Source organism: Chenopodium album, chromosome 26, assembly GCF_948465745.1.
Source record: "Chenopodium album chromosome 26, dcCheAlbu1.1, whole genome shotgun sequence".
NCBI classification, from domain to species: domain Eukaryota; kingdom Viridiplantae; phylum Streptophyta; class Magnoliopsida; order Caryophyllales; family Amaranthaceae; genus Chenopodium; species Chenopodium album.
The window spans coordinates 15,514,783-15,658,961 of record NC_137859.1 but is presented as its reverse complement, the minus strand read 5'-3'; the positions used below and the strand labels follow the sequence as shown (position 1 = coordinate 15,658,961).

The 144,179-nt window shown below is 36.7% G+C and overlaps 10 protein-coding genes across 13 annotated transcripts; 3 read left to right on the top strand and 7 right to left on the bottom strand.

The window, feature by feature from the left end:
* Positions 1–13,224: 13,224 nt before the first annotated feature.
* LOC145617827 (protein TIC 22, chloroplastic-like) lies at positions 13,225–22,903 on the bottom strand. 2 transcript variants are annotated; one of them, XM_081672580.1, is made up of 9 exons: positions 22,446–22,903; positions 22,297–22,359; positions 20,604–20,678; positions 18,577–18,627; positions 16,493–16,552; positions 16,336–16,398; positions 14,314–14,349; positions 13,587–13,759; positions 13,225–13,456 (listed from the first exon to the last, which is right to left on the bottom strand). In XM_081672580.1, the coding sequence occupies exons 1-8, from the start codon at positions 22,848–22,850 to the stop codon at positions 13,667–13,669; spliced, it is 846 nt and encodes a 281-aa protein (XP_081528706.1). In that variant the 5' UTR covers positions 22,851–22,903; the 3' UTR covers positions 13,225–13,456; positions 13,587–13,666. The 2 variants fall into 2 exon arrangements, with proteins under 2 accessions (XP_081528706.1, XP_081528704.1); XM_081672578.1 differs by having other exon boundaries at positions 13,225–13,442; positions 22,446–22,902.
* Positions 22,904–31,643: 8,740 nt separating this feature from the next.
* Positions 31,644–32,273, top strand: LOC145616886 (uncharacterized). The gene has a single exon (XM_081671601.1). The coding sequence runs from the start codon at positions 31,644–31,646 to the stop codon at positions 32,271–32,273; it is 630 nt and encodes a 209-aa protein (XP_081527727.1).
* A 2,262-nt stretch (positions 32,274–34,535) lies between these two features.
* LOC145617402 (protein WHAT'S THIS FACTOR 1 homolog, chloroplastic-like) lies at positions 34,536–37,996 on the bottom strand. Its single transcript, XM_081672103.1, has 2 exons — positions 36,453–37,996; positions 34,536–35,552 (listed from the first exon to the last, which is right to left on the bottom strand). Exon 1 carries the CDS (start codon positions 37,793–37,795, stop codon positions 36,560–36,562), a length of 1,236 nt encoding a protein of 411 aa, XP_081528229.1. The 5' UTR covers positions 37,796–37,996; the 3' UTR covers positions 34,536–35,552; positions 36,453–36,559.
* Positions 34,717–35,202, bottom strand: LOC145616885 (uncharacterized). The gene has a single exon (XM_081671600.1). The coding sequence runs from the start codon at positions 35,200–35,202 to the stop codon at positions 34,717–34,719; it is 486 nt and encodes a 161-aa protein (XP_081527726.1).
* Positions 37,997–46,278: 8,282 nt separating the features above from the next.
* LOC145616884 (uncharacterized) lies at positions 46,279–47,016 on the bottom strand. Its single transcript, XM_081671599.1, has 2 exons — positions 46,441–47,016; positions 46,279–46,347 (listed from the first exon to the last, which is right to left on the bottom strand). The coding sequence occupies exons 1-2, from the start codon at positions 47,014–47,016 to the stop codon at positions 46,279–46,281; spliced, it is 645 nt and encodes a 214-aa protein (XP_081527725.1).
* A 16,543-nt stretch (positions 47,017–63,559) lies between these two features.
* On the top strand, positions 63,560–68,905 carry LOC145618139 (DUF21 domain-containing protein At4g14240-like). The gene is made up of 13 exons (XM_081672930.1): positions 63,560–64,105; positions 65,114–65,190; positions 65,271–65,354; positions 65,452–65,565; positions 65,909–65,992; positions 66,105–66,176; positions 66,293–66,360; positions 66,952–67,039; positions 67,149–67,222; positions 67,303–67,666; positions 67,937–67,983; positions 68,054–68,132; positions 68,687–68,905. The coding sequence occupies exons 1-13, from the start codon at positions 63,868–63,870 to the stop codon at positions 68,747–68,749; spliced, it is 1,452 nt and encodes a 483-aa protein (XP_081529056.1). The 5' UTR covers positions 63,560–63,867; the 3' UTR covers positions 68,750–68,905.
* An 11,535-nt stretch (positions 68,906–80,440) lies between these two features.
* LOC145616671 (uncharacterized) lies at positions 80,441–81,571 on the top strand. Its single transcript, XM_081671434.1, has one exon. The coding sequence runs from the start codon at positions 80,500–80,502 to the stop codon at positions 81,427–81,429; it is 930 nt and encodes a 309-aa protein (XP_081527560.1). The 5' UTR covers positions 80,441–80,499; the 3' UTR covers positions 81,430–81,571.
* Positions 81,572–81,822: 251 nt separating this feature from the next.
* LOC145616668 (uncharacterized) lies at positions 81,823–90,284 on the bottom strand. Of its 3 annotated transcripts, none has more exons than XM_081671431.1 (9): positions 90,221–90,284; positions 89,763–89,828; positions 89,223–89,355; positions 88,033–88,937; positions 86,341–86,514; positions 86,095–86,211; positions 84,550–84,729; positions 83,020–83,066; positions 81,823–82,290 (listed from the first exon to the last, which is right to left on the bottom strand). In XM_081671431.1, the coding sequence occupies exons 2-9, from the start codon at positions 89,808–89,810 to the stop codon at positions 81,975–81,977; spliced, it is 1,920 nt and encodes a 639-aa protein (XP_081527557.1). In that variant the 5' UTR covers positions 89,811–89,828; positions 90,221–90,284; the 3' UTR covers positions 81,823–81,974. The 3 variants fall into 3 exon arrangements, with proteins under 3 accessions (XP_081527557.1, XP_081527559.1, XP_081527558.1); XM_081671433.1 differs by lacking the exon at positions 90,221–90,284 and adding an exon at positions 90,112–90,180; XM_081671432.1 differs by lacking the exon at positions 90,221–90,284 and adding an exon at positions 90,010–90,077.
* A 33,166-nt stretch (positions 90,285–123,450) lies between these two features.
* LOC145618386 (F-box/kelch-repeat protein At3g23880-like) lies at positions 123,451–127,992 on the bottom strand. The gene is made up of 3 exons (XM_081673159.1): positions 126,686–127,992; positions 124,102–124,148; positions 123,451–123,991 (listed from the first exon to the last, which is right to left on the bottom strand). Exons 1-3 carry the CDS (start codon positions 127,910–127,912, stop codon positions 123,688–123,690), a joined length of 1,578 nt encoding a protein of 525 aa, XP_081529285.1. The 5' UTR covers positions 127,913–127,992; the 3' UTR covers positions 123,451–123,687.
* A 2,825-nt stretch (positions 127,993–130,817) lies between these two features.
* LOC145617550 (COP9 signalosome complex subunit 3-like) lies at positions 130,818–142,164 on the bottom strand. The gene is made up of 12 exons (XM_081672261.1): positions 142,021–142,164; positions 141,539–141,728; positions 138,731–138,843; positions 138,397–138,643; positions 136,809–136,866; positions 136,552–136,641; positions 136,386–136,451; positions 132,328–132,417; positions 132,058–132,216; positions 131,733–131,854; positions 131,293–131,365; positions 130,818–131,201 (listed from the first exon to the last, which is right to left on the bottom strand). Exons 2-12 carry the CDS (start codon positions 141,721–141,723, stop codon positions 131,133–131,135), a joined length of 1,272 nt encoding a protein of 423 aa, XP_081528387.1. The 5' UTR covers positions 141,724–141,728; positions 142,021–142,164; the 3' UTR covers positions 130,818–131,132.
* Between the last annotated feature and the right edge of the window lie 2,015 nt (positions 142,165–144,179).

Here is a 144,179-nt window from a genome sequence, read left to right as displayed (position 1 = left end):
GAAAAAGGCATTTCTGGTCAGAATTTGGCTAAAATCACAGTCCTAACGGGGTAAAACCCTTTCCAGAACACGTTTTCCACCCAAAATTCACTATTCTTGGGCGAAAATCTGGGTTCTGGGCCAAATTCGACATTAAAAACGGGATTAAAAAAATAAAACCGAGCTACTAATCTAATTAGCAACATAAACCAGAAAATTAAGCCAAAAATAAACCTTGAAAAACATGATTATAAAAATAAACGAGCAGGGCTCCGATACCGCTGTTGGGGTTTGGTGAGTCCGACTCACCGCGGAAACAACCCCTCCCAAGGAACCACTCGCAATAATTAAAATCACAAAGCATAAATAAATATTCACGAAGAAAAGATAACGAATCTTACCCTCGAAGCGAGCTTCGCCCAAAACCCGGGGCTCTTACTTGAAAGCTACTAGCACGTCAAGCGCCGCGCCTCCGACGGTATCCACCCACAAATGGCGAACACAACTTTAAGGTCTACTACCTTGGGGTTAGCAAGGTCCGACCTAAACCCGAGTGTTATGTGAGTTTAAGAGTTTTCCCAAAAATTATGGAATGCTCTTTTTAACTCCTACTCAAGCATCATTCCCAATGCCCATACTTGGGTATTTATAGGAAATGATGGGAGTATCATTTACTCTCCCATCAATGTGGGATAGTATGATTTTTCCATTTTATTTTAAAGCTAAAATAAAATAAATAATCAAGCTAGTAATAAATCAACAAGTGGCAAGCTCATGTGAGTGGTTAGGTGAGGACCACTTGGAAGAGGGGGAGACCAAACTTGCTCCCCACTCCCTCTCCCTTAGCCGTCCACCTCACACCACACACACTCAAGGACCACAAGCCACATGGCACCCACCCTTGGGCACCAAGGCAGCCAAGGTGGGCTGCCATGTGCTGCTGTCCGTGAAAGCCACGAGCACGCAAGCCCAGCAGGCCCAGCACTCGCATGCGGGCTGCTCGGCGCTGCTGCCCAGCACGCCCAGCATGCTCGTGCGGGCTGATGTGGCTTTGTGCCTTGGCCTCACTGCTAGCAAGCAATGGCTCTCGCCATGCTGCTGCTAGCTGTGGCTAGCTGGCGCGCCTAGCATGCTAGCTGCTGCAGCTTGTTGCAGTATGGCTTGCTAGCCAATGCGCGCACAAGGCAGTGCCTAGCATGCTAGCACGCACTAGGCAGCGCCTAGCTTTGCGATGCTAGCATGGGTGCGCTAGCACGCACCAGCCAGCCTAGGCTCGGCTTGGTGCGCATGCTAGCCACCATGCTAGGCCATACGCCCTTAGCACTCGGTTTGCTAGGGCATTCCGATGCTAGGGGTATTTTGGTCTTTTGTTGATTTATTACTATTTCTCGTCTCGTCTTTCACTATTTTTTTACTCGACTTCCGACGCTCGGTTTCGACACTCGGTTTCGACGCTCTAAGCTCGAATTACCGACGTCTAAATATTTAACACTCAGGCGACGAATTAATTTCTTCCGAATTAATTCGTCGAGTTGGTTCGTATATATTTGCTTGGGTGTGACCCGAAGGGTTCAGTCAAGATTAAGCTGTAATATTAATTATATTAATATTACTGATCGGAAGCGGCCTCCACCCAGGCATTCCGATCACTTGACCTTACTGAATATATTAGCTTTCTAATAATTCTGAACCCGCTATCAGAATAATACACTTGTTCGAAGGACACCATTCCTTTCAGTTAAATAGCCCAAAGCCTTATAGAATGGATCCTATGAGGTCACACAACAAGGGTATTGGGTTAAGCAAGTAAGAGGCCCATTAATGGGCCTCATGAGCAATTAACTAATCATGAATTGGATTGGGCTAGCATAGTTGGATTGGAATTAGGTTTTGGGCTTTTGACATAGGCTCTTATTTAGAGATGAGATCTATAAATAAGATCCACGCCTAGGGTTTGTAGGAAGCAGTCATAATTCACACACTGTGAATTTTGACATCAAGGCAACCAATCCCAAAACCCTAATCCTCTCTCTAACTCACGGCTATCTCTCTCCTCCCCTCGTACGTACGTCCGGCCACCCTAGGTGGCGCGTGTGGTGTTGATGGTGTTTCATGGTGGTTCGTTGCTCGCTCTTCTCCATAGAAGGTCAATTGAAGGTTTCAATTGCAACTAACTAGCATTAGTGGAGGTCTTAACTTGTGCCCGTGGACCAAGTAGAGGAATCACGCTTGGGGTTCTTTATCTCCCTTTTGTTCTTGCTCGATCGCACGTGGAATCACGTTTCAAAGGTACAATTATTTGTTCTTTATGTGTTATGCATTAGATCCTTGGATTAGGTACTGTATGAATATGATTCATGTTTATTTCCGCTGCGTAGTACCTATAAACCCCTACACATACCCCACCAAAGGCAACTCTCCATCCTTGTTTTCCCCGGGGTGAAGAAGCTCACAAGGCGTCTCTTCCTACACAGTTGATTAGGACATTAGTTATGAACTAACCGACGAAAGTTTAATAGAAGCACATATGATTAGCTACTGAAGTTTACCTTAACATCAGGGAAAGGTTCTGGTGTCGGATTTGCAATCTTCATTAACTCTACATGCGGAGGACTATGAATCTGCAATGGTAATATAATTAGGCATGCAATAGACCCCGTTAGACCAAGTTCTTAAAGAGACCAATTAAGTTCATATTTTATAATTGATTGTAATGAAATTACCTCGCTCTCAACAACTGGATCGTCCTCGGCGCGATCTGGGTGACTACATGAGTCCACCGAGGTAATCGAGGGCAACGGCAAGTTTGGCAAGTTCATGTGCTTCAAATGGCATTGAATTGACTTTGCATTTGTTCTTGCATCTCTGCGCGTATCTCCGCCTTAAGTGATTCCTTTTCCTTGTCATCCATACGATATGGTGAATTAACACTTGATCTACTTCTTCCTGATCTAGTGTATTCTGAACCCATCACCTTTTCCCACCCTAGTTGTTTCCCTCCTGAACCAATAACTCGCCCAGGGTGGTATGGTTTTCCCAAAGCCAAGGTAAGAGGATCTGCTACTGCTTTTGTATCCGGATGCATGACATACTTGCCTGTGTTCTTGTCAATTGCACGACATACCAAAGTGGAGACCGTGGAAGAAAGCGGTTTATCAGATTTTGATAATTTGTCTATGGGGTATAGACCCTCTTTGATCCACGTTAGTCTAGATTCCGCAAATGTCTTACAACCCATATGATGGCTATACAATTTCTTCTGAGCATTGGTTCTAGCTTGTTCACTTTTTTCCTACATATCAAGAAATGTTAGCATCCATATTTGTAGTAAACCAAAATCACATCAAACAACTACTCAAACTGATATATATATATATATATATATATATATATATATATATATATATATATATATATATATATATATAAACAAAACATACAAGTGCAGCCGCGGTAACTGATTTCTCCACAAACTTGTTCCAGTCATCCGGAAGTATTTGTGGATATAGCTCCCACGGTTTGATATCAGGTTTCTCTTCTCCTTCAGTAGCTTTTTTTATTTTTCTTTGGTCTTTTCCTTTTTTTTTCTTATGGATCCATCTAGTTCTCAAGTAATTTTTGAAATTTTTGAATCTCTCTTGTACAAAAGCTTTAAACGATTTTCTCTTGGCTGGCTCATCAGGAATGTTAAACACACTCTGTAAGAATGACAACTGTCAACGTTAATAGGTTTTATAAAAAAACAAAAAAAAAAATGAGAAGCAGGCCCAGGCAGCAGCAGCAGCCCAGGCAGCAGCAGCAATCCTGGCAGGCCCAGGCAGCTGCAGCAAGCCCAGGCAACTGCAGCAAGGTAGCTGCAGAAGCCAAGGCAGAACCCAGGCAAAAGCAGCAGGCCATGGGAATAGCCGAGGGGAATAGCGGGTTTTGCCTCTTTTTTGTACTACATGATTTGTAAGCCAAAATAAAACAGCAAATTCAAAAGACTTACCATTGTATCGGCCCATGCCGTTTGAAGCAACCCGGGTGGTACCTCGGCCTAATCAAGTGTAATGGGTATTTTACGAGTTAGTATGCCAACGTGTTGGGAATATTTGTCGCGCCATTGGCTAGCAGGTTGACCGAACTCGTCATACTAAAGAACCATGGATACCCCGGGCTTAAAAGCTTTTGTTGCACCCCTAGCTTTTCTCTTCACCGGTTCCTTTACCCCCCCCCCCCCTCCACCACCGGTGGTTTTCACTTGACTTTGCATGTGACTTTTTCCTTGTGAATCACATACAAACTCGGTAACAACATTATCATTAATAGGGAGGCACATACAGCTGATATCTCATACTCCACAAGCTTATGTTGCAACTCGTCATGAGCTTGGTCTTCCTCTTCACCTAAATCTGTCTCCTTATTAACATCATACTCCGGGTCATCAGAGTGAGAACTTCTACGGTCTTCATCATCCATATCCTCATCCAAATGAAGGTTCTCATCACTACCCATGATGTATACACACCTACGATCACAAGCAAAGCAAATTGTTAGTCATAACTAAAAGTAATCAAAGGTGCTTCACCAAAATATCAAACACTTACCCAACTTCTTTGTTTTCACAACAAATTCACATATAATCCTCTTTACAATTCATATTTAGTGTATATTACATGTATATAAGTTGAAAATGCTTAAAAGTCAAATATTTCATGCAAAAACAAGGCGCTAAGAGCGAAAGATATTTGTTATATATAACATGTTCTAATTTTCCTAACATCTTTATTTTCATGAATTTATAGTTCACATCTAATCAAGCTAGAGATTTTTATAATCATGCATCAATAAAAGTACCTCCTTGTCAAAAAAAAAAAAAAAGAAAAAAAAAAGTACCTCATTCGAGTATTCCCTCGTTGTGGTCTGATCGAATATAAGTAGTGTCATTGTCTACATCATTTGCTACATCAAGTCTAGGAGCAGTGAAATGTGGTGAATCATCAAATGCATCATATTCTTCCTCGTCCTCAACATCTCCAACCCCTAAAATTCTTCTTTTGCCAGCAAGGACAATGGACCATTTAGGATCGGCTGGGTCAGTTACATAGAACACTTGCTTAGCTTGAGATGCAAGGATGAATGGTTCCAAACTATCCCGCAAGTGGCCAAGGTCTACAAGAGTGAAGTCGTCATGTCTGACGTTGCGCCTGTTATTATCGACCCATTTACACTTGAATAGACCTACCTTGAACTCACGGTAATCTAGTTCCCATATTTCCTGAATTCGTCCATAGTAGGATAATAGTGCCTCAACTGGTGATGTATCCTTTGCACTTGCAAATTCTGTTGATGAAACCACAAGAGTGACACCACTGTTTTGAGTCGATGAGGATTTCTGATCGCGACGCTCAGTCCAGAATGTGTACCATTTATGTCATATATATCCCTCAAATGAATGAACATCTTCCTTTGGACCATAAGCTAGCCACTTTTTTGTATTAGAGACACCCTCATCCAATTGATGCATCACACGATCATGGAATCACTTCACAAACATCTTATTATGCAACAGCATTAGTGCCCTTTCCCCTTTAGATGGAAATTCGACACGCAAACTATCCATATGCTCTTCTAAATGAGGGTGAACCTCCACAACATGATGAAGCACAAATAGGTGAGCTTGCAAGAACTGATCTCGAGTAGGTGAGATCCGTTTTGACCCGATTGTGCCATGACCATCAAGTCTCCCTTCATGTTGGGAAGTGGGAAGCCCAATAGGTTTGGCAACGGCAACATACTCTGCCACGAAATTACCAATCTCCTCAGCCACTATTCCTTGTACCATACTACCTTCCGGATGGGTTGGATTTCTGACTTTATCTTGCAATGTACCCATATGTCTTTCAAAAGGATAGCACCACCTCATAAAGACTGGACCGCACAACTTAATCTCACGAACCAAATGAAGAATCAAATGCACCATTATGTCAAAAAGTGACGGTGGAAAATACATCTCAAATTTGCACAGAGTTACAACAACATTCGCCTGGAGAGCATCAAGTGTAAAGGGATCAAGCACTTTGCTGCATATAGTATTGAAAAACGAACAAAGGCTTGTAATAACTTCTCTCACGTGCTTCGGTAAAATACCACGAATTGCAATCGGTAGGAATACTTGCATCATCATGTGACAATCATGGGATTTCATACTTGTCAACTTCAATTCTCTATTTAAGGATATAAATCTTTTCATGTTTGACGAGAACCCAGATGGAACCTTAATGTCATACAAACAAGCACAAAACTTTTGTTTTTCTTCCTTTGACAATGTGTAGCAAGCTGGAGGTAAATAAACCTTTTTATTCTTGCCTTTTCCATCAACTTTCTTCTTTGAACTACTCGTGGCCTTGTCCTTGCGCTTCCCCTTACGTTTTTGTCCACAATCTTCGCTTCCCTTTTCCTTTACCATTGCCTTCCCTACCTTTGTGTTAACCCACAATTCCGGACGAACCCCCCACGCTTGCAAATCTAATCGCGCACTCTTTCCATCCTTTGTTTTTCCAGAAATGTTCATAATTGTCCCAACAATTGAATCACAAACATTCTTCTCTATATGCATCACATCGAGACAATGTCTAACATCGTGTTCTTTCCAGTACTCAAGCTTCCAAAAGATTGATTCCTTTTTAAAGAGAGCATGTGGGTCTATTGGTTTCGTTGTTTTACCAAAAACACATGGTATACCCTTCACTCTAGCATAAACCTCTTTTCCACTCAATGGCCTAGGTGCAACCCCCTCTTCCACTTTCCCATTGAAGGCCTTTTTCTGCCTACGATATGGGTGATCGCGCCTAAGCAATCTTCGGGTCCTCACGTACACATCTTTGCCCCAGTTGTGAAGGTACACGCTTGGTGTGTCATCGATACATATGGGACATGCTTTCTTCCCTTTGTTCTTGTACCCGGACAAGTTGCCATATGCGGGAAAATCATTGATGGTCCACATAAGGGCAGCACGCAATATGAACATCTCGTTCTTATGGACATCAAAAACGGAAACTCTTTCATCCCACATCTTTCTCAAATCATCAACAAGAGGCTCAAGGTAAACATCTATGTCGTTTCCAGGTTGCCTTGGCCCCGTTATCAAAAGTGAAAGCATTATGTACTTTCGTTTCATGCACAACCACGGAGGCAAGTTGTAGATCACTAAAAGTACCGGCCATGTGCTATGTTTGGTACTAAGAGTGCCAAATGGATTTAGACCGTTCGTGCACAACCCAAGCCTTAAATTTCTAACTTCATCACCAAATTCCCTAAACTTCATATCGATGTTCTTCCATTGTGGAGAGTCAGCCGGATGCTTCAACAAACCATTTTTCTTTCTCCCCTCTGCATGCCATCTCAAGTTCTTAGCATCTTTTGGTATTGAAAATAGACGCTTTAACCTTGGAATAATGGGAAGATACCACAACACCTTAACAGGAGGTCCATTCATACCAACATTGCAGCTTGTTTGCTTGTAGCGCGACTTACCGCAACGTGGACACTCCTCCAACTCTTCATATTCATTTCGATACAGAACACAATCATTTGGACATGCATGTATCTTCTTATATTCTAAACCAAATGGACACATGAGTTTCTTTGCATAATAGTAGGAATTAGGAAGTTCATTCCCATCTGGCAACATGTCACATAACGCAGTCAACAAAGAAGTAAAACTAGTGTCGCTCCAGTTATGCTTCGACTTAATATTAAAAAGTGTTAGCACGGCTGAGAGTTTTGTATATTTTTTGGACCCAGGATACAAAGGCTTTTTGGCAGCCTCTGATAATGAGTCAAATACATCAGATCGGTCACCAAATTCACCTTCAACATCACGCATCATCTCATCCAAGTGATCATAACCAACATCTTCGATCTCATCCCCTATCCTCATCCCCATCTCCATCATCATCACTCCCATATTCCTCTTCCACACGAATCTCGGCACTTTTACCATGCGTCTCATTCCCAACAACATTCTCTCTATACGATCCATTTTCACCGTGCCAAACCCACACATGATATTGAGGCCTAAACCCATGACATTGTACATGAGCCATGATGGTATCAACACTATCGACCCTTGTGACATTATTACAATTGACACAAGGACAATAAAGGTAATTTTCACCCGTTCTGAGCTGATACTGTGAAGCACTCTTGCAAAACTCTTGAAGCCCATTAAAGAATTCGAATGTATCACGTCTACCATACATCCAACCGCGATCCATTGACGTTTTAAATTACCTTTAAATATACCGACACATTTCAAATAATGTATAAATGTAACATGAATTATGTCAATCAAAGTACATATAGCATATAATTCATCCATATCGCGTAAAAATGAATGCTCCCAAGAGGTCCTTATCACTCCAACCTAACCCATCCTTGAACGTCTAATCTCACTAGTGAATGTATGTCAACTTTTCAATTTTAAGGAAAATCCGACAGCATTTACCCCCAATTCTCCAAGTACACAATGTAGGTAATTACTTACCTACATATGCACCCAGAGAACATGGTGAGAAAATGATAAGCCGAGATATTCCTTAAAATCGTAAAAGAGACATACATTCACTACCTAAGTGAGATTAAACGTCCAAGAACAGTCCCAACCGGGGACTATTCAAGACTTTCTCCTAATAAGAAAGACTCGAACGGGTATCTAGGCAACTGATGATGCAAGCCTTCAATAATTAGCATTTATATGACATTCAACAATACACAAGTTCATTCATTCATATATTGCTAATTAAATTACCTAAAATCAAACTAAGGTTATTTAACAATCCATTCATTCATTCATAGCAATCCATTCAAACATTATAATTTACTAACCAAATTTAACAAACTAACATGTTAACTAATAACTATTCTCTTCAAAAAATTAACTTTAAAGCTACTCATATTCAAACAACATATATATATATATATATATATATATATATAACATTTAAACAATTAAAGTAACAATTAACATACATTATGGAAAAAAATCACAATTAATAAAATAATTAAGATAAATGTGTTCACTAAATTTGAAACCCTAACTTTAAAGTTTGGAATAAACAAACAATTAATACATATTGAAGTAAAGTTTAGCAAGAGCACACCCTAATTTTAGAGTGAGAGTTAATTGTTGTACCTTTGAAAGAGGTAGTAGCTTCAATTAGGGCAGGGAGAGAGAGAGGTGTGGTGGTGGGGCGAAAAATCAGAACGCACACCACCAGCCACCAACGAATTGATGACACCCACACCCACGAAAACACCAGCAGCCACCAGCAACCACGAGCAACACCTCCCCACGAGCGCAGCAACCCACACGAACGCAGCAACCCTCAGCTCACACAGTACAGGAGCAGCTACTTACATACAAACCCACGAAAATAAAAAAAAAATAAAAAATAAAATAAATAAAAGATAAGGGAGTGAAAGGAGTGGTGGTGGCGGCGGCATGGTGGTGGAGGAGTATGGTTGAGAAAGAGAGGGGAGTAAAAGAGAGGAGTTGAGCAGCTACTGTATGTTTCAATTGGGGGGATTGAAATTTTTGGTGAAAATTTCGACTAAGTGTTGGAGCCCGATCTCCCGCATTTTTTTTTTGAATTGGCAAGCGGTTCGGGGTTGAACCGCTTACCATTATAACATAATGGTAAGTGGTTCAACCCCGAACCGCTTGCCAATACATGTAATAGGAAGCAGTTCGCGCCAAAACCGCTTGCCATTCTAAAGAAGAGTTTTTTTTTTAAATTGGGTCTTTCAAAGCGGATTTGAAAAACCGCTTTCCAATTGGGGCTTCCCATTTAGTTTTTTCTACTAGTGCTTAAAAGTATCCTAACAATCCTCAATTTCAAATTACTTTACAATGATGGTATTCAACCAAAACCAATAAATCTCGATTATATGCTCCTATTTTTAGGGGTGTTCAAATCCGGATACCCGGGTTTTCGGGTACCCGGATCTTCAGGTAGTTGGAAACTCGTCCCATGTCTCGACCCGAGAAGATCGGGTACCCGATTTCCTCGGGTCGGGTCACAGGGTACCCGATAAAAAAAATTGTCATCTTACAAAAAATTAAATATGGCCTTTTCTTCCATCCTTAAAAATCACAAGCTACTTATACATTAACAATAATCAAAACCAAAAGCCAAAAATCAACAACCACCAAAATCAAACATAAATTAAACTTTACACGCTCATGAACAACGTAACAAAACCACAATTTATTAATAAAAAACTAAAGAAATCAACTCAAACTGATGATTATAATTTCTCCTCTATTCGGATGATTATAATTTCTCTACAACTCAAACTGATGATTAAGAAAACATAAATTTGAAGCATATATGATAATTTCTCCTCTGTTCGGAGAAGACAATTATCGCGCCTCTTCATGGAGAAGACGATTATCGCGCCTCGCCGGAGAAGATGATGGAACAAACCGTGAGATATTGATGTATATGTAGAGAAGGAAAGAGAGTAGAGATGAGAGTTGTAGAGAAAGGAAGAGAGCATGTAGAGAGGGAAAGAGAATATGAAGAGGAGAGTGAAAAGAGGAATGACGGCTTGTTAAAGGAGAGAGAGTATGATAGTTGGGAATAAAAGTATAAAACCCTAACCCTTCACTTCACAAGTTCAAATGTACAACTTTTCACCCAAAAGAAGAAAAAATTTACACTACCGGGTCAGTTGGTACCCGCTAATCTCCCAAGTCGACCCATGACCTGACCCGAATACCTGCTATTTTTCTCGGGTCAGGTACCCGACCCGGTAATTTCAAATTTTTTTTTTTTTTTAAAAAATACCCGCTAAATTCAGCCGGGTCATTCGGGTCGGGTATTTTTTAACACCCCTGCCCATTTCATCAACTCATTGATTAAAATATCTCATCATTTCTTTCACAATATATACCCATTGTTTTTCATGTCTTGCACAATTTGTTAATGGAGGATTGCCTATTTTTTTAAACGACTACCTTCATAACACAACACTAGACGCTGCCTAGCATATCCCTCAAGAAGGGGAGGGTAGAGCTCTCCTTGGCAAATGGGAAACATCAATTGCATATATTAGGTATCGAAAAATTGTTCGGCCAAATGGAAAGGCAAGAATGTGCCAGGAAAGATATAAATGGCTACTATCATATTAGTAGTAGTTCTTTTTAGGGATTTGTGGAGTTGATATGCATTTTTTAAGGACACTGGGATCTTGCCGCTAAATAAATACACTTCAATGTTCTCCACTTTTTGGCTCCATAAGTTCAAATCTCAATGAATGAAAAAGCTTATAATAAGCTAGGGGTACTATCTCACAAATGAGAGTCATCCAAAATATTCTACCTTTATCAATATCATTATAGCCCCACAACATTGTAAACAAAAGTTGTTCGCTGAAAGCCTAGAAAGTGCTAGAAAAGATGTCGAGAATGCATTTGATGTGCTACAAGCTCGATTTACAATAACTAGGAAACCTAATTCAATATAAAGTGTACACATGTTGTGGAAAATCATGTGTATCATTATCCGCAACATGATCTGATACGACATATCTGTATTATAAAGATTCATACCGAAAAAGCTACAACATCATTCACCATTACACCTCGGTCACTATAATCCGGAAAAATTTGAGTGAATTTACGGCTAAAACAACATTTACCATTACACGTCGGTCATTACACATCTAATTGGTCCCTTTTTGAATCAAAATGACTCTCAAACCTTAACTAAGCAATTTTTTCAACTTATAAATAATGGGATGAATCAAAGCATTACTTGGCACCCAAAACAAGACATTTATATAATTTCTTTTCCAAATTTAACCTCAAATTGAATTCTAAAGAGCAAATATAATCCCCCAAAACCTTAACCACTTAAAACATCCTTTTTCACAATTGAAAATCGTATTTGACAAATTTTCATTCAGCAAAAGGTTATCAACAACTTATTAACCTAATTCACGTTTTCCAAAATACCTTGTGAATTACAAATGTTAATTATGTTAATAGGAGAGGAGAAAGTTGCAGAATATTTTCTTTGATGTTGCGAAAATTAAAGATGATGAATACACTTGAAAGTGATAAGTAAAAAGAATGTACATAATATGTCAACTGAGGAACGGCGATAGAAATAAAAGGACTAGGGGTGTCAATCGGGTTTGCGGTTCGGTTTTTGGTTCGGTTTATCGGTTTTCGGTTTATAACGGATCGGTTTTTAATGGGTTGGAATTATTATCGGGTCAGTTCGGATCGGTTTTAAATAATTTCGGGTCGGTTCGATTAGGTTTGTTTTTATTACAGTTTCTTTTCGGGTCGGATTCTAATCGGGTCGTATTATAATTGGTTCGGGTCATAATCGGTTCGGGTTAAAGTCGGTCGGTTTAAAAACGGTGTTTGTCAATTTAAAGCGGGTTTTGGGTCAAAACATATCGGGTCCTAATCGGGTCGGGTTGTAATCGGTTCAAGTCATAATTGGCTCGAGTTGAACTTAGTTGGTTTGACAATTGGTTTTGCCAGTTTTAAACGGGTTACATTGACGTATACATCCTAGTATATCCTCAACATTCTATAATTAGTTATTCCAATAGATCATACGGAGTATTAATTAGTTGTTTAGCTATAATTAAGTCCATTTTCAGTATAAAGATTTTCAAGATCAAATAATAATAACAAATCTAGAGTTAGCTTTTTGATTCAGATTTTTTTAATACAATATAGTGTTCGGCTTTAAGTTACAGGTTGTAAACGATTTGGGTTTATCGGGTTTAATCGGTTTTGGTTTACAATGGGTCGGGTTGCTATCGGGTTCGGAAGTACTCGGTTCGGGTTGTTCTTGGTTTCGGGTTGTATTAGTTTGGCTTGATAACAGGTACGGTTCATTAACGGTTCTCAAACATTCGGATCGGTTCAGGTTCAGGTTTTAAAAAATCGGATCGGGTCGGTTTACGGTTTTAAAATAACAGGTTCATAGCGGTTCGGTTCCTTTTCGGAACAGTTCAAAACGGTTCGGATTCACCAGTTCGGGTCGGTTTTTGACAGCTCTAAAAAGGACGATATGTAATGTCCTCATTATTGTTCATGCTCAGCTCCTCTAATTCATGAGTTAATTAACAGATCTTCAACCCACTCTAGGGTAGGCATGAACTGACCACAATAAAAGATTACAAGAGAAGTCGCAAAGTGCACACCAGCAAATTAGGATTAGAAATTAACTGAAGACGTTGAAAAAACAAAATTTTGAGCATGATCATCATAAAATAGTGCACAAAGGTAAGCGTGAACAGGTTAATTACAATCAAAGAAGAAAACCCCATTCACTCAAATATGCACCAACAAAATCAGCCTTAGTTAAGATTAGGACTATGAATGTAAATATTATGCAGATAAAGTGGTATTCCTCTGAGATGAATGCAGCATCCGTTTCCGCCATTTGACAAACCTGCTTCATAGAAACTGAGGTCATAATTGTTTTGTTATCACAACTTGCAAAGTTGACAAAACTATACCTCAAAGCTTGGAAAAGAAAATGGAAATGAAGATATTTGAGAGAGAGCTGAAGAGAAATGTAAACTGATGAAGAGACCTCTAATTATTCAATATGCTGCAATGCGCCCTCTGCTGCTCAATCAAGATTATGGGAAGAACAAATGCACACACTATACATCACGCTTTTGCCACTTCTTGAATATGTTGTAAATGGCCTTTACCAGGTGGAATAAATATAAGATCATCCCAGCCAGAATTCTTCTCACTTATCTGTATCCAACATCCACAAAAAAATCTAAGGGTAACTGAAATAGAGATGAATAAATTGACAGGTGGAATTTCCCCATCATTAAAATGTTACGAATTTTTTTTGCCATGAATTCTACATATACATTAAGCACTACATTAGTAAAATGAAAATAAGTATAGAAAATTAATCTAATTCGGTAATAGAGAGAGAGCAGTAAGAATTCTAATATAACTAATTTAATTCAGAAAAGAAGAATTATGTAAAAAATATAGTAGTAGTAGAAGAAGAAAAGCCATACACTGAAGCACAATACTTGTTGAAATTACAAGTAGAATGATAGTTGAGGGGAAAGAATGATTTAAACTTGTATTTGTATTCAATCCATTGAAAACGAAATACATAGAAACCTATATACAGTGCAAAACTAAGCAAAAAATGAGGAACATGATCATCAATCAATCATGTCTAACATTAATCCACTAAACCCACTACTATTATGACTCCACTTACACAACCTAATTACTTTGGTATTAACTAACCACTAAAAATTTAAAGCAAACATTCCAACACTTACCTCCATTTTCTTCAAAACATCTTCTAAACTGCCCACCTGTTGAAACACACATCACAACAACAAAGAGCCTTTGAGCATATAATAACACAGATAATTACAATACTAAAGATAGAGCTAAAAGTATTACGTATTATACAATGGCATGACACACAAGGACTACGACTTATTTAACAAAAGGAACACACAGAACAAGATATGGAGTAAATAGAATACAAGAAGAATATAAAAAACCAGAAGAATTTATTGTTCATTCAGCATTACTAAGAAATCATGTTTCAAAAGAATTCATAGAGAATAAAGAAGTTAACAAACAGCATCAGCAGATAATGAACACACAACTGTCGTTTCATTCTCCTGTGAATTATGAATCAATTCTTAAGTTTGGAAATTCATTGATTTTTTTGTTGATGCAATTGATATAATTTCTCATGGTAAGATGGAGGTTTGCATCCAAATTATTAATGGTACGCTTGAAGATCCCATCTTCTCTAAGCAACATTGTGAATGACCCTGAGTTTCGGCAAAAATGAAAATGCGGATCATGTGGAGCCCAAATGCCGGTTTCAAAACCAAAAGAGGCAGGGCTCCTTTCTTATGGTCTCCAAAATTTACTATCATTTGATGGCTAATAATTAGGCTCTCAAATATTTTGATTCAAGGTCGGGATCTTTGTTGGAGCTTAGGTTTCCAAAAGCGATATCAACCAACATAAATGTGAACTAGAAGGTCTGGTCTCCTTGTTTAAGTTCTACAGACCAAGAAGAGATGCACGATACAGCTGATTGAGGAAGTTCTTCTGGAAGCGACTTCAGGTGTACCTTCAGGAGAAATGGCAGTGGCTATTCTACGCACCACACTAATATGTCCAGCTTTCTCTCTCACCAAACTTCAAAGAGCAATACGAGGAAGAGTGCAGTTCATTCCAACAAATTAAGAAAACCAAAAGAAGAAAGATGACCTTGAGCAATGATGTCTTCGATCCCCCCTTAATGTTGATCATGTTTGAAAGTCTCAAATGAGCATAAAGAGGAAGTAGGCTAATCCCCTTCCCCACCCCTGCCAATAAATTCCCCTAGCTATTCAAGGAAGTTTACATCTAATATTCATAATCTTTTTATTACTAATTCCATTTGTTATTGTTCAAATCTTGGCTCTGTAAGAATGTAGGATGTTTGTAAAGTAGTTGTGTTTGTCACCCGTGATAAGGCCAATGGCTGCAGTAGTGGGTAGTCTATTGTATCTTGTTTTGCTGTTTATAATTAAAAAGGCAAAAACATAAGTACAAAATAAGAGATCAGTTGCCAAAATAGATATACTACAGCATCCTAGGAAATTCTGTTGGATTAATCTAGACAACAAATGAATGCAATGTAAGTGCATTTATCACGAAATCAACAAGTTGATGTTGTTGAGAACTATCTACAATGGTCTCAAAGAAGGCTCAAGAACTGCTATTGATGCTGCTTTGGAAGGAAGCTTCATGGGCAAGAAAAATGCTCAGAGGAAGACATTTAAGGAAAAATCTTCCACCTCCATAAATATGGTGGAGATAGAGAAATGCCTAGAAAAGAAGTAAAGGTAGAAGCGGATACTCTCTCTATGCTCTTCAACATCATTCAAGCTTTGGCAAAAAAAAAAGAGAAGTTGCAATTCCCATCTTCCTTGCATCAAGTGGCTATGTTTTGAAATTTGTTCCACTCATAGTCATTCCACACATAATTTCCCTCACAATGTCAATGCGAAACAAGTTAACTCTCTAGGTTCAAATAGCTACTTCTACTTGCTAAGCAGAGAGGAGGACGAGGAGGAGAGGGGGGGGGGGGGCATATAGTTTATCATTCCTTATCTTCCACGGACAGTAAATGAATACTATCAATTTACTAGAAAAAGGATTTTTCTGTGTGTGAGTATTCCTTTTTTTGGTCATGGGGAGTCTTTGACTTTGCATAACAGATTTTAGATCACATGATTTATTTTTAAATATATTATACATAATATAGAGGCATTTTAAAAAATACATACCATTATGTTCTGAGGTCCCCGTCCTCGCGATGCCCTCAGAGACAGTTCTTTCTCTATATCTTCCTGCAGGAAAGAAGCATTATCATTGATGAGGACAAACATAATGATAGATTTTTTTTATTAAGTTAAAATCACACACACTAATGAGATGACGGACCTTTCGAAAATATATAGGGCAATACCGCTTATTTTTCTTCTTCACAACAAGGAGGTCTGACTGCATTGGCCATTTACAACAAAGAAAAAAAGAAACCAAGGATTAAATAAAGAACATAAGTAACAATCACATGCACATGTATACAAGCAATAAAAATTAGGTTTAAGGAGAAGTATTAAGAGAAATCTAGTCGACTAGTCCTGATTCTTAAGTAATCACAATCACTGATAGCAGAGTTAAGAAGCTAAGTTTGATAAGCAGCTTTGATTCTGACGGTGAGCAATTCTCTATTAACGTACATAACAAGCTGCTTTGCTCGATCTGAACTTGCAAATTAAAGAATGAAACAACTACAGCTTGCAGCAAACTTATTTTAAAGTTGAAATACGAAAAGGGTTGCTCTAGGTGGTGAAAGAGATGGCACATAACAAGCAAGTTTGATTCAGTTTGGAGCCTGTATAGAAAAGAACCTAATCATCTGCCTTCAACTAATCAAGATCTTGCCTAGTTTAAGCAGAGATCGGAGAAATCTTCACAACAGAAGGTGCAAGAGTAATGAATCAATCCGCACTTGTTACCAGAACAAACAAACTTGTTCATGTAAGGTTTGTGAGAAGCTAATATTTTATGTGGCCTTGCCACCCACACCGTCACCCAAGAAAAGTAAACCTATGCAACTATGTTAAAACTAAGATATTCAAAAGAAGATTATTTGATGAACATGGAGCCCTAACAAGATTTGCATACAGAGAAAGCTAGACATGCCACAAAACCAACTTAAATTTTGAGTTCATAGACTTCATACGGCTGTCGACCAATAATTGAACTTTCAAAGTGTCAGCAGGTTAGCAGGTGTAATGAACCAGCCATAAAAGGGGTATTGTTGGGATTTAAGGAAGCTTGATGAAAAAGACAGAAAATGAGTGAGAGAAAAGGGAAACAAAGAAGTCTATAAATACGTAGTAACAGAGGTTAGGAAGAGAGTGGATTAAGAGAAGACTTGAGAAGCCTATTTTAGCTTTACTCAGCTTTGTAAGAGCATCCAGTCTCTTGAATACTTGACACCGATTTTGCTTTCATATTCTCTTCAATATGCAGATTCATAACAGCCGGTTTAACCTGATATGTACAACCATGACCAAGCAATATCTTGATTCTCAAATTACAAAAATTATGCTTTTCTAAACTCTAAACATCATTGTTTGACAATTTGAAAGCAGCTTTCATCTCAGTAAGTATTAATATATGTATGATAGGGAACACTAGTAGTCAATGTACATCTACAAAGATGCCTAATGCCCAAGAGTGGGAACATTGTTAAAACATTGCAGCAATAGTATTGCTCAGTACATCATTAAAATTGGATGCAATATTCCCACCTCGTGCTTTTCTTTACATATTAAGCAAATGTCGAGATTAAAATAAAAAATAGGTATATAAATAAAATCCAAAAGGAGCTTGATAACATGAAAATCTCTATTCTCGGAAAGCAACAATATGAGCATTTTCAAAGAGTGCAGGACCAGAAACTACACTATTACAGAAAGTGAGTAAGAGTTCTACTACTAGATGAAATGGAGGCTGTTAATCACTTCTTTGATGGATTCTACAACTATCTATCCATTTTTTTCTGCAATTTACATGCTCTCAGAGACTAATAACAAGTACTTCCTCTGTTCCCCTAATATTGCAACGGGGGGGGGGGGGGGGGGGGAGGACAGGGAATTTAAGATGAGGGATACAGAGAAAAATAAAGATAGTGACCCATGCGATACGGAGAGAGACAGAGAGAAAGCATGTGTAAATATGGGTGATATTACAATATTTGTGAAACTTCCTAAAATGGTAATTGTTGCAAATATAGGGTAAACAGAGGAAGTATTAATTATTAAGTGATTCCCATTAGTGAGAGCAACCAAAACAAAGTATACATGACAAGAGAAAAGGATGAATGGACATTTAGTATATCCTACAACAGGAACAGCTGAAAGCATGCAGAGCTTGTAGTTATAATCAGACAAGAATGAACATTTGCTTGTATCCTTAAAGTGACAAGCAATGAAACATAGAGAAATTTAGCATACCTGGAATACTGGAACACCATCAAATCCAGTTTTTGTCTCCGATGCTTTCAACTGCAGCAAGAAAGCAAATTGCTGTGAATAAAGTAGATATATAGCAGCTTAAGATAGTTATCAGAAATTTACAGTCTTTCAAATGCCGTAGTTGAGTAGTCAATTCTTATAACTTCCTATATATTTGTGTGCTAACATGGTAAGCTTTGTTCATATAATTAAAGACCAATTACTTTCTCAAAGATTTGGTGCCTTAGATACTTCAAAAGTCTGTACCTGATGTCAAAGATCCTTAAGATCCACTACAAGTGTCCACCACTATTAAAGGGCACAACCACCAGAGGAAAATTTTGTTAGAAGTATCAGACACGAAGGTGTGAGTCCAACACTTCTTCCTAACATACTTGACGGAGGGCATATAAAATAAGTATGTACCACAGATAGTGAAGTAACCATTGGCAATTGCCTAGAAATACTGAAGAGAATTCCAGACATAAAACACCAAACTCTCCAAGTAGTGAATAAAAAAAGGTAAGCAGCAGCTAATAAAAAGTACATATCCTTGTAGTATTAGGAGTCATACTTTTGATAGAACAAGAATCCTATATTCCTATGTAAGGCAACAATATGTATTGAAAATTTTTATTGTTGTTTTTCTACGTCAATAAACGGCAATTAATGTGTAGTAGAGCAGATAAGCTTTATAGTTGTTTTACTTTAGCAATTATAGGATAGCATTCTAGCAGCATATCTTGCCTTCGCATCCATGTCTTGTGAAACCATAAAGCTGGACATTAAGACAAGCAATGGGCATATTGTGCAATTCAAAAGACCCAATAAGTCTGGCCGTGAATAAGGCACCATTCAATTCTCACCCAAAGAACTTTTCTTTTTCTACTACTTCTTCTTCTTCTTCTTGTTTTTTTTTTTTTTTTTTTTTTTTTGTTAAAGCAAGGGACTGACTACAAAGTCTAGTAAATCCCTTGCGATTATGAGCTAGCAGTTTAATATCGGATTAGATTTTTTCTCTTTTTGGACCTTACCTTCAAACGCCTAATTATATTTGGAGTGCATTTTTATTATCTCTACTTCTTGGTGATGAAGAACCTTATCCTTTCGAAGGAGTCGAATTTTTCTTCAATTTTGGCTAAATTTGGCACTAAAAACCTAGATCTCTGTTAGGAAACAATTTAAGCATTCTTTAAGATAATGGGATGCTCAATCCAAACTCAAAGGATTTTGACTCTCTAGTTTTGTTTCCCTAGTATGATAGACATTTCTGATATATACTAGAAGATTATTCCATGATAATGAGATTTTTTTACTCTTCTAAACGAAATAAAATATCGAGAGTCTTCATTGACTATTGTCTTTATTATTTTTTTTTTGACTCTAAACTAGTCAGGGTCAGCAAAGTGTTTGGGCTTCTTCATAAGACATAAACATACACAAAATGCAGGTGTTTACTCTTGAAAGCCATGGCATGGAGCAGAAACCTTTAAGAACCCTTGACATTATTAAATAAATTTGAGTCAAGCTCCCCTAATCTTGATTTGAGTGAACACTCGGATAAGGAGTAAATGCATTTAGGGGGATAGATTAAGGATCATGCAGCTAAGTGGAGGATGTGATACGAGGAGATATGTAGTGGTGATGTGAGGAGGGAGGGAGGGATGAGAAAATATTACCCTCTAATGCCACCTATGTCAACCTTCCTCTCCCTCATTAGTCGCTTATTACCCCTTTTACACATTATAGCCCCAACCCAACCATCCCCTAAATATTGGTAAGCGGATTTAAGTATATGAAAGTAAGAGCTATATAAATATTCTAACCCAGGTAGTTATAATTCTTAATTTCTACTTTCTAAATGCTTCAAGACTAGTTTGGGATGAAAGGAGCATAAAATAAGGAACCAGCTAAATGGTGATACTAGATTAAAGGATAGCAATTTAGGCTTTTTACAAAATTGTAATACAGCTTATTAGTTAAAACAACCAAGTTCAACAAACTAATAGTTAAAACAAAGAGCTTACTTCTAGTGCGTTCTTTATTTGAACAGGATCAGGCAAAAAACGGAATGAAATTCCTTCAACCTTTAACATGTATACCTGCACAATGCACATTGTAGATTATAGAGTATAAAGAAAAATAGATACTGGACCCAAGAGGCCAAGAGGAAAAAAGGGTGGGGTAGATGAGGAAGATAAAGGGAACAATAATGTACAATCAAGAGACACAACTTACAGCTTTTACAAACTAAAATCACCTCATACATATGTTAGTTTGCAACGTACACCCTTAAATTCATCCCTTCATACATAATTCATAATATACTTCTTCTAGTTCTTTTTGTTCTTTCCATTTGGAATCATGACACTATACATAAGATGAGAGAATCTTTGAAATTATCTCAATATATAAAATAGAACATAGTCATGTTGGGTCTATTTGATTTGTCTCAATAATTAATTTATAAATGCTCAATTGCAGGTCAAACGTGCACAGTCAAAATGGGAAGAACATTTAGGATCAAAGGGAGTATTAGCTAAAGTTCTACCATACATTTCTCATGAAAATGAACTGCCAAATGTTTTTCATCAAGGTGGAAAGTCCTCATCAATAACCAGCTAAAATATGTAGCAAAGAATTAATTTGGCTTTTAACTTTTATACAGCAGAGGACATGGATTTCATAAAAAGTGCTATACCTAATTTACCATATTGGTACCGGCAAAGTCACCACTCATCTAACTCCTAATCAGAAAGGACATCATTATAGCACTACCAATTTAGATATCTTCTACCCAAAACAATTCCTGACCCCCAACAATAATATTCCGTAAAATAACTACTATTGTAAGCAACTAAACCAAGGGACAACCTGCCACTGTGGACTTGTGGCCGAGTACCAAGTTTCTTCAAGAAAATACAAAAGCAGACCTAATGATCAATTGATCATAACTTTATCAGTCTATCTACCTATCAAGCTACATGGAAAGAAAAGGTTGTAATAATATGTTCAAATTTTCTTTCTTCTACCTAGCCAACAAGTTTGCACCCTATTATGGCATCTTATAGGTCACATAAGTGACAAATAACAAAAATACCTACAACCATCTCCATATCACAGCTCCCAATTCGCGCTTAACATGTAATTATCTCTCCAAACAATCGTACAAAGCAAAAAGTCCACCAATTACTATCAACCAACCTTGTCCACATATTCCCAACTTTCAATGAAGAAAACACAATGAACTAAAATTGATTAAGTTCACTTCAACTCACTAGACAGACACATGAAAACCTAAATCAATGAAAACTTTTCCGCCAAAAGAACAAAACTTAATACACAACATTTTAGCATATAGTAAGCCAAACTCCCTCAATTTAGAACAAATCATTGTGTCAATAGAATAATTTAAACTAGTCAATCAAAGCCTTAATCCCATATTCCCATAAGTGGGGTTGGTTACATGAACCAAAATTGATTATTTCGCGTAATCATTGACAAATATCCTCCTCCTCCATCCCTTACGATCCAATGCCTCATCCTCATACAAATCCATATGCTTCATATCCTTCCTAACTCCTTCCAATCAAGTCATTTTCGGTCTCCCTCTCGCTCGTTTAACCCCTCAATGGTCCTCTCGATAGCATAATTTAAACTAATAACGCGACATTTAAATCCCGAAAGATATAAAACCAAATTATTAATAACATTAGTTACCTGGTCAAGGCTCATTGGAACAATCTTAGCCTGACTCCGCAACTCCCTCCTCCTCGCCTGAACCTAAAATCCCAACACCAAAAACAAACTCAAATCCCAAAATTCAACAAAAAAATCCAATACAAAACACAGAATTAAAGCTTGAAAACCTGAGCAAGAAAAGCCTCAGCATCCTCTTTCCGAAAGCAAAGCAAACCAATACTCTTAGCACCATTATTAGGGTCAGAAATGAGCACAAACTCATTGTTAGTATTGCTAACAGTGAAAACGGAGGTTCCGACGAGAGACTTGGCAACATTGTCGGTGCTCAAAGCAGCGTTTTGCGAGGGTTTAGGTTGTCCGACGGAGGCGAATGGAAGAGAGTGCGACAGAGGAGAGGTGGTGCGCGCGCGAGGTGTTGGCGGAGAGAGGGTGGAGAGTAAGGTGCCTGCGAGTCGGCGGGTGTCGTCGAGCCGAGTGGTGAGGTCGGCGCCGAGGCGGTGGATGAATGTGGAGAGTGAGAGTAGTGGATTGGTGTGGCCACCGGTTGTTGGTGTTGGTGTTGGAGAGTCCATTGCTTTGGGGGAGTATTCAACGTTGTGTTTCTTTAAACGATTTTCGTATAAGAATTTTTTTTTATTTTGGGGAAAATTTATTAATTTATTATTCCCTCTATTTTTATTTAATGAAATTTTGATTTTTAACACCACAAAAAAACGAAAAAATGATTTTTAACACTACAAAAAATTAAAAAACTTTTATTTTAACACCACAAAATTTTTAAAAATTTTGATATTACCACCACGTAACAGTTGCCGTCCAAATTTCCGTTAAGTGGGGCCCATTTTTCCACGTGCCGCTATATTATTAGTTAAGACAAAAAAAAATAAAAAATAAAAACAAAATCCCTAAAACTAACCCAACCACCATAGAACCACCCTCGGCGGGGCACAACCACCACATCCTCAACCTAACCCTCTCGTTTTCGGCCCTAGCTACCGGAAAAGCACCGCCCTTCCTTTCCCACTCCCCATATCTGATCAACAGTACCCAACGGCCACCAAAAACGGCCGTTCGTTTTTCAAGCAACCCAAAAAACGAACGGCCACAAACGCTACTTATGGTCAAAATCTACCGGTTTAAGGTCGAAATCGACCATTTCAGCCCTGATCCGGCCGATTTCGACCACCAACGGCCGTTTGTTGTGGCTGTTTTTAAGGGTTATGGAAAACGGCGGCAACGGCGGCTTGTTTTTGGTGGTCGTTGGGGAGGGCTGTCGGTTTTGGGGACGAGGAAAAGGGAGGGAGCGAATTTTCCGGTTGCTTAGGCTGGAAACGGGGCTGTCAAGGTGAGAGGATAGTGGCGGCTGGTTGCCGGCTGTGGGGTTGACGGTGGGGGTTGGGTGGCTGGGGTAGTTTTAGGGTTTTTGTTTTTTTTTTCTTAATATTTTGGACCAATTATATGCTGACATGTGGCATTGTAGTTCACACTAACGTATTTCATCCATAAATCGGTTAAGTGGTTGTAAAAGCCATTTTTTGGTTTTTTTTTTTTTTGTGGTATTAAAATAAAGGAAATTTTGTTTTTTACCACCTTACAAAAGCACTAAAATCTCTTTTACCACCTCCCAAAAAAAAAGTATTACTTTACCACCTTATAAAAAAAATAAATATAGGTTTTACCACCTCCACCTGACTCCGGTGACGGAAAGTTGTTGTGGGTCCCATTCTAACGGCTACTTTTTGAAATTTACCCCTTTGTTCCTCGATTTTCCGTTATAAATACCCCTTTTAACCAATTTGTTCCATTTTTTTTTCGATTTGGTTCCAAAAAACTCAATTTAAGTGTGCCCTAGCATTCCCAGCATCGACTTGTTTGATATTTGTGCTGAATTAACAAAGTTCACTGAGACAGAAATTGGAAGGAGGTACGATGTTCAATTAAATCTCGAATTAGATGAATTTGTAGCAAATTTTTGCAAATTGTTGTCTGAATTATGTCGCAAATGTGATGTTTGATTGTAATTGTGGATATGACTTAAGAATTGACCCCCAATTTCGTACTTTTAACATTAGGGTTCTTGTTAGTTTCAATTGAATTGGGGTTTTTTAAATTTGAATTGATTATTATAATTAGGGTATGGCAATGGTAATTTTGTTCAACTGGGAGTAATGTTGATGATGGTGCTTGCCAATTGTTGCAGGAAATGTCTTCCGTAAGCTATTCACCATCAAAAGAAAAAAAAATGTCAATGCGGAGTACCCATGGCGAGGCTTACTTCCTGGACTAGGGAGAATCCGGGACGCAAGTTCAGGTCGTGCAAGTTCTATGACCCTGTGACAGAGACAAGGGGTTGTAAAGCCTTTGAGTGGGTGGATCAGCCAGATGGAACACCATGGCAAACAGAGGTGATTAACAACTTAATACTTGACAAGAAATTGATGAAGGGTGAGATAAATGACTTGAAGAGGGAAGTAGATGATATGAGTGGGCAGAGGAGATGCTTGTTGAATGAAATTGATTCCTTGAAGATCAAGTGTAAGGCACTGAATTCTGACAGGAAGAAGATGAGCATGGAGAGTCAAGGAAATGATGGATCATCAAAGAATTTGACTATGTTTATGGGTGTTGTTGTGTTTTGTTTCCTAGGTTTGGTTATGTCCTTGTATTTTGCTAGAACTTAGGATTAGTGTGGACATTAGTCAATTTAGGCAATGTTTTATGGCTTTTGTTAAGGTATCATGTTATGTATTTGAATATTTTGCGTAATGAAATGAAATGAAATATTTTGAAAAGGTTGCTCTAACTTGTAGTGCTTAATTTAGTCATTCCCATTCATTGTAGTAGCAAAAGGCATATTTACATATGCATACAAAATGTTAAGAAAGTGTTGCAGCAAAAGAGCACTACATATGTTGACCTTAAAAAACTAAGTTGTCCAACTACACACATGAAATTACTTAAAAAACTAAGTTGTTCATGAAGTACAGATTCTCTAAACTATTACAAGCTGTTCAAATTCTTTGTCCTGCTTCTGGTAACTGGCAGCTTGGGCCTTGGTTGTGTTGCTTGGGCTGGCTGAGATGAAGACTCATTTGGTTGGGGTTGAGTTGAGCTCTTTTTTCTGCCTCTAGGAGTGGGTTGACTCAGAGATTGATAGGGTGCTGATGATGCAGGGGCAGTTGCTGTAGGCTGGGAAGATGTTGCTGCAGTAGTAGCCTGTGGTTTTGGCATTGTCAATGCAGCCTGCATTTCAAAAAAAAAAAAAAAAAAAAAAACATAAGTGATCAACCTAAAACACATACAATGAATGCAACATTTCATGTATATACCTGTTTTGCAGCTTTAGCCTCACTTTTCTTCCTTTGCTCTTTCATCCAAGCTGTCTGCAGCTGTGGCCTTCCCCCTTTGGGATTTTGTGCAGGCTGCTGTGGTTTTTCTGGTGCAGGACCTTGCTTACAGGTCTTGGCATAATGTCCAAACCCACCACAGTTGCTACATTGCTTTTTGATCTTTTGTTTTTTCCCCTGAGAAGTAGCAGCAGCAGACCCTTCACCTTGTTCAAGCTTCCTTTTTTTCCCTTTTAGTCTGCCTGGCTGAACCTTTATCACAGGTGGCAAAGGCTCTCTAAGCTGGACCCTTTCCCAATGCTTTGAACCAGGCATTGCAGCTATAGGAGACTCATATGCATCTAGGTAAGTGACCCTATAATAGTGTGGATGCACATACAACTCAGGGTCCTCCCTCTTGTCTAAAATGCAAGCATAAGCATGGGTACAGGGTATCCCTGTCAACTCCCATCTATAGCAAGTGCAGGTCCTATTTGACAAGTCAACAATGCACTGGTCATCTTTGTATTGAACCTCATAGGTCTCTCCCCTAGTAGCCACAACAGTACATGCCCTAGCATACTTCTCAATGCCATCAAACAACTTGTTGACATATGGTGTTAATAAACCCTCCCAGCTAGAGGCAGCCTCCCACTTATCATTACTTCTCTTCATCATGTACCTTCTTAACCATTCCATTTGGGTAAGAATGGGCTTATCCCTAGCTTCCCTAATCACAGCATTAAAAGTCTCACACATGTTGTTTAACAACATGTTAGACTTGCATGTAGTTGAGAAAGCATGCCTAGACCAGTGGTGGGGGGGGATGTTTGCAAGGTACTCATATGCTTCATCATTGAGGAACTGAATTGACTCCATAGCCACCTCAAATTCAAACTAACACACACACACACACAAAGACACACAGCATACATTCAATACTCAGTTTGTACAGCAATGCCAAACAAAGGATATACAGCTATCCCAAATTCAACAATCCAAATTATACATTCACACACAAGATATCACATGCAAACACAATTATACACAAAATATTCAAAAAAAATGCAAAGATAAAGTCAAAGTTCTTGTATATACCACTGTGCTTGCCCTAGCTGCTGCCCAAAAAAGCTCCTTGAAAGTGGCCCCATGAAATTGCAATTTGAAATTTGCCCAAATGTGTCTGACACAGAACCTCAGCTCTGCCTTTGGGACAACTTCAGCAAATGCTTCAATAAATCCCTAGCATATGACAACATACACAAAAGTTAAACCATATACATGTTTAAAAAAAATTAAAAAAAACAGAGTCAAGGCACTTACTTTCTGCCTATCAGACATGAAAGTCAAGCCATGTCCTTTGTCAAAGCACCCTAGTGACTCCATCAGACTTTGAAGAAACCAAACCCATGTCTCCTTATTTTCAATCTCACATGTTGCCCAGGCTATTGGAAATATGTTGTTATTTCCATCTTTACTTACAGCCACCAAGATTTGCCCAGGATATGCTCCTTTAAGGTGGCAACCATCTACCCCAATAATGGGTCTGCAACCAGAGACAAACCCAAAACTCAGTGGAGCAAGGCAAATGTACATTCTCATGAAGATTGGCCTCTGTATCTGATCCATTGTATCCACAACCACATTGCAACTGCTGCCTGGGTTGTACTTTAGGATAGCTTTCCCATAGTCCCATACCCTAGCATATTGCTCAGTTGCACTCCCATAAATAACCAATTTGGCCCTGCTTCTTGCCAACCAGGCTTTGTAATACCCAACCTTAATCCCCAAATCATTCAATGCCCTCTCTTGAATCTGTCTTATCTTCCACCCTGGGTTACTCCTAAATTCCTCTAAGTACCTGTCTGCCAGAAATTCAGTTGTCACCTTCTTGTTCATCTTTGTCCTTACACACCTATGCTTCAACACTAAAGACTTAATCTGGAAAGCATCTGATTTCAGTAACCTGGAAGCATAGAACTTGAATCTGCACTTCCTCCTCCCTTTCACACAAGTACACTGAACAATTCTACAACTTTTCTTGTTGTACTGACAACTACACCTTCTTCTACAGTAAGCTGTTATCCTTTTGCTGTCATTATGCAATAGGTAGTACTCATACCTATTCTCAATTGCATGTTGCCTCAAAGCTTTCCTCACCACTTGAACATTGCTGAACTTTAAACCCACTTCAAATTGGATAGGCTTGGAGAAATCTGTTTCAGCATTAAACCAAGTACAACCACCATTGTCATCATCAGACTCACCATCTAAGCTCCTAAGTTCCTCAGATTCATCATCAGCTTCTTCTTCAACCCTGATGTCAAGTGAGTTCAGATGTCTATCAATGTCAACCCTAGGATCCTTAGGCTCCTCTGGATCTTCACCTACACCTCCCAAGCTGCCCTTCACCTCACTTCTAAGCAGATCTAAGTTTTGCCTTAACCACTCTTCATCATCTTCATCATCATACACATCCTCTTCTCCCTCCTCCCAGTCCAGTCCTAGATCACTGTGCTCAGAATCAGAAGACTCAGTTCCTCCCTCCCTATCACTGTACTCATCTTCAAACACCAACTTCTTCCCTGCTCCTTGCTTCTTCTTGCCTGCACCTTGCTTCCTAGGTTCTTCACCCCAGATCTAGCACCAATAGCTCCCTCAAGAACCTTTCCCTTACCCTTTTCAGCTGCAGTAAACTTCCCAGAAGCTCCCTCACCTAACTTTCCCTTTCCCTTATCTTTTGCTGTCACTCTATCTGTAGCTGCATGCACTCTTTCACCCCTGTCCTCAGCTTCTTTGTCATGAATCTCAATCCCTTTTAACCTTGGGCTTCTCCTTACTTCTAAGCTAGTATCCTTTGGGCCTGTCTTAAGTATTCTAGGCCCACCAAATTTCTTTTTAAGTCTGCTCCTCTCTTTTGAAGTCAACTCATTACCATCTATAAGTTTAAATGGTGTTTTATCAGTTGCTTGAATTTGCTCATGGCTAGTCACATACATCTCTATTTCCCCATCTTTATTCACTGTCTCAAGGAACCCCTTTACCTCATCATCACTATTCAACTCCCTTTTACCAGTTACCCAAGACTTCCCTTTCTGTTTATACCAACAACTAAATCCCTTAGGCACCCTAACAGTAGCATACACAAAACCATGTATAGCTGACTCCCTCAAGTAGTGTACATCTATGCTAGAAACAGGAACATTTTTCCTCACAAAAACCCAACCACCATCCCAATTTAACACCCTTCTATTTTTACCAACTAATGAGGGTATAAATGCACCCCCCAATGTCATTTTAAGGTTCACTTTATCCATCCTAGCTGTAACAGGTCCAACAACAACAAAACAAACACAACAATGCACAATCTCAGTATTTAATTGAACAATTAATCATTCAATCCAGTTCACAACTACTCACAAATTACAACATGCAAGACCAATTAGGCTACACTGTGCACTTAATTAACAATTAAAATATAAATAAAACCCTAATCAACTAATTAATTAACAATAACACAGTTCAACCAAGTCAAAGATTCGCATAATTAGGGTTTATAATTGTTTAATTCACATATTCCCAAAAACAGCAAATTTTACCCCAAATTACTCCCAATTACCCACACAAAGTACAGTAAGGAGCTAAAAAATACCTCTTTTGTCAGAATTCGAGATTCTTTGTCAGCAAAGACTCAAGCTTTTGGACCTTTACGCGTTGAAGATGACAGATACCTCGCTCAGTAGCTTCGCTATTGTGGTCCCAACTACTCTTGCTGAGGGAAGAACTGTGCGACTTAGGGTTTGCTTTTTGACAAATATCAGAAAATGAGAGGAGAGAGAGTGACAAGGTTGAATGTAAGGGAGAAATTGATGAGAAATTGATGGAGAGAGGTGAGAATTGATGATAATTCGGAGGGGAAGGTGAGAAAAGGAAGAAAGAGAGGGAAATCGTATTTTTTGTCATAAATGTGGAGGGAAATGAGAAATGGTGGGACCCACAGCAACTTTCCGTCACCGGAGTCAGGTGGAGGTGGTAAAACCTATATTTATTTTTTTTATAAGGTGGTAAAGTAATACTTTTTTTTTGGGAGGTGGTAAAAGAGATTTTAGTGCTTTTGTAAGGTGGTAAAAAACAAAATTTCCTAAAATAAAAGTTTTTTTTTTTATGTTTGTAGTGTTAAAAACCATTTTTTGGTTTTTTTGTAGTGTTAAAAATCAAAATTTCCTTTATTTAATTATCCCAATTTGACCGGTTTGCTTACCAATGCACAACTTTAATTAATGATATTTTTAATTATTCGTGAATTATTTCGTCATAACTTAAGATTTAAAAATGATTATTGACTGGCTAGTGAGAGGGGCTCTTTGGCTTTAAAACTTGATATGGTTAAAGTTTATGATCGTGTAGAGTGGGGTTTTTTAGAGCGGTTATGCTCAAGCTTGGCTTTGCGGAGTTTTGGGTGGATAGGGTGATGCATTGTGTATCTTCTGTGTCCTTTTCTGTTCTTATAAATGGAGCACCTTCGGGGGAGTTTACCCCTTCGAGGGGTCTACGTAAGGTAATCTATTATCCCCGTATTTGTTTATTTAGTGTGCTGAAGCTCTGTCAGGTTTCTTGAATAAAGCTGTTGAGAATGGGAGTCTGCATGGGATCAAGGTTGCTTCAGAGGCACCGTCTATTTTACATTTTGTTATTTGCTGATGACAGTATTATTTTTGCCAAGGCAAACAAGGAGGAGGTACAGGTTATTCGTGATACTCTGCGGACTTATGAGGAGGCATCAGGTCAGTTGGTAAATTTTGATAAGACTACGGTGTCCTTTAGTAAAGGCGTGTCGGAGGATAGGAGAAAGGAGCTAACGGACCTTCTTGATGTCAAGATGGCGGATATACATGATAAATATTTGGGTTTACCAACGATTGTGGGTAGATCTAAAAGGGTGATTACGAAGGGAATTAGAGAGAAGTCATGGAAACGACTTCAAGGGTGGAAAGGGGGGATGCTATCAAAGGCGGGTCGAGAGGTTTTGATTAAGGCCGTTGCCCAATCTATTTTCGACCTATGCGATGAGTGTGTTTAAATTCCCCTCTTCCTTTTGTGACGAATTGCGTTCTTTAGTAGCTAATTTTTTGTGGGTTCAGAAAAATGGTGAGAGAAAAATTCATTGGGTGGCTTGGAGGAAGATGTGTGAGCCTAAGGCATGTGGGGGGCTTGGCTTTCGAGATCTCAAGTATTTTAATGCAGCTTTATTAGGGAAGCAAGCTTGGAGGCTAATTAAACACCACGAGAGTCTTATTGCCCAGATTTTTAAAGCAAAATATTATAGTGATAGAGATTATCTTTCGGCAGATTTGGGTAGTAACCCAAGCTACACTTGGCGTGTTATTTGGGGGGCGAAGTGGGTTGTGCAAAGGGGAATGCTCCGTGGATACCTAGTACACAAACTAGGAGGGTCATTAGCCCTTTAGTGGATGGTAGGGAGGAGATGAGGGTCTGCGACTTAATCCATCTCCCAACTGCAACCTGGAATTTTCAGCTTATAAAAGAGACTTTCCTTCCTTTCGAGGTGGAGAGAATGTTTAGTATTCCCCTGAGCTTAAGACTTCCTGATGACTCCTTGTGTTGCGACTTGGAGAAGGATGGTGAATACTCGGTCAGATCAGCGTATAGGGCAATATATGGTGAAGATGATTCAGATAATGTGGCATCGGTTTTGCGGCATTCGAATTTCTGGGGTAAAATCTGGAACTCTAATTCTCTGCCTAGGGTGAAGCTCTTCTTTTGGAGAGCGTGTCGAGGTGCTCTGGACACATCGAAGGGGTTGAATAAACGCTTGCCATCGAAGAACCCGATTTGTGGTGTTTGTGGGTTGGAGGAACTGAAGAAACTGAGCTACATTGTTTGCACCAATGTGTGATAGCAAAGCTGATTTGGGAGGAGTGTGATCTAGCAGCTAAGTTGAAAGATAATTTTCAAGAGTTTGGGGAGTTTGCATGGGCTGGGTTTGATATGCTTTCGTAAGCTGAGCACGACTCTTTCATGACAATTTTTTGGGTGATTTGGTTAGCTAGGAACAAATGGGCGTTGAAAGGGGAGAAGTGTGATCCCAAATCATCAATGCAATATGCAGAAAAGCTCATGAAGGAGCTGAAGGGGGAGGATGAGCAACCAATGCAGGGAGGGGGTAGGCGCAAGCAACGTTGGAAGCTTCCTAAGGTGGGCTATGTGAAGCTGAATGTCGATGGTGGCCTTAAGGAGGGACTGGGGTCCAGTGCGGGGGCTATCCTTCGTGATGTTGATGGTCAGGCGCAGCTTGCAGGGGCCTGGATAGTTGAGGATCGATGGGAGACGCGGGTTGCTGAGGCAAAGGCTGCTGATTTTGGTGCCGGAAGGCTTGTTGTCGAAAGTGATTGCTTGAGTTTAGTGAATGTAATTCGGTCTTACGATAGGGGAGAGAGTAGTTTTCATATTGTCCTTGATGATATTTATCATGTGTGTAACTCTTTCGAGAGTGTAGTGTGGAGTTTTGTTCGTAGGGAGGGGAATAAAGTGGCACATGAGCTCGCTCATTGCCTAGATTGGGAGTTAGGTAACTTTGTTTGGACGATGGACTTCCCACCGAACGTTGTTTCTTGTTTAATTTTGTACCTTCCGATGAATGATAATTGATTGCCTTCGGGGCTTTTACTCAAAAAAAAAAATTGATTATTGACTTGATTCTAATTGGGTTGGAAAGTAGACTTCCAAAGCTTTTCAAAAGTATATCATTTGTCTTATTCCGAATTCGTAAACCGCAAAAAAAAAAAAAAAAAAAAAAAAAAAAAAAAAAACTAGGAAAAAAACGCCTAGAAATTTCGAAATTTCAAGAAAAAAACGCTTGGAATTTGTGTTTCTCCTCTGGAAATTTCGACTATTTTTCTGAAACTTCGACGATGATCTTACCCTCGGTCAGTGGTGGTTTGTTGGGAGGATAGAATGTTAGATTGAGTTAGAAGGAAGAAAAACAAGGAATTCACGAGAGGTAATGTTCGTCCATTCATGTTTAAATGCGAGCGTTACTTGGTAAATATGGGTGTCGTTAAGCTTTTCACATTAAACACTATAAACTAAACTTTTTTACTTAATTAATAAAGTAGTGGGGCCCAGTTTGTATCTCGTCTTTCCATTAATTTTTATAGTTTGTATAACTTTGTCTGTTTTAGAGATATAATTATATTATTAATTAAAATGTTTTCATTTCTCTCTTCATATCAATTTTTAAATTTTTACCCAAAATTATCATTCACTTTTCCTCCTCAATTTCTCTCCCATTTATTTAGTAGTAATACGCGTCTTAGCTAGTCGTGTCAGGTAGGGGTGTAAATGAGCAGAGCCAAACCGAGCCGAGTACTACCTTGTTCATGTTAAGTTCATTTAACTTAGACGAGTTCGAACACAATCCCGAGCTTTCAAGCAAGCTCAAAATCTGTTCAAGCTCGGCTCATTTAGTACAATATATGTTCATGAACAACTCGTTTATTAAATGAGTTGATAAATGAGTGATTGATGAACGAGCTTGATAATAAACAAGCTTTTATAATAAACAACCTTTGTACTTTTGACATTTGAAAATCTCAAAAGTAGCATAACAATTAAATCTAAATCACACCGTATAAACTTAAGATTAAATTAACAAATTGTGAATAATAATTCAATAATTCATAAATATAAATAAACGAGTAGTTCATGAAAATAAATAAATGAGTTGTTCATAAACATATCTGAACGAGCAAATGGCGCATATCTATGTTCGTGTCCAATCTCATTTATTAAACGAGCTTCACATTGTTCAAACTCGACTCATTTATTAAATAAACGAACATGAACGAGCTTCAACCGAGCTCGAACCCGAGTAGTTTATTGATCGGCTTGGTTCATTTACACCCCTAGTGTCAGGTGAGCTTTTTCCTTATGTCACAAATCGAGTTATTGACAACATTAATGAAGAAAATATATACAAACAAATCTTTTAAGGGTATAATATCTGTACACTATTCTTGATAGTTCAAAAAAAAAAAAAACAATTAACATTAATGAAGGCAAATAAGAAAATAAAGATTTCAAAGAGTATAATTGTCCAAACACTATTATAAGAGTTTTTCAAACTTTTTAAAAGTATATAAGTACATGAATGGATGGAAGGAAGATTTTAAAGAGTATAATTGTCCAAACACTATTATAAGAGTAGTGTACCGAAAAATAAAAGTCAAAATAGTGTGTATTTTTTTTTTTTTTTTTTTTTTTTGGTGTTTAAAGAGCCACAAAGACAAGTTGATAAAAATCAATCCCAGAATTACCTTGAACCGGGCGGGGAGCTCTAACCTCTTGAGCTAATACCTCACTCTCTAAATAATGTATCTATAATAACACAAGGTAGTTATATTTTTGTAAAAATATCTCGGATATCCATATTAGTGTCTTGTGTCTACATACCCAACCTGGCTGAACCACCCGCTTAGTGGAGTCACCCGACTAACCCCTAACACTTTCACTAGAGGTAGAAGCCCCAAGATGAATTTCAAATCTTTGTAATTAGATCCAACCATTGGAGATAACAAACAAAAACAATATCATAAATTTTAAGATCCACCATTGGAGATAGAGATGGCGACTTTAAAATCATTTGCCAAGAAATTGACAATTTCAAAGTGTGTTTATAAGAACGAACCTTTCTGCAAGACAGTTTTCAAAGCTACTATGTTAAACAAAGCATCTCCACAAATCTTTCAATACCACGATTAGGCTTACAATCACTTTGACCTTCCCATACACAATCCATGGCCAGAATTTCACAAGGTGTTGCCATGCTGTTGTGATAGTCGCTTGTGACACCATGACAGACTAATATTTAAAGTGCTACAACAGTTCAATCAAGGGACAGAGAATCTGAAATGAAAGATATGAGTAATACTTATACATATGCAAAGAGCTATGTTATTTGAAGAGTACACACAAAATAAAGCACCATACATTAACAGCTATTATTTGAAAAGTTGCATAAATAATTACCATACCCCTTTAGCCTACATAGTACATACCCTAACACCTTATAAATCAAATTCAACCTCACAAATCAATTCATCACCCGGCCTGGACATTGATAGGTGACACTACAGTCTTCACTAACATTAACCGTATAATCATGTGAAGGCTTGGCCAGAAATATAGGCAAACGAACGAGCAAATCACAGACACATTGAGTGTCGACTTCTTTCAACCAGCGACAACATTCCTCTGCTGCAGCACTGACAGGGGCAGAACTCGTATGCCTATGCCTGTGATGGTGTCCATGTCGATGGCCAGTTTTTGGGGGACAAGGGGGTTGAGCAGGTGCAGGAGGAGTTGGTGGAGAAGGTGGAGCAGGAGGGGGCAACGGTGAATAAGGAAGCATAGAACATGCATGATTAACAAGGGCAAATTGGGAAAGGCACAGAGGACGGAGTGCAGGAAAACTCGGGAATGGAAGTGCAGGGGCTGGTCTATATTGACAATTTGACTTAGATATCACAGCCAAGAATGTAGTAATGAAAACCCATAAAGCAATTTTTTTTCTTTCCATCTTTAGCAGCATGACAAATTTTAAGGGCACAGATGCTAGATAAAAGAATAATGTTCTTCTGTACTTAAGTAAAATCTAACTAGCTTCTACTTAAATAGTAGGGCATTCATGCACTTCTTGTTGGTCACAAGAAGGTGCTTCTTTGATGGTATATAACAGAAGATGACAAGGGAGTGATTTTGAAATACCAGCTGATATAAAGCAGATTAGGTTCCGGACGGTTGTAAAATATGCCATTTCTTTTGTGTGAGCAACATTTACTAGATTATAATAATATTTGCCCTTCCTAGCTGTTGTCATGACAACTTCGCTCCTATTTTGTCCTCTGGTTGAAGTTCCCTTCCCGTCTCCTGCATAAGAAACACAATCAATCAAATAAATTGCAAATTGCATTCCTACTAAGTAGGAACGTGCAAACTTTCCTAACATAAGTTCTGTTATAATTTTACTATGTGCCTAGTATCTCAACACTAGAAAAAAACTGAGGATAAAGTAACCTCATTGTAAGGTTGCAATAAAGTGTTGCTCAAAATTTGCCTGATCTATGTTCACACATATATCACATTCATAAGGACACCACGTCAAACCACTAGAGCTCATGTTCACACATATACCACAACCATAAGTACACCACATTAAACCACTAGAGCTCATGTTCTCCAACATGGAAATAAAAATTGGAGCCGAATTTACCTAGGGAGGGCAACCACAAAAACATTGGCAAAACTTAGACCATGGCTAGTTGGCTACTGAAAGGCATTGCAAGTAGCTTTTGACAATAATAGATGCCCAAATACAGCTAAAACCATATTTAATTAAGATGTTAGGTTGAACTGTGTGAATACTTAGAATATAACATCACATTGTTTTTCTTTGCCGTGCTTTCAGCCTTCAGCATATTCAATTCAGTGTTAAACATTGTCTAATGCACTCACTGAGGTTTAATTAGCATATAATCAGCTATAATCACATAAGAGCATAGGTGGTATATTGCACAAATTGTTCCAAATTGTATCATGTTAGTAATAGCAGAAATTATACTCGAACAGAGGAGCAGTCATACAACGAGAAATAATAGAGAACAAGTATAAAAATTCTAATGCATTATAAGGTTCTCTACGAGCCTAAGATTGAATTTTAAAATCCAAACTAAACAAACATAACTAGCAACATCAAATTGGAAGTGTAATCAATATTATCTAGCATAGCATATAACTGAATTCTACCAACTCTATTTTTGCTACCAATACCCAAAATATAAGGCCACTATGAACAATTGAACGCTAGGAGCATTTCCAATCAGTGCGAAAATCTCTGCCATCAGCATCACAACAATTTCAGGCAAGTTTCTCCCCATTCAAAGATGTTCATCATCCTCTTGAGACTCCAACTCCGAACTCCCAAGCGTCACTGACTTATTGCGATTACGAGCACTTTCCCTCCTCAACCTCAATTCCTCCATCCTCATTTCCCACCCCTCCTCCAGCAACTCAACAAACTTGTCCTTAATTTCAAGCAACGGATCCCGGTCAACCAATACACCACCCTTATACGCCTCCCTCAGCACCGCAGTCTCTATCCCTCCCTTCAAAGACATATAGAATATACCCGAATGCCTAGTAAACACACTCGAAAATGCATTCGACAACATGTAATCCTCACTAAACTTCCCTATAATCGGAACAGGAATCCTCTTAAACAATGATAACGATAACAACTCATGAAGCACCCCTACCATCCTCTTCTCCATTTCCCTCGAACTCGAGTCTAAATGAGATGCATCGTCGTAAGGATTAATGTAAGGCATCTCCATCCAATCTCGAACCCACTCTCTCATTTCTTTCTTGATATAAAACCCTGGTGGCAATTTCCAATCAAACGAATGTCTAACCCTAATCCCAGTTAACCTCTCTTCTTCCTCAGCCTTTAACATTATCACAGATTTCGCAAACTCAGGTTCCCAAGAAACCAACTCTAAATACGATTTCTCATCAAAACCACCAACAAATTTGAAGTAATTAGGGTATTTGGGGATTAATTTGCTCAAAAAATCATTCGGAAACCCGAATTCTCGCTTAACATGAACCAATTTCTCCACATTAATCACCCTATTTTTCGCCATCATCAACATTTTACAAATTTTCGAAACAATTAACAGCTCATTTTCAGCAAAGATCCGCTCTTCTTCTTCCAAAAACCTTCGAAGTGAATCACTAGGTTTGATAAAAGTAACAGAATCCGATTTAGGTCGAATTCGATCGAAATAAGTATCAAAAAGAAGAGGGTTTTGATCAATGAATGTTTTTGCAGTGACATTGAGCTTCAATCTTTCTCTTCGCTTCTCTAAGTAGCGTAATGGCATCACCTGACCTGGTTCGTTGAGAACCTCTTTGACGACTCGAGCGCAAAGCCGCCATTTTTTTTCGGCCCGAATTGATTCGTCGAGCTTCTCGTCTTTGCGCCAATGGACTTTGAGATTGCAGAATGATGCACATTGTAGCAGATTCCAAACCCTAGAAATCGAATTTGGGGGAAATTTTGGGGGTATGAGAGTGTTGAAGAAGGTGATTGCTTTATGAGGGTTTTGTAGCATAGTAAGTTTGGATTAAGTTAAAATGATTGAATTAAAAAGCTTGCATTTCATCTTGTCACTAACTATGAAATCACACACATTATATGTTGAAGAGAATACTACGTATACAATACGTTAAACTTGTATTTTCTCAAAGGGTAATTTTCGTCTTTTTGCTCAAATAAGTAATGGTATATGTGTCAATTTAGCAGAACAAATACTGTAACTCACATATTCATTGTTCTCTCTCCTCAACAATAGACTTTGAAAATTCTTCAACGATGAAAGATTAGAGATCGAGGAATTCATTAACAATGGACGAAAAGCTCACAAACAATGGCAAACACCTACCATTGGGGCTAATCATGCCCTTAATTTATATTATTTTCTTAGGATTTTTCATTACATTTGGCTGCTAACGCCGCCGGAGATGATGGTGTTGGGGTTTGTTATGGTGTTGGTGGTTTTGAGCATGATATAGATGGTGTTGGGCATGGTGTTTGTTATGTTGCTGCAATCGACATTGATGATGAGAAAAGGTTGGAAGAAGGAGAAGGAGGAAGAGGGTGAGTCAACAACAAAAAAAAAAGTAAAAGTTTTGTGTAGAACGGACTCACGTGAGAAAAAAAAAAATTTGAGTAAAAAAAATCTTAATGGTCAGACTTTAGATAATAATAGTCATATATTAGATTAATATGGTTAGAAATTAAATTATAATGGTCAGATATTAAATTATAAATATCAGATGCTATATTATAATTGTCAGAAAATAGGTTAAATATATCATAAATTAAATTATAATGGCCAGGTATTAAAACCCCTTCTTTCTTCCTCTTTTTCTCTCTCCTCAACAACCCACCATCTTCTCCTCTTTCTCTGCAACTCACATTTCCTATCTCCTCCATATTCTTTCCTCTCTAATTTCCCCAGTCTAATACTACCATTTTCTCACATCTTCCGGCATCTTGCATTAAACATGTTGATTATCTACATATTTCCTCTCTAATTTCCCCTGTCTAATTTTCCCCTCTCAAATACTCACATTTTCTCTCTCCTCCATATTCTGTACTCACATTCTCTATCTCCTCCATATTTACAGGGGAAATTAGATAGTATTGTATAAACACGAAGGGGGTGGGGCCGTGGGGTCGCCGGCGCCGGGTGATGGGAGGGGGAGAGTGGTAGCCGGCCGCCGACAAGTGGCTAGGAAGTAGCGATAGGTGGGGGATGGGTGTGTGCATTATAAACTGGACTCACATGAAACGATCTCACGCAAAACTTTCTCAAAAAAAAAAAAAAAAGAAACACACACACACACAAAAGAATATTTGTAATTTTGTTATTATTTGCCATGTTGAGAAATATTAATGTTTCTCATAATGATAAAATGGGGCAATCCTATGATGGTGATTGTGAATTATAAAGAAATAAAAAAAATTGGGGAGAAAAACATACTTTACTCGTGAATAAAGGGATATGCGACGTATATATATACAATGATTTTCCTTGGAGAATAATAAACCATATACCTAGAATATTGCGGAATAATACAAGGGTATAATGATCATCCGATCCACATAAACCCCCAAATATATATATTTACACATATATATACATATGTATATATATATATACACCATACATATATATATGTATGTATATACATATATTTACATATGTATGTATATATATACATATACATATGTATGTATATAAAAAAAATAAAAAATAGCCAACAACTAATTAATCAACAAGTGGCATTCTTTGAGGAGAGGTTAGGTAAGGACCACAAGGGAAGAAGGGACCAATACTTGATCCCCAAGGCTTCCAAGAGAAACCTTATCCTTTTCTAATACATGATGGGAAGATTTGAAAATGAGTTTTAAAAAGGTGTCTAGGGTTGTGGTCTTTAGTAGTACATACAATAAACTCTAAAACTATCCCATCAATAAAGGGAAAGCCTAGTGTATATCCACTAGAAAACTCATAATTAATAAAGGGATTCAATCAATTCATCGTGGAATTAGGTGCACTTAATCTCGCAATTATGATATACTGATATTTGATATATATGAAGATTAATATGTATTCTGAATTAATTTTAACACTTTTTCCTTCAATAGTTTTTATTCCATAATGTTTTTCTTATAACAAGACAATAAATTAAATAATGGACATCCATCGGAAATATTATGAAATAGGAAATTTTGCAAAAAAAAAAAACCCCACCTTTTTAAAGAATTTAGGGTTTTTCTAAGCTATACCCCTAAGGTATTCGAGTTTCTAAGGTATACCCATGTTTTTTCAAGTTTCTAAGCTGTGCCCTTCAACTCCTTATCAATACTAATAATAAAAGGGGAATATTGATTTCACCAACTCTCCCACATTTATGGAAGAGCGGATTTCTCTCTAGTGTTTCCTTATAAATATCTCTCTTGGAATTTAGGGAAACCCACTTGAGTAAGAGTTAAAAAAAGGCATCTCCACTTGAGAGAAAACCTATAAACTCATAATTACTCGAGTATTCCTCTTGGTTGGACTTGGCTAACCTCCAAGTAGTAGACCTAGTCGGGGTCGTGTTGCGGGTGGATACCATCGGAGGTTATCGCCCGTTGTGAGACTTAAACTTTCTCAAGTAAGAGCTCGGTGGTCGAGCGAAGCACGCTCCAAGGGTAATTTCGTCTTTCCTTAGTCTTGTTAACTATGACTTTTGATTATATTAATTGTGAGTTTGTTCTTGGCTCGGGTTTTATTTTCGCGGTGAGTCGGACTCATCAAAACCCAACATGAACCACTATGCAACAGCCACCCAAAATATCTCTCCAACCATCTACTATATATCTACTCTTGAAACTCTATAAATAGAAGCACTTGCTCTCACATATACCAAGCCATTCCCACGTACAATACTCCACCATGCAATCCCATTTCTCCATATACATACTGCTCCTTCATTCCCATGCAATGTCTCCAATCTCCATCCACATGGACTTTCCACTAAAAGTGTCACTGCCCAACTACTATATTCTAATCCCAATACCACTCTCCTAAAAGACCACTACTGTAATGTACTTCTACAATACTACTTAGCCTACTACGCCATATACACTCTGGCATATACACTACAAAAGTCCTACGCCCAAGATATGTACATACATTTATTTATACTCATTTATAGTGTTACCAAGTATCATACATATCTTGTAATTGTAATTATTGGCTTTTTGCCCGTATTATAGTGGATTGGTGGCCTCATTGCCACCCACGTTTTTTACCCACCTTCATTGGAGTTTTCCGCGTCATCATGTCGTGTCTCTCCCTTCTTTCTTTATTTTTCCGTCATTTACTTTCTAGTTTCTACATCCAACGCTCCCTATTTTAATTTAGTTGATTCGTAGCCCGTATTCCGCATCAAATCCTACTTGACGAAATTTAGCATAAATAATTTGGGACCGTCTGTGGGGATGCAGCCTAGCTTAAAGTATTTGTTTAGAGTGATGACAAACAGGTTACTCGACGCCGAAATTAAGCATAATGATTTCAATATTATGTATGAAAACATCATATACCTCGACGCCATGAAGATGATGACGTAAACAAATATCATGACGACATGTGTGAAGACGAAACCTCTATTTCATGGCGATGACAACCAAGGGTCACACCATCAAGTTGTAAAGACATTGACAAAGGATTAGAACATCAGATAATTGTGATCAATGGTCATGACGACACGAAAGTAAACTCTAACCCATTTAAATACATTTGATTTGGTCATCTTGTATGTTCTTTATCATTATATATTGCTTTATATTGCCTACATATCTCTGATATATGATATTCTTAGAAATAACGTTTATTTTAACAAAACATTTCAAATGCTTACGATAAGTCACTAAGTCGTCAAAAGAATATCCATTGCTTTATCTTACATTTTGCAGAACGATGTCAAAGGAAAAAGGTTCACGACCAGAGCTCCAAACAATGGTTACTCACAAAGGCGTCAGTTACACTTACATCCCCAAAAGGGACGAGTAAAACTGCCGCTCAAAAGAACATTATAGCAAACGAATCCCGGGAAAAATAGACCATAACGTCAGACGTCAAACACCCGATACCTGAACTACCATTTTAATCCTCTGTGTTCAGCATCAGACGCCAGGGCGCAAGGCGTATTGGCGTACAACGATGGCCATACAACGATAGTATAACTTTTTTCAAAGTTATTCTTCAAAAGTACACCAAAAGGATTGGCCATAATATATGATTGATCATATTGACAAATGAAACACCGCAAAGCGCGCAAGTCCTAAAATACATATAGTGTTTTAAGTCTACAAAGTGTCATAAGCATGTAGAGTATCGTTAGTGTCGATAAAAATCGTTTTAGAAAAATATTCCTATATTCATTTGCATGTCTTCAATATTTTATTTATGAAACATTTATTTTTCGTTCTCTAATTAAATTTGGTTTTGTCATGCATCGGTAACATAGACACATAATTCCCAATGTCGGAAGCTCTGGAACTACATTAGAGTTTACCCTCCGATACAAAGTCATGCAATGATTATATTTGCTCACAAGTTTTTGATTGTTCTCAACGATGTTACAAAAGTTATCGCATATGATAAAAATTTTATGCCTTAGTACGAGGCAAAGTGATAAAATGTTATCTCCGTACAAAGACAACGTTTGAAATGTAAAAGGCCTTGGCACCTGAATTTATTACGACAAGAACTCCACTTGGTTATGACGCCAGAAAATGAGTGAACGCATTAAAAATCTTCATCGATTGCATTCGTATTACATATATGGCCTTTCCGCCAGACACCTCGTTGAAAAAAGTTTTCGTCACCCAAACGAGTTCGACACCATATGTCATGGCAAAGAGCTAACGTGTCATCATTTATTTAATATTCATGGTTATTGACGTAATGACGAGACGACTCAATTGCTCTACAACGACCTTAAAGCAACAATACAATCATCAACAGGTTTGATTTAATCTAATGTCTTTCATATTAATGAATTATTATATTATCTTCTAACGATATGTTGATACAGGATCAAAAGTAAGTATATTTATTGTCTTTTTATAAAATTATCCATATTTAAAGTTTTTCTATCATCTAATTGTCCAAGTACTCCACCTATGTAACAAAGTTTGTGATTTGGGATTATCTTCAATGGACAAACCACACAGATATCAGTGCTTTCTTGAATGGTCTTGGCACCCGAATTACCTATTTTGGCCTTGTCGCTAGTTTATTGTTGACAATCTCCGGCCAATGTCGTGACCATTGTCACAACCAACATTTGACATCGACAAAGTCCTTCCGACGTTGACAATAGTTTTGTCGACGATGTCTGTAGACACCCATTTGTGTCTCCCCAAAACCAAACCCAATGATGAATTCCTTTCACGTCGAACCATAATCGAATGAGGTGAAAGTGTGGAAAAGTCAAGTGTTGCGGTTAGTTTTTATTAAAATTCTCTTCTCTCTGTTTTTGAAAACAACCTTATTTTATGAAAAGGAAATTTTGATTTTTACCACCTTACAAAAGCACTAAAATCTCTTTTACCACCTCCCAAAAAAAAGTATTACTTTACCACCTTATAAAAAAAATAAATATAGGTTTTACCACCTTCACCTGACTCCGGTGACGGAAAGTTGTTGTGGGTCCCATTCTAACGGCTACTTTTTAAAATTTCCCCCTTTGTTCCTCGATTTTCCGTTATAAATACCCCGTTTTACCAATTTGTTCCAAAAAATCAACAGATTTTTGGTTTTTTTTTTCGATTTGGTTCCAAAAAACTCAATTTAAGTGTGCCCTAGCATTCCCAGCATCGACTTGTTTGATATTTGTGCTGAATTAACAAAGTTCACTGAGACAGAAATTGGAAGGAGGTACGATGTTCAATTAAATCTCGAATTAGATGAATTTGTAGCAAATTTTTGCAAATTGTTGTCTGAATTATGTCGCAAATGTGATGTTTGATTGTAATTGTGGATATGACTTAAGAATTGACCCCCAATTTCGTACTTTTAACATTAGGGTTCTTGTTAGTTTCAATTGAATTGGGGTTTTTTAAATTTGAATTGATTATTATAATTAGGGTATGGCAATGGTAATTTTGTTCAACTGGGAGTAATGTTGATGATGGTGCTTGCCAATTGTTGCAGGAAATGTCTTCCGTAAGCTATTCACCATCAAAAGAAAAAAAAATGTCAATGCGGAGTACCCATGGCGAGGCTTACTTCCTGGACTAGGGAGAATCCGGGACGCAAGTTCAGGTCGTGCAAGTTCTATGACCCTGTGACAGAGACAAGGGGTTGTAAAGCCTTTGAGTGGGTGGATCAGCCAGATGGAACACCATGGCAAACAGAGGTGATTAACAACTTAATACTTGACAAGAAATTGATGAAGGGTGAGATAAATGACTTGAAGAGGGAAGTAGATGGTGTTAGTGGGCAGAGGAGATGCTTGTTGAATGAAATTGATTCCTTGAAGATCAAGTGTAAGGCACTGAATTCTGACAGGAAGAAGATGAGCATGGAGAGTCAAGGAAATGAAGGATCATCAAAGAATTTGGCTATGTTTATGGGTGTTGTTGTGTTTTGTTTCCTAGGTTTGGTTATGTCCTTGTATTTTGCTAGATCTTAGGATTAGTGTGGACATTAAGAAATTTAGGCAAGGTTTTATGGCTTTTGTTAAGGTTTCATGTTATGTATTTGAATATTTGCGTAATGAAATGAAATGAAATGTTTTGAAAAGGTTGCTCTAACTTGTAGTGCTTAATTTAGTCATTCCCATTCATTTTAGTAGCAAAAGGCATATTCACATATGCATACAAAATGTTGAGAAAGTGTTGCAGCAAAAGAGCACTACATATGTTGACCTTAAAAAACTAAGTTGTCCAACTACACACATGAAATTACTTAAAAAACTAAGCTGTTCATGAAGTACAAATTCTCTAAACTATTACAAGATGTTCAAATTCTTTGTCTTGCTTCTGGTAACTGGCAGCTTGGGCCTTGGTTCTATTGCTTGGGCTGGCTGAGATGAAGACTCATTTGGTTGGGGTTGAGTTGAGCTCTTCTTTCTGCCTCTAGGGGTGGGTTGACTCAGAGATTGATAGGGTGCTGATGATGTAGGGGCAGTTGCTGTAGGCTGGGAAGATGCTGCTGTAGTAGTAGCCTGTGGTTTTGGCATTGTCAATGCAGCCTGCATTTAAAAAGAAAAAAGAACATAAGTCATCAATTACTGATTGTTACTCAACCTAAAACACATACAATGAATACAAAATTTCATGTATATACCTGTTTTGCAGCTTTAGCCTCACTTTTCTTCCTTTGCTCTTTCATCCAAGCTGTCTGCAGCTGTGGCCTTCCCCCTTTGGGATTTGGTGCAGGCTGTTGTGGTTTCTCTGGTGCAGGACCTTGCTTACAGGTCTTGGCATAATGTCCAAACCCACCACAGTTGCTACATTGCTTTTTGATCTTTTGTTTTTTCCCCTGAGAAGTAGCAGCAGCAGACCCTTCACCTTGTTCAAGCTTCCTTTTTTTTCCTTTTGGTCTGCCTGGTTGAACCTTTATCATAGGTGGCAAAGGCTCTCTAAGCTGGACCCTTTCCCAATGCTTTGAACTAGGCATTGCAGCTATGGGAGACTCATATGCATCTAGGTAAGTGACCCTATAATAGTGTGGATGCACATACAACTCTAGGTCCTCCCTCTTGTCCAAAATGCAAGCATAAGCATGGGTACAGGGTATCCCTGTCAACTCCCATCTATAGCAAGTGCATGTCCTATTTGACAAGTCAACAATGCACTGGTCATCTTTGTACTGAACCTCATAGGTCTCTCCCCTAGAAGCCACCACAGTACATGCCCTAGCATACTTCTCAATGCCATCAAACAGCTTGTTCACATATGGTGTTAATAAACCCTCCCAGTTAGAGGCAGCCTCCCACTTATCATTACTTCTCTTCATCATGTACCTTCTTAACCATTCCATTTGGGTAAGAATGGGCTTATCCCTAGCTTCCCTAATCACAGCATTAAATGTCTCACACATGTTGTTTAACAACATGTTAGACTTGCATGTAGTTGAGAAAGCATGCCTAGACCAGTGGTGGGGGGGGGATGTTTGCAAGGTACTCATATGCTTCATCATTCAGGAAGTGAATTGACTCCATAGCCACCTCAAATTCAAACTAACACACACACACAAAGACACACAGCATACATTCAATACTCAGTTTGTACAGCAATGCCAAACATAGGATATACAGCAATCCCAAATTCAATAATCCAAATTGTACATACACACAAAAGATTTCACATGCAGACACAAATATACACAAAATATACAAAGAATATGCAAAGACAAATTAACAAACAATAGGTCAAAGTTATTGTACATACCACTGTGCTTGCCCTAGCTGCTGCCCAAAAAAGCTCCTTGAAAGTGGCCCCATGAAATTGCAATTTGAAATTTGCCTAAATGTGTCTGACACAGAACCTCAGCTCTGCCTTTGGGACAACTTCAGCAAATGCTTCAATCAAACCCTAGCATATGACAGAAGACACAAAAGTTAAACCATATACATGTTAAAAAAAAAAAAAAAAACAAAAAACAAAAAACAGAATCAAGGCACTTACTTTCTGCCTATCAGACATGAAAGTCAAGCCATGTCCTTTATCAAAGCAGCCTAGTGACTCCATCAGACTTTGAAGAAACCACACCCATGTCTCCTTATTTTCAATCTCACATGTTGTCCAGGCTATTGGAAATATGTTATTATTTCCATCTTTACTTACAGCCACCAAGATTTGCCCAGGATATGCTCCTTTAAGGTGGCAACCATCCACCCCAATAATGGGTCTGCAACCAGAGACAAACCCAAAACTCAGTGGAGCAAGGCAAATGTACATTCTCATGAACATTGGCCTCTGTATCTGATCCATTGTATCCACAACCACATTGCAACTACTGCCTGGGTTGTACTTTAGGAAAGCTTTCCCATAGTCCCATACCCTAGCATATTGCTCAGCTGCACTCCCATAAATTACCAATTTGGCCCTGCTTCTTGCCAACCGGGCCTTGTAATACCCAACCTTTATCCCCAAATCATTCAATGCCCTCTCTTGAATCTGTCTTATCTTCCACCCTGGGTTACTCCTAAACTCCTCTAAGTACATGTCTGCCAGAAATTCAGCTGTCACCTTCTTGTTCATCTTTGTCCTTACACACCTATGCTTCAACACTAAAGACTTAATCTGGAAAGCATCTGATTTCAGTAACCTGGAAGCATAGAACTTGAATCTACACTTCCTCCCTTTCACACAAGTACACCGAACCAATCTACAACTTTTCTTGTTGTACTGACAGCTACACCTTCTTCTACAGTAAGTTGTTATCCTTTTGCTGTCATTATGCAATAGGTAGTCTCATACCTATTCTCAATTGCATGTTGCCTCAAAGCTTTCCTCACCACTTGAACATTGCTGAACTTTAAACCCACTTCAAATTGGATAGGCTTGGAGAAATCTGTTTCAGCATTAAACCAAGTACAACCACCATTGTCATCATCAGACTCACCATCTAAGCTCCTAAGTTCCTCATAATCATCATCAGCTTCTTGTTCAACCCTGATTTGAAGTGAGTTCAGATGTCTATCAATGTCAACCCTAGGATCCTTAGGCTCCTCTAGATCTTCACCTACGCCTTCCAAGCTGCCCTTCACCTCAGTTCTAAGCAGATCTAAGTTTTGCCTCAACCACTCTTCATCATCTTCATCATCATACACATCCTCTTCTCCCTCCTCCCAGTCCAGTCCTAGATCACTGTGCTCAGAATCAGAAGACTCAGTGTCTCCCTCCCTATCACTGTACTTATCTTCAAACACCAACTTCTTCCCTGCTCCTTGCTTCTTCTTGCCTGCACCTTGCTTCCTAGGTTCTTCACCCCCAGATCTAGCACCAACAGCTCCCTCAAGAACCTTTCCCTTACCCTTTTCAGCTGCAGTAAACTTCCCATAAGCTCCTTCACCTAACTTTCCCTTTCCCTTATCTTTTGTTGTCACTCTATCTGTAGTTGCATGCACTCTTTCACCCCTGTCCTCAGCTTCTTTGTCATGAATCACAATCCCTTTTAACCTTGGGCTTCTCCTAACTTCTAAGCTAGTATCCTTTGGGCCTGTCTTAAGTATTCTAGGCCTACCCAACTCCTTTTTAAGTCTGCTCCTCTCTTTTGAAGTCAACTCATTACCATCTATAAGCTTAAATTGTGTTTTATCAGTTGCTTGGATTTGCTCATGGCTAGTCACATACATCTCTAGTTCCCCATCTTTATTCATTGTCTCAAGGAACCCCTTTACCTCATCATCACTATTCAACTCCCTTTTACCAGTTACCCAAGACCTCCCTGAGTTGGTGGGGCATGTTTCCCCTGAAAACCAGGCTACCAACAACTAAATCCCTTAGGCACCCTAACATTAGCCCACACAAAACCATGTATAGCTGACTCCCTCAAGTAGTGTACATCTATGCTAGAAACAGTAACATTTTTCCTCACATAAACCCAACCACCATCCCAATTTAACATTCTTCTATTTTTACCAACTAATGAGGGTATAAATGCACCCCCCAATGTCATTTTAAGGTTCACTTTATCCATCCTAGCTGTAACAGGTCCAACAACAACAAAACAAACACAACAATGCACAATCTCAGTATTTAATTGAACAATTAATCAATCCAATTTACAACTACTCATAAATTACAACATGCAAGACCAATTAGGCTACACTGTGCACTTAATTAACAATTAAAATATAAATATAACCCTAATCAACTAATTAATTAACAATAACACAGTTTAATCAAGTCAAAGATTTGCATAATTAGGGTTTATAATTGTTTAATTCACATATTCCCAAAAACAGCAAATTTTACCCCAAATTACTCCCAATTACCCACACAAAGTACAGTAAGGAGCTAAAAAATACCTCTTTTGTCAGAATTCGAGATTCTTTGTCAGAAAAGACTCAAGCTTTTGGACCTTCACGCGTTGAAGATGACAGATACCTCGCTCAATGGCTTCGCAATTGTGGTCCCAACTACTCTTGCCGAGGGAAGAACTGTGTGACTTAGGGTTTACTTTTTGAGAAAGATCAGAAAATGAGAGGAGAGAGAGTGAGAGGTTGAATTTAAGGGAGAAATTGATGAGAAATTGATGGAGAGAGGTGAGAATTGATGAGAATTCAGAGGGGAAGGTGAGAAAAGGAAGAAAGAGAGGGAAATCATATTTTTTGTCATAAATGTGGAGGGAAATGATAAATGGTGGGACCCACAGCAACTTTCCATCATCGGAGTCAGGTGGAGGTGGTAAAACCTATATTTATTTTTTTTATAAGGTGGTAAAGTAATACTTTTTTTTTGGGAGGTGGTAAAAGAGATTTTAGTGCTTTTGTAAGGTGGTAAAAATCAAAATTTCCTTATGAAAACGTCCAATCCAGCTTATTTTGGTCCATGATAAGGGTCCAAAAATAGTGTAGTTGGATGGGGCTTGAAAAGACCTTTGCAACGATATATTATAAGCCCAATTCCGATGAATAATGAGGAAGTTATGGCCAAAATACTAAACTGGGCTCAAACCGGATTTTACCTACGACCCAATGATCATGAGGAGGGACCAAAGGTTTAATCCTATTCCTAAACTAATTAGAATTGATTAGAATTTTCTGTAAGATTCTAAAAGATCTTAATTATCCGTTTTTGAAAAGATAAGATCATAGAGTTTGAATTTTTATAAAACTTTCCTTTTTTAAAAAACTTTCCTTTTATAAAACTTTCCTTTTTCTATTCGGATTTAAACATGTCCAAAGACAGTCAGATATTATTTTCGTGCCTCATATTTTTTATCCAAATTTTATATGGTTGGATAGATCTTGAAATTATCTTTCCAATGATATATTATACTATTAATTCCGAGCTATAACGAAAAAGATATGAAAGGAATACGAAACTTTATCCAAAACTGACACCGTCCTACTATTTCAGCCATATCTTTTTATCTACAAAATATTTTAATCTGATTCTAATTGGGTTGGAAAGTAGACTTCAAGAGCTTTCTAACGACGTATTATATGTCTTATTTGGACTTCTAGATTAAAAGAAATGATAAAAACAAAATTCGCAAAAACTGCTGCCTACGAGTTTTATTTCGATTCGAATTTGGATTCTTTTCTTAATTTTTCGACTCTCTTTTTTCCTATAAATAGAGGTCATATCTCCCCTTTTTTTCATTCATCAACTCTCATCAACAATCATTAATTCTCTCTATTCTCTCTCTAAGCATTAGCTTATTCTTTCTCTCTTGATTTCTAAACTAGCTTTTTACAAACACAATTCCGCATACACAAGATTTAGAAACACCTAGCCAAGTTCGAAGTTGCCTTCGCCCTAGACGTGAAAGGTTTTTTCTTTTCTGAGGGTTTGGTCCCAAATCCAGTCTAAACTTTTTAACTCTTTCTTTCAATTATTTGATTTAATTCTTTGATTTATTATTCTCATTGAAGTTTACTAACACGTGTATTTTGTTATTAGAAAGAGGTACGAGGCTTCAAAGTAAGTATATTAGCTTACTCCCTATTTCTTTCACAATGTAGAAGGCATGTTTATCATTGTTTAATATTCCTAGTATCATATTAGGATGTTATTTATTGCTTTCTAGTATCATGTTTAGGGTGCCTTTTATTATTTCTAATAGCATGTTAGTACCATGTTAGGTTTAAAGCTTTGATCTTTATTGTTTAGTGACATGCTAGGATTTGTTATTAATTTTGTTAGTATCATGCCTAGGATCTTGCTATTATTATTAAGCTTTATTATGCCTTATCATGATTATGATTATTATTATGATTATTATGATGATTATGATTATGTTGCTTGATATTATACTATTGTTGTTGCTTGATCACACCTAGTATGCATGTTTAAAGGGAATTTGTACTTGAAATCACGCTTAATAAGATAATTAATAATTTGGTTTAGGCTAATATGATTTTAATTCAAGTGATCGCCAATAATAGTTTTGTTTGTGCATTAATATTCAACCAACATAGATTAAACAGGTTTAGGATTAATATAATGTTTGCATGTTAGTCAGAAAGGGCACATGAATACGAGTAGAACAAAGTAGAGGCCTATTTTATAGGGCGGGTCCTTACTTTTGTAGATTGGATTCGTACCCTCATCCCCGAACCCTATTTGGTTCCTGACCTTATGGAGTTGACGATCTCCTGGATCGTTTTGGGTTTACAAGTTCCTAAAACTTGTTGGCGACTCTTTTGCTCTCTTTTCTTTCCCTTTGGACGCCACCATACTTAAGTGTATGATCACAGTGGGGTTCAAGCTTGGGGTTATAATGCTTGAAATATTCCCAACAGTTTTTTGGCGACTCCACTGGGGAGGATTTCTATTTTAATTCCTGAAATTTATTTTGGCAATGAGTTAGAATGAGCGGATAAGACTCGAAAAATTCTAAGTATTTCATGTGCGTAATTTTGATTAACATTATTGTCATATGCATAAAAAAAGGTCCTCATTGGATAGACCATCCGAAATGAGTCAAAAACATAGGATTTTACACGTAGGAAATTTGAGAAATTTCCTTCACAACTAGAATCGAAATAATACTGCGAAATCTGGAAAATTCTAAGAACACAGATACCTGCTGAGGCATGTAGGAACTAGCGCCTAGAAAATAGAGACTGTCGCCTGTAAAGAGCTTCTGTCGCCTTGCGACAGAGGTTCTTTTGCGGCGACAGTTCCTGTAGTCTGGCGCCAAGTTCTTCCAATACCGAGTCAAAACTCTGCCTTCTTGTTTTGACCATTTCTAGTACTGTTGGCTTGATTCTACTTCCTGCTTGAGATTTTCTCACTTTTCTGAAACCCATATGTGTTCTACATATGGACATAACCCTCTGGGGGTTTACGCTTCATCTATCCAATCGAACGCTCCTGGCAACGACGGGTACATGCAAGTTGGTGAATCCACCAAACCATGGAAGCAAGTTTTTAACTTGCGGGGTCCCATTCATATGCGCCAACCCTTCACGGTTAGGCTTCCGCGCGGATGCATCCGAACTCATAACCATGGACCCTCTTTGACTAACCCATATCCTCAAACTTTAGAGAACTAGAGCCATGGTTAGGTTGCAACCTCATTGCATCATATTGTGACTACTTGACTACTTGTGCATTATTTGCTTGTGCATAGCTTATATGTGACTAAACTAACCGTTTGGTTTGACTTGTGCTTGTAAATAAGTCTTAATAAACTAAGAAATGACTAAAGGACTTTGTTTAATTAATTAATTAATTAATTTTAACTAATAAATATGCCTAAAATCGAGTCATAGTTCCTTTAAGTCAACCCGGATTTTTATTCCCGTATACTGCACTTGCGTCAACTTGTTTTGGTCATAGCCGGAGTTCTAGGAAGAACTACGAGTCGTACAGCCTATGGATCTGTAGCCCCGAGTTTTATCTTTAATTTGGAGTTGGTTTCGTCCCAATCAAAGTCACAGATAAAAAGTTATGACTAAAATACCACAGCCTGTCCAGTTTAATGCATATACGTGAAGTCTTAACTTAGTCTTTGCTTGAGTCTAGTCACATAGTCTAGCCACATGGTCATGACACAAGTCTTAACATGTCACCTACACTCATTAGTCTTAGCACACACTTTGTATATGTCACCATGACCATGTCTTAGGTTAATGCATGAGTCGTTTTTTTCGTCATTTGAGTTAGGGGGTTCATTCTATTTCTAATTTCCTCCATATTTCTCCATCTACATCATCTTCCCACTCTCTTCATACTTTCTCCATACATATTATTCCCCTCGTTCTTCCATGATCTTTCTCCATCTATGTATGTTGAATCAAGTTCGAGTCATGTGATTGACAATAATAATAAAAAAAAAAAAGAGTAATGATGAGACAAAATACAAGGCAAGCTTCTCACCAAGATTTCATGCTTTCTTCTTCTTTTTTCAAACCCTTCCCCAATAAGTCTAGCATAGGCACCCTTTGTTTTCCTTAGATTTATTTTGTAGGTTTTTTCTATTTTTCCCTTTAATAAAATGAGCATTTTATTTTCTTGCATATGATCATTGCGTTGCATTGCCAAAAAAAAAATAAAAAAAAATCGTCGAATTAAGCACAAGGTATACCAATGATTTGAGGCACCCCTTGTAGCCATATCATATCTCTCACCCTTTAAATATATAATTCTTTTCTTGATAAACCACTTTAAGCCTCGTCTAACAATAGACCTTTCATTTTTCAACCCATATCTACCTAACCTTGGGATGGGATGGTGTGTAACTTATGCAAGTTCCAAATATGAAAGCTTGAGTGATTTCAAAAGAATAAAATAAAAATATAAAAATAATCAAATAAAAATAAAAGTGTACAAAAGGGCAAGTGTTCCAATGTCTATGATATGAAAACATCTTTGATAAGAACACGTCTCAGATTGCGTCTCTTATCGAGTGCTCGGTACCGTGCCTGAGAAACATGAATGCCAAGTGAGTGATAGACCGCATGATCGGGATTGCCCGCACTTATAAAAATAAAAATGCAAAAGCAAAATAAAAAGAGAGAGCAAAAATAAACATAAAAAATAAAAAATAAAAGAAAGAAAGCTCAAAAGTGAGAAAACTCAAGCATAAAAATTCAAAGATTCAAAAGCAAGGTTGCACACCTTGGGGGCTTATTTAGGGTCGTGAGCCTTTATCCCCTTCTTCTCTAACCTTTAGCCTAACCACGTTACAACCCTTAAAAAGACCTTTTTGAGGTATACATACACTTGTGCGAGGTTTGGCTAGAGCTACGTTTGGCCTGATTCCTAACGGATACGCAGGCAACCTCACATTGAGGTGCGACCGTAATAAAATGCATTCATATTCACATTCACACACTTACACCGTGATCATATCAAGGGATCTCCAATGCTCATCCCTATTCACTTAGAGCTAGACTTGGGGGCTTGATCCTTACATCATTAGCCTACCTAGCCTAAGAGTCATCATTATTTGACTCTTATCAAATAATATTTTTCCATACACTTAGCCTTTGCAGCCTAAATTTAGTGTCACTTTCACACACATCACAGATACATGACCAAATAGACTTCCAATTAGGAACCCTTTGTCATGAAGTCTTAGCACAACGTTGAAGCATGCCTTGTCATATCACACATCACTCATCACTCATAATCATCATTGCATCAAGAAGTATGAAGTACTTAGCCTCCGTGCCTAAGTTACCTAAATACTTTCATAATTGAGTCAACAATTGAGATTGTTTAGGATGAATTACTCCTTGCACCTTGAGAGATAGCATCAAATGCATATATTTGCCTAAGCTCATTCAACATGCACCATCAAACACTTCGATTCTTTTTCGCGTCTTTCTTTTTCGGGAGAAAGTCGGTACCCCCCACAAAAATGACGGAAATTTTTTGTTTTTTGAGTCATGTACACGAGTCGTACATTGAGTCACGTCGTGTCATATCACATCGAGTGGAGTCTAACACATGCGTCAAATGCTTTGAGTCAAGTCATGTCAAATCAATGAGTCAAGCAATACTAAGCCTTAGGTCAACCCTAAGATAATAAAAGATTAGCAAAGTCCAATAGCCCGAAATATAGATGCAGGTACATTCCAGCGAGCAACAATATTCCCGGATTTTTTCGAAAAATTGCAAATATATATATATATATTCTTCTATGATGAGAGAAGTTTGAGCAAAATTATGAAGAGCCTTAATTTGTAAAAGATTTGAGCAGATTTGGTTGTAAGGAAACGACCAAATTGAAAGTTCGGAGCGAAACCAGGCAATGAACAGCAGCAGCAGAATTGAAAAAGAAATCTGTCGCCAAACGACAAGGTTGTCGCCTGGCAACAGAGCGATATTACGGCGACAAGCACTTTTGGCTTGCGCTGGTGTGGCGACAGGTCACGTGGCTTCATGATGTGGTCATATGGACCTAGTGCAGAAGTTTGGGTTCCTTGGTACGCCAGTTAGCCCCTCTAAGCAATTTGACATGATTTAGTGGTCAGCTCAATTACAATCACAATGAGCGATCGACCTGACAAAAGATCATCTCACTTAGCTAAAAGTGCCTAAGCATTGGCTCATCGCAAGCACCGAAGTAACGGTTCACAAAGATTTCCTAGGATGGAAGAAGATTTGAAGATTCGAGATGACGAAGCCTTCAACAGGGGGCTTTACGATTAAAAAGAGTCTATTACTTAGATTTGAGAAGGACGGTTTGAGATGAAGCGACCTTCAATAGCTTTCACTATGATTGGGGAGGTTATTATTAGATTTGAGAAGAACGATTCAAGATGAAGCGGTCTTTGATAGCTTTCGCTATGATTAAGGAAGTTATCACTAGATTTGAGAAGATAATACGAGATGGGCAATCTTCGACAACGTTCGCTAAGATTGTTGTCATTCAGATTTAAGAAGATAGCGCGAGATGGGCAATCTTCAATGGCATTCCCTAAGCTTGTGGAAGTTGTCACCTATATTTGAGAAGAGCGGTTCGTGATGAGGCGGTCTTCGACGACATTCGCTATGATTGGGAAGGTTGTCACCATGATTCAAGGAAAAGCTCGAGATGTAGCAGCAATGATAGATAGTGTTCCCTAGGATGTGGAGAGTTGTCACAAATTCAGAAGATGGCGAGATATGGTCACCTTCGACGGTCCCTCAAGATAAAGAAGAGATTGTCTATAGCAGCGACGTACTGCCGTGGCGACGTATTGCCACAACCCTAAAGATAACGACGTACAATTATTTTCGACGATGTTCCCAAGATACTGTGGAGGATTGTCATCAAGAAATGTTGAAGAGGACGACGCAATGTTACCTTCAAATATGGCGTTCTCTAGCTTGTAGAAGGTTATCAAAACGAAATGCTACAACAAATCGGTTACCTACAGAGACGTGTGCTCGACGGTGCAAGATACGCGTTTCTTAACTCTTTATCTGTTTAACTAACATTGTTTGCAGGTATCGGCGTTATAAGAATGATTTGGGATCGTAGAACGTTCTGAATCATTCACCGTCCCTATCGATACTTTGACTTTTGTTTTCGAAACATGCGTTTCTCCAAACTCAGTCAAAGTGGGGGCTTCTGTAGACACCCATTTGTGTCTCCCCAAAACAAAACCAGTGATAAATGCCTTTCACGTCGAACCATAATCGAATGAGGTGAAAGTGTGGAAAAGTCAAGTGTTGCGGTTAGTTTTTATTAAAATTCTCTTCTCTCTGTTTTTGAAAACAACCTTATTTTATGAAAATGTCCAATCTAGTTTATTTTGGTCCATGATAAGGGTCCAATAATAGTGTAGTTGGATGGGGTTTGAAAAGACCTTTCCAACGATGTATTATAAGCCCAATTCCGATGAATAATGAGGAAGTTATGGCCAAAATACTAAACTGGGCCCAAACCGGATTTTACCTATGACCCAATGATCATGAGGAAGGTCCAAAGGTTTAATCCAATTCCTAAACTAATTAGGATTGATTAGAATCTTCTATAAGATTCTAAAAGATCTTAATTATCCTTTTTTGAAAAGATAAGATCATAGAGTTTGAATTTTTATAAAACTTTCCTTTTTTTAAAAACTTTCCTTTTATAAAACTTTCCTTTTTCTATTCGGATTTAAACATGCCCAAAGACAGTCAGATATTTTTTTTGTGCCTCATAATTTTTATCCAAATTTTATATGTTTGTATAGATCTTGAAATTATCTTTCCAATGATATATTATAATATTAATTCCGAGCTATAACGAAAAAGATACGAAAGGAATACGAAACTCTATCCAAAACTGACACCGTCCTTCTATTTCGGCCATATCTTTTTATCTACAAAAGATTTTAATCTAATTCTAATTGGGTTGGAAAGTAAACTTCAAGAGCTTTCTAACGACGTATTATATTCCTTATTTGGACTTTTAGATCAAAAGTTATGATAAAAACAAAATTTGCAAAAACTGCTGCCTACGAGTTTTATTTCGGTTCGAATTTGGATTCTTTTCTTAATTCTTCGACTCTCTTTTTTCCTATAAATAGAGGTCATATCTCCCCTTTTTCATTCATAAACTCTCATAAAAAATCATTAATTCTTTCTATTCTCTCTCTAAGCATTAGCTTATTCTTTTCCTCTTGATTTCTAAACTAGCTTTTTACAAACACAATTCCGCATACACAAGATTTAGAAACACCTAGCCAAGTTCGAAGTTGCCTTCGCCCTAGACGTGAAAGGTTTATACTTTTCTGAGGGATTGGTCCCAAATCCAGTCTAAACTTTTTAACTCTTTCTTTCAATTATTTGATATAATTCTTTGATTTATTATTCTCATTGAAGTTTATTAACGCGTGTATTTTGTTATTAGAAAGAGGTACGAGGCTTCAAAGTAAGTATATTAGCTTACTCCCTATTTCTTTCACAATGTAGAAGGCATGTTTATCATTGTTTAATATTCCTAGTATCATATTAGGATGTTATTTATTGCTTTCTAGTATCATGTTTAGGGTGCCTTTTATTATTTCTATTAGCATGTTAGTACCATGTTAGGTTTAAAGCTTTGATCTTTATTGTTTAGTGACATGCTAGGATTTGTTATTAATTTTGTTAGTATCATGCCTAGGATCTTGCTATTATTATTAAGCTTTATTATGCCTTATCATGATTATGATTATTATTATGATTATTATGATGATTATGATTATGTTGCTTGATATTATACTATTGTTGTTGCTTGATCACACCTAGTATGCATGTTTAAAGGGAATTTGTACTTGAAATCACGCTTAATAAGATAATTAATAATTTGGTTTAGGCTAATATGATTTTAATTCAAGTGATCGCCAATAATAGTTTTGTTTGTGCATTAATATTCAACCAACATAGATTAAACAGGTTTAGGATTAATATAATGTTTGCATGTTAGTCAGAAAGGGCACATGAATACGAGTAGAACAAAGTAGAGGCCTATTTTATAGGGTGGGTCCTTTCTTTTGTAGATTGGATTTGTACCCTCATCCCTAAACCCTATTTGGTTCCTGACCTTATGGAGTTGACGATCTCCTGGATCGTTTTGGGTTTACAAGTTCCTAAAACTTTTTGGCGACTCTTTTGCTCTCTTTTCTTTCCCTTTGGACGCCACCATACTTAAGTGTATGATCACAGTGGGGTTCAAGCTTGGGGTTATAATGCTTGAAATATTCCCTACAATGTCAGATTCCGTCCGTCGATGACATCAAATTCCGTCAGTCAACGATATCAGCTTTCGTTCGTCGTCAACACAAACTTTCTTCCGTCGACAATATCAGCTTCCCTCCGTCGACGACATAAGCTTCTGTCCATCGACGACACCGACTTTCTTCCGTCGACGACACCAGCTTCCGTCCGTCGACGACACCGACTTTCGACCGGCGACAGCTAACTTCCATTCGTCATCGACGTCACTTGCTTTCAAAATTGACACTAGCTTTCGATTCGAAGAACAACGTCCAACGGTCATTAACATCGATATGGCGTAAACTTAAGGTTACATATGAACAAAGTGCACCATTAGAAAAAGACAATGACGAAGGTGTGCAACGACACTAACATTGCAGTGGATGCAAAGTCCGAACTAAGTATAATTTTCCTAGTTTTTGCCGTGCTCCAACTAAGAAAATGGGGGCTATTGTTTTGGGTCATTTTATACGACCGCTAACCGAAATTGACGATTAATGATCAAGATACATAAGAACTCAAAGTTATTGTGACCGTTCCTACGATCAAGGAAGGATTATCTCCCAACACGAATAAGTCTACTGGAGGCTGTTAGATGTATCTACACCCTTATGAAGTCCAAGTACATCGGAGGACCAAGTAAAGAGGATAACCAATAATCCACCCCTTAAGGAAGCGGTTGAGAGAATCAATGAACCACTATGCAACAGCCACCCAAAATATCTCTCCAATCAACCGTCTACTATATATCTACTCTTGAAACTCTATAAATAAATGCACTTGCTCTCACATATACCAAGCCATTCCCATGTACAATACTTCCACTATGCAATCTCATTTCTCCATATACATAATGGTCCTTCATTCCCATGCAATGTCTCCACTCTCCATCCACATGGACTTTCCACTAAAAGTGTCACTGCCCAACTACTATTCTAATCCCAATGCCACTCTCCTAAAAGACCACTACTACAATGTACTTCTACAATACTATTTAGCCTACTACGCCATATACACCCTTCCATATGCACTACAAAAGTCCTACGCCCAAGATATGTACATACATTTGCTTATACTCATTTATGTTGTTACCAAGTATCAAAGATATCTTGTAATTGTAATTATTGGCTTTATGCCCGTAATATAGTGGATTGGTTACCTCATTGCCACCCACGGTTTTTACCCACCTTCATTGGGGTTTTCCGCGTCACCATGTCGTGTCTCCCCCCTCTTTCTTTATTTTTCCGTCATTTACTTTCTAGTTTCTACATCCAACGCTCCCTATTTTAATTTAGTTGATCCGTAGCCCGTATCCCGCATCAAATCTGATGAATTACATTTATACAGGATTTATAGCCATGTTTATGCTAAGTTTTTTTTTTGTTGTTTTTTAAGTCTTGTAGTCACTTTTTAGGTCGCAAATGCATAAGTTGTCCATTTTGTGCTCTATTACGCTTCATTTAATTTGTTTTTTCTTAATGAGTCCTATGTGGACTACAACTCTTAAATTTGACCAATCATTAAACTTCTTTTATTATTTTTATTTTCCTATTTTATTTAGGTTTAGGATAATATAAATACTCAAAGGATATTATTTTTCCCTTATGCCTTTTGATGCCTTTTATATACCTTTGATTTTTATGTTCTTTGGAGTTTTCTCTCTAGCCTTAGTTTTTCATGGACAACTCCATGGATTCCTCCATGAATTTGTCCTTGAGTTTGATACATTAATTTATTGAGGTAATTTTAATTCTTTACTTTAATTATGTTTTCTTCCTTAGATCTAGTTTTAATTATTTATTCCATGTTTGAGTAGTTTATTTCTAGGGTTTGGGAATCCATATTTATATTATGAATCTTGATTGATGTTTTTGATAATTTGATTATTGATTTCTCGAATTGATAGTGTTTTATTGTTAATCTTGCAACCTGATCAATTGTTTGATTAATTATTGTTAATAAGAGTTTGAATCGAAATATCTTACTTTAGAGGCTTACCTACAATTAGCAATTCTGATTATATATGTTAGCGACCGAACTACATATGTTGAATTGAGAGCGTTAAGACACGGCGGTAGGCTTAGCAATTGCTCTAGTTAATTGATTAATTGAATTGTTATTGGTATTTTGATAGATTTAGAACTATAAGCATGGTGAACCATAACCCTAGGCTTTTTTTATTAGGTTTTTTTTTTTGTCCCTACTTTATTTCATGCTATATTCTATCCCAACTCGTGACATAGTTTAGTTTCTCCAAATCCTTGAAAGCTAGATTGAATAGCCATCTCTTCGTGAATTCGACCTTAATTACCCTACTACATTGTTAGTTGGTTTTGTTAGGAATTTATTTTTGACAGGCGTACGACAACCTATCAAAATTCTGCTTGACGAAATTTAGCTAAACAGTCTTCACCCAGGAAAAAAAAAAAAAAAAACTTCCATTATATTGTATATGAAGTTGCAACTTTTGTTACCCATTCCTTATTTTGTTTTTACATGCACATATTTTATACTTATTAACAAAGCATCTTTTAGAAAATAAACCCCGAAGTTAGTCTTCGATACAATATGTAAGTTGAACTAATGAATTAAAGATAATATTTCACTACTTCAATAACTATGCATAAAAATTATTATAAAATATTTTCAATTTTTTTTTCAGTATGATAGGTAATTTAGATAAAAAAAATAGTCACTAACAGTAGTTCTTTTATTTTATTTTTTTTTTAAAAAAAACCTCCTTTCTTTTAGGGCAAAAAAAAAAAAAAAAACCTCCTTACTGTGGAGTATAATTGAGTATTGCTCGGGTTATAATATTCAACTTATAACATTGATATTTTAAAAGTTATTCATATTTTTTGTGCTTAGAGAGCCACAAGGGCGGGGGTGAGAATCGATCCCAGGATCTCCTGAAATCGGGAGGGAAGCTCTAACCACTTGAGCTATCCCTCACTCTCATAAAGTATATTACTATAACTTTGCATTCAATTGCGCTAAAAAAATAACTTTGCATTCAATTATAGATTGTGTGTAAATTTAATATTTTATTTATTTAAAGTTGTTATTTTTTTTTATTTTTTTTTATGAAACAAATGATAGTCATATTACAAAATTAACCGAGATCCAATTCCGCCAAAGAAATAATGCTTTGGGGGAAAGGACCCAACGATACGTGAAAGTTATTTATATATTACTAGATAAAATTATTGTTTTATTATTTAGTCTATATATTCACTTTTTTATCAATTATCTTTTTATTTATTAAGGGGCTTTGTATTAAGGGTTTGTTTGCACATGCTCTAAGCTAGCCCTGCCGTGCACCAATTGGATTACCATTGAAACCTTAAACCTAAATGTTCATTTCACATATTATCAAAAAATTCAAATAAGGTCATTGTATCCATACATATTATATCAATACGGTTTAAATTCGATTCTGAATAGGGCTGTATAATGGGTTTTGTCGTGTTGGGTTCGTATTCGTGTCGATGTTAAATGAGTTGAAAAACACCTTGACCCAAACCTAACCTGTTTATTAAATGGGTTGAAAACCCTTGATCCATACCTAACTCACTTATTAAACAGGTTACTCGGGTAACCTTTTACCCACATAGTATGTAAAAAACTAATTAATATTCAATTCAAAAATAAAAAAGACAGACATTATATTTATTCATTAAAGATATTAGCTACAACAATTTAAAGTTCGTAGTTCTAGCAAAAGATACCACAAGGGTTTAAAGCTACTCCCTCCGTTCCTAAATGTTTTTTACGTTTCCATTTAGGGTGTTCCTTTTTATTCTTTACATTTAGTATCTTTCCTATTTTGGTCATAAATTTTCGACTAAATTACCCTTGTTTTACAATTTTTTTACTCAAAAGTCCTTACTTTTCCATGTGCTATTGTACTTTTTGTACTATTTTAATAGTTTTTCAACATTTATTATTACTTTCTCTCTCCTCTCTCCTCTAATTTCTCCACCCCACATGCTCAACATTGTATTTTTCAATAAATTTGTACTTTCAATCATTGAAATATTCCAACATACCTCAACTTTACACAATTTCTTAATTACCACGCATAATTCCAAACGTAAAAAACATTAGGGAACGGAGGGAGTAGTAGTTTTTGTTTGGGGGTATTTTTACCCCCTTTTATAGAAAAATGAGAGACCAACAAGTGACCCAATTATAAGGCGACACGCGGTATCTGGCTCAGCTAAAAAGGCCAATAATATGAGCATGACGCCATGACACATGGCGTAAGAGAGATATCAGAGAATGAAGGGCTCAAAGCCCATTAAAGGAAACATGCTAGCATGAAGCAAACCCTAATACACATGTCAACCACATATAGGGCAACCAATCTTCCTAGGTTATGAAACCATAGAAGCATGATCTCTCACTTCCCTACAAATACCCTATAATTCCATGGTTAATTCTTAGCGCATAGCTGCTATTTATTAGCAAGCATATAGAATGAAAAAATGTACCATTACATGCATAATAGGTGACAAGTGGTAAGTATTTTGGAGGAAAATATACAACCTATAGAATGGTAAAAAGTACCAGTGCATGCATAACAGTACCAAAAACAAAACAAAAAAAAAAAAAAAAAAAAAAAAAAAAAAAAAAATATTAAGACAACTTATACTTTAACGGTACATTATACATGCATAATGGTACATTATAATGTACCACGGTAGAGTTAGCTTTTTTCCAGAAGTTTGTCAAATTTACATTTTTGCCCTCCTATATGCTTTGTAAATGCATAGCGGCTATGCGCTGAGATGCACTCTAATTCCACGATGGGTAAAGGACTACACAATTCCCAAAGGCACTCTACCCAAAAATAATCTCTAGTTTTTTTTTCTACTCTCTCTCTCTAAAATACCGTTGCTGGTCACTAACTTGATTGTCGGTAACTTGATTGTCGGTCGGAGGTGGATCTCCAGTAAACTGAAGATTAATTGATTTGCAGGTATTTACAAAAGATGAAAATTATAATTTTTTTTGCCAAATTAACCGCAAAAAAATTACCAAAATGTATAAATGGTGTCAAGGTAATTTATAAAATTACAAGTTTTGAATAAAAAAAATTCATTTTTTTACTTTTTAATTAATAGAATAGATTAAGTGTGTCGGGTTCGGATTGACGGGTTGTCACTCAACCCATTTATATAATCGGGTTATGTATGTCGATTTCGGGTTGAAAAATTCAACCCAAGCCTAACCTGCTTAATTTTGTGTTGTGTTCGTGTCGACCCAATTATGTAAACGGGTTGAGAATTCTTGACCCAAACCCGCTTATTTTATGTCGGGTTATCGTGTCGTGTCAATTTTTAACTGCACTGATTTGATTTTGATGTTGTTCTCATATATCCGGTCTTTTTTTTACCACTCTATATCACTACCCGAATTTGAACCAAACCAAATCCAACACAGTTTGCCAGTTTAGTACTTTGATGGTCTCCTAGACCCACACAATTCAGGCCCTTACGGTGACCGAACGTTTTCTCCATCACTCTCTTTTCAATGCAATTGCATTTAACATGCCGAAACTCCCAAAATAGTTATTTTTTTTTTTAAATACTACTACCATGTAATTAGCTGATGTCAAATTCACCTAAAAATTCAACACCCACTATTCAAAAAGATTTAATTTGGGGGTCTTCAGTTTTGTCTTCAATAGTAGATAGTAGAAGGTAGAACTACTGATAAACAAGGCGTATAAACGAGTGAAACAAAAAATTAAGCATGTTGAAGAGTTTAGCAATTGCAGGAATATCATTATTTTCAATGCAAAATATTATAATTGAAGCTGAAGATTATGAATTTGGGACTTTTGAATGGTTTTTGTATGCGGGTATTTCATGTTTTCTTGTAATATTTGCCGGGATTATGTCTGGTCTTACTCTTGGTTTGATGTCTCTTGGCCTTGTTGAGCTTGAAATTCTTCAGAGGAGTGGTTCTTTAACTGAGAAGAAGCAAGCAGGTTTATTTTCTGGGCTTATAATATTTTCTGTTTGGTTATTATATATTGGAGGTCAAATAAGCAAATCTGCAAATGAATTGTGGGTTTATCTGGGTTTGTTTTAATTAATTTATTCTTTTTATTGTTATTGAGCGTTATGAAATTGTTGGTTTATTTGGGTTTGTTTTAATTAACTAAATTTATATAGTTTTATTCTCACATTATGAATTTGTATTAGTTTTGAAATTTTGAGGATTGATTATAAAGAGCAAGTTTCAATTTTGGGGCTTGTTTTGATTACTATTATTGATTGACATAAGTGAAAGTTTTCACAATTTTTCATGGTTATTATAAAGAAAGCTAAATAAGTTATGGTCAAATGCAAATTTTGGTGTTGATTTTGAATGTTCTGATTATGAATTTCTGTATATCAGAACTCTTAATTGTAATCTTATGTTGGTTGTCTAGAGTTGACCCTGATCATGTTTACATGCAAGTAATCACTGTATCACTGTATGACATTGTTATGTGATTAACTGGTTACTTTGGATGATTTGAGGTGATTGGGTTCGAATTAAGGAGATATATTGTATTGCTGCTTCTATAATAATGGTCTATATAAGTTTTTTTTTTCTGAGATTGTAGACAATTCTTTCCATTTTGGATATGTTTGGAGATAATTACATATTAGTGATTTAATACATAATTTATGGACTTATGTTAGTGGTGTGGCATATGAACATGCTGACTAATTGAAAGTAATGATCCAATGTAACATCAAAAAGTTAAAATGATACACGATTATAAAGTCAAGGGTATGGCTTGATTGCTTTATTTCGGATCTGTTATCCGGCATTGTTATGATGCAACATTGTAGCTGTGTGCATCTTTACTTGCATTTCATAGATTTGATGCACTTTTGATGGGATATACAAAGTGGTTTCTTAATTCTTGTAAAATATATAATGTTCAGCTTCTGATCTCGGTAATGATATGTTGATATGTCTTTATTCTTACCCTTCATTCCAGCTGTTATTCTACCAGTTGTCCAGAAGCAGCATCAACTTCTTGTGACCTTGCTTTTATGTAATGCTTGTGCGATGGAAGTAAGTGAATACTAGCAACTTCCCCTGTAGTCATATTGCGGACTTTTCATTGTTCTGCTCTTGTATATGTTTCATTGCAGGCACTGCCTATTTACTTGGATAAGATTTTCCATCCTTTTGTAGCTGTTGTGCTGTCTGTTACCTTTGTTCTAGCTTTTGGAGAGGTATGTCATTTTCAGTTTTCCCCCTTTTATCAATTGAATTTTTCTTACATAATTTTCAGCAGCAGTACTAATCATTCTCCGTGATTTGATGTGTCAGATTATTCCACAAGCCATTTGCACAAAATATGGACTTGCTGTTGGTGCAAATTTCGTTTGGCTTGTGCGTGTACTCATGATAATTTGCTATCCTATAGCTTATCCTATTTCAAAGGTAAAATTAATTATTTTTAGGAAAATTGATTCTAATAAAACCACTTTACCCGGTTTTCTTAACACAGTTTCACGTTTAACTGAGAATAATCCCAATTTTTATAGGTTCCCTAATGTTAAAACAACCAACTCTAGTATACATTCTTCTCAAATGATTTCTATTGTGGTAAAAAAGTCTATCAAAAGATGGAACATCTTTCTAGCAACATTGTTGTATTGAATAAGAAAGAAAAGGATGTAAAATGTTCCTTTGTACTATTCCTGAGAAGTGGATCATATTTTAATAGACATTACAGAAGTTTTCGGTAATGTCATTAACATTAGTTGCATATGGTGAGTGACAGGTCCTGGATGCATTGCTTGGACATGATACTGCACTATTCAGGCGAGCTCAATTAAAAGCCCTTGTCTCTATACATAGTATGGAGGTATAAATAATAGATTATTATTAACAAGAAATAAAGGATTCTTATGAATGGTTTGCCTGCAAAACACTGCTGTTATGTCTAACGTCCTGCTTTCTTCCTTTATCTTATTTAGGAGGGTAAGGGTGGAGAACTTACACATGATGAGACAACGATAATCAGTGGAGCACTGGATTTAACAGAGAAGGTATTGTTAGTAACTTAGTACCCAAAGGAATGCCATTGCTTCTATGATTTCATATTTGCATAATTTCTTATTAATTTTCATACTCAACTGCTTTGACTGCATATAATTTTCTACAGACAGCTGAAGAGGCGATGACACCCATAGAATCAACATTTTCCTTGGATGTAAATGCCAAGCTTGATTGGTTAGTTCATTACTAAAATTGACTTATATCTTATTCATCAACATTTTATTTGGAAAATTTTCTTCTGGTTTGTATGTGAATATCAAGGGGTACATGCTAGGAATTAGCATGGTTTCTGTCATGATTACAGCTTAATAATGGCAGAAATTAGGGACTGAAAATGATGATTGTAATGATAATATGTGAATTACACTAATCAAACGATAATTCCACTTTCGAGAGGTGGATGCTCTCCTAACATGAGCTTTCGAGAGGCTCACTCTCTCCCAATAAGAATCCTCACAATATTCAACATGATCCTTACTCCTCCTAATGAGGTCTATTTATAGAAAAAGTCTCATAACTAACTCTAACTTATTCCTCAAGACACTACTAATAGGCTATGACTAATGTGCCCCTCCCTCAAATACTGATTCCTTGCAGTACACATCTTTTTGCTGTCTGTTTTTCAGGGGATAATTAATGTTTAGTTTTCTTGGAAAAGCCCTAAAGAAGAATTGATGCTTATAATCAAGTTTGTTAATTAAAGTCTTAAAATGATCAAATGAAAGATAGTTATGCAAAAATATTTTCTTAATTGTTACAACACAGGGAAGCTATGGGGAAAATACTTGCACGTGGACACAGTCGTGTTCCTGTATATACTGGGAACCCAAGAAATGTTATTGGATTGTTGCTGGTGGGTGAGAAAACTCCAATTAAAACTTCTGCAAGAAAAAATTTGCATATAAGAAGTAATTCATATTTGTAAACCTTGCTACTCTTTTCTTACATCCATGGTCGTCTAGGTAAAGAGCCTACTCACAGTACGACCTGAAACAGAAACTCCAGTCAGTGCTGTTTCTATTCGCAGAATTCCTCGGTGAGCACACGGCACGTTTCATTACTTTTTCTGAGTTTTTGGGTTTCGTGCTAGTGATTGTCAGACTTTAAATATTTCAGGGTTCCGGGATACATGCCGCTGTATGATATCCTAAATGAATTTCAAAAGGGAAGCAGCCATATGGCTGCTGTGGTGAAGGTAAAGTGCAAAGAGCAAGTCAGCAACAAAGAATGCTTTGAAACAAAAAGTGCAGGCACAGGGATTCTTGAATTATCAGCCCCTTTGCTTCCTAAAGCCGACCGAAAATCGGATGGTGTTGTTCTTGATATCGGTCAGTATCCAAGGGCAGGAAAGAAGAATAATCAAACTGCTAGCCAAAATGATGATACATCATATGGCTCTCTTGATTATTCTGAAGATGCTGAAGATGGTGATGTAATTGGCATTATTACCCTGGAAGATGTCTTTGAGGAACTTTTACAGGTAGGGAGGTTTGACCTATCATGTTGAAGAATGGTTTTATGAACCTTTAACATTATTATTACATACCGTTTTTAAAGTCGGTCCACTGCATTTTTTTTTTTTGTTTCACTTCCATTTCTTTTTGTTTAGTCTTCAATTCTTCCTCTAGTAAGTTTGAGGATTAAGAATTGGATGCCCATAATTGTTTCCATCATTTAGAGAGCAACATAAAAGATATTTTCAGTTTTCATTCTAAGCCAGATTTATCACATTGCACTATTACTTGTGCAGGAAGAGATTGTTGATGAGACAGATGTGTATATTGATGTACATAAGAGGTAAAATTATACAGCTATGTTGAATAATGTTTGTTAATTCATTATCACTGAGACATTATGTTACCTACAGAATACGAGTGGCGGCGGCAGCAGCAGCTTCATCTGCTGTAAGAACTCCATCAGGTCGTAAGCTAATTGGTCAAAAGGCGGTGAGTGATAGTTTCATTGTTCGCATTATGATTATATGATGTTTGTGGCTTAATTAAAGGTGATCCTCTCAATGAATGCTAGAGGGAGACTTGAGAAGAATTGAGGTTTCTTGAACACTAGTAATGTTAGGGTCCATCCTCCACACGAAAGTAATGTGCTTACTGCATGTGTCGTTAAGGTCATTTTGTCAGGCTACAACAGTTTTTTTTACTACTATCACTTTGTATATCATCTTTAACTATTTCTAAAACTTAATGTTCTTTTGTAGTGGTTTCGGAAGCAATTTCCTACTTTTTTCAGCTTATAAATTGATGATGTAACTCCAGCATTCATGTGTAGCATTCCCAATCTAACTTGCTTTTTATCTGTTTCGAGTTGCTGAGCTCTTATTTAGTTATTTGCACTGTGGGCTTGTAATTAACTTCACCTTTATTTAATTTTATTTTTTTTATTCCTGCAATAGTATGTTGGCTGGTTTGAGTTGCAGATCTTCATTCTTAATTGGCTTAATGATCTTAATTTGCTTCCTAAATACCATTTTTTGCTTCTTCAGGGAGAGCAAAACAAGCACGTCCAAGCTGCAAAGAAGTCCGAGCAAAACACCCGCAGCAAATGATGCCTAGATAAGTTTCTGCCCAGAGACAAGAGCTAATCTTGCGACCTGTGAATTTTTATTTGTGTATTCCTTGATCCTCATATCTGTAGCTAATACTTAGTAACACAGTCCCACGAGAATTAGCCTGAACAGAGTAAAGTTGATTTTTTTTCTATACTATAGGAGCTAGATGATATTGTGTCATGAGTTGTCAAAGGTAGAACAGTATCTGTTACGTGATACGTCATGCAGTCGGACCAATTTGGAGAAGACTGCACTGATAGGGTTTTTTTTTTTTTTTTTTTTTTTTTTTGAAGGAAACATACACGGAGACCCCCTATTACACCACACTATACACCATTTACGTCGTGATGTTATTGCTAAGACAACCACTTAGATAGAGAATCTGTGTTTTTTTTAACTAAAAAATGGCCAAATAGGTGGATTTGCTGCACATGATTTGAATTATAGGCCCATATGTGCATAATAAAATGCATCAGTGATGCTGACTTTTACATTATTTTACACTACTTAGCTACTTACCAGCTTTTTGTACTGTTTGTGCATGATATATTCTAAGTATATTCGTACTGAACTTATGATGGTCGTGGATTATTGACTTTACATTATTATAATATTATATATCTATCAAAATGCATGCTTTGATTTTTATTGGTGAGATAATTTCTATTCAAACATGAACTTTTAACAAGGAGAGTATTGAGTAGAATTATATTTATTTTATTTTATTTTAATTTTTTTGAAAGGGGAGTACAGAGTAGAATTTTAAAGTTTCTTGATGTTTGGGACTTGATGCAATTATATGGTTTAATGTAATCAATATATTTTCATTGTCTATGCTCAATTCTTTGTCATTTGTTTTTCAAAAAAAAAAAAAAAAAAAAAAAAACCTTTATATATTATGTGATTCTTTGTAATCAATAGGAAATTTTGTAAAAAAATAAAAAATAAAAAAAAACCCCAAATTACACCGCTTTTCTAATTAACTACCCTTTTTTTTAAGAAACTAAAAATAAAAACCCACCTCCAAAACGCAAATCGGTAGGTATCACCTCCCCACCTCTATTCAGGCATGTTTTTCGACTAAGGGTCCACGTGTTACCACCTTATTTGCAAAAATTAACAATTTTTTTTTTAAAAAAAAAAAACATAAAATTAAATCAATTTATTTCCAAAAAAAAAAAAAAAAAAAAAAAAAAAAAAAAAAAAAATTCCTCTAACCCCAGCCATAGTAGCCACCTGCCGGACCACCCCACACCCCAACCAGCCACCTCCAACCATGTTAAACGCGGGCCTGGGCCGCACCCGCAAACTAAGAGAGAGAGTTCACTTTACAAGATCAAAGGAGGTTCCATCCCAAAACCATATGGCAATAGGAGGAGTAGCCCCTTAGCCTTATAAAGTGTTTAACTCTCTCTTCTTCAACCAATGTGGGACTCTTACATGTGTTACTTGGTGGGATATATTTCAACACTCCCCCTCACATGTAAGGTCCCTTTTAACTCAAGGATCACTTGATCCAATTCAATTTGGCCTAGAATACTTATGTCATTAAAGGTCCCAAACTTGGGCCTGACAATATACTCAAGCCATAAGAGGTCCCAAACCGTGGGCCTGGCTCTGATACCATGTTAAACGTGAGCCTGGGCCGCACCCGCAAACTAAGAGAGAGAGTTCACTTCACAAGATCAAAGGAGGTTCCATCCCAAAACCATATGGCAATAGGAGGAGTAGCCTCTTAGCCTTATAAAGTGTTTAACTCTCTCTTCTTCAACCAATGTGGAACTCTTACATGTGTTACTTGGTGGGATATACTTCAACAAACCACTACCCCTTCCGGCGAACCCCCACCAAGCTCCACCCTTGCTCGCCCGGCCACCAAGCCCCCTCCAATTTCGTCTCCTATGTTTCCCCTTACTCTCTCCTCAAAATCCTAGATTTTTGGGTGCCTACAACCGCAACACCAGCCGGAATTAACCACCTAGCTATTCATCCGACCTCTAAAACTGTTTCAATGAAGTGAGAGAAAAGATCAATGTCGCTTTAATGGAGAACTCAGAGTGCGCTTCAATGGAGTGAAAAGGGGAAGGAGAAGAAGAAAAAGAAGGTATTATATATACTTATGGGGGGATTGGTGGGGTTCGCTGGCAAGGGTATATGCTGTAGGTGGTTGTGTTGGGGTGGGGGGTTGTCCGACAAGCGGTTGGTTTGGGTGGGGTTGGTTGTTCCGGTGGGTGGCAGGGGAAATGCAAGGTGCGGATGTCATGGAATGGGTGGAGATATTTTTTATAATTATTTTTTAAATTTTGTTAATTTTGACCTATAGGGTGGTGACACGTGAACCATTAGTCGAAAAATAGGCCAGGATATAGGAGGGGTGATGATACCTACTAGGCTACTAGTTTTGTATTTTGAAGGTGTTTTTTTTATTTTTTTATTTTTTTTTTTATTATTATAAATTACATTAAAAAAAGGTGATTAATTAGAAAAGTGGTGTTTTTTAGGGTGGTTTTTTTTACAAAATTTTCTAATTTATATAATCTCGTGTTTTTTCTACCACTCAACAAAATAAAGAATGGTCTTCCGTTAAAAAAAAAAAAAAAAAAGAATAACACCAAATTCAATCTAATTAACTCAACAGCCAAATCAACCTAAGGGTGCAGCTCGTCTTGTGTGTGGCTGGCCACACCGTGTTACCACTTATGAAAGAACAAAGTAACCCATGTAATACTGACTGAATAACTCCTATAACACTAATCGAGTAATCTTATAACACTGATGAAGTAACCCCTTTAACGCTGACAAGTAACCCCTATTACATTAATGAAATAACTCACACGGTGTGGCCAGCCACATATAAGACTTTGTGCCTGAGGGTGTATTTTTTTCACCTTTATAATTTTTACTTATTGATAATTAAAGATGTGATTAGTCAAAGTTTTACATTGACATATTTGCCCAGAGAAATGTTTCACTTTAAAAATACAAAGGGTATATAACACAAAATCATTACACATAGACCAATCTATCGAGTCGAGTCAGTCAGGTTGGGTCACTTTGGGTCTGGTCACGGGTCATAAATGCTCAACTCCTAATCCAGTGTTTTCAAATTCGTCCCATTGGGTTTTAGAACAATTTTTTATTTATTTTATTTTTTTCTTATTACTAGAAATATTTTATTTTTCAAGCTCTTTTGTTGTTTATGTTTCAATTTTATTAATAAAATATATTCACCGATATAATTTTGTCATTACATTTCTAATACATAATATGAATAGTCACCAAAGCACATCCAATTTTAATGAATCAAAATAATAATATAATTAAAAATAAGTAAACATTACACAATTAAAGGAAGAAGCCAACATTATTAAATATGTGGAGACCAATATTTCTTGATATTAGTTATTTATTTCTCCAAATCATATATTTGACAATATTAATATTGTTATTATTTAGGTGTATAATCCCTTTAATTACATAAATAATATCCTTAAAGAGCTGGTTATTATCTCCCTTTTCTAACATAAAGCATTACATTACTCCACTGACTATCTTTGTAATAAGAAACAGGCTTGGAGAGTGAGTAGCAATCCACAACTTTTGTTGTCTAAGGTGTGCAGGGCACATTTTGTAAGTCCTATTCTCTTAGGGAAACCAACTACTTTGGTAAACATGCCCTACTCTTGGTGAATAGAGAATTAGTTAAATCTGGGAACATTTTGGTTCAGGGGTGTGGTTGGAAGTTTGGGAATGGGAAAACAATTATGGCTACAAAAGATAGGTGGATGGAAGGGAAGATACCAACAACCCGGTCTTTGGATACGATGAGCGAGGTTTGGAATTGGAGGGCTAAGGATTTTTTGACCAATATGGTACATGATGGAATCACAGAAGACTCAATTGTTGTTTTAATCTCAAGGATGCGACTGTTATAGCATCAATGAAAGTGCTAGTGATGGAGGCAGAGGACTATATGTACTGGTTAGACCATAAGTCTGGTTGTTATACAGTCAAAACGGGTTATGCTTTTGTTAAAAGACTGGAGTCTCGCACGGGAAATGTGGCGGTTTTGGAGTTTTATAAAGTTCTTTGGGCTCTTCATATACTCCCCAAATGGAAACTTTTTGTGTGGAAAGTACTCCATAATGGTTTGGCCACAAGAGGTAATCTAGGTAGGAGAGGGTTGGATATTCAAGTTTACTGTTGTAACACCCCTAAATTTCTCTCCAATAATAATGATACAAAACATGATTAAGAGAGTAGCTTAGGAGCATTACCGCCACGTGATTACGTAAGGCTTTTCAAAATACAAAGACTTGCAGCGGAAAATACATACTTAACTCTTATTAAATAAATAATAATAGTAATAATAGTTTTCAAAATTGAACCACACGAGAACTCTTCATACAAATCGTCAACCATGAAATCTAGACTAAGTGATTATCGCCCTTTGTTCCCAATGCAACATTTAGTCACGTCGACTCATCATCATCACCTATCTACTTATCATAAGTGATAAGTAGGGCCAAGCCAAAAACAAAAGAGAAATACGCGTTAGCAAAATGCTAAGTACATACCAATGCTAGATATGTAAAATCATCAATTTATGTAATTAAACATGCTTTCGTAAGATTTAGCATTTGTAAATGATAGATCATTATTCAAACCTTCCATAAATAGAAATTCCACATTTAGAAACATTCCAAAATCAACGACTTTCCAAAAGTAGAGTCCAATAGAAATGGAAGATCAACATTTCCGTAAACCATTTCCCAACCTAAGTGTGCACACCCCTCAAGCTAGTAACTCATTTACATAGTCTATACTCGAGGAAAGACTAGATCATACAAAGCCCATAGTCTTATCATTTATCTCCGCATAGTGAGAGTCAAGAAAATCCAATAAACATCTTTGATAAATCAATCTTTCAATTCCCATGTATGGGATGATTAAAATAATAATATTTCCTTTTCAAACAATTTAGTAAACCAAGTAAGTTTACAACCAATCTTATAAAGCATTTAAATATTTAAGATCAAACAATCATTTTTATTGAAACAAGCTTACACGGTTTATTTTATAAACATTCATAAATCATTGGTAAACATTCAAACATAGTTCATCATTCAAAACATAAAACACATTTTTGAATAAAATCACATAGTTAAAGATCTAGCCACGAATACGTACCTTGATCTTTCATACAACCATATGAAACCTCTAACATCAAAATTGACACTTCCCTTCAATAAACCAATAAGCCTAATCAATACTCTTTGAACAAACAATATAAAATATTGACTCAAACTAATTGTGCATGAATAATTGTTTTAACCTTTTTATAAAATTAATACTTGTTTTTGTAAACTAATCTTTAAACTTTATCATTGTTAGATAATAATAATAATAATAATAATAATAATAATAATAATAATAATAATAAATGTGAAGTACATAAATTAAACCAATAAGAGTAAAATAAGCATGAGGATTGGGCTCACTTACTCTTAATGGGTCAAAAATGTCATTAGAGTTAATTTATATTGGTGGGATTTAACTATTTAAGGATTCTAGTATTGGTTTTTACAAAACAACAAAGACCAAACTTTGGTCTTGGTTTGGAGGGGGACGAAAGAACAAAAGAGGAAAGAGGTGGGTGCAAGGAGGTGGTTCGACGGTGGCTGGGCAGCCGGCGTCGGCCAGGGGCGGGCGGTGGCTGGGGTGCGCGGCCTAGTGGTGGTGCGCGGCCAAGGAGGCGCGGAGGAGAGAGAAAGGGGGTAATTTTGGGGTTTTATAATTGGGTTTAATTGCTGAAATTTTGTGGGTATTTTTACAATTAAAATTGAGATGAAATTAGCTTGGTTTCTTGCTCTATTTATAGGTGAAAATGGTAAATAAATCATATTAAGCTTTAATGTTGATTGGTTGATTTGGGTGGTGCATCTAATGGTTGAGGAGAACTTGATAATCGTGATGGAGTGGATGAACTTCAAGTGTAAGAAAATATTTTTACCATTAGATTTATAGTATAGGGGAGGTAACATTTGGGGAGGTAAATTGGAAGGAGCTTCCATGGTTATGGTGTATGAACATCTCATACGTTGATGTTGTTGATTGGGGAAGATGGGGGCAATTGGTCTTAGGTGCATCCTCTTGCACCTAAGATAGGTGCAACAAGTGAAGGCCCAAAACGCGCGGCCCATATTAATAACCCAGATAACATATCCGCGATATGCCAAAATCAACACTACGCTCTATAAAATGAACATTTAGTAAAAAAAATATGAACATGAAAAAAAATGAACATTTAATAATAAAAAATGAACACGTAAAAAAATGAACATTTAATATTTATAATGCATATATTTCATAATCATATTATTTTTTATTTTTTCAAATTTTTATGTTCATAGTTAAATGCATTATATTCATAATAATATTTTATATGTTCATATATATTTCATTTATTCATAATGTAAATATGTGTTGTTCATGAAATAGTAATTAAATCTGTTTATGCATATGTTGTCTTTCTTAAATGTTTATGTTCATATTTTTTTTACGTATATGTTCATACTTTAAATGCTTATATTCACTTTAAGAAAACCAATGCTTACATTCATATTTTGAAATGTAATATTCACTTTCTGAAATGCATAGGTTCAAATTTTTTTATGGCTATGTTCACTTTATGAAAAGATAATGTTCACATGTAAGCGAACCTATGCATATGTTCATTATTTGGATACCTTATATTCATAGAATGTTTTAAAACGTTCATAATATAAATATTTGTTGTTCATATGATAAATATTCTTAAGTATATATTACAAAGTAATGTTTATAAAATATGTTCATATTTTGAATGCATATGTTCACTCTCTAAAATGCATATGTTCATATTTTGAATGTTTATGTTTACCTAAATGCATATGTTCATACATTTTTTATGCATGCGTTCACTTACAGGGACCCAATGCATTTGTTCATATTTGAATGCGTATGTTCATTTTCTAAAATACATATACTCACATTTGTAATGCATATGTTCATATTTTTAATACTTATAATGCGTATGTTTTAATTTTTATGTACTAAATGTTCATTTTTAGTATACTAAATGATCATTTTTAGTTACTAAATGTTCACTTTTGAAGTACATCGTGTTCATTTTTTTTCCAAAAGTAATACACAAATATTAGCAACTTAATTAAAAAAATCAAAATCGTAATAAAAAAACAAATTTAAGATGCAGCAATTCAATAATTCATCACAAATTCATCGACCATAATTTTTGCAATATCAATACTTACAAAATCAAATGAAATTCATCACAGATTCAACAGTTGAATTAATATTCAAATAATCAAATTCATCCCAAATTAAACCCAAATTCATCAATCTAATTGATATCCATCATAGCAAATTCATAGAAACTAACTTGCATTGATCTCTTCGGGAATAACAATCAAATTCATCTATTCAATTCACAAAATCAATGGAAGATAAAAATAATAAAAACAGAGGAGAGAGAAAGTTTAATCAGTGGAAAATAAAAATAAAAAAACAGGGAAGAGAAAAAGTTTATGAAAGTGATTGATAGTATAGAATTCAGAGAAAATTTTGATGAATATTATTATATAAATAAAAAGTGAAGAGAAAATTTAAAAAAGGGGAAAAAAATCAAAAAGAAAAGAAGAATCACAGGAAGAATAATAACTGGAAAAAAGAAAAGAAAGATAAAGGTGGACAGCGTTTCATACACTAAAAGCTGCGTTTAAGGGGTGTTGCACCTATTCTACGTGCACAAACATGCACCTAAGAATATGCCAGTGAAAAATGGACTTCAAAACATTCTTATGGGCTAGAGGAAAATGATAGTAAGTTAATGGCCCAATAACTATGGTCATGATTTAGAAAATAGTTTGGACTCATAGAAGCTTTTATCATTTTAAAGTCTTGAAATAATAACTTTATAAATAAAGTTTAGCAAAAAATATAATTTGCTTAATAAATCACTTTGAAATCACAAGAGTTTAGAAAATATTTATAAATAAATAAAATATCTTAAGAAAAGCACCTTAAAATAAGGTGTATAATATAACTAAGTATGGGATTTGAATAAATAAAGGTAAAAATCTTTTAAGAAAATAACTTTTTCATAAGGAAAATTAATTAAACCCAAATTAGAACATATTTTAAATGTAATAAATATGATTAAAATTAATTAAATAGGCTTAAAAATATGGGGTATTACAACTGTGATCTTTGTGAGGATTTGGAGGAAGATATGCAACATATTTTCAGGTTTTGTACGACAACGAAAGATATTTGGAGGGGTGGAATACTAGGCATCCACTCATAAGATAATGCAAACCAGTCCTTTGTAGATTGGTTTCTGTACTATATCCAACTTTACCTTAGCTTGGATGGGAAAAAGGGCCATAGGATTACCTTCTTCTTGGCCACTTTGTGGGGTTTGTGGAATGCTAGGAATAACAGGGTTTTTAGGAGGTTAGGGTCGAGTTTGTTGTCGACTCCGGCAATTATTTCAGAGGAATTACGTCAACATGATCTTTTTAGCGGTAATGGAGAGACGGCTTTACTCTGCCTGCACCCTCCAGAGAGTTTACATGATCACCCGCCAAGTTTCATGCGGGCAATTCTAACTAATGATGGAACTCAAGAGGGGTTAACTGTAATACAAGTTGATGGGTCCTGGAATAAGCAGACTACGAGATCAAGAATGGGATGGTGCCTAGATGGGGTGGAGGAAGATGAGTTCGATGGTCTCGGAGGTACGACACATGGGCTAGCTCAGTCGGCCGTGCAAACTGAGATGAATGCTTGTATCCATGGTCTTAAGTGAGGAGCTCTTCGACGTCTAATGTCGATAACAATTTACATGGATTCGGAAAATATGGTTAGGATGCTGAGGAATAATAGCAACATCGACGTTGATCTTAGATGGATATTCTTCGTTTGGGATCAGCCTTCTCCTAGTGTAGCATTCAAAAGGTTGACAGGACCAAGGTGCAAAAGTCACATTTGCGGGCAACGGTGGCTAATTTTAATTTACTGTCTTTTAATAATGTTTAGTAGTGTAGTTTGTTTAAGGATATATCAACGAAAAAAAAAACAGACTATCTTTGTAATATATATTATGTAAAATTAATCAACACAATAACAATTCAACTAAACTTTAGACGTTGGTTATACAAAATTCAAACTAAATACCATTTGATGACACCTGTCAGTGGCGCGACATAGCTTATGCGGATGAAGTTGGTGTGAGTAGGTACTCGGTAGGTTGGTGTGGGTGACAATTGGTGTGGATTTAAGGCAATATAGATGAGAAAAAAATGAATGTAGAATGGTGGATGGATGATCAAGCTCAATAAAAAAACTAGGTTTTTCTTTTTTATAAATGTATTTTTTTTGAAAAAAGAAATCCCAAAAACAGGTCAGTGGTTTGAATTAAGTGCGAGTCAGGTTTACCCACAAATTTATGAGTTAACGGGTTCTGTTTGAATCGGATTTTGGTCGAAAATTTTGTTCATCACCCATAAAAATAGGCTGATTTAGGTCTGATAAAGAATTGACATATCTAATTACACATGAATAATTAGAAGAAAAATAAATAGAAAATTCATTTATCTTATCTGATTGAATAACCATGTAGTAAAATCCTAAATTTTAGTAAGAAAACATGGAAGGTCAATCAGGTCAAGGGTGAAGAACAAGAAAGATAAAAACGCAAGGGGAACAAGTTTGAAGCAACTTATGGATAGTTCCAGCGGTGGATCTTCTTAACCCCCTTATTTTCATTGTCAAGCAGTTCACAACGTCTATAACCCCAATCCCCTTTTTAGTTCTTGTATTAGTTTGGTTAAGTATTCTTGTTGTAGTTTTGAGTCATTTGGGAGCCAATCTCCTTTTTAGAGTTTTAGTTTTAGAACATTGTTAAAAAAAAAATTAAAAAAAAAAAATAAACAGGGGAAGTCTTAAGGTATAAACTATATCACAAACTCACATAAAGGTCAGTTTCAAATAAACACATTTTTATAACCCGGGCTGGATTGACCTACTCCCTCCGTATTTTAAAAAATGTTACACTTACTTAATTTGGTCGTGTTTTAAAAAGTGTTACACTTTTTTTTTATGCAAAAGCTACATTTAAATTTTATCTCTCTCCTCACATGGTCCTCATCTAAATCCACATCTTTTCTCTCACATTCATTACTTTTAATAAATTATTAACCCCACTATCTTTCTTTTACAATTTTTAATGCTCAAACTACCCCACTTACCTTTCATTTTATTTAAGTTAAATAAACTGCCTAAAACTATGTGCCGGTCAAATTGTAATATTTATGAAAACGCGGAGGTGCACCGGGACATGCTGGAGGAGGGGGGTACTTCATGACTGTCAAGGACTAGAGATGACAATGGATCGAATTTGGATCGGGTGGAGCTTCACCCGCATCCATCCATTATTCTAATTGCTCCATCCACATCCATCCGTCATCCGCTTCACCCATCATCAATATTCATCCGTCCATCATCCGTGGATGAAACGGGTGGAGCGGATGACAAATGGATGAGTATTAAAGTGAAAAAAAAATAACTCACATAAACTTTAATTTTCGGTTATTTATATAATAATTAAAAAGAAAACAATAACAACATAAAAATTAATTTGCAACAAAAAAGACAAGTAATTTTCTTGCACATTTCATATTATATTATTAAAATTCTTCGATTAAAAATTAATTTTATGTTAAACGGGTGGGTGGATGGTTAGCGGGTGAAAAGAATATCATCTACATCTGATTCGATCCATCATCCGCTTTATCCATCACTCGCTTCTCATCCATTTAATTTGGATTTTCGTCCATTTATTTAAAGCGGGTGGAGCGGGTTAGTGGACATCCACTTAATATTGTCATCCCTATCAGGGTCACCTACTCTATGTCATCTCTCTAAATTTTGGTGCTTGTTTTGCTTTCATGGCAAGCTAAAGGCTATTGAATATGGGCTTGAAATGGCTAAGAGGTTAAGAGGAGCGAAAATTCAAGTTCAATTGGATAATCAAGCGGTGGTCGTAGCTCTCAATAGTGCGGACATTCATGGAGGACATGGCTACCGATGTATTTGGTGCAAGCAGCTACTAGAAGACAATAGTTGGCAAGTTGAAGTTCACCATGTTTATCGAGAACAAATCGAGCCGCGAATTGGCTTGCAAACTAAGGTGTCACCCAGAACAACAAGATCGAGTTGATTCAATTCCCTCCTATAGCTTTAGGACGGATCTTACATGATGATGTCGTTGGTCGTTTTGTACCCCTTAATTTTTTTGCTTTTGTTTTTACTTTTCCCATGGCCTAGCCCCTCAGGTGCACCAAAAACAAAAAAGGAAAAAAAAAAACACATTAAAAATACGAAGGGAGTATGAGGAGTTTTAGTTGATAGGGTCTTTTATTTTACCTTTAGTAAAAAGCGGCACTTTTATAGAGTACCAAAATTAAAATTTTATAAATCCATCACAATTAGATGCTTCTCTCTACTCCATTAATGGATTTCTCTTCATCCCCACTCCCACGAGTCCATCACCTCCTCTTTCCACATAACAAAAAAGAACATATAAATACCAAAAGTCCAATACAATTACATTCAAAGTTCCCAAAAAAAAACTCTCGAACACTCGCTTCTCTTTCACCTTCAACCACTCACCCAAAAAACACAAAATGCAAATCCTCAAAACACCATTCACCCTTCCAACACTATCAAACCCAAAACAATCCCAATTTCCTCACACTCAAATCTCCTTCTCCAATTCAATCTCCCCACTCTCTCTCCTCCCTCACCTCTCTCTCCACCATCAACGCCGTCCACCAACCACTCTCATCCGCATGGGCGGAGGCCCAAGAACCTACCCGGGCGGCGTCTCCAAATGGGAATGGAAACGAATGCAAGCAAAGAAAGCCAAGCAACTCCTAAAAGCCCGCCTCTCTCGTGAGCGTCAGATCTACGAGATGCGTAAGCGTGCTGAACTAAAGGCTGCTATATCCAATCTTGAACGCCCTTGGGAGGTTGTTCAGAAGGGTGCTCCCAAGAGCTCGTCTTCGATTTTCTCCGTTTCAGCTGATGAGCAAGTTAAGGTATTAGCTGATAGGTTTCAGAAACCTGGGGGTTTTGATTTGTGGTCTGAGAATGATGGGCCTCAGATTTTTCATACTCAGGAGAATTTGCCCTCTGCTAGGTTTTTTCCTAAGGGGGTTGTTCATAGTGTTAAGCCGTATGGTAATTGCATCGATCATGGGTTTAATTCCAGTGGAAATCGGAAATCGAGGGTCGAGGATTCGAGCTCAAAGGGTGGAATTCGGAAGCAGAAGGAGGTTCGTGGCGAGGCGGGTTCGAAATCGAGTGTCAATTCTCGCTCAAAGGGTGGAATTCGGAAGATGAAGGGTGATGGGATTGGGAAAATTTTGATGAATGGGAGGAGAGAAGAGGGTAATGAGGAAGCGAATTCGAAACCGAGGAATGATAGAATGAAGGGGTATGGAAGACGACGGGCGAATGCGAAAACTGGTGAAGAAGTATATGATATGAGCTTGCAAGGTGATGGTAGTTATGGTTTTAGTGGGAGCAAGAAAGATGATAAATTGAGGAGGTAAAATTAGATTATATGTAATGTACATAAGTTTTGTTTGATTTGATAAAATTGGTGTATATTTGTAGATTTTGTACTATGTTAGTTTTTTTGACTTTAAAGTTGAAGAATGAATTGAGTTGAAACAAGTTGAAATTGGACTTTTACTACCTATAAATAAGTTAAGAGTCTTGTTTATTACTTTATTATGTAGAATGCATTATTAAATTGTAAAAAGGAAAATACTACGATTAGCAGTAAGCACTCTCGCAAGTTCATCACAGAGAGGTTACTTGCTTGAATCAGCAGAGTTTAGTAGCAAACAGAGAGCCAGACTCTCAGGAAGGCAGTGCATATATGAAATGAATTGAGAAGAGCACACAGCAATCAAAAGCAGAGACTATTTGGAAATTCACCATTGCCGAAAATCAGTTAGCAGTTGGATTATATACAAATTTACGTAGCAGCAAAAAGGCTCAACTTAAGCCACTCAAATACGAAAATATTGTAGTGACTGAACTTATTCAACATTCCAAATATTCACAAACTGGCATTTGCAAAGGTAATTTTCTAAAAATCAAAAAGTTCCCAGTCCTCGTCCAAAAGCTCCTTGACAGGTGTAGCTCCAGATCCAACAGCCTCCTCCCCGACATTGCTTTTAGGTGTTTGACACTCAACTGAGGGTGCTCGACTCATTTTATTGGGTGTCTCTGGTAACTCCATATGCCCAGTTGCAGGATCTGAAGCCATGCTCCTTACTGAAGAAGTCGATGATGCCATACGAAAGCTTGTCTGCTCAATGGAAAGATACTTACTAAGAGATACACGTTGGTCAAATTTTTCCTTCAACGACTTTACATCCTGACAAATAACAGATATTTCTCCCCTGCAAAGAGGCCAGTCAATTGATACATTAGTAACCACTATGATTCATCCAAAAAAAAACTGTGCAAGCAGAAAATAGAGAATAAAAACACCAGTAACTCTCCGTAATGATATAAAAAAAAAGAGGTTGGGGGAGGGTTTGGATATCACCAAGGGCAAGATAATAATAGATCAATCATGTAGGCAGCCTAACCTCCACAATCGGAGAGGTAAGTTCCAACAGAACTCAAAGAAGAAAGCCCCCAATTCTAACGTCAAGGCTGTATTAGGAGTGGTTGAGTGGTAATGGTTCGCTTTGCCAACCAATAGCCCTAAAAAATGTTACTATAATGACTTCTACATGTAGAAAATTTTACAGGGTGCTGAACAAAATTTTTCCTTAATGGCTGTAACCATTTAATCTTCCATTAGCTCCTCTTACATGCAAATCTAAATGATTAACTTATCAGATAATACATGCATGATGCATCCTGTTTCACGAGCACACCAGCTGCGAGGGGCTAATATTTAGCTACCCCTTTAAGGAGTAAGTGAACAAAACTATCCTAAAAGGCAAAATAACAATCACTAAACTTGCCACAGCAGAGCATGAAAAACTAATTGAAACAGGTGATGACACTTGACACCCTCGTGCAAAACCAAGCAAAATAAATTGGTAATGGCAAGCAAGATGGAAGCACCAGTGCTACAGAATTCCACAATCTACAAAAAAGAGTACAGTATAACTTACTGCAGTTCATCAACAACACGACCTTTCTCCATAAGGAAGTCCCTTAGCTGAAAAAAAGAAAAAATGCAAGCTGTTAGGTTATCTTCAATAAAGATGAAATAAAAGAGAATTAACAGAGCACAACCTCTTCAGCAATGGCTGTTTAGCCAGACATGTTAAGTTATTGAAGATTTGAAGAACAACCTATTCAATTTATTTGGTTTCATTGAAAAGTGTGAAATGTCCTATGTTGCAATAAAAAAGGAACGGATGAAGTATATCTTACAGGTCCTTTAAGATACATTACACCATGAGTTCTTGATTCATGAAATTTGGCATAGCTACATGGCATTAATAACCCACTAACAGTTTGGACAAACTTCTGGATTTCTGTTTCCAAGAAGAATTTTTCTAGAAACACTTTCTCAAAATATAGTTGAAGAGTTAAAAATGCTTACAGGAAACCAAAACAGTTTTACACTGCTTCACCCATCATTTTTCTAGAGTAGGTGCCAAAATGTATTCTAAGTCAATATATCTTTGCTGATATTCTTTACTAACATGACTCACATGACTAAAAAGAGTGATATAGGGAGGTCCTTGTATATCTTGTGTAGATGGCTATACCATGTTTACTAGAAATGTTCAGCTTTTACACCATTTATTGAATCATATCATACTCTTTATTTTTTGGTTTGTGCTTGTAGCAAGAATAAATTTAGATGATTTGGGATCAAACCCATGAAGTTGATTTTACCAAGACAAGCCTTGGTCGAAATGAAAAGGCATCCTAATTTGAACTTTTTTGGCACCAATGTAGGCATATATTAATTTGTGTTTGAATTTGGAATATTAAGCAAAGTTCTATTTGATTATCAAGTTGTTATTAATCTTATATTTTATTCTATACTTCCTCCGTTTCTTTAGTCACGTTTGCCAATGCACAAATTCAACTATTAATAACTTAAAATAACCAATAAGCAAAAATTATAAAAAAAAAATAATTGATATTTTAAAAATATATATCATGACGAATCTAACAAGATCCCACATGATAACATGACTATATTTTTCATTATGTATATATCACAAAACACGGTCAAAGGTAAGTGTGAATATTGCTATAGTCAAAATGTGTCGACTAAAAAAGGCAGTGGTCGGAAGAAAATAAGCGTATGAAATATTGACGATTAGAGTTTTGTTTTCAATAATTTGCATTGTATGGATATATTTCAGTTAGGAATGTAGGATCACCCTGTTTTTTAGAGCCATAAACTAGACATTAAAAATAAGGGTAAATCAGGTTGAGTTCAGGTCAACCCATTTATAAAATCAGGTTCAGATTTGGAAGCCTGGCATGTTTATGCAAGCAGGTTGGGTTCAAGGCCTCAAGGGTGGTGCTAACCGGTTCTAACTTTGAATTAAAGCAAGTGCATAAATCTGATTACGGGAGGAGCTAAATTCTTTAAAGGAAAGCATATACTACAAATGAGCTATTATAATTTATAAATGCATTATTGCATGTAGAAAGGTTCCAAAGTAAAACTCTACCTTGGCATTCTCTTCTGCTTCTTTTTGCAACAATTTTGACTCTTGGACCACTCTCTCCATAACAAGTTCTTGCTCAGCAAGAGCCCCTTTTGCTATCTCTTGCTTCTCAAGCATCTCTGTTTCAGCTGTCTTCCTCTCTTCTTCAGATGCAGCTAATCTGGCTTCAAAAGTTTCCTGCATCTACAAAGAGATATAAAACAAACTAGGGAGTCAAAAGGCGCCTTTGAAAAATAAAAATAAAAAAAGATCTGCACAATTAAACTAGCAACTAATCATGCATAAGACAATTGGATGGCGAATTTAAAGTTATACTTCCTCTTTTCCTTTAAATTACAATATTGACTATCACATTTGACAATCCAAACTTTGACCATTAATATCCTAGATTTTCCATTATAAAAAAATAACAAAAAGTTGACGCATAAAAAACTTAAAATTAAAAATTATCCAACATGATATATGTTTTTTTTTTATTAATCCCTTTGTTTCTTATTTTATCTTCCTATTTAGAATCTCTATGAATTCTAATGCAAATGAAATCAATTTACTCTTGATAGTTATACAAAGAAAACAAATGTATTCATGAAGAATCTTGTTTGATTCACCTCAATGTGAGGTTTCACAATATCAACTTCTTTATAATGCGTATTTGATCAAATTAAGGTTTACATTGGAAACCAGACAAACAATGGATAAATAAATAAAAAAAATAAATAAATAAAAAAAAATAAAAAAAAGATAAGAGGAAATTAAATAATGTGGTTATCCAAAGTTAGTATGTGAATAGTGTAAAGTCAAACTATTGCAATTCTTTAAGGAAAATAATGGAATTATATAGCATCACATATATAGCTAGAAAATAATTACCATACATAAAAGTTATGAGGTAATTAGAGAGAGAATCTTATGGCCCTAAATTAGGCTAGTTATTATTTAAGTAATAAAAACACTGATGACTTTTAGACTCAATTGTATAAACATACGTAATCATACATGAAACTGCAAATTTTACCCATTAAAAAATAATGGAAGTAAGAGAATTTATTAGCCCATATACAGATAACAAACTTGATTATTCATGCTTCATACTATTGCGTTGACATATATACCTCATCTCAGAAAAGAAGCACAAATTAAATTGGCCCATAACTTATGAATGAAATGATTATCTCAGAAACACAAAGCATTGCATAAAATACCAAAATAATTAAAAATGCTGATTAAAAAGAGCTCAAAATATGCTTTAGAATAAGATTCATTCATCATATGCTAAATTGATAAAATCTAGATGGCTATAGTGTTATACCACAGATATTATCCCCAATAGAAATAAGATTACTAATACTCGGATTCAAAAAAAGATTACTAATACTCCATAAATACAGAATTTTAGGGATAAAGAACACAACATATATGATACATGCCTTTCATTCTTTATTTTTTAGCCCAAGAATTGCAAAGGTTTTGGGTTAGTTAGAAATAAGGAATAAATATTGATAGAAAAAACACACAAATCTTACACATAGAAAGAATATAATAGCATACCTCATCTAGAATAACAAGTGATTTATCTTTATCATCTGCCAGACCAAGGAGACGAGTCTGAAGCTCCCTTACTTCAGTTGCTAAAATGGACTTCTCCCCATACACTTCGCCAGCATGCTAAATGTTCAATGAGAAGATCAAAGTAAAAAGATTATAAAATATGGAGTAAGCTAGCATAAAAAAAGATAATGAAGTAAAAAATTACATATCCCCTATCATATTTCTAATATTTGAGAACTAGCATACCATTTCATTTGCTTCCTTTGCATGTTTAAGCATCTTTTTTATTTCTTCCACCTTCTCTAGGATGTCCAATCCTCCCCTGGCAGCAGCAGCTTTAGCTTTTTCTGCCTCTTTTTCCTGCTGTTCAACATCCTCAATCAACCTCAGTACTGATTCCGTGGCTGAAAGCAACACATCCTACATTGTATTTTGAAACCAATTCAAAATATGCCAATTGATGATTGATACAACCAATATAAATAAAGCAAATTTCTGAAGAACATTTTACTCAAGTGCTTAAACATATTACTTCAATTTGAATCGAAAGATGAGAGCAAATATCCCCTTCTCTCCATAAATATGAATTACACGCTATCTCTAATCATATCTACTTTTACACTGTTCTCTATTAAATTACCCACATGGCCACCTCTCCACAAAGCTCTCAATTTAATTTCAACTTATTTTGATTTATCAGACATGATAAGTTAATTAATTCAAAGATCTCAGACAAAATAAGTTCAGTCGTTCAGTTGTTCAGACTTCAGATAATATAAGTTCAAACAAAATTAGTCATATAGAAAGTGTTCATAACATTTAGTTCCTAAGAAATGAGTGAAGTGTTGGGGAACAGAAGTAGCATGTAGAAGCAAAAAAGTTATACACGTAAAGGAGCATATTAAAGCAATGGAGAAGTAAAAAAGGAAGATTCAAATCCAAAACTAGAATAATACAAAATTGGAGACGTAATCAAGATCTGAAGAACATTGGTGTTTTTTATTTTTTTTGTAGTTTTCTTTTTTAATTATTTTTTGTAACAAATTTACCTCAATCATTTTGACACAGTAAATTATAATATACTACAAAATAGAAGCAATTGCAGTACAGTAGTACACCTCCAACCAACCTCCCAAAAATAAACATTTGAATCAAAATGTATTAGTTAACGGTGTTAAGAGTATTAAACATACTACTTTCACAAATATTACTAGGGTTACGTATGCTTCTATATGCAGAATGAGTAAGAAAGCACAATAAGTCATTAAAGACATAGTAAACTATAATATGCTTAACTAAAACAATAGAAGTACACTACCAAGCAACCTCCAAAAACTAAATATTTTTATCAAGCTGTATCTTCAAGTCTAACATACTAGTTTCGTGTACATTTAGTTGTTTACTAGTATTGATTACAGTACTTCACCATACACAAGAAATGACCATATAATTCAAAGCTAAAATCAGATTATTTATTTATTTACTTTTTTTTTTAAAAAAAAAAAAGAAAAAGCTATATAATATAACCATTTCTTCACAATTAAATACTAATAACATCCTATAATGGGACAAAGGCACTAAAAGTTACATGATCATGGCACTATTAACTATTGAGCTTTTCCTACATTATAACCTTGTAATGATATCTCTTAAGTCCAAACCGGAATAACTTCTGATGAAAATTCTGACAGCTCATTAGCTCAACCATATTGACATATTGGTTCTACACAGTGCCAACTGATTGGAAACGTTGCCCCTAATTCCCAATCAAGGGACGTGCATAAAAAACATATATGTCAAAAAAAAAAAAAAAAAAAAAAAAACACAACTTTGTTCTCCGGCAAACTAGAAGAAAGTGTTGCATTGTTCTTTACTACAGTTATTTGCTATATAAAGCACAATAAAATTAAAAAGGAAAATATTACGAGCTGTAAATACCTTGTAATTTTTTGCATCTTTAATAATGTCCTCAACCAGGTTGATTCTGCAGATTTGGCCAGAATGTGTTACTATAGTGCTTAATGTAATCTCATGACTCTCATCCTCAGCACCAACATCGGCCAAAGAAAAATCCTGTGAGAAATCAGCATCGGCATAGCTACTCATGTGTTTATTATCAATATCAGAAATGGCCATTACATTCTCAGCTTCTGGCTCAGTGACAGATATTGAGCCTGGATCGGCAGAAATGTTCAATCCCAACAAGTTGCAATCTAAAGATTGTTGCTTCTGCTGATAGTCAAATTCTGGAGCATCATTAACATCATCGTGATTCATATCCCAATGATTATTTAAGCTGACATCAGCTTCATAAGAATCGGTACCTATCTTTGATGATGAAGCCTCGTCAGTTTTTTCTACATGTACATCTGGTCTTTTGTCCTCATAATCACGAGAAAGAACAAAGGTTTCACCCTCATAATCCCCAAATTGCTGAATGCGATCATCATTGCTACTCTCGCCAATCAAACTTCCTGATGCAACAACCTTTTCAGCCTGACTAGCTTCAGCAATTGTATTTTCACATCTTACATGTACATCAGTTCTTTCATTCAAGGAATTATGAGAAAGGACAGAGGTTTCACCCTCACAACCCTTGAAATCCTGAATGCAATCATTAATAGATTCTCCGCATCTTAATGACACCAAATCTTCAATTCTGGTGTTTCCATTTTGTAAGTCATCAGTGTCATTTGCATCATAGAAGGATGAAGCCAAAGAATCACCATCAATATTATGGGCATCATTCAGCGGATGAGAATCATTAGCATCTTTTCTTGCAGCTGATTCCAGAATAGAGGAGCTTGGTACTTGTACTTCAAACATATTCTTATCGTGTTCAACTGCATGGAATATTCTATTTAAATCAAACCAATACGCAAAACAAACCTAAAAGCTAGTATAGATAAACAATTCTTTTTATATAAACTAACTCATCCAAAAACCAAGATCGTCTCAAATTTTAAAAAGCATATCTAAACACTTTAAAAATATAACACATCAGTGTTTTCGTATAATTATGCCTACAATCTCAAAGTTAGGTAATATTAATAACAATAAGGGAAAACAATCCAATTTCTACCACAAAAAATCTCTATAAAAGGTTGTATAAAATTATAGATTCTTACCATTGGGAGCAACGGGATCAGGATCAGACTTTTCTCTAATAAAGGGGAGAACATCAGTAAGAATTGATTCCACAGCTTCATCAGGATCCTTTGCATGTTCTATAGCTACAGCTTTCAATATACGAGCATCCACCTTCACGGAAAAAAAAAAAAAAAAAAAAAACAAAATCCTTATAAACACCTCACTCGAGCGAAAGACGAATCAAGATGGATCCTAATAACAACTACAAAAAACTACAAAGTACTATCCACATCAAATCTGTTAATCATACAGAAATTGTAACCTGAGCAGGAATGTGGCAATCCATAAAACATCAAATCTATACAGAAAAGGCTATACATGATCAGTGATAAACCCGAAGCAGAAATCGCAATTCGTCGAGCATATGAAAAATCTTACACTACCTTATAAACCCCTTTATGAATTCATGATCTCTTGAACAATAATTCGATACAAATAGCCAAATTAGATACTCATACGTCAATCGAATTGAAGCAATGCTAATGCTAAACAAGTTAATTAACTTATTAAATCAATACCTGAGGAAAAAGCTCCTTCAAAATCTTGTATACTGAATTGAAACCCATTCTTTAAAGCTATTATACCTGTTTAGCAGAAAACATAATAGAAATCATACAAATATGATCAGAAACTCAGAATTACCCTAATCATATACACGAAAAATCAATTGTAAATTCCTACGTAGTATAATTTAGGTTACAAAACTAGTCTAATTTAAATAATCAATCCCAGTAATTCAGAAAAAATAAAAATCAAAACCCTTACAAAATACAAAACCCAAAATCTTCCCAAATTTGCATAAATTAATCAAATCCCATAAAAATTAAAACTTGGAGTATAAATCAAAAAGGAAAATTGAAGGTTTACTTAAATTTAACAGGAGGGAAAGTATGAAAGATAGGAAATTTAGAGAAATCGAGAGATAAAACGATCAGAATTCCGAAGGAGAAGAGAGAGAAAGTAGAGCAGCATTTACCTGGAAATTGCTACGAGCCTACGAGGGAAGAGGACAAGGGCGAGGGAGATTTATAGACTGTTTTGTTTTTACCTAAGGAAGTAAGGAGTCGCTAGTAAAAACAAAAACCTTATTGGGTCCTTGGTTAAGCAATTTTTTATTTATTTTTTTTTAAAAAAAAAAATTTCTTTTTATTTTTTTAATTTTTTTTTTTGGTGACATGAGCTGAAATAAATAAACAAAAGTGTTTTCTTAAAAAAAAAATACTTAATATTTTTTTGGGCTTATGAAAGTACTATGTAATTCATATAATACAATATCTTTTCTATAAACTTATGATAAGAAGAAATACAATTTTAATAAAAATAATACGATGTATTGAATAAATGATATTTTTTTAGAGTAAAACTAGATGAAGCCGTGCGATGCATGGTTTGTTAGAATTTTTTTTTTTTTTTTTTTTTTTTTTTTTTTTTTTTTTTTTTTTTTTTTTTGCATTCATGTGCTAAAATTTGTTACACATTTAGATAAAATTCCTAATATCATAATATAATATTTTTTATTTAGTTAATTTAAACTTAAAAATATCATTCGCCAATTTTACTTGCGTGGCATTTGAATTAATTAATTCAAAAATAAATTAATAATCTCTTATTTGACTGGCTACAACTAAATTTATAATCTTACATGGCGCGCTATGAAAATTAAATCCTACGTGGCTCTCTAAAACCTCGGGAAAATATCGAAAGATAATATTTTATATTTAATTAATTTAAACTTAAAAATATCATTCGCCAATTTTGCTTGCGTGGCATTTGAATTAAATAATTCTTAAAGAAATTAATAATCTCTTATTTAATTGGCTACAACTAAAATTTATGATCTTATATGGCGCGCTAAGAAAATTAAATCTTATGTGACTCTCTAAAACCTCGGGAAAATATCAGAAGATAATACTTTATATTTAATTAATTTAAACTTAAAAATATGATTCGCCAATTTTGCTTGTGTGGCATTTGAATTAAATAATTCTAAAAGAAATTAATAATCTCTTATTTAATTGTCTACAACTAAAATTTATGATCTTACATGGCGCGCTAAGAAAATTAAATCTTACGTGGCTCTCTAAAACCTCGGGAAAATATCCGAAGATAATATTTTACATTTAATTAATTTAAACTTAAAAATATCATTCGCCAATTTTGCTTGCGTGGCATTTGAATAAATTAATTCTAAAAGAAATTAATAATCTCTTATTTAATTGGCTACAACTAAAATTTATAATCCTATATATATATATATATATAGGATTAATTCATTAATTCATTAATAAAAAATCATACAACATCTATAAATATAATCGAATTTAACAAATACATAGTTTGAATCAATAAAAAAAATTCAATATTTAAGAGTAAATAAAGTAGTATAGTATTTATTGTAAACTAATTTTCTAGTAAAAAAACACTTAAAACATTTGGGATGGATAAGAAATGGTTTTGTAAGTAAAAAAAAAAAAGTTTAGCTTTGATACAGGTATATAGATTTCATTAAAGATCATGCATTGCACGGGACTTAAGCTAGTTATATAGCTAATTTCAAGACTAACTATTACTTATTGGGGTTTGGAATGGGTTTTCAATTGATTTTGAATTGATTTAAGTTTTATTAAGGCTCGATTTGAAAATTTCATCGACATCTCTTTAGTCTATCAAAATTCAAACCAAATCGGATAACTTCACTTATTCAATCATAGAGTATTTTTAGGGAACACAATTATGTGCCTAGTAACAATACATCTATGGAAATTAGATGTAAAAAGGGTTTGTAATTGTTAAACAGACTTAATTAATATTTACAACATTCTAGCTGTTATATAATATATGTATTTAGTGGATTCCCATTACACCCTTATGATAATTCTAGGATAGTCTAGATATACTAGGTTTATTATATTACAACGAAACCCTAATTGTATCACATGTAATAAGAATATAGATATAAGAGGTACACATACATAAAATTATAGATACTAGGTTTATTCTAACTGCTAAAATGCGATTTGGTCTGGTTTGCTTACGGTCCAGACCAAACTGTGTACAACCCTACTTACAAGGTCGACCACTTAAAAAGACCTTTCTCGTAAATTTTCCTAATAAAAACCAAAAGGACGAAGCTAATAGAGAAGATATCCCTTTAAAAAAAATATTAATTAACAACCCTCAAAATGTTAAGTAATCACCATTTTTAGAATATTTTAAATTACCATCTGTAGGGAATTATTTCAAGCATCCCAAATTTAAGCCCCACTGTGATCATGCACTTAAGCATGGTGGCGTCCAAAGGGAAGGAAACTAAAGTAAAAGAGTCGCCAACAGGTTTTAGGAACTTGTAAGTCGTTCACAGGGTGAAGGTTACATCCCTTCACGATAATAGAGATCGCTAACTCCATAGTGGTCTGGAACCATGACTAGATATTCGGAAATGATGGTACGAATCCAACCTAAAAGAGATTGAACCCGCTCTAAAATAGGCCTCTACTTTATTATTCTCATATTTATGTGCGCTTTCCAATTAACATACAATCATTGGGTTATCCCTAAACCTATTTAATCTATGTTGGTTGATTATTAATGCACAAATAAATCTATTATTGGCGATTACTTGAATTAAAATCATATTAGCCTAAATCAAATTATTAATTATCTTATTAGACGTGATTTCAAGTACAAATTCCCTTTAAACCTGCAGAAAAGGCGTGATCAAGCAATAAGGAATAATATCAAGCAACATAATATAATAAAATTGACACAACAAATCACCATCATCATAATCTCAATAAAGCATAATGATAATATTAGCAAGATCCTAGGTATGATACTAATAAGATTAATAACAAATCCTAGCATGTCACTAAAGATTAAAGATTAAAGCTTTAACCCTAACATGATACTAACATGATAGGAAAAATAAGAAGCAGTATAAACATGATACTAGAAAGCAATAAAGACTGTACATCCTAACATGATAATAGGAATTAATTAAAACTAAACATGCTTTCTAAAAGAATAAAGCAATTGAATTACCCATTTTGTTGCCTTGTATCTCTTTCTATTAAAAGGATACACATGTTAGTAAACTTCAATAAAAATATTAAATCATACAATTAATTCAAATAATTGAAATAAGGATTTGGGACCTTCAACCTTTCACGTCTATGGCGAAGCCAACTTCGAGCTTGGCTAGGTGTATTTAAGTCTCGTGAAGGACGTATGGTGTATTTTGAAAAGGCTAGGCTTAGAAATCAAGAGAGAGAAAGAAAGAATAAGCTTTAGCTTAAAGAGAGAAGAAAGATAGTGATTGTTGGTGACCGGTAAAAACGGGGAAAAACGACGTTATTTATAGAAAAAAATCGTCTGTAAGCGATCAGAAAAGAGCCGAATTTTCACTCGGAGTAAAACTGGTTCCATCGCGAAGCGATAAAGCTATCGCACATCGACAGGCCTATAGCGTTGCGATGGAAATGTTGCAGCGCGCGTGATGGTGATGTACGATAAAAATTCCGTACAGAGTCTGTTTTCCAATTGATTTGGGTTAATTATAGTCCATACTTATCATTAGTTAAAATTAGATTTAATCCTTAAAAACACTTGTTTTATTCCAAATAAAATTCTTCATATTTTCAAAGTTAAATAAATATAATTATTAATCATAATCTCTTTAGAACTTACAAAAACTTCTAGATTATTCTAGAAGATTAAAGAAGATCCTAATGACCTTAGGAGTAATAATTAATGGACCCTCTACTTAATCATCAGGCCGTACATAAAATCCGGTTTGGGTCCAGTTTAGTATTTTAGCCAGAACTTCCTCGTTGTTCATCGGAATTGGGCTTATAATATATCCTTGGAAAGCTCTTTTCAAGACCCATCCAACTACATCATTATTGGACCCATATTATAGATAAAACTAAACTGGACTGGATAATTTTCATATACATGTTACGAAAAGAAAGATATTCGAAAACAGAAATAACTATTTTTATTAAAAACAGAGGGATCACGAGACTCGTTCACATTTCACCTTGTTTGATAATCAATGACGTGAAAAATATTCATCAGTGTGTTTGGTTTTTGGGGAGACACAACTAGGTTTCTACACCATCCCTTATAATTATAAAATAAGGTCTCACCACCCATTGTCTAAGTCCAACCACTTTTCCGATCTAAGGGTCCACATAACGGCTAGTTTCTTCTTTTTATAAACTCTTTGCCTCTATTTCGTTTATTTGCTACAAAAGTTAGAGAATTTGGAGAATGTTTAGAGATTTTTGTAGGACCGTTGGTGGAAAAGGCTACACTTACAACCATTGTATGTGGGGACCACATACAATGTTGATAGCTTTTCATTGGTAGTTAGAATGGGCCCTAAACTGCACTACTTTTGAAATTTCATTAAAATTCAAATGAAATTTCTAGTTCCTAACATAGAATTTCAAAAAAAAATTTTGTCTTTTCCAATTCTTACATAAGTTGCATTTAATTTTTGAATTAAATTTTATAAATTTTCAAAGAAAGAGCCATGGAAGTTGAAGGTAACGTGAGTATCTCGTCCATAGTGATACTATTAATGGCATTTTTGCTTTTATTATTCCATTATTCTCTTGATGTAGATGCTATTATGGGTATCGATTTTATATAGATTCTCCTATAGATGAGCTAGAGATCAATTTAGTTATTGGAGAAGAAGAATAATTTGGCATTGTGGCTGCACTCAAGGTCCTAAAAAAAGTTTTCATCACTTATTTTACTGAAAACTTATTTCTTTATCACTGCTCCACAATGCGGTATCAATCCATTGAGACTTGAGGAGTTGGGGCTAAGCACTTCTTAACTTAGATCTTTAGTTGGATAGAATGCCAACTTCATTTGTAATTTTTTTTAACCATTGTGTATTTAATTAATAATTTGTATTATTAACAGATATTATAATGAATATTGATACGTTGTAAAGGAGATTAGGTTAGTTATCATATACGAGGTTTAGGCTTAAGTTTTGGAAGAAAAAAATAAAATTCGGCTAGACTTGTTGGATTTTGTTGCCGGAAAACTAAAATGGGTAGTGTTACTCAAAGTTTATAAATTTAGTGGGTAGTTTTTTTGATAAAAAATTTAAGCGAGTAGTTGTTGATAGAATGACCTTTATGTGGGTAGTTCTTGACAATTTTTCCTATTTTTTTTCTCCTATCCTGACCAATTCTCTAGTAACAAGGTTATGAATGAAAATTAAGATGTAAACAATCGAGTATATAATATATATATATATATATATATATATATATATATATATATATATATATATATATATATATATATATATATATATATATATAGACTATAAATAAATTTTTTGAATTAAACTCGCAATTATTTTCCAAGGTATGAATAATACAACCTTTGGCCAGTTCTTTTTTAATAATACAAACTTTGGATTATTTTGTAATAATATAACCTTTAGGGGGTGTTCATTTTAAAAAAGACAAAATCGAAATTTTAGGTGGATTTTGAGGTTAGGAAAGGGGAAGGATGAGAATATTCCCTCCTTCTCGCACCTCAAAACCCACCGAAAATTCGATTTTGTCTTGTTTAAAATGAACACCCCCTAAAGGTTGTATTATTACAAAATAATCAAAAGGTTGTATTATTAAATAAGAGTCGGCCAAAGGTCGTATCAATTACTAATGTTCAATTATTCCTATCCATTTATTATTATTATTATTATTATTATTACTACTACTACTACTACTACTACTACTACTACTACTACTACTACTACTACTACTACTACTACTACTACTATTATTATTATTATTATTATTATTATTATTATTATTATTATTATTATTATTATTCACCCACAACAAAACATGTTGTAAAACACCACCCAAACTAAAAAAAATGTTGCCAAAAGCCACCCATTGCCGAAAATAGGTCGTTGACCGTCCTCCCCCGACGTTGACCACACTTCCCACCCTTAGAAAACCCCTAAAATTCACCGGAAAAGTTTGGCCGCCCCTCCCCCTCCCCCTCGAAAACCCCTATCATTCACTTCCCCTTGGAAACCCCTAATATTTACTCCCCTCCACCTCGAAAATCACTCCAACCATATTTTCCGGTGGTGGTCAGGGGTTTTTCATTGTTTTCAAGTGAATTTTAGGGGTTTTCGGGGGGGGGGGGGGGAGGGGGGAGGGGGAAGGGCGACCAGACGTTTTCCGGAGAATTCTAAGGGTTTTTAAGGGGACGGGGAGGATGGTCAACACCAAGGGAGGGCAGTCAACGCCGACAAATATGGTCAACAACATGTTTCTGGCAGTTGGTGGCTTTTTGCAACATTTTTTTTAGTTTGGGTGGTGACTTACAACATGTTTTATTATGGGTGGTTTTTCACAAAAAAGTGTTTTAAGTGGGTGCTTTTTGACAAAATTTCCTTATTATTATTATTACTCCTGTTCCGGGTGAGCTCCGGCACCGATAATCTTCGTGGGTTGGTAAAGGTTTACAGTCCAATTACGCACCCGCACAGTCAATACAGATAAGCTAACCCGGGGGTTATCCGGGAATAACCTCTCCGATGCTAAAGTTAGCAATCTGGCAAGAAGAAAGAGTGAAGAGAGAGAAAGTGTTTAGAGAGAGAGAGAGAGATTGTGCCTTTGGGTGAACATTTGCTTGGGTATATATAGAAAAACAACCAAGCTGGTGCCACCTATAACAATAGGTGGCAAACCGACCTTGTAGGCAGCAGGTGCCTACGTAGTCCAAAGCAGCTCTCCACGTGGCCGGTAGGAAGGCCGTTATGGATATTTGAGCTTATATGCTAGTTAACAGTTGCTTAACGGCATAAGTAGATGTTACCGGCTATTTAACTGTTATTATCGGTATCATCCCGTACAACTAGCCCCCCAAGTGAGGACGACGGTTAAACAGGCGTTCTCACTTATCATCCTGTTAGGGCTTTGGTCAATTAAAAAATGAACTGAGATTGAAAAATCTCCGATTTGCCCCCCAAGTGAACAAAGTACCGTTAGTGCTTTGGTCAATAAAAAATGAACTGAGATTGAAAAATTTCCGATTTGCCCCCCAAGTGAACAAAGTACCGTTAGTGCTTTGGTCAATAAAAAATGAACTGAGATTGAAAAATTTCCGATTTGCCCCCCAAGTGAACAAAGTACCGTTAGTGCTTTGGTCAATTAAAAAATGAACTTAGATTGAAAAATCTACGATTTGCCCCCCAAGTGAACAAAGTACCGTTAATGCTTTGTTGAATTGTGTAATTGTGTTCTTCTTTGAAGAAAAAATATTTTTAAAATGTAAAAATGGTTTGGGCGGGAAAAATCAAAATATGAGTGGGACACGCGTCAATCATTGTAGACACCCATTTGTGTCTCCCCAAAACCAAACCCAGTGATGAATGCCTTTCACGTCGAACCGTAATCGAATGAGGTGAAAGTGTTTGAAAGTCAAGTGTTGCGGTTTAGTTTTATTAAAATTCTATTCTCTCTATTTTTGAAAATAACTCTATTTATTTTAAAATAGCCAAACCAGTTTAGTTCGGTCCGTAATTAAGGTCCAATAATAGTGTAGTTGGATGGGGCTCGGAGAGACCTTTCCAACGATATATTATAAGCCCAATTCCAATGAATATTGGGGAAGTTATGGCCAAAATACTAAACTGGGCCCGGTTAATTATTTACATACGGCCCAATGATCTAGAGGAGGGCCCAATGTTAATTATTATTCCTAAAATTGTTAGGATTAATTATAATTTTCTAGAAGTTTCTAGAAGGTTATTTTTAATTCTAATATTATTAGATTTAATAATTATTTATTTTAAAATAGACTTTTATTTGGAATAAAACATCATTATTTTATTATTATCTTTGAAACTACGTATTTTATCTTCTTTACGGATTCCGTAGATCAAGTTGATTAAAGATCGGATTCCGCGTGGAGAAAACGCGCTTAAACAGGTTGTCGCCAAACGACAAGGCTGTCACCTCGCGACAGACCCTGTCGCGTCGCGACAGAGTCAATTCCTGGCGACAGCTTGTAGTTTTATTCCTTATCAAATTCTGTGATTTTCCGGTCTATTTTCCTTATAAATAGGGTCCCGAATCTCTGTTTTCATTGATGAATTCTTACTATCAATTCTCTCTATTCTCTCACTAAGCAATATAGCTTAATTCTTTCTCCCTCTCTTTCTAAACTAGTTTTTACTAAACACAATTCTGCATTCACAAGACTTAGAATCTCTTAGCCAAGTTCGAAGTTGTCTTCGCCCTAGACGTGCAAGGTTGATAATTTCTGAGGGTTTGGTCCAAAACTAGTCAAAACTTTATTTAATTTGATTTTAATTTAATTCCTTTAATTCTTTTATTATTTTCATTGAAGTTTACTAACTTGTGTATTTTGTTATTAGAAAGAGGTACGAGGCTTCAAAGTAAGTAGATTAGCTTACTCCCTATTTTATTAACAATGTAGAGAGCATGTTTATTAATGTTTAATTCCTAGTATCATGTTAGGATGTTATTTTATGCTTTCTAGTGTCATGTTTAGGGTGCCTTTACTCTTTCTGATATCATGTTAGTGCCATGTTAGGTTTAAAGCTTTGATCTTTATTGCTTAGTGACATGCTAGGATTTGTTATTAATCTTGTTAGTATCATGCCTAGGATCTTGCTATTATTGTTAAGCTTTATTATGCCTTATCATTATTATTATTATGGTTATTATGATTATTATTATTGTTTGTTATTATGTTGCTTGATATTTTATTTTATTGTTATTGCTTGATCACACTTTTTATGATTGTTAAAGGAAATTTGTACTTGAAATCACGCTTAATAAGATAATTAATAATTTGGTTTAGGCTAATGTGATTTTAACTCAAGTGATCGCCAATAATAGTTTTATTTGTGCATTAATATTCAACCAACATAGATTAAACAGGTTATGATTAATATAATGTTTGTATGTTATTCGAAGAGCGCACATGAATACGAGCAGAACAAAGTAGAGGCCTATTTTATAGGGCGGGTCCTTTCTTTTGTAGATTGGATTCGTACCCTCATCCCCGAACCCTGTTTGGTTCAAGACCTTATGGAGTTGATGGTCCTTTTGGATTGTCTTTTGGGTTTACAAGTTCCTAAAACTTGTTGGCGACTCTTTTGCTCTTTTTTCTTTCCCTTTGGAACGCCACCATACTTTAGTGTATGATCACAGTGGGGTTCAAGTTTGGGATCATAATGCTTGAAATATTCCCTACAGTCATCCTACGTCTTTGTTTATGAAAAGGCGTTTTATCCCAGCCTTTGGATTACATGCACAAACTGTCACTTCAATAACCACTGTTCATTGGGGTATATAAGCCTCGAAAATGAGCAAAATTATCATTTGCTCTTCTTTTCTTAAAAATTTCTTCGAAGCATCTCCTGCGAACATACTTAGGGTTTCTTCGATCAATTTGAACATCAAAAAAGAGTGGTTGTGAGCGTTTCTTTGAAGATAGAATTTCTGCGACCCTTCTACATCCTTGCTTTTGTCGGGGCTTATTTGCGAAATTCGATCGGTTTAACGAGGTAAAACAACCCTAACTTTTCCGTTTATTTTCGTACTTAGAGTGTCAGTTGCATTTTTTGCCTTAGTGTTGTGTCTGTGGTTGTGTGTCTGTTAAATTTATGCCTGAATTTGTTGAAAACTCAACTTCGGGTAAGGCCAGCGAGGCTGACCCGTTTGCACCCTTGTCCTCAGTTCTAGAGAAAGAAGTTGAAAAGTCTTGTCAGCCTACTTGGTCTAGTAGTTTAGAAGACGTTGAGATCATCTCAATCTCGCCGATAAGCATTTGTGCACAGTTGGAATCTACTTTCCAGATTATCCAATACGGTTCAAATTTAGGCAAGATAGGTCATAAAACAACGGAAATGCCGAGAACTAAAAGGACTAGCTATCAGCCTCAGGAGGGCGAGACCTCTGAGCGCCGTGCAGGCAAAGAACCTGTGATTGAGGAAACATCAGATGTTGGTGAAGAGTATATTCAATCAGTTGAGAGGTCTTTGGAAGGGATGGAAGAGGAGGATCCCATGTGGGTAACAGTTAGGATGAGGGTATAGGTGGGACTGGTGACGATGAGGCTGAGGATGACGGTAGTGGAGATGGTAGTCAGGATACAAAGACTAGTGAATTGGTTGTAAGGGTTCAAGAGGGTGAGGCCGCCGAGAGAAGCGACGCTTTTTTAAAAGAAGAGAGTTTAGATGAGGGATACAACTCTGAAAATGACGACCCGAAATACTGAGAACCCCTTGCACTAAAGGTCGATTACAAAGTTGTATCCACAAAAGTTGACCTGGAATGGCTCCAGAAGGCCACCGAGAAAGAGTATTGTCGTATCGGTGCCCACTTTTTTAACCTTCCTGACGGCTACGATTTGAAACTGCCTGAAGAGGGTCAGACTGCTCTTGACTGTCCTGACGGTCATATTATCGTTTATGCCAAGCATCTTGAGTATGGTTTACGGTTTCCACTGCATCCTTTTATCGAGAAAATTTTTAGGGCTTGGAACGTGTGCGTGGCGCAGTTAACGCCCATAGCTATTCGCAACCTTATCTCACTTGTGTAGGTTATGATATTCATGGATTTCCCTGTCACACTGAATCTATTTCGCACACTTCACTGGATCAAGAGAGACAGTCAATCGCCAGGGTTCTGGTCATTGTTCACGGCCCGTGGTAAATGTACAGTCTGGCCGAAACTGACCAGTTGTAAAGGCTGGATGAAAAATTTCTATTTTCTAAGTGTTCCTGACGACTATAAAGTTCGCAGATGTTTCTATCCCCCCCCCCATAGTGTGTTTGATACCATTAGGAGTAGGAGGTTAGGTCAGTTAGAGAAGTATGCTTGTAATTTTTTTAATTGTACATATGTAAGGGCTGGTAGTAAGAATAAAGCTGTATCGGGGGTGTGGCTACCCAACTGTAATTATATTTTGGGTAACGCCCCTCTATCTCATGTCGGTCTCTGCTGGACTGACGAATTTGGTATAGTTCTTCTCATATTAATAGCTTTTTTCTTTTTTCTTTCTTTGATAACTGCGAATTTACATATTTCAATGCCAAGAACCAGTTATTTTAAAATAACTGATTGTCATATTGGTATCTCAATTTTTAAATTACTTAAGCCTCCCTACATCATTACCTGTACTTATTCCATATGTGTCTCTTGGTTTGCAGGTATTAACAAGTTAAGTTTTGCCAGTTTGGGTTTGCATCCTGACGGCAGGGTAAAGTATCAGTGCCCTCCAAACCCAAAAGACAGCTACGATACACTACCACTGTATTGCACACACGCTCAAAAAGGGAAGAAAAGAAGAAGACAAGATATGACTTCTACCGAGCAACGCAGGAACAAAGCTCGAGCCCTTCCCGTCAAGAGAGGCGGGGGTAATGCCGCCAAACGAGCTGGTGATCTGTCAAGCCGTGACCAGCTCAAGAAACAAAAACAAGATGAAGCTGCTAAGAACCAGTAGAAGCCTGAAGAGGCGTTAAAGGACTTGAATGTTGTAAATTTGGAGGACGATGGTGACCGTCCTACCGGTGTCAAAAAGCTAAACATTCACTTGCGCAAACCCACTGATGCGAGTGTCGTTGCTGCCGAGAAGGTTATTACAACTGATAAGCTGGTAACAGCTGATGACCCTTCTGTGAAGGACCGACAAACTCGAGTGTCGGGGAAGTCTGCTAGCAGCAAGAACGCTTTCATTCCACTGCTGACTGGGGATTATATCAAGATCCCCCATGTGAAGGTGCCTACCGAGGTGGCCGAGGAGTTTTTGGTTCCTAGCGGCGGTGCTGGCGAGCCGTGGCATCCCCGTATTAACGTGAATCGGGGAGAGTCTGTTATCTGTGACGACCCTAATACCGGCGGAAGCATGGGTTGGAGAATGCTGAAGGACTTGGCCACGCCGGCAGACCGGCCTGTAGATAAGCTCATTGCCCCTTGCGGTCAAATGATGAACGACATGCTCCAGGTAAGGCAGACTTTAGTTTGTTGCTTTTTTTTTTTTTTTTTTTTTTTTTTTTTTTTTACCATTTCAACATTATGACTTAATACTTTATATATTTGTTTTGTTTCTTCTTTTTTTTTATAGACTGTCAATTCTGCGGTCGAGGTGGTACACATGTATAGATATTATCAGCGCTGTAACGATCAGGCCGAGACAAAATTCAAAAAATGTGATGACGCCCGACAAGCCGCTGTTAATGAGAAGGAGAAGCTGAAAGCCAATGTCAGAACTTTGGAGAACAAAATGGTCGTTCTGAACACAAAGCTGGCCAACCAGGACTCCATGCAGAAAAGGATTGATGACCTCGAGCTGCAGCTAAACGCAGAGAAAAAGTCCAAAGCGGAGTTGGAGGAGAAGTTGAAAAAGGCTGAAGAGGAAAAGCCCGGTATCAGGCGTCGAGCAGTCAATCGGTTTATGCAGTCTGACCACTACCGGAATCTGTTGGTCAACCGATACACTGGTGGGTGGGTAGCTGCACACCGTTGTGTATGCAAGGCCGAGAACTGGGGTGCAGAAAAATGGCAGGCAGCTGAGACTGCCTATGGTAATGATATGCACCTTTCCCCTACCAGTTATGCGGAAGATTACTTTGATAACCCTCCTCCATTTGAAATACTGAAGAACCTGGATCTGCGTGATTTGCCGGAAGAGGAGTTTGGTGATGCCCTTATTGCTAGTCCTATCAGAGAGGACAAAGCTGCTGGCACTTCTGTAGCTGCCCCCGAGAAGGAGCCTGAATCGAAGAAGGATTAATGGGGCAGGCAGTCATCACCAGAATCATGCAGGTCCTCTTTTTCTGTAACCGCTAAGGCTTACTGTTGTGCAGCTTATGTTTGTTTTTGTTTGAACAATTCTAATAATTTATATTTTGGCCGATCTGACCCTTGTCTTTTTTGGGTGATGGCTGTCGATTTCATATCTGTACGCTTTGACAATTTTTTTTTTATTTTATCCGTTAACACTTATTAATTTTATCCATGTTTTATAACCTTTACTATGCATGTCTGAATCTTAATGCTTTATGACTGAATTATTTCTTTACCCTTTTTTCGCATGACTTTACCGTTAATCCACTGTGAAAAATTTGTACGTTCTTAACTCTTTTTAATTGTATTCGTTTTAATGCCGCTAACTTGCTCTCCTATTTTGCTATATATTTGTTCTTGCCTGTGATTTTTATAACTGCGGCATAACTACATATTTGTTTGCTTTCCTGTAATCTAATATTCATGATGCTTTCTTATTTAAACCATGTTCATTTCCAACAAGTTGCCCTAACACGACATTTAGCTTTTATGGTCTTGCCTGCCTGACATATAGGCATATGCCCCCGAGTTCCGTAATGAATTTCCTTAGAAATTTATTTCAGAATTCTTTATCTTCTCGCTATTTCTGGTCTTTCTTATATATGCAACCTTTAGCAGGCCGAGTAACGACAGTGGATCAGACCATCATTTTCAACTCGCCTTGAGGTGCAATTGTTATCCAACCTTCCTCCTCACTTGAATGAGTGAGACAGCTAGCTAGGTTGTTTATCAGATCATATCGAAAGTAGGGGATGGTTCCATATTTTATATAATTTATTGCTTGTATTAACGGCCGTAGCCAAAATTGACAAAACAAATTACAAGCTTAGAAATTGCCTTAAGGAAAAAGATATAATAATGAGCGCTAAACCATGACCACATGTCATGCTGATACTAAACATGAAACAATAAATTCTTAAATATAGTATTTCTTCAGGACACTTGCATTCCAAACATTCTTTAACGGTATTCCTTCTAAACTCATCAACCGGTATGACCCTTGTCAGAGAGTTTCATACACCTGATAGGGTCCCTCCCAGTTTGCAGTGAGCTTGCCTTCCACATTTCCTTTACCTGTTGCTGCGGTTCTTCGAAGGACCAAGTCTCCATCTTCCAAAGGCCGGTAATTGACTCTTTTGTTATACGCTTGACTCATGCGATTCTTATATGCCGCTAATCTGATGGCAGCTGTAAGTCGTATCTCCGGTAAGAAGTCTAATTGCTGTCTGAGGAGTAAGTTATTTTGATCTTCACAAAAATGCTGGACACGGAATGTAGGGAGGCCGACTTCAGTTGGAATAACGGCCTCTAAGCCGAAAGCAAGGTTGAATGGCGATTCCCCAGTAGTTTCTCTTGTGTCGTTCTATTCGCCCATAATATTTCCGGAATCAAGTCTGCCCATAAGCCTTTGGCATCTTCTACCTTCTTTTTCAGCGCTATTAGTATCTGCTTGTTTGCGGCCTCTGCTTGGCCGTTTGACTAGGGGTGACAGACTGCCGCATATGCAAATTTTACTTTGTATATGTTTAGGGAATTCTTAACTGGACTGCAATCAAATTGGGAGTCGTGATCAAACACCATTACTACCGGTAACCCAAATCGGGTAAATATGTTCTTCCAGATGAACTTCTTGACCTCATTCGCCGTAATTGTTGCTACTGGTTCCGCTTCTATCCATTTGGTGAAGTAATTAATCCCTACTATCAGAAATTTTCTGTTCCCATTTGCTGACGTGAAAGGCCCGACAATATCCATCCCCCATTGTGCAAACGGGATCAGATTTAGAATTGGCGTCAAGTCGTTTGGTGGTTGGTTTATTGCCGACCCAAATTTTGGCATTTATCGCACTTTTTTGCATACTCTAAGGTATCAGCGTTCATTGTGGGCCAGTAATACCCTCTTTTCATTGCTTCCAAGGACATTGACCGTCCTCCAGCATGATTTCTGCAATCTCCTTCGTGTATTTCTTCTATCAGCCAAGCTGATTCATAGGCCGATATACACCTTCGCAATGGTAACGAGAATTCCCTTTTATACAGCATTCCCCTGAACATGACAAACCAGATACTATCTTTTTTAATCTTTTGGGCTTCAGTTTTGTCCATTGGTAGGAAGTTATGCACCTTGTAGGCCAGCACACCATCATACCATTCTCGGCCTCCATCTACGCAATTCACCTCCTTCGGAATTTTGTCCGAGTCGATACTTCTGTGTTCCAAAAGTTCTACCATTACGGTGCGTTCCAGATCATTGAAGCTGGAACTTGCTAGCTTTGCCAATGCATTTGCCTGTGTATTCTTGGCTCTCGGCACCAACTTTATTTCAAAATTCTCCAGATTCGCCGTTATTGCTTTTAACTTGGCCAAGTACACCATCATTGTTTGCTCTTTAGCTTCATAAGTACCGTCAAACTGACTTGCTACCAGCTGCGAGTTAGTCGTCAGCTGTATTCGTTTCGCCTCAGCCGCTATGCATAATTGTACTCCCGCCAGGGCCGCTTCATATTCGGCTTCATTATTCGAGGCTTTGAACTTGAACTTAATAGCATATTCGAATATGTCTCCTTGCGGGGAGATCATATCGATACCGGCCCCTGATCCAGTTGACGCTGAGGAGCCGTCAACGGAGACCTTCCATACTCCGTTGACCTCTTCTTCTTCTTCCGTGTAGGATGTTTCAACGATGAAGTCAGATAACGCCTGAGCCTTTATTGATAATCGTGGCTTGTAAACTATCACGTATTCTGACAGCTCCACCGCCCATTTGAGCAATCTTCCAGATGTCTCCATTTTTTGCAGAGATTTTTCTAACGGCCGATTTGTCAAGATTTCAATGGTGTGTGCATTAAAGTATGGTCGCAGCTTTCGTGCGGCGATAACCACTGCATACGCGATTTTCTCTACTAAGGGATATCGTCTCTCGGCCGCATTCAAAACATGGCTCACAAAATATATAGGCATTTGAACTTTCTTTCGTTCTACTAACAGTACTGCCGCGACTGTGTTTGGAGATGCCGAGATGTACAATTGCAGGCTCTCTCCCTGTTCCGGCCTTGATATGGTCGGTAGGGACCTTAGATGGTTTTTCACCACCTCTAGCGCCTTTGCCTGCTCTTCCCCCCAAACGAATGTTTTATTTTGACGAAGGACTATAAAGAATGGCAATGCCTTATCAGCCGACTTGCTAATAAACCTTGTCAGCGCTGCTATGCGTCCGGTAAGCTTCTAGATGTCTTTTATTGACTTTGGTTGTGGTAGGCTAAGGATAGCTTTGATTTTATCGGGGTTTGCATCTATCCCCCTTCACTAACCATGAACCCCAAGAACTTCCCTGATCGAACTCCAAAGACACACTTCTCTGGATTCAGTTTCATCCGGTACTGACGTAGGGTTTCAAATGTTTCCCTCAAATCTGCCACGTGATCGGTGGCTAACCGGCTTTTTACAATGGAATCATCGACGTATACCTCTACATTTATTCCTTTCTGATTTGCAAAGACCTTGTCTACCAACTTTTGATATGTGGCCCCTGCATTCCGCAACCCGAATGACATTGCCTTATAACAAAATACGCCGGCATCAGTGATGAACGCTGCTTTTGTTCTATCCGGTGCATACAGGCTGACTTGATGGTATCCAGAGAAGGCATCCATAAAGTTGAGTAAAGCATGGCCGGAAGTGGAGTCCACCAGCTTATCTAGTCGGGGCAGCGGATAGCAATCCTTTGGACAAGCTTTATTTAGGTCCGTAAAATCCACACACATTCTCCATTTTCCTGACGGCTTTCTCACCATAGCCACATTTGCTAGCCACTCAGGGTATGTGCAAGGCTCAATAAACCCTGTCGCTAGCAACTTGTTTACTCATTCAGCTTATGTACCATAACATCAGGATGGATCCCGAGCATCTCATCTGCCGAGAAGGCGAACACATCTGCGTTCTCTAGCAAAAGTTCCACCAAATGACATCGTGTATCGACATCCATATCGGATCCAATTCGCACGACTCTTCCCGACACCCTAGGTTGCAACTCAATTTCTACTGTCTCCCCTCCCGGCGAGGGACGGGGAACTGTTGCCGGGCGGGTGTCGAAATTCTCCATTGCTAAGTCATGTGCGGATACGGCACGCCCCCTTTCGGTGCTGCTTGTTCAATCAGGGTTTGCCGGCTCGGCTATTTCAGGGCTGTTACGTAACATTCCCTGGCCATTGTCTGACCTCCTCTAACGCGCTCTGTTTTCCAAAGATTTGAAACATATACCATCGTCAGATGGTATGTCGAAACTACTCCCTGTATATCATGAATGAATGGTCTGCTGACAATAGCGTTGTATGTTGAGGGCACTTCGATTATCAGAAATTCCGTCATGACATCCCTGGCTGCCATGCCTTCGCCAATTCTAACTTGCAAAGCTATGCTTCCTTCCGGTCTCACCGTGGAGCCGTTAAAACCGATGACGGGATACAACACCGGGGTCAAGTATTTCCGGCCTATCCTCATTACATCAAATGCCTCTGCAAACAGAATGTTTGCGGAGCTTCCTCCATCGACTAATACACGCTTGATGTTGGCTCCATTGACTGTCAAAATTAAAACCAATGGATCATCGTGAGGAAATACTAGGCCTTTAACATTTGCCTCCGAGAAAGATAATGAAGGGATCGATGCGGGCCTGGGTCGCTTATCTACACCCAATGCATTCACTGTATGCCTATGCTCCGACAGGCTCTTTTTCGCCCCGCTAATTGAACCCCCATGCACCGAACCACCGGTAATAACCTCTATTGTAATTTTGAGACCTGACGTATTGTTCCCCTGTCGGTATCTCCACTGTGATTACGCCGGTAGGTGTTGTCTTGCATGGACAAGTCGCCCTGTTTTCGGTACTTAGTTTGTCTAGGTTGTGGAGCCTGTTGCCGGCTTGGTCCCGCTTGAGCTCGATATTGTGACAGGTGCCCCCTTCTGATGAGGTCTTCTATATTCTCCTTCAACTGAGTATATTCTTCAGTGTAGTGGCCGACATCCCTGTGAAACATGCAATATTTTTTCGTATCTCGACCCTTGGTTATCATTGGTGCCGATCTAGTCTAGTCTTCTCTGTGTTGATTTATCGAATATATGGCGGCCCTAGGTGTGTTCAACTGTGTATAACTGTTGTACCGGCCGAGACCTCTGGGTGGCCTGCCGGTTCTCTGTTGACTCTGCTGCTGCTGTCTGTTTGTTCCGCCAGCATAAGTATTAGGCGCAATACTGTCGTTCTGCCTTCGCGGGGGCTCGGATGATGCTATCTGATTACTGGTTTTCAATAGCTCCTCGCTTTTTATGTATTCATACGCCTTGCCAAATGCCACGCCCAAATTTGGGAAGGATTTCCTCGCCATGTATTTCTTGAAGTCATTATTTCCCAAACCGTTCATTAAAGCCATTAAAGCTATTTCTTGCTGTAATTTTAGTATTGTATTGGCCTCACTATTGAATCTCCTTATGAACTCCCTAAGAGACTCATCTTTTCTCTGCCTGACTGCCATAAGCTCTCCAGGAGTCCTTTGCCTGGCGCTGTTGCTGATATACTGGCCGGTAAACAGCTCAACCAAGGTATCGAAGCAATCAATTGAACCATGCTCCAGATTGGAGAACCAGTCCGAGGCCGGTCCCGTTAATGTTGTTGGGAATACCTTGCACCACACCGCGTCGGTGTCAGTGTAAAGCAGCATATGACTTTCGAATGCCGCTACATATCGCTCGGGGTCCCCTTTGCCATCAAAGGTGCATGACGGCATTTTGATTCTCTCCATTTGCTGATCCAATACTTCCTGGGTGAATGGCGACACTCTCGGCCTAACTATAGCTCTAGCTACACGTCTTGCCGGTCCCCTACTAATTTCATGTTGCCGGGACCCTGAGTCCTCTATTTGTGTATCATGGGTGGGCTGGCGTTCGTTCGGGACAACTATTCCCCGATTCTGTGGCTGAGGTGGCGGTTGCTGCTCCGCTTGATTAAACTGACTTTCCAGGTTCACAACCACAAGTATTACTGGTATGTTTGTTTGTCCCCCATTGGCTGCAGTTTCAGCCTCCTTCCTTTTCCGAGACATCACTTGCATTATCCTGGCCGTTACTTCAAGCTCTTCCGGGGTAAACTCTTCTAGGGGATCCGGTATGGGTGCCCAACTTCGCTCGGGTGTTACCGGCATGTTCACGGTATTCTTGTGGAGAAGATGGGTTTCATCCTCCACCTCAATCTCGGGTATTGCATTCGTGGTTTTATTTGCATTGACATTGAGGATGTTCCTGTCATACTGGCGGTTTTCAGCTTTTGGTATCGGTGTTGTGGTTTCATTGTTTCCTTCCATGACTGTCGAAGGTTATTTGGACGATAATCTTCGTGAGCCAATTGTTCCTTCTAGCGCCAATTGTTCCAGGTGAGCTCCGGTACCGATAATCTTCGTGGGTTGGTAAAGGTTTACCGTCCAATTACGCACCTGCACAGTCAACACAGATAAGCTAACCCGGGGATTATCCGGGAATAACCTCTCCGATGCTAAAGTTAGCAATCTAGCAAGAAGAAAGAGTGAAGAGAGAGAAAGTGTTAAGAGAGAGAGAGATTGTGCCTTTGGGTGAACATTTGCTTGGGTATATATAGAAAAACAACCAAGCTGGTGCCACCTATAACGATAGGTGGCAAACCGACCTTGTAGGCAGCAGGTGCCTACGTGGTCCAAAGCAGCTCTCCACGTGGCCGGTAGGAAGGCCGTTATGGATATTTGAGCTTATATGCTAGTTAACAGTTGCTTAACGGCATAAGTAGATGTTACCGGCTATTTAACTGTTACTATTGGTATCATCCCGTACAACTCCCTCTGTATCTTTATTAATATCCACTTTCTATCATTTATTACTCACATAATAGAGAGAACGTGGACATTAATAAAGAGACGGAGGGAGTATTATTATAGAATCGTGTATAATATTAGATAATAATTATATTGTTGCATCATACATGCCTTATTTGGTATGTTATATATTTTTATCGTAACAACAAATGTTTAATTAGTAACCCTTGTCAATTAATTGGTTAACAAGTATTACAAATTTTCTAAATGAACATAATAATTTAAGAGTGTGTTGGTTTCCTATGCATGGACATCATTATTACTAAACTTAAGATTAGAGGTGTCCACCGTGCGAGTCGTGCGAGCTGGGTTAGGGTTAGGTGGGTCGCGGGTTGGGGTTTCATGACACACGACACGACACACGTTAGGTAGGGTGGGCCGGGTCGTGGGTTGGGTCGGAGAAGTTGGACACACCAGGGTTAGGTTCGTGGGTTAGATGGGTCGTGGGTGGGTCGAGCTGGGTTCGTGGGTTAGACGGGTCGTGGGTGGGTCGAGGTGGGTTCGTGGGTTAGGGTGGGTCAAAGGGTGGGTCGAGGTGGGTTAGGGTGGGTCGAGGTGGGTTCATGGGTTAGGGTGGGTCAAAGGGTGGGTTTGGGTTGAGTTGGGTTAGTGTGTTAGGGTCGGGTGGGTTCGTGTGTTAGGGTCGGGTGGGTGAAACGGCTAAATGGGGTGTGTGATGTTTTAATTTTTACAAAATTAACAATTTGATGGCTTGCTCTTAATTAAGATGCCTACGTATCCTTATATCACAAAATAAGGAATCAAAGCCAACGTAGTTCTTATATTGTACTTATTTTGGAATTTGGGGGAGGAGGGGGGGCTTGGACCTATCTTTAGAAAATTAAAATTTAATTTTGCAATTAAATTCTAATTTTCGAAAAATAAGTTGCCTACGTATCCCGAAAGAATCAAAGCCCACGTAGTTCTTAGCGTACCTGATTAAGACTTTTCTAGCCACCCATGTTTGTTGCATCATCATCCCCGGAAGCTGCATCATCCGTTGACGACTCCAATATCATCACAGGATCATCTTCATCGTCTTCGTCTTGCTTTAAACCTTGAGTTCTTCTTTCAGCTTGATCCCAATCTTTCTTACAAACACAAATTTGAATGCTTTCCGGAGTTAAGCGAGATCTTTTTTCATCTAACACTCTTCTACCTGCACTAAAAGCAGACTCGGAAGCAACTGATGAAGCGGGAACTGCAAGTATATCTTTTGCAATTCTCGCTAATATAGGAAAACTTTTTTGATGTTCTTGCCACCATTTTATAATTTGAAAGCTGTTGTTGATCTCATGTTGATATGACAAATAATCATTAATAGCAAGTGTTGAAGAAGATGATGATGAGAATGATGTAGATGCTTTGTGTTTTTTTTTTCATAACTTTATCAAGAAAACCAAATCTAGAATCGGAAGTACTAGTATTAGTTGGTGTAGCTAAATCAAAACCATAAATAGATGCATAATGATCATAAAGGTCTCCCAAAACAGATTTGCATTTGTTAATATATTCACTAACATCATAATCGATTCCTAAACTTGTATAATAAAATTCTAAAAGATTTTCCAAACCTTCAGCTTTGACACCGGGGTCAAGAATAGCAGCAATTCCATAAATAATTGGAAATTCACTAAAATAAGTATGCCACTTACGTTTCATGCTATCAAGAACGGGACGAAGTTCATCAATCTTCATATGCTCTTCGATGGTGTGAACAACTTTAACACACTCAATTACGACTAAATGAATGTTATGCTCATAGATATAAGAGAAAATATGAGTTGCACTATCAAAAGCATTTAAAACATCACGAACAAAAGAAGCATTAGTCCATTGACTTTCGGTTAATAACTCAGTAGGATCAACACGAGTCTCGTTGTAAAGTTGGGTCAAAATATCACGATACTTTATAGCATCATTCAACAAATTGAAAGTAGAATTCCAACGGGTAGGGGTATCAATAGACCATTGTCTTTTCTTAAGACCTCTTTCTTTACACATAGCTATGTACTTTCGTCTAACTGACTGAGTTATCCTAATCCATTTTATAACTGTTCTAATTGGGTTTAGCAATGGTTGCAACTCAGCGAGACCCTCTTGAACAGACAAATTCAAAATATGAGCACAACATCTAACATGCAAGAGACTACCACCCAACAACAAATGCAACTCGGAGTCATTTTTCAAATAGTCAATACACTTTGTGTTTGCAGTTGCATTATCAAGAGACAAAGAAAAAACTTTATTATTCAAGTGAAATTCTTCTAAACAATCCAAAATACGAACTTTGATGTTAAAACCGGTATGCCTTTCTTCCATAGCTTGAAAACATAGTATACGTTTTTGAATAAACCAATCATCATCCACCCAATGAGCAGTAATGCAAAGAAAAGGTTCGCCCATACTAGAAGTCCATGTATCACTTGTAAAACTAACACGACCATCAAAAGTACGAAATAATTCAATCAAACCACTCCTATATTTATAATAAGAAGTTTGTGTATAACGTCTTAGGGTGTTTCGGGGGACACGAGTAAATGCAGGTTGTAATGCAACTTTATTAAAATGCTCAACATTTGCATTTTCACCATAACTAAAAGGGTATTCATTAGCAATAACTAAAGTACTCATTTCATCAATCATTCTATCTTTATTATAATGGAAAGGTGTACCTCCGCCTGGTAGATGGCTCATGTATCCACCCAATTGTGTTTGGACGGGCATTCCACCCCCCGAAGTACGGGGGCCATTTTCGAACAACTCGTGTTTATTTTGCAAATGCCGAGTCAAGGTTCCGGTTCCATCTCCCGTTTTCCAATTATATGACTTGACATTTGCACCTAGCGCCTTGCAAACTAGGCATGTACACGTGAACCTCTTTGGTTGACCGGGTTGCCATCCCGAGGGTGTAACTTCCACTCGTTCAAAATGTTTCCACACCCAAGAAGTTTGTCCTCGACCTTTACTTTCACCGCCACCACCTTTCATAAATCAAATTATTGAAATTAATTTTTAACGCTATTTATGAAAATACACTTTTAAATTTAAAATATTTTAATTATAGTAATTTAAATGCATTTTTCATGGTGATTGTAAATTATAGAAAATTGGAAACTAAAATAAATTTTTTTTTTAGGACACTAAACTATAATTAAACTACTATTAAATTAAACTAAATTAGACTAATAAAAATTAATAGTAGTTTATAATCATAACAATAAAAATTAAATTAGAAATTACCTTGGGATGAAGGTTGAGATGTTGGTTGCGATGGAGGTGGCATAGTTGAACTTGATGATTGGTGGGAGAAATGTTGTGGTGGAGATGTTTGAATATTTTGCCCATCTCCTAAACCATAATCTCCATATTCATTGACAAATTGGTTTAAATTTTCCGTATTAATTTCATACGAAAAATTTGCACCACCACTCCTTTGGCCACCACTTCTACCACCACTTTGATTCCTTCCCATTCCTCCTCTTGAACCCATTTTTTTTTTTTATATGATTACTAACTATAATATGGAGAAGATTTTTTTTTTTTTTTTTTTTTTTTTTAAGAATTTTTTTTTAAGAATATAATAATAATATTAAGGAGATTTTTTTTTAACAAAAATAAACACTATATAACACTTGAGATTTTGAAAACAATTAATTTTAAGTAAGAGAGAAAGAAAGCTTGAGTTGTGTGGAAAATTGAGTGAAAAGGAATTGGTATTTATAGGAAAAAATACTAGCCTTTTTTTTAAAAAAAAAAAAAAAACAAAAACAAAAAAACCAAAAAACTAGCCAGTACATATATATAAGTTACCGTTAGATTTATAAAAGTTGCCAACTTGCCATATTTGAATTCTTACACAAAAAAACAAATTAGCCGTTAGAAACAAATTAGGTGGGTTGGGTTGGCAGGTTGGGCGGGTTATGCGGGTTGGTGGGTCGGGTGGGCTGGTGGGTTATGCGGGTTGGTGGGTTGGGTGGGCTTGTGGGTTGTGCGGGTTGGTGGGTTGGGTGGGTCGTGTTTGATGGGTCGAATTGGGTGGGTTCGTGGGTTGGGTGGGTCGAATCATGTGGGTCGAAGTGGGTTGAACGAGTTGGGCCGAATCACGTGGGTCGAAATGGGCTGGGTCAAAGTGGGTTGGGCTACAATTTTTAGACCCACGACACAACCCCCTTTGCAGACGGGGTGTGCCGGGTTGTGCCGGGTCGGATCTGGGTTGGGCCCATTTGACCCACAAGCCGTGCGGGTCAGGGTGGGCTGGGTCCAACCCGGCCCACTGGCCACCTCTACTTAAGATTCGAACAAATCTATGAAAAAGATCTAGCAGAATGGTGACGTGTTTAGGGCCGGGCTACAATTGCAAAATATCATTGGGGCGCGGTTCAACTTATCAAAATGAAATAACCAATTTTTAAGTATCTATGCATTCAAACCATTACTCCAATCTTATTTTTATGTCTTAATATGAAACCAATATACATGTATTCAAAAGTTAAGACCCCTAAAATTTGAGCCATGTTCCGTCGATCACCTAGCACACTCTCAGAACCGTCTCTGATTGACAATGATGTGTCGTCGAGAGAGAGAAGATGGACGTGTCATTGTAAGGAGGAGGGAGTGACGTATGAGGAGAGTAATGTACAAGATGTCATGTATTAGATGTGTGTTTGGGATAGAGTATTAACATATTAGGTATAGATTATAATATTAATTAAAAGTAAACGTAAACTTGGTTATTAGGTGGGTCGGGTTAGGGTCGGTGCAGATCGGAATTGGGTTGGGTTCAAAGAGGGTCATTAGCATATCAGACTAAATAGATAAAAGGTTGACAGAGGGTCAATAATGGACATGTCGGCAAACGGACAAGAAAAACAGTAAACAGAAAGAGCTATTAGTAAGTTTAAATAAACTAGGTTAAGTCCCGTGCCATGCATGATCAGTGGTGTTAAATCAACAATAATTTAACCAAAAATAATATTTGTAACAAAATAATAGTCTCAAATTAAAGATATTGATGGTCAAAGTTGTGTCTCGACAAATGTGCAAATCAAACTACTTCCTCCATTTTCTTTTAGATGCAACACACCCTTTAGCGCGGTAATTAAGAAATGTGGGGTTTACATGATATAATAAACTTTAAAATAGGATGAGTGGTTGTTAGGAGTGTAATCTAGTGGGTCATGTGCTTTAAATAAGGGATATAGTATAGTTTTTCCCTAAATTAACTTTCCTTTTATAGTGTGTTGCAAGTATTGTGACATTTCCTTTTTAGGAAAGTGTTGCGAGTAAAAGAAAATGGAGGAAGTATAACTTATAATAAACGGAGGAGTATAATATAATAAAATAATTTTGTTAAGTTGTTCTATAAATGTTATGTATAATTTTAAGATTTATACAAAGTATTTTTTTTTTTTTTGACAAAAGCAACTCAAAGAAATTACATCATGAAACTAGTTAAGGTTTTCCTACATCGACCCGCAATATCATGCGCCAAAGAAACTTGGCTTCTATCTATTTTCCAGATCGTACATATATCTAAATGGTAGCCTGCCTTCAATAAGTCATCATAGGTCCAACGGAGTCTCATCTCTCTACCACCTGCATGGTGCAAGTGCTGGATAATTGCATTAGAATCTGTGAAGAGTGTAACTCGCTGATACCCTTTCATAATAGCCCATCTGATAGCTTTTAAACAAGCTAACAGTTCCGCATGTAGAACAGATATGGCATTCCCAAAATCCCCTCCCCCTTCCTGGAACACTTCTGCATCCGAGGAGTAAGCCCACCCGAAACCTGCATGCCCCGTTCTTTTCATCCACGAACCATCAGCCATGATTATCACCTATATATCTCCCTCTAGAGGGTTCCCCGGGAAAGCATCACTACGGCCTATATTGATCCTTCTAAAACCGGGCGGCTGGCCATCCACACTATCTAAGTTTTGTAGGTTCCCACCAGGCCTCACCTTTGGTGTGAGGAAAGAGGCAAGGTTTTTCATGGTGAGATTGTAATGCCTGTAAAAGTCGGCCAGATATCCTCCTTCATTTCTAAAGACTCTGCCATTTCTTGTTAACCAGAGGCTCCACAAGGTGCCTACAAACACTTGTATCCTATCACTATGCTTCCCATCCTCGCTATGAAAAAGCAAGATATAATTCTGAATCCAGAGTCCCATTGGAGTAGATTCATCAATTTCAAAGTCGATATGCAAAGAACAATTTTTCCATGCATATCTGGCAAAGGAGCATAACCGAAAAATATGCTAAGCATCTTCCTCTTCCATCCCACAAGAGTCGCACTCTCCATCCATATCCACACCACGTTGGATAAGATTTTGCTTGACCGCCACCCCATTCCTACACAGCTTCCATAAGAATAAGCTCCATTTTGGTGGAATGTTAAGCTTCCAGATCAACTTGTAAAAGGAGTACTCCCTAGCATTGTCCTGTTCCAAAGAGAAACCACGCATTAAAAAAGCATACCCAGATTTAACAGTGTAATTGCCCGAAGGATGGTAATTCCAGTAAGGAAGATCTCCCTCATCTGAGGTTGGTAGTTCCATATCCAAGATATTCCTAGCCGATTCCCATTCAAATCTTTCTCTAACTATTGCCGCATTCCACTGTCTAGGGTTATTCAACAAGAGCTCTGAAACTCTCCCAGACCCTATGCCTCTCAAGGTAAGGCTCGATTTCAGCTCCGGGACAGCACCCTGTACCCACTTCATATTCGCAATCCTGACCGTCTCCCCATTACCAATCTTCCAGGCATAACCCTTAATGAGTTTGTTCCCTACATCCCTAAGACCTCTTCTCCCCCAAGAGATGTTACCCGGTGTCCCCGGTTTCGGGCTACCAATGCAGATGGAGCAATTATGAGTCGGCTCCATTGCTCTGGCAACAAGCAGTTGAGGATTACAATGCATACGAACAACCTGTTTAAATAAGAGAGCCTCATTCAAACATTCCATCGACCTAATACCCAAGCCTCCCATGACTTTTGGAAGGTGTAAGGTATCTCTCTTCACCCAATGCATCCCTTTATCACCTTTGTTAGCCCAGAAGAACCTAGCCACCAAAGAGTCAATCTTATTAGTTACAGAAAGATGTAACTTGAAGCACTTCATTACATGAGAAGAAATATTGATCAACATAGTATTGATCAAAACTAGCTTTGCCGGCTGAGACAAATTGACTGTGTTCCAGGACATAATCCTCTTGGAAACTTTATCAATCAGGAATTGAAACACCCCTTTCTTCCCCGTAGAAAAATCAATAGGGGCTCCCAGGTGCCTCTCCATCAGAGAGACTTGCCCTATACGAAGAATTCCCTTACACTCCTCAACTTCCGCCTCCTGAGCACCCTTACTAAACTTGACAAAGGATTTGTCTAAGTTCAGTTGCTGTCCTGAAATATCCCCGAATCTGTTCAAAATGTCAACCACATTCTTACAGGACTCTTTATTGGCCCTGAAAAATAACATAGCATCATCTGCAAAGAATAAATGAGAAATATATGGTGATCTCCTGGTCACCCGTAGCCCCTGAATTTGATTTATATTTTCCGCCATTGAGAGCATCCGTGACAAAATATCCATGCAGAAGAGGAACAAATATGGAGATAAAGGATCCCCCTGTCGTAAACCACCTTGCGGCTTGAACTCTTCAGAGACCTGCCCATTAATCAGTGTCTTGTAAGAAACTGTAGTCACGCACTGGGAGATCCACTGCACCCAGGCCGGAGGAAAACCATACACCTTAAGAACTTTAAGCAGGAACACCCAATCCACCCGATCATAAGCTTTTGACATATCTAGTTTAATCACCGCCTTGGTGGAAGCTCCATTACTAGTATTAATAAAATGGAGAAGTTCATGACTCAGATGTACGTTATCTTCCACATACCTGCCCGGGACAAAAGCATGTTGAAATTCACTAATAAGCTCCGGGAGAAGGTGTTTCATTCTATTGACTATGCATTTAGCTATGCATTTGTAAATAGTGTTGCAAAGACTAATAGGGCGAAAATGCGAAGCCAATTCCGGAGTATCCACCTTCGGAATCATCACTAGCAAGGAGGCATTCACCTCTTTTAACAGATAACCAGTAGCGAAAAAAGAGAGAACGGACTCCACTACCGAGCCACCAACCTTGTCCCAATGTTGGTGAAAAAATTCAGCTATAAAACCGTTCGGCCCTGGGGCTTTAAGGTTATGAATAGAAAACATAGCCTTACGAATTTCCTGCGGAGTAAACGGAGTTACCAGATTACGAGCCTCCGCCTCTGAGATCCTTGGTAGATCAAGCTCCCGTAGAACCAAATCTATTCGTTCTTCCCGGTCATTGCCAGGCACAATAGCCGGGATAAAAACCTGTTTGAGAGAGTCATGCATGAGAGTTTGTAAATTCTCTTGTCCCGTCACCCACTCATCATCACCTTTCCTCAAGGTGATGATCTCTCTTCGTTTTTGACGTTGCTTAACTCGGTTAAACATTAAGGTAGAAGGGCAATCCCCTTCCTTGATCCATCTATCCTTCATACGCTGTTGCCAATAGTGAAATTCCATGGTACTTTTTGAGACTCGTTCATTAATAGCTTCAACGTAAGACGTACCATCCTGTAGATCATTGATATTTTCCCCTTGTGATTGGAGCTCCGCCGAATATTTCCTCCAATTTATCCCCCAAATCTTTTTGTTGTTCAAGCACCATTTTTGGATTCTGTGTTTCAACCACTTACATCTTTGGGAATGCTTGAACATGCTCGAGCCCCTGCACTCCAAAGCCCAAACTTCGTCAATAATATCCTTGATTTCTGGGAAGACTAAGCACCAAGTCTCGATTTGATATGGTCTATTTGACTTTTGCAACATGGGGTTAGAATCATAGGTTATCGCCGCATGATCCGAAACAGTGATAGGCTCATGAATTACCCTCCCATTCGAGAATTCATTAAACCAATGTGACGAAGAGTAAGCTCTATCCAATCGCTCCATAATCAATTCTGCACCACTTCTCTTATTTGTCCAAGTGAAACGTGGCCCGGAGAAAGGTACTTCAAGTAGATCACTTTGGAATCTCCAATCAAGAAAACTATCTATCCCTTTTATCACATTCGAGCCCCCTAACTTATCACTCAAGGACTCCAATTGATTTATGTCTCCCATAATCAATACATTGGGAGTGTTAAGTAAAAGAAGTTGCAACTCATCCCACACCTTGGGTCTATCCTCTACTTTTGACGCTCCGTACAAAAATAAAACATTCCTACTAGTACCATTAACAACAACTAACTTACAAAAGATGTAGTTAGGGGAGGAAGAAATACAAATAACATCACCTAAGTACCAACAAAACAAAGCTAGTCCTCCTTTAGTACCATTAGAGTCTACTCCAAAAGAAAAATTAGGAGCAAACTTTACAACCAAATTTCTAACATCACTAAAAAGCATCTTAGTTTCCGATAAAAACATAAAAGTAGGTAAATTAGAAGCTAATAACCACACTAGATAAGGATGTGTAGGGGAGAGTGGGTCATTAAGTCCCCTACAATTCCAAGTGATTATCCTCATAATCCTTCCGGGTGCTGAGACGGCGCAGCATCCTCACCATTTTGAAAGTTCATAGAATCCATAAGTACTTGTTGCACTTCCATGTCAAAAGCATCAAGATCATCATAGAGTTTTGAGGTGACTTCTTCACTCTTTTGCTTCTTAGATGGGCCCGAAGAGGAAGAAGAGGTGGCAGCATGCCTCTTTTTCCCTCCCATTTTGAGCAAGTCCGAACTTGCCCTCACTCCTCTCAATCGTGCACTATCATTATTAGTAATAGCCTTTGATTTGAATTCAAAAAGGCCATTTTTGTCGCGAAGCCAGATGTTGAAGCCTCCTTTATCGGCCCATCTATGAAGTGTTTTCAATCTCTTTTTCTCTAACCAACCCAAGTCATAAGAGCTGGCCCGAACATTCTCATCATCACATGAATTCGCCGGAGAGCACTCTATGCTACGAGGCCTTTTCCCCTTTGATTTGTTCGCGCTCTGTCCCTGTAAAAATTCAGTGACATCAAAAGAACAAGGTTGGGAAATTGGTGAGTTTGGCGGATCAAATTCATCCACATTGAGAGATCCTGGCTGAGAAACTGGTGAATTCGGGGGGTCGAATTCAGTCATAGGAAGATTTTGGAGCTCTCCCCCGAAAGAGTTTGGATCGTCAGGTAGGTATAGAGCCCTAGCCCGATCCGGAAAGACACGCCCAGCCCTTGAGAGTGATAAAGATTGTACCAATCTCCTTCCTGCTTCTACAAAATTTAAATGATTAGATTCAAGAAAATCATCATAAGAGGGTGGAATTTCCGTTCTTAGCTCCTCCGGCAAAGAACTCGGCACCACAGCGGTGATAGCTCCACCAAGACCCTGCTGCGGCACATCCTCCAACAACCCTGTAGCCTCCGGCACCGCCCTTTGCGGTTGCCAATTATCAATACCCAATACCTGAAAAGGGTGCTAGGTGGGTCATCTTCCACCCATCTTCCCACCGGTCTGTTCGCTGCCGCAGAAGAAGACTCCCCCACCTCGAAGGTGGAACCCCCAAATCGAGTTACAGTAGGTGGTGGGGGAGAAGAAATAGCATCAATAACACCTCGACCGCTGCTCCTATAAGGCTGAAAACCCGCCCTTATAGGAGAAAGATTCATAGCATCAGCTCGAGGCTGCGCTCCCCTGTTTCCGAAAGTATTCAAGCCCAAGATTAACGGTGATGGTGGGTTGTTAAGGTTGGGCCCAGCAAACTCAGCATAGGGGTCCTGTCGCAGCCCCAACCTCTTCCCTGGAGAGCGCCGCACCGCCTGCTGGCCAATGCGCACCTCCCTCGAGTTCCCGTCTTCAACTCCGGAGCTACTTGAGCTGTCAGTTCCGGTAAAATACACCGTATCATTGCTCTCATCCGAGTTGAAGTCCGAGTCAGAATTATCATCAAATTGGTTTCTCGCACGCATAGGTGCATCTTCTGGTTCCTCTAATTGAATGAGATTCACAGCCCTGTTGCGGAACCTAAACACATCTGGCAATCCTCGAATGAAATTAGTGTAATAAGGGTAGTCTAAGGGGCCATGCAGCACCCTCATACCATCCCTTTCAACAGCCTCAAGACGACGAGAAAGACGTCTAGCAGCAACATCAATACGTAAAGCACAATTAACTGAATTATGACCAACTCTACCACAACGCTTACAAAAACGATAAATACCCTCATACCTGAAATACACCCAGATGACACGATCTCCTGCTATTGGGATATAGCAGCCAGGGATTAAGGGCTGTGTCATATCAATTACCATCAAAGCGCGCAACTCAGCAATTTGTGGGAGCCTTCCATTAATTATAGGCTCGAGCTAGTCCATATAGCCTAAGTGAACAAAGATTCTCCGTGCCCATGCTTCAGTCAGAAAAGGAAGCGACAAACCATACACTCTAACCCAAACTCTAGAGGTGGAGAAGTTGATTTGTTGGGGAATCAGAGTAGCATCGTAGCGCCGCAAATTAATTAAGCGCCCATCAAAAGTAGTAGTGTACTGTTGAAGCAGCCCTTCCATGTCAGATTGGACAAGGCACTCAAAGAGAAAGTAATCACCTGTTTGGTGAACTCGTACATGACCTTTAGAGATCCACCTTTGATTGATTATATGTTGAACATAGGTGACAGATGGAGGGTTTGGGCCAATGAAAATACCGATTACACAGCGATTGAAATTAATGTTGCCAAGAGCATTGAAGTTTGGTGGAGGTTGAATTAAAATTCCCATTCTATGGGGCTGGTTATTGTTTGCATTTGGTGGGGGGTTATGATTATTCTCCATAGCAGAGAAGAAATCAGAGAAGAAAGGGACGTGAAAGAGGAGAAAGAGGGATTAGACTGTAGTTGAAAGGATGAGAAGAAGTAGTGTAATAAATTTTTGATTTATACTGTGTAAACTAGCAGTTTAATTTGACAAACTCAATTGCATGGGGAACAAGTGTCGAGCAATTAATACAGCAGAGGAAACATAACCAAATGCACCTAAAATCTCTTTGATGGGCTCAAGAAATCAATTTACTGCTATCATTCAATTGGGGGAGCAAGAAAAGCTTAGAGAAGAGAAAAGTTTTTGGAAAGATTTTTGGATAAAGTTTCTGATAGATTTTGCATGTAGCAATAAACAAGAAAAAAGCCTAGAAGCAAGCTGTTTCAATTGTGGAGACCAAGAAACGGAAGATGAAAGGGTGTTGCTTGGGTCTCACGTGAGGTGAGAAACTCTCAGCTTAGAGAGAAGGGCTCTCAACTTAGAGAGAGAAAATGTGTTACTACTTAAAAAATATGATTTATACAAAGTATGTTACCAAAATAATTTTTTTCTATTTTTACTTAAAATAAATTTTAAGTTGGACAAAAAAAAAAAAAAAAGATAATATTATAATAATCTTGGATAATGATATATTTATTTTAATACCTTAATTTTAATCTATATTAGAATATTTGTAACTAAAAGATTCCTAGTATATAAAATATATGTTAAAAAAAAATTGTAATAAAAAAATTAATTGAGTATGATTGGAGTATATGAGTTGTCACAATGGAAATAAGTATTATTGTGGATTATAAATGAAGTTCATTCAAATTTGAAAAAAAAAGGCGGGAAAATTTTTAATGATATCGTGACGAGTGTCACTTTTTGTTCGCTTTTAGTATAGGTTAATTGATACGACTCCATACATGGAATTCCTTTACAATATCTATTTAACTTTTTTCAAATTATTGAGTTTCTTTTTTTTTTTTAAATCCTATTCTATCCAATAGAGAGCATGTCCAATAAAGGCCCTATAAATTTGACCCTAACCCTTTTATCATTGGGTTCCCATGTCCAATAACTACGTCTAACTAAAAACAATTAGTTGTTCAATGCTATGCTCGCGCAATACAAGCCAATCATCACTTTCATCAGCACCTTTCTGCTCAGATATGCTTAGTTAATAACATCAGTAATAATGATCAAATGATGTTCATGCCTAGGAAAGTTGCACCCTCCAGTTGATGTTTTTTAAAACTCAAGAAATCAAACATACATTTTAAAATAGAAGCTTCTTTTGCAGTAATTCCTTTAAAATTAAATCAGAACATGACAAAACATCATCTATTTATAAGTTTCACAGCATTTGAGAAGTGGTTTATTTGTTAGAATGGGATGGAAGCTAGGGATGTGCTTTCAATAAAATCAGTAGATGTTTGCACATACTTGACATTCCTCTCAAAACACAACAATCACCATAATAAGAAACAAAGCGCATTAGTACTTGCACCTTACAGCTAGCTAACAAGAGAATGTCCTGCTACATAAACCACAGAAAAAGAAGAAAAAAAAACTTCAACCAAGTACCAATTACTACAACTATTATATCATCCCTCAATGAAAGAAAAGGTACCATCTACTTCCATATGGACAGTCATACAGTCCTAACAAGTATCAATCAAACGCCACAACATAATTGAACCTATAGCCTACAAGAAAAAAAGGGAAAGGGGTGCATAAAGTAAAAACTACATCATCGTCTTTACTCTGATCCTCAAGCATGAATGAAGGCAATTGGTTTTCATCATCTTAGTGATCAATTAATTGTTAGTCTCCTATAGTCCTATTTCTATTACTACCATTCATCGTCCTCATCGTTGCCATAATCTTCATCTTCATCATCACTGAAGCCATCATCTTCATCATCATCGACGTCATCATCTTCATCGTCTAAGGTAGATTCCCAATCACTATATACCTCATCACAATCTTCTAGGTCTTCAGAGTCTCCAAACAGTCCTCCATCATCATCGCTGTCGTCATAATCTTCTTCATCATCTTTGTCATCATCACTACCTCCAAATCTAACATTACTCTGTCCACAGAAGTCATTGTTTCCAATTCTAGAATTGTTCTCCGATTTGTGAGACAAAGAAGGCCTGCCATTTATATAAGATAAAATACCATCACTTGCTAATAAATATATAAAATGGCTTATTGCAACAAAAGAAAATGAGAAAACAACTGATAGTCATATGCTCATAGCTACCACTTGTTTTTTAGATGCATGCTTTCTGCGGCAAGATGCTTGTTATCCTGCAACATTTTAAGAAGCAAAACTCATTAGACTCAAGTAATAATCAATACAAGCAATTTCTTTATTCCAAACAGCAAATCAAACCACCAGAGGTAAAAGAAATGAAGCTGCCAGAGGAGAAAGGAAGAAAAGGCATTACATGCAGATCATTCAAAGAAAAAATATGCACAAAAACTTGTTGGGTGCATCTAGTACATAATAAGTTTATTGTAAATCAGATTATAGTGACCCTTTTAGTCAATTAATATAGTGACCCTTACTATATCGACCACAAGGGTTATTATTGTAACACCCTGTCTAAAAATAGAAGGCAGAAAAATTAACGGAAATAACGTTGAGACAGTAATGTCACTCAAAGGTTACTTAAAACTAAAGGTAAAAAAAAAAAATAAAAAATAAAAAATAAAATAAAATAAAATTCAATAACTGAAATAGATATAATAAATTAAGAGAAATCCCAAATGATCAAAGAAAACTTTCAACAAGGCTGAACAACCTCAAATCCAACTATCCCATAAAGAGAAGTTTAGAAGATAACAGAATAAAGTCTATAAAACAGCCAAGGAACAAACTAAACACTATGCTCTCAACCCAAACTCAACATCACCTACAAATAACATTTAGGTTCCACAATCAATGGGGAGTAACTAGCAATTCTCCCAAAACTTGTAGAAACACTAAGCTAAGCATAGGGTAAAGCATAGAAGCAGACATAAATAATACAACATATATACATGTCAAACAACTTAATAATATAGACAAGCTAAACATGATGAGATACATAGGAATACAATTCAAAACATGTCACATGATTATTATACAAAACAAACATGTATATTGAACAAAGTAAATATATTACCACAAGATTATAGAGTAAGAATAAATAACACTCAAAACTGAATGATAAACTCATAAAAACATCAATTAACAGCTTTAAAGGTTCTTTAAAGAGATTAAGAAAATTCTTGACTTGACTAAAGAATACCTTCTCAAAGTAGTAATAATTTCAAAATAAGGAATATTAAAATTTTCGAAAACTGATTCATAGTGAGGCAAGCATATAAAATATGAACGCCGGTGAAATCCGCGGCCCACCACCAAAGATTTGTCTACTTTAAAGCGCAACGACGTCGACAACTTATTTAATTACCGAAGATGACAGCAACTATACCACTTCGTTACACTTCAGAAACACACTCAAATCATGCCAAAATGATAAAATAAAACTATGACATATTAATCCACATATTAGGCAATATATACATACAAGATAAGCTTAAATTCATGACTTTAACAAGGTAAAACCAACATGACAATGCAGCAGCCCCTGATCAGAATTTCAGCAGCATATTGCACAACAGATTCACCCAAAACCAACCTTAAACTCACAATTAACCTTAGCCCATTATTATACACACTCTAAAAACATAATAGGTCGAGATAGGTACAAGATTAGGCATACAAATTTGGCAATATATCACTTAAACACACTCAAATCATACTCCCCTCAAGCTGAATGGCAGCAGCACCTATGCTCACATTTGGGCAATTAATCACATTCAAACTTACCTAAAAACATGATAAATTAACTTTGGGATATTCCTAACATGGTACTTAATCATAAATCAACAAGAAAGGCCTAGAAAACAAGCAAATAACATGCTTAAGGGCTGAAGAAGTAAATGGCAATATCAGTGGTTATAGCAGTAGCGATTAGAGCATTCTGGTGGTTAAATTCAAGACCTATCTTCCATAAAAGCATGAGTAACCCATTGAGGAACATACCAAACATGATGCTAAACCGATTTAGGTACAAAAGCAAACTAAATCAAAGAAAATAAGGCTGAAAACGTACTGCACAATGACAACAATTACAGCTGCAGTTTTGTGAGCATTAGTGTTCATATCATTCTTAACAACCACCCAAAAACACAATAACAATCAATGAAACCAAACCCTTGTATATTTACAACTTCTAGGCATGATTATCTAGAATAAAAACTAGCAATAAACATGAATAAGAGACCCTTATTTCTCACGCACAAAACAGCAAACAAACATGAAATTCTAGCACCTTAAATTACAACAAATTCTAATATAACCAACTCTAATTTGCACCTAGCCTTAACCTATCCTAGCCATGATTTCTAAAGCTTGGAATAGTGCTAATTCCCAACAAATGCTCCAAAGATGACACTAAGTCTAGTACTAACAGAACAAAATTCCGACTTTATCCACTACTTATGGCTGAAATATAAGACCAAATTTCAATGTAGCATCATATATTTGGGTTTTCAACGGAAGTATCACATATTCACAACAAAAATTTCAAAGTGTAGACTTGGACGCTCAACACTTTAACAGATGGAATGACTATGTCAAAATAAAAAAATTAAATAAAAGAAAGACAGAGGTAATCAAACAATTATCTAATCACAAAACGCAGAAATTGGGACCATTACAAGGGTAGGTAGCTAGATATAGTAAGATTGATGACACAAATGCAAAGGTACAGAAACTGGCAACATATTCATACCTCACTCTTATCTATCCCTTGATCGGCTTCAGTTGCTCCAAAGGGTGAAATGAGACTCTCAACATAATCCCTTGTCATCACCATACGAGCATAATTGGTATGTTTCCCTTTGAAACATTCTAGAGATTCCTTACAAGGTTCAACCAGTTTGAACTCATTCGATTGTCGCACCAAAAACTTGCCCGTCTTAGAAAAAGTAATCAAAGAGATGTTTGTGAGATCAACAGACAAAATCTTCTGCCAGGAACTCCAATCATTAGGGTCCTTCAACATCCAAAAATCAGTCACATCTTCTTTCTTCGTACCACTCAAAGATAAGCATCCACTCACTTCATACAATTGCAGCTGATGGTAACCACTCTGCCAATCCAACTCTGGGTACTCCTCCAGTTTTTCAGTCACAACATCAAAACCAGCTATAAAAAAAGCAGAAGCCCAATACATAATATCACCAACCAAGACTGCCTCGTTATGCAATCTTCTTGCAATAGACTCCTCATCCGTACCAGCTCGTACTCTTTTCCACTTCCTACACCACGGATTCATCCGTAGGTATGCATAACTACCTAAGATTCGTCTCCATTTTCCAGCTTTAAGTGAAAACATATAAAAACCGCGAAATCTACTAAAATCAACAGTTCCACACCCAAAAGAAGCAACAATGACATAGTCATCAATAGACGACACATAACCAAACCCATAAGTCTCGGAAACATGAACACCCTTGGGACTATCTATGTCCCGGCACTCACGCGTAGCCAGGTTCCATATCGTAAAAAAGCAATGTCTATCATCCTCGTTGTCGTCTCGTTGATACAAGCACACAAGACCATTACTGGAGTCCACCATATAATGCCAGTCAACATCCCCGATACCATCCGAGAAACTCACCAAGTCTTTCACATCACTGCTATCCCGCTCAGGCAGCAGGCAGTAGGTGCCGCATTTTTTACTTGAACAAAATTCCTCATCGTGAGGAAACATGATAAAGTAGCGGGATGAGAAATTAAGGTGCAATTCAGCAAATTCAAGGCTAGAAATAGTAGAATTCCATTTCTTTGAAACTAGTTTGAAGCGAATTAGGGATTTTACCGGTAGTCGAGGCAGAATTTCCTCCATAATCAGATGTTCTACGAGAGTTAGGGTTTGCGGCGACACTTCAGAGGAGTTGTTCTTCGTCAGATTATCGGAGGACATGCTTGCTGATTTTGCTATCTTCCCTGACATTTTTCACGGAATTTGGATTGGATTTTTTAGAATTCAAAGAAATTTAATCTTTTTTGGTTTCATATTTGGAGAGGTAACAAATGAGCAGTTGGTTTGCATACTCATTGATGGAAGAAGGCGGGAATTGAGTGAGTCACCTAGTTATTGCCTTATTGGGTCAATGGCCCAATATGTTTCAACGTTCGCATAAGATTTGTCCTGCAGATTCATTATGTTTCTTCAAACACAAACATTTAAATAAAACGAATGTTCAGTAAATTACTGAACATCCGTTATAAATTGACAATAAAATGTGTAAAAGTTATACTAAAACCCACAAAAGTTACCCTGATATATATATGAGTTATTTATGCTTCATTGATAAATTTGACAAAAGTGACACTAAATCTGACAAAAGTGGCCCGATGTACAGTAAATTATTGAAAACCGGGTGTATACAAAAGTTTTCCTTCTTTTAAAGGCCTAAAGGGTGTGCCAGTGTGTGCACAATTGCAATTGCACAAGGCGTATATCAAAAAACCCGTGAGGGTTGAGGTTTGGTTAGGGTCCTTTTTCTTATCGTAAAAAAAGAAAAAAAAATTGCACTAGGCGTACGTATAATATATAGGGAAATTTTAAGTACGCCAGAGCACGAATCGGATATCCGAATCCAAAAATTTGGATATTTGATATATGTATCTGATCCGAAATGGTCCCAATATCCGTTATCCGATATCCAAATTTTTTCGTATCGAATACTTCAATTATATGATATACGAAAAAAAATCTGAGTTGGTATATCTGACTATTCGGATCGATTAAATCGGATCGGATATCCTAAAAATCGGATTAAATATAAATTGGATTTTCAAGATACTTTTGTTCGGGCCTAAGCTATGCTCTAAGTTAGTTCATTTTTTAAGGTTCATGCCTTTTTAAAATTCAAATTTATGCCCCTAAGTTCCCTTTCATTAATTTACCATACCCTTATGGCCTTATTGCATTCCTATTAAATACTATAGTTAAGCATGGTTAACAACTTAAAATAATAATAATAATAATAATAATAATAATGAAAAATTGAATTTTGGTACCTCGAAAATGGGGGGTGTTGAATTTTGGTACCCGTTTAAAACTTTATTTTAAATTGGTACCCATCAAAGTGTAAAACTATAGGTTTTGGTACCTCCGTCTAGTTCCGTTATGTTTTCCGTTAGTGGAGCTCCGCCACCTCTCTCCCCCTCCTTGTGCGACTGCCGGCAACCACCACAACAGCCTACAGCTTTGGCCAAGTCGAAACCCAGCCACAGCAGCCTGCCGCCGCGGCCAGGAGCAAAGCCCAGCCACAGCAGCTGCCGCCGCGACCAGGCGGGAAGCCCAGCCACAGCAGCTGCCGCCGCGGCCAGGCAGGAAGCCCAGGGGTGCCATAAACCCACCACCCACGAACACCCGAACCCAGAAACCCACCACACCCCACCACCCACGAACCCCCGAAACCCACAACCCCACCACCGACGAACCCAGAAACCCACCACCCCACAACCGACGAACCCAGAAACCCCTAAAACCCACCACCCCACAACCGACGAACCCAGAAACCCCTAAAACCCACAACCGACGAACCCTAAAACCCCAAAATCGAAACCCACCTTATCTGGCATCCACCACATCGCCGCGGCCAGGAACGAGGAAGGGGAAGGGGAAAACAGGGAGGGAAAGGGAGGGGGTGGGGTGTCGCGGCCAGGAACGAGGAAGGGAGGGAAGATGGTGGTGGTTGCGCTAGGGTTTCGGGGAAGGGGTGGCCAGCGCCGGTGTGGCTGATTTTTTTTTTAAAATTATTTTTTTAGTTTTTTTTTTCTAAATTGTTTTTTCTTTTTTTTTAATAAATTAAATTATTTAATAATTAGATAATGGGCCCCACTAACGGAAAACTTAACGAAACATGGACGGAGGTACTGATATCTATAGTTTAGTCATTTTTGAGGTACTAATTTAAAATAAAATTTTAGATGGGTACTAAAATTCAATTACCCTCATATTCGAGGTACCAAAATCCAAATTTTCCTAATAATAAATAAGTTTTTTCTTTATTTAATTTTAAAAAGTCATAAGAAACATATACTTCCTCCGTTTTTTAATACTAGTAGATTTTTTTTAAAAAGTTACGATATGCTTGCATCATTACCCAATTTGGAATGTGATTCCAACTTAAATTTATTTTATTATCTCAATGAAACAATCAATATATAATACTTATATAGACACCAGGAATGACACATATCATTTCCATGCTGTTTTTTCCCTCCAAATTCCTCTTCCCTATTTTTGTTTGAACTGAACTAATCAGAACAAGCTCGTGAATTTAAAGATTTTTTAAACTTCACTAAAAAATTCAGTAATATTTTCATCTTCTTTGACTTTAGTGGCTTTAATGGGTAAGCCTTTTTTTAACAGTAAAATGTATGGTTGGAATTTGAGCCTAAGAAATGCATAATAATTTTTTATTTTTTTTTTTTAAAAAAATGTGCATTTAATGCTCTACTAGGAAATATACATTCCCACCAAGATTCATGGTATATTATGCGGCATTGTATATTTGTATGTGTATCAGCTTCCGAGCGTTAGTCACTAAATTGGAGTAAATCAATCGACGCAAAGGGTTTATAAAAAAAAGAAACTAGCCGTTATGTGAACCTTAGATCAGCAAAAATAGTTGGACTTAACAATGGGGGGTGACATCTATTTTTTTTTTTTTTTTTTTTTTTAGGAATGGTAATTTAAAATATTCAATAAAGGGCAATTACTTCTAATTAGGACATTTTGAGTGGTGATTATTTACAAAATTTCCATAAAAAAATTGAATTAAATGTAGTTATATCCCCTTTGTTAGACAATTTTAATTATCTAACCGGTACAGTCTGTAGACTTACTACTCAGACGCCACCCATTTTCATTACATATTCAATCTTGAAAACTCAAAAGTACATCAATGGCCCCTAATTGCAAAACATTAAACGGTACACCGACAACATAGAATTTTCACAGTAGTAACATGACTGTACGGAAACAAACGCAAGAGACTATTCAACAAAAGTGTTCATCAGATTTGAAACAAGGAAATTATTTACTCAGTTGGCAGCATAAAGGTCCTATCTAAATAGTTGATCTGTTCTCTGTCCTACGAGAAATGCACAGACTTTATCAGGATGTAGCTTCCACCATGTATAGTAAATTCTTCGACTCAAATGTTAAATCTTTGAGGCACACTGTCAAAATCATCGAAGTCAAAGCGTTGCCGTTCTTTCCCAACCTGTAATACACAAGGCCAGACATCCATATCATTTAGTTGCAGTGATGGACTTAGACCAGCATATTCACAAAAACTAAGACATCATATATACCTTTGCCAGGTACAGTGGATCACATGAAATCTGTTCATCTACAGAAGCTAGTTTCTTTGATAGAGCCATTATCCTTCAAAAGAATTTCAGAGTTATTGACAAGCATTTTATGAACTAAATGACACTTCAAATCCCTAAATTACAGCAGTATCTCGGGAGATAAGCCTAGAAAAACATATAATATCTTAGCATAAACTAATAGACACCAGAACTGTGCAGTGCCAGCATGATAGCAACTACAAATTTCAGCAGTTTAGCTACTCCCCTTGATCATTTCATAGTGTAAAATTTCAGCCAACCAAAACTAAAGAGGCATATTACCAAAAACAAAACTATAGAGGCAATAACATGTAACAACCAGCAGTGATCTAGTGATACCAACTAAAACAACTGTGACATTGGACAAAATCACAAAAAAATACATAATATGAAGAAAATACCTCTGAATGGAGCTATCTATGTGTTCAATCATCTCACATGTTTTATACTGTTCTGGGTCCTCAAGGAATCGAACCATTCCATCTTTCTGGTTGATTGTAGCATAAATATGACCGTCTTGAATCTGATAAAAAGAAATTGTTAGTGTTTGAATGAATTAAGACATAAGAAAGCTTACAATAAATAATTTATTTTTGATGACCTACAAAAACTAAATATGTTGGTGACAACTGACAAGCCAAGCATCACAAATGATAACAGCTTAATAGAGTAGCAATGTCTAAAATGCCATTAAGGCTCTAGAATTGTATACATAATCCAATTTACCATTTGAAGAACGTGCATCTCTGCTTCCTTGGGACTGTTCAATTGCACTGTATTGGCTATATCTTGAAGAGATAAAGTCAAGTATGTTTGAGTCAATCTCTGGATATTTCTTTTATAAATGGATGAAACAACCTGCTTCACCAATCCAAGGTTGTTATCCTGGAAAACAGATAGAGAAAAGGTTTGTGAAGTTTAGCCTGCTTCCCACTGATCAAGTATGTAATGAAGAGATTGAAGACTAACACACAAGTCACAACATTAATAACTCACCCCTTCAAACCTGTCCTTGTTCACCTGAACAAATGTCTCTAGCTCAGCGATATTCCCGTTGCTATAACTATTTACTAGTTCAAGGTACACCTGCATTCAGGAAAACGCGATGAGTTTCACTGATGTAATATTATGCAACACTATATTTCAAGATTATCAAATGCATTTAACATTAGCAAAAAGGAGGGTGCTTCCTAAGCCAAAGAGTACGAAAGCAATACTGTATATGAAAGCAAACTTTAAACAAAAAGGGGCCAATGATGCACACAAGGACTAGTGTTATAGACAAAAGATAACTGAATCCTGACACTCCAATCAGGAGCTTTGTGACAGAATATGTAGGCTATCAAATCAATGATAGCAAAATTTGATACAACATGATAATCAGCTCCAAAATGTATTATAACAAGTTAAATTTAGGGCTTGTTCGTATTCTTTATTTATTTGTTTTTTTGAAAACTAAAAACAAGAAACAAGAAAAAGTAGTTTGTACATTTTTGGTGTCAGTTTAAATTATGATATAAATTTAACTAATTTTCATTTTTTTACAAAACTATATCATATGGCTTTTTTTTTTTTTTTTTATTATTATTACTAAAAAAAAAAAAAAAAAAAAGAACAAAAAAACTGAAAACTACAGTGATACAATGAACTCTAAAAATTCCATGTTCTAGTTCATCAATCATACTTAAATACTAAAATGTTGAGCTTCTTGACTTCAACTTATTTTAAAACTTTTTACTTATTCTTCTCAGAGTTAGATAAAAACTTCTAGTACTTAATATTAAACATCTTACCTGCATACTCATAATAATTATGATAATTGCATATTTGTAAAGTATGCAGTGAGAAGAATGTAACAAGATCTCACATAATAATTCTTCTAATACATTAGTATGGTCAAAGCTTAGTCAGATAATTACATCAGATCAGACTATGACATACCAGACTTCAATAAAATTAAATCTGAACACTAGATATTTCAGGTGGAGAACAAATTCATTATCACCCTCTAGCCGTTAGGTTTAAAAAACAAGTCCAGGCACCAGGCTAACCAAGGCATGGATCAAGGATTCAAGGGTATCATGCACAAAGCTAGACAGCTCGTGCCTCTAAGCTTCCTTTCCCAAGGCACAGCACCTAGGCTGTCTTTTGTTCATATGTGAGAGAGAGGAGATATGACTTGGAAACAAATATTGAAGATTTATAAATAAAATTTTTTAAAAAAAAAAGAAAAAGAAAAAAGTTGGTTAAGGAATGCATTATATTTCAAATCACTTGCCTGTTAAGCCACACTTGGAATCCTTTATACTCCCTCCGTCCCCTTTTGATAGTCCCTTATGGGCAAATTTTAGTCCCAAAATGTTCACCCCATTTGCTTTTTCCAACAACCATTAATATTAATTTTTTACCAAAAATCCCTCCAATTCGCAACAATATTTGTGCAAATTTAAATTTCCCATGTAAATTTTTTTTTCCCATGTACTTTTATTACTTTCTCTCTCTACTTTTTTGCATACCCAATGTCAATTTACTTTTTCAATGTACTTTTACTATTCTTATTTGTGTTTATTAATTCCCGTGAAAAATGCCCATAAGGGACTATCAAAAGGGGACGGAGGGAGTAAGTGATCACTTTTATCAACATTAAGTTTTACAAAAAGGCATCCAAGCTATATTCCTTGAATATTCATATAACCTCAAGTAAAATGGACAGCCAAGTCCAACACCATGACCTTTACTCAATCATAGCATCAACGTCAAAGCAGTGTTTATATAGGGCTAGTAGGAAAAGAATAGGTTCCTCTGTTTGGTTTAATGCCCCTTTATTTCAAAAAAAAAAAAAAAAAAAGGGGGCATTGAATTCCTCCCAAACCTCGTGAATCTCACTTCTACCTCAGCCACTCAGCCCTACAATTCCCAAAACTCATACTATAACTTACATTCTCTAAAGACTTCCCTCCAAAAATAATCCATATTGCTTCTCATGCTCTAATGACCTTTCCTTCATTGTCTGGAAACCACTAGTTGTTATCTCTTTGGCATCTAGGAGCATTATCAATCAAATTATCATGATATCATGTCAGACAAAAGTAACAAAACCAGGCCTTTGGACCATTATCATCATGTTGTCAATTGAACTTAGTTTCTTTTTCCTTGCTCTGTTCTTAAAATTCAATTTTGAATTGATTGTGGTAGTTAGGATGTATCCATGCCAACACAAGAAAAGTATCAACTCAAGAAAAGAATACAAAGAAAGTACTTGCATACTACCAAAAAAAAAAAAAAAAAAAAAAAAAAAAAAAAAAAAAAAAGAAAAGCATAACACACATGATGATTATATCTCTACAAATGGGAGCATAATGCACATTACAAGAAAGAGCTCCAAATCCTATTTACAAAGTTGAAAAATAGTTGAAACAGAAGGATCTGATTTTACCCAGTGGCTAGCTCTTTCGGTCTTTCCTTGATAATTTATTAAGCTACATTAAGAGTTTAAGGCATGCCTTAACACTTGGAATTTGTTTCAAAAGCTAATTTATCATATGGGTCCTTGTATGTCTTTTTTCTTTTTTCCCCCCTTTTCTTTTATCTTTTTCCTTCGTAGTGTGTTCATTTTATGCAGCAAATTAAGGCCTTGCCCATTTAACCTAAGAATAATTCTTAAGACAATTAGGTTCAAGTTCAAACTAAGTCTGAAAAAGAGTTACCAAGAGTTCATTTTTACTACCACATACTTAAAATTACGTTCAAGTAAAAGGTTATCTCAGGGCAAATAATTCTACACAATATCAACAAAGTGCTAACATATTCAGATAAGTTCAGATGCAGAAAATTTAAAGCAAAAAGAACAAAGCCTTATTTTTGAAGCAAGATTAGATAAAATTCAATTTCCAGAAGTTCAGTGTTGACACTTGACAGAAGATGTTCTATGTCACAGACACATTCTAGTTATGACAAAACCCCATTTTTTTTAAAAAAAAAAAAAAAAAAAAAAAAAAAAAAAAAAAAAAAAAAAAAACTGACACATAAAGGTGGAGATAAGAGGTGAAATTCAAAACTCAGCTTAAAATTTAAGGTGTTTGGCAAGGTAGGGGATTAGGTAGAGGTCAGTAACAAGGGTAGTGGTTGTCAAATGACACAAAAAAAACCTATGACGCGAAAAATTTAAGTAGTGGCGCAACATTTCTACCTTCCATTTATAACTTTCTTCCTTCATGTACTATATCTGTAGTTTCTTTGGCATTAATCAATAGGTTTGATTCATGTATAAAGTTATTTTGATGTAGATTCTCAAATATGGCACAATATGAAAATTTTATAAATATTGTTGAACTTAATTGTGGTCAATATTTAAAATATTACATAAAGTATTGTCTTTTACTTTTTCCATCATTTGAAAGAGTTTATAGTACACATTAATTGTTCATGCCATCTCCTATCGTAAAGTCATTATTGTAGAAGGTATTATTAATAATATATTGAAAGCTAGATGGCATAACAAGATTATTGTAACAATACATTAATTTGACTAATAATTTTTATACGAAAACAATGTAGTATATTAAATATATGAATATCATTACCTATACACACCTTTTTAACGTTTGACTTTATTATTGAAAAAAAAAACAGATGCACTATTTTTTATATTAAAAAAAGGTAACATTGAATACAACCATAAATTTTTAATCAAATTTAAGTGATTTATCTATATAAGTCTATGATTGTTATTGTCGCCTAGTTATCGACCACTACTTTTGCCAAACACTGTTACTATCAACTGCTCTTTGACAACTAGATGACAGCTACCCGCTCCTCCAGCAACTACAAACTACTCAAAAGCTAGAGCCTAACACCTAAAGCTAATTTTGCAGATTAAATACATAGAGTGGCCCTGTAGTCAAATATCATGTACTGTGACTGAAGGTGGCACGTGAAGCATCAGCAAAGTTATGAAAATGTCTTTCCCTCTCCCTTCCCCCAACCCCATACTCATCAAATTCTTGTCAATAGAACAAAGGATGCAATTTCTTTACTCATGTGCTTAAAATTACCTGAGTTAGATTCTTCATACTCCTCTGAACGACCGTAGATGTATACTTAGGAAAATGAGTGTTGAACTGCCACCAGACATGTAATTGTCAGAGCTAGCACCTTGAAATCTAGATTCTGGGTATCAAAGAAAGAAATGCAAACCCACTAATTTACAGAGATAAGTACCTGCCCATGGTGGATTAGTGAAACCAATATGTACTTTTTGTATGCTTCAACAGCTATTGCATTTAATGTAGACATGGGAGCAGTAACAACCTGCAAAAAATATTGAAATAGCACAATAATCACAGGGACTAAGAGAATAAACTGTGCCTTAACTCATCATGTATAACATGAAATTTAAATTTACAGAATAAAAACAATTTTTATAAGTTGAGAAATCAGAAATAATATAGGACTCTAAGTCAAAGAAATAAACTCACATTGCGAAGAAGCTCCAATGCTTTCTCAAATTTCTTAAGTCCAATACAGATCATTCCCCTAACATAAAAAATCAAAAATAGTCAGTTCATCACAATTCAACAATCTAATTTGATTGAGGTGGGTGATTTTCACTCATAATGAAAGCTCAAATAATTTCAGCTTTTTTATCCAACAAAATCTCCAAGTTAATAATATAATTAACAAAAGTAATGCAAAGGAAAATTAAAGGGGTAAATAAAAATAAAAATATAAAATTAGTTTTTATTCAACACAATGTCAAAATCTCCAATCTAAAATTAGAAAATAACAAAAGTAATGCAAAGGATAATAAAGAGGCACTTGTTAACAATAAATCTGATAAAGCAATTTCCCTTTCAGATAAGAGGGTATACACCATAGAAGTTCCCAAGTCCAGTGGAAAAGTAAATAATTTCATCTGAATTCATAATAAAACTACATTCAAAACAAACACAAGGAAATCTGATGTCTGACATAACTAGACAAAGTCACTTTGAGTACCTCAATCTGCAGAAAGAAAAGATAAAGCTTAATAATGAATATGATAAAAATTTGGAAAGCATCTCAACAAATGGTTTGAATTTTTTTTTTCCCTTCTCTCAATGTTGGCTAGTTAGGACCTTAGTGTAGTCATATATCCTCCATTATTTTTTAAATCCAACGTTGGGGTTTTCAAGCTTGCCAACGCATATTTTATAATTGGTTATAAAAAGCGCGCCCGAGGCTCTGGAAAATGGGCTTTAGCTAGGCGAGGCTTGGTTACCTACGGAAGGCGCGCGCCTCGTGCGCCTCAAAGTGCCTTTGGTATGGTGCGCCTTTGCGCCTCAAGGAAAATAACTAAGATTTAAGTTATAATTTGAAGAATGGTGGACATTATTTCAAATTCAGATTACCTTAGCTTTACATATATCATTATTTAATTTATTATGAATCTTTTTAATTGGTATTAAGTACAATCAAAGTAAAAAATAATTTGAAATAAATATATAAATACATGCGCCTTGCATACAAAAGGCGTGCGCCTTCGCCTTGCGCCTTGCGCCTAGGTTGCAAGGACCATTTGCGCCTTGGTGCGCCTTGCGCCTTTTAAAACTAAGATTTTATACCATCAATGCAACCTCAATTATTTATACCAAATCTAGAAATTCAATTCTGAGCATAACAGTATAGTTGAAGCTTTCATTTCATCAGGCACCACCAGTAACACTATAATCAGTGTAAGATTAATTTTTAAAGTTAAATTGCCTAGGAACTAGGATGTGATTCTCTATTCTCAATTCACAATCTCAAATTCTTAATCAAGATAAGGTTGCCATGACTGCATATCTCTAGAATGCCTTAGTCCATATATATTTCTGTCAAAAGATCAATTAAATATATCCTACAAAGTTCCTAACTTTCTAGATCCTTAAAATGCATAATTTTACCTGCTTTAATTTCCTATCTTTGGCACGAATAGTTAGTCATTAATTCATAAAGTTTCATTAAGGTCAAACCAAATTATGTTAGAGAAGCATAGAGATAAGTCAAGGAGAACAAAATTCAAGACCACTGATAATAGCAACTCACCCATAGTAACAATAGAGAAAAAGATCCCTTGGCTGGTCAACCTCAAAGACATCATCTTCTAACACAGAGAGACCACTCTTATAGCACTTTGCTAATATACAGAGAAGAAGAAAGTCAGGGTGCAGAGTAGTCAGATGCTCAGAAGAAGGCCGAATTTTACGGATGGCAGTCAGCATTGGGGCAACACCTCTCATGGGGGTCGCAAGGACTATAACATGGTCCTTAAACCTCTTGCAGACACTAATAACTGCCAAAGAAAAGTTTCAAATAGTCAGATTATAGCTACAAGACTACCAAGTTTGGACTAAATATATATCCTTATATAAATACGTACACTTATGTTGTGCAAGTTGGATCTGCTCAGCAAGGCAAGAACTAATAAATCTGGCCACTAATAGAACCACCTCATTAGCTCCATCTCTTGATACTGAATGTGTATAAGCATCCCTGTAAATTACATAGATAAAATCTAATATTATCAAGATTATGCTTGAGAAAAGGGAGATTACATGTGTGAATAAGGGGGAAAAAAATAGAAAAGTCCTGCTTGGCATCATACACATAGGTACCGCCATATCACTATACATTTTTTTAAAAAAAAAAAGAAAAGGAAAAAAAGACTGAATTAAACAATAAATTCAGACAGTCCCAGCTAACTTACAAACATGTAAGATACTAAAATGACATGGTTGATGTTAAAATGTGGTAAACAACCACCAACACCAGCTTTTGCACATCTTCCAGAACTACATAAAGTGATCCTCTGGATACTTGGCGTTAACAAATCCAAGAGGTTGGTTCTGGATTCATATATAAAAGGATGGTTTTCAGAAACAGCAACAAACACTCAGCCCCCTGGCCCTTGCCAATTGCCAGGAGATGTCAGTGCATTTCAAAAAAATCTTCCTCCCATGATTAACTTAATTTCTATCACTTAGAAGCCATTAGGCGTTAATAAACATATATATATATATATATATATATAAGTTAAAAATCAATTGTCAGCTTGAATTAAAATCATATGAGACCAAGCTAGGGTTTTCAGAGAAATAGCTAGGGTTTTACTGTAAAATCCTCACTTTGGTCCCCACCCAATATTTTTTTCTTATACTATGCGCCTAAGTAACAAAAGAAATATTGTTTACAACAAAATAGCTTGTCTATAGAGCAATATGTCAAGGAATTAGAAAGATTATCATTAGCATGTGAATGTAAAGTCAGGGATGAACATAAAATTGCTCTTGAATGACCTAGATAATGAGATTGCAAATCAAGTAGAATTGCAAAAAATTTTAGTCGTTTGATGAGGCATGAACTTTGGCAAACAAAAATTGAAGGACATTCGAACAAATCCAAAAGCCTATGGAAGAATAGAATCTTCCAAAAAAAAAAAAAAAAAAAAAGAAAAGGTGTTAAGCTCTAGTGGATTCATGGCAAAAGCAACTCCGAGTCTCGGACCTTAACACAAGGACAACTAGCTATAAAGGATAAACAATGCTTCAGGTGTAAAGGACATGATCATATTGCTCAGCAACGTCAAGTCTTCAAGCATCATAAGAAACCTCAAAGGATTACCAAACTTTAATAATGTGGCAAAGGAAGAAGAGGCTTGTGTTCTTACTTTGTACAAGACACCACTAGAGGTGGTTATTGGACAGGGTAGCCCAATGATAATAGGGTCAGGGCCAAACTTATAGGGCTTTTAATGGACAGGGCTATTAATGGACAGGGCCCTTATTGGGTAGGGTCAATATAGGGCCAACATGTTTTTCCAATTTAGTTGATAAAGAAAATACATAATGTAAAAATAATTATATAGATTAATTTGTATTCATACATATTTAATAATGGCTTTGTCCAATATTTATTTTAATTGATATTTTGTAGGCCCGCCCATTATCGACCCGCGACCCACATTGGCCCAACCCTATATTGACCCTATAAAATGTGACCCTCTTTGACCCTGACCCGACCCGCCCAATAACCAGGTCTAGACACCACATATCAGGTTTGATAATGGAAAGGATGTTCTCAACTATTGTGGCAGGTGGAAAGGACGAGGCTTAGCATGTGGAGATTTTGAGGTCTTTACACATGGAAACGACACTACATGAAGAGAATTGGTAGCGAGAGAGCTAGTTCCACACAACTTTGGTGAATGGTAAGCTTTGCTCGATGATTGAGGATAATGTCCTAATGCTATAGCTAGTACAAGGTGGAAGACTTTTTTTTTTTTTAATTTTTTTTGAAAAGTAGGTGGAGAAGGGCTTGGGATTGCCTACTCGTCATACTCAACTGGTTGGATGAAGATGGTAACCGTTTGTAGCTTTTAATTAATTTGACAATTATAAAAAGTGGTTTGGTTTTATCTGATTCCAATGATAGGATACAACATCCCGAAGCGTCCTTCATAAGATTGGAAAGTTTTACACCATTGCACGGATAATGTTTACGAGGTAAAGGTGGAAGCTAACCGATTTCGTTTGTAGCACCAACTACAGCTAGTGATGGGGTTAGGGTGTGTTTAACAAATTTACTGCAATGTTATACCAATCATCAAACAAATATGAGCCAAAATTGTTCTCAACATTCAAAGGTTGAGGTCAAATGCTTGTGCTTTGATAGAGCTCCTAACAATGTGGTCACAAGAAAATAAGAGCCACTGCCTGTCCCCTCTTCCCCTCTTCCCCAGCCAATGGATATAACAACATGAACAGGGAAACTCGCAATCAGATTATATATATAATTGTAACCCTTACCTTGCTTTAGAAACGCAAAAAATACTACTTCCTCCTTTTAAAACATATTGCACCACTTTGACTAAATTTTTTTTAACGCAGAGGAAGTATATAATCATGATGATAGTATCAATTAAAAAAAAAACATAGCATACATCAAAATCATCCCTGAATTAATTGCGGTGACGCATGAAAAACTCATTATGACTACTTTATTCCAACAATAATTTTAAAAAATAGCAACATTCATACGAAACAAACTCAAAACATGCCAAATTTACGAACAATCATATCAGTGAAGGAAAAAAAAAAAAACCTACAATAACACAATGTCATCCTTCAATATCATCGGAAAACTGATTGCACACAATATAAAGTAAAGTTGGAAATAGAAAGGGGCTTACAATAAGTAGAGATAACCGAGCGAATGCACGGAAGCGTCGAGTTGATGAAGAAAAGGAGCCAACCGAGAAGAATTGAGACGAAGAGAGTCTTCAGCTTGTTTGAGGGAAAGGTGTAGTTGATTCAAATCTCCTAAACTACCAGATAACCCTTGAATTTGCGCCACCAGCTTCTCCACCGCATCCATGCCGACTGTGAGGGTTCGCGAGCATCACATAATTATAGGCAATAATCAAATTATCTAATTTCATGTTCAATTATCTCGAATAATACATAATTTTAGGGAAATTTGATTGAATAATCAAACTAGGGCTCATAATTTTGTTTTCTTATGGTTATGATGTTTCGTAATCTAAGAATTTAGGATCAATAGTTGAGAATTACGAACCCTAAACTGAAAGCACTGATAATTAAATTAGATTAGATGAAATACAAACCCTAGATTGCGAAATTGATATGATGATAACAACAACAAACAACTTACCTTAGAAGCTGCTTCAACGGGGAATTCGAGAATTAGATTCAACGGAGAACTTCAATGGAGAACTTTGAGTGCGCTTCAATGAAATAACTGAGAGTGGTGGGAATGGAGCCCTGTTAAAAGCTATGACCCGCCACAGTTATAATATGGGTTAGATCCGTCTAATAAAAATAAATAAGGCGGATCTTTGTATGATCGTCTAATTATGGGGCATGACGGGTTTTAACTTTTTTTTTTTTGGTGTTTAGACAGCCACAAGGGCGGGGGTGAGAATCGATCCCAAAATCTCTTGGAATTGGGATGAAAGCTCTAACTACTTGAGCTATCCCTCACTCTCGGGTTTTAAAAGTACTACCTCCGATTCGTGTTAGTTGCAACAAACATAGATATTGCGGAATCCTAGTGTTAGTTGCAACAAATATAGCAATGACACGTGTCATCTCCTGGTGTATCCTTACATAATTTTTTTCTTTTAAAAAAGAATATTTTAAGTTAGGAAACAAATCACTAACAAAAGTATTATTATTATTTTTTTTTTATATACATATTTCATATTAATACATAGTAATTATTACATTTAAAATCAATAAATTTCACAAATCTTTCTTATAAAAAAAATGGACAACTATAAATAAATAAAAAAAAAAACAAATTCTTAAAATAATTTGTTACCTTAAAAAATATATTGCTCAAATTTTTTTGCCTACTTTTGTTTTAAAATTGTGTATTAGAAGCTACAATTAAAAATGTAAATACCAAATCAACATACTTCTTATCATATACTTTTATTGTTACTTGACTAATTTAATATTATAATTCGAGTACTTATTAATCAATAATGTATAGCTATATATAATTATAGATTACCGTGCATGGCACGGGATCTAACCTAGTAAAAATAAATAAGGCGGATCTTTATATGATCGTCTAATTATGGGGTATGACGGGTTTTAACTTTTAAGGAAACATGTTTTAAAAGTACTACCTCCGATTCGTGTTAGTTGCAACAAACATAGATATTGTGGAATCCTAGTCAAAAAATTTTTAGGAGGTTAATAAATTGAAAAAAATACACTTTAATAATCTCAACTATTGACGATTTACCTACAATAATCCAAACTATTGGCGATTTACCTACAATAATCCCAACTAACGTTTATTTTTTAATAATCCTAATAATTGACCCGATTTTCTTTTAGCAATCCTAACCGGTCACTTACCTACTGCAGCATGTTAAAATCCTACGTGGCATGTGTTTTCCCTTTTTAATTTTCAAACTAGTGTGTACCCCGGGCGATACCCCAGGTTGCTATTTTGTGTACTTTTTGCTTTAATTTAACAATTATGTTCGAATATTTGTATATAGTTAGTGTGTGTAGTAGTTCGAGCGTTATCTTGGATGTCACATTTTTTTTTTTTTTACATTATATAAGTATGTATTTTTATTTTAATCTTGTGAAAAATACATGAATTATATTACCTCGAATTTACTTAATAAATGAAAGGAATATTATAATATTAAATGAAACTTGAAACATTAATAATAGTGGTTGAGATGGTAAAAGTATTACCTCTATATATTGGAGGTTATGGGTTCGAATCTTGTTGAAAGCATATTTTATTTTGTTAAATGAAGTGGCTAGTTTTCATGGCGCATATACTTTCGATGATGACGTGGCATTGTGACATAGGCACACATACTTTAAAGAGTGTCACGTGGCACAATTTCTTTAAAAGGAACGCCTTTTAATGTATAGAATAGATTTTGACTTCCTCCCTTTTTTTTTACTATTAGTAATCTAAGTCAGCCTAAATTTTTTTTGCCCGTTATTTCTTATTCTCTTCTCTCTTGTGTCTTTCTCTCCCCTGTTTGAGTGGTTTGAATTCTTTTTTTTTGGGTAAACCTCCGAATTAACAATGTCTAGTGGAAGGAATCAACTTGGTGGGTCCCCAGTATCATCTTCAAGCTCAAAAGAGGGATGTATGCTACCACGAGATGTAATTGTGGGCTGGATGCGGTTGTAGGTTGAATTCAAATTTTATTGAAATTAGGGTTTATGTGAAGTTGTACAGGATACATAGTGCAATTTCATGAAGTGGGGCGATTGTAACAACGGAGATGACTTGAGATTTCAGATTTTTGAAAGGGAAACAACTATAGC

Coding starts and splice junctions, on each gene's coding strand:
- LOC145617827 (XM_081672580.1), bottom strand. CDS start 22,850: ATGGACTCTCCAACACCAACACCAACAACCGGTGGCCACACCAATCCA. Junction 22,360..22,445: donor CTGAGGCTTTTCTTGCTCAG/GTTTTCAAGCTT, acceptor TTGGGATTTTAG/GTTCAGGCGAGGAGGAGGGA. Junction 18,628..20,603: donor AAATAAAGAACGCACTAGAA/GTAAGCTCTTTG, acceptor TTCTTGCTGCAG/TTGAAAGCATCGGAGACAAA.
- LOC145616671 (XM_081671434.1), top strand. CDS start 80,500: ATGCAAATCCTCAAAACACCATTCACCCTTCCAACACTATCAAACCCA.
- LOC145617402 (XM_081672103.1), bottom strand. CDS start 37,795: ATGCTACAAAACCCTCATAAAGCAATCACCTTCTTCAACACTCTCATA.
- LOC145616884 (XM_081671599.1), bottom strand. CDS start 47,016: ATGAACAAGAAGGTGACAGCTGAATTTCTGGCAGACATGTACTTAGAG. Junction 46,348..46,440: donor TCATGTCTGATAGGCAGAAA/GTAAGTGCCTTG, acceptor GTCATATGCTAG/GGTTTGATTGAAGCATTTGC.
- LOC145617550 (XM_081672261.1), bottom strand. CDS start 141,723: ATGGATGCGGTGGAGAAGCTGGTGGCGCAAATTCAAGGGTTATCTGGT. Junction 136,867..138,396: donor TTTCTCTATTGTTACTATGG/GTGAGTTGCTAT, acceptor TTTTTATGTTAG/GGGAATGATCTGTATTGGAC. Junction 136,452..136,551: donor CACTAATCCACCATGGGCAG/GTACTTATCTCT, acceptor GTCTGGTGGCAG/TTCAACACTCATTTTCCTAA.
- LOC145618139 (XM_081672930.1), top strand. CDS start 63,868: ATGTTGAAGAGTTTAGCAATTGCAGGAATATCATTATTTTCAATGCAA. Junction 67,223..67,302: donor TCTATTCGCAGAATTCCTCG/GTGAGCACACGG, acceptor TAAATATTTCAG/GGTTCCGGGATACATGCCGC. Junction 67,667..67,936: donor TCTTTGAGGAACTTTTACAG/GTAGGGAGGTTT, acceptor TTACTTGTGCAG/GAAGAGATTGTTGATGAGAC.
- LOC145618386 (XM_081673159.1), bottom strand. CDS start 127,912: ATGTCAGGGAAGATAGCAAAATCAGCAAGCATGTCCTCCGATAATCTG. Junction 124,149..126,685: donor AAGGGATAGATAAGAGTGAG/GTATGAATATGT, acceptor AAAATGTTGCAG/GATAACAAGCATCTTGCCGC. Junction 123,992..124,101: donor ATGCATCTAAAAAACAAGTG/GTAGCTATGAGC, acceptor TATAAATGGCAG/GCCTTCTTTGTCTCACAAAT.
- LOC145616886 (XM_081671601.1), top strand. CDS start 31,644: ATGACAATTTTTTGGGTGATTTGGTTAGCTAGGAACAAATGGGCGTTG.
- LOC145616668 (XM_081671431.1), bottom strand. CDS start 89,810: ATGGGTTTCAATTCAGTATACAAGATTTTGAAGGAGCTTTTTCCTCAG. Junction 89,356..89,762: donor TGAAGGAGCTTTTTCCTCAG/GTATTGATTTAA, acceptor TTTTCCGTGAAG/GTGGATGCTCGTATATTGAA. Junction 86,515..88,032: donor AAGATGCAAAAAATTACAAG/GTATTTACAGCT, acceptor AATACAATGTAG/GATGTGTTGCTTTCAGCCAC.
- LOC145616885 (XM_081671600.1), bottom strand. CDS start 35,202: ATGGAAAGAAAAAAAATTGCTTTATGGGTTTTCATTACTACATTCTTG.